Below are 144179 nucleotides of genomic sequence, written 5' to 3'. Positions count from 1 at the left end.
GTGTACTTCCGTTTTCACTCGTTATCGCGCAATTATTATATTAATAGCGTGTATTTTTTTTTTTTTTTTTTTTTGATAATAGTACTAGTACACCTCTATATAGTAATATTATTATTACCGTGGTTTCCTCGGACGGTCGCATCTTTCTTCGCGTAACACTGAACAACACGAACATCAGCTGTCCGCACAGCGCCTCTTGTCTCTTGGCCCCGAAGTGGAAGCACGACTTAAGATTATGACGTTTCCCACACACACACACATAATATCACTGCCCTAAAGCTTATCGCGTCAATCCGTGCATATGACTTTAGTACTTAATTACTTAGATACTTTAACTAGGCGGAGTCTTCTCGTCATCTTCGCCTTACACACTCCCAACTACATACGGGGCGGGCCACCCTAGTCCTACGCCTCCACAAAGCTCTCCATAACAACTCTCGCTGTCTCTGCCACATCTCTCTTTTGGCATTCTCGCCTCTGCATGCCCAATAACTTAACTTAACAGATCAACGCACATACAAACGGTCAATGCCAAGTAGAAGCCTAATTAGACATCATATGGTGTACAAGTGGATTAATACGAAACATGTTCCATTGTTGGTATTTCTCTTTAATTGGGTTTCTCCCCCCCCCCCCCGCCGCCGAATTGGAGGACTTTGTGCAAAAGTAAGCCAAGTCCATTCGTTTCACACGGTGAGCCCAAACGTGCGTAAAAGTACTATATGTTGTAGTGCCGCAGTAAACCGAGACCTCGGTACATCTCAACGCACAGAGTAGAGTAGATGATGAGAAAAACAACAATTTATGAGCCAATTAGCAGCTGGAAATCAGCCGTGATGGACTTTTGGTACACTTTTGCTCTGGTCCCGCCAATTGTTAAAAAGCAAAACAGTGTAAGCCGTGCAAGTGAACCAAACCAAACCCAACCTATCCTACAACGCAAACCCCGGAGTCCCTAACCAGCTATCCCAGAGGAGTAGTTGATGAGTAAATCAATAGCCGTTGTCGAACTTTGGGTGTGTCTAGTTGTATTTTTTTTTTTTTTTTTGGAGGTTTTCGGTATTAGACACACAGCTGTTACGCAGGTATTACACGTTATTATAATCTGTATTGTCTGTGTATAGGGAAACGGACGCGGTTTGAACAAAAAAATATACTGTTAGGATTATTGCGGCCGCTCCTCGACGACGGTAATGACGTACCATCGTTACGGTTGTGATTACCGAAGGCGGCCGCGGATCTGGTTTCCGCGTTCCAAATAAAGCCCACGCGCGTAGGTACAAGTGTCCAAAATTTAAAACAATATATATATATATATATATATATATACAGGGTGATCCGACTAACACTCGTTTTCTCTGACAATGTGAACACTCAGAGAATTAAACTTTTAGGTACATGTTTGACAAAATTTTTCAATATTTTGAACGTTTTTTACATCACCAATCCTCATCCGCCAAAAAAGGGAGATTTTCGGTAAGCATTGTGTCCAATTATTGGGGATTGAACATGCTAACAACACACACGGTTCTCGTCTACAGATATCACTATTAGATTACAGGTTATTTATGATACGGAGTTGCCAACCGGATTGTTGAAAAATCAACGAAAAAAATCCATTATATTAAAAATGAAACACCGAAAAAAGCCGACCGATCCGCTCGATTCGCACACAAACGGTCGGAGATAGTTTTTTCCTTGTTCTTCTTGTTCTTCTTCTTGCGCCGGAGAAAGCGGCTCGCTCTAAGGTCAATAACACACGGGCGGAGGCGGTGTGCAATTATCTTGAGCACGAACCGCGGTTAAGAAAAAGCAAAATAAAAAACGCGCAATCACAATAATATACTACTAGGTATAATACCACTGCACAGGTGTACCAGCTATTACTATTATTATAACAGCGGCGTTACACTTCACTATCGTCCTATATACCTACCCGTGTTACAAACTATACAGGTAACATTATTTTTTTTTTTTTTTTTTTACAATGATTTTCGCTTCTCGTAGTAGACTTTTCACACACACACACACACACACCGGAGACGTTCCAAAAATATACATCATTACCTATAACGCGATGATGTCATCCCGACACGAATTTTCCGACCGATTGCCCGCCGTCGGTTTTCTTATTGTCGTTGTACCTAACTCTCAGTAGGGGGTCACATAAACTAGTTCCAGCCAAGTCGAATCGACCGAACAGCAAATACAGGAGCAGCAGCAGGTCGTGGATCTACGCAGGAATAATATTTTTACCGAAAGTCAACACAATGAAACTATCTTACAGATGGTACATGTTGATTCACACTCTCGTGGCGACCTAGAAATTTACTAACTGTAATTGGTCTCGAATTTTATTTGGGGGGGGGGGGGTTTCCAAGTTCCACTAAATACACTTGGATGTTCCTACACTCGGAGGCCTCTTGCCACTCTGTCAATTTGCCGATTGTAAATATTGCATCTACTATTATGCTGGTTGTTCTACATTGTAACAGATTGCATGAACGAAAAAATTGAATGAACCTAAGAAAAACACATTTTTCAGAAACCTGTTAACGTTATAGCCCAATTCTAGAATCAACGAGCGAAATAAAGAAAAACTTTCCACCCCTTTTAGGGGTAAAGATTTCTGATATTTGTTTTTGGTTTGTCAACGTCAATCGGCGAGTACTATGTCTAAAAAAAAAATCCATACAAATTTGCAACTAATTGGACTACTTTAAAAAAAGTTACAGAACACTGTCATTTTATGTTTAAAAATATATTACAAATGATTTGGGTGTTTTTCCAGATTTTAAACGGTTTGATTGCTTCGATAAAATAAGTAGAAGTGCTTAAGCACTGGAAATACAAAACAAAAATCCCCTCTACTACTTGTGGTATAAATTACATGCTGCCAAGCTCCACCCGAATTGCGCCCAGGGCCAGGATCCTAATATTTTAGCATTAAAACCGAGGGGTCTCATAAAAATATTATACACTTTTCATTGACTACGAGACTCTATTATTTAAATTTGTTTGTAAAAAAAAAAACCAGTGGTATTGCTACCAAACTCACACGTGGCATAGAGTAATTAAGATCTACTCGCTTGTTAACTGTCAAATTTGGACCTACAAACGAGTACTGGCTTGAAATAATTAAAAACTAGGAATCGACAATTTAGCAGCGAATTACACAGAAATAAAAGAGACGATGAAAACTAATCGGATGAGTTAATAAATTAGACATAATGTTTCGTCCGTTTGCTTGTGTATGATTTTTTTATGCTTTTCAATATCAGTGTCTCGTGTGTGTCTCTTGTGTTAATTGTCGGCGAAAATAATACATCTTGGCCAAAGTCAGTAGACAAAACAAAAAAAAACATAATTGTGTGTGTGTGTGTGAACGACTCGACTGTAATAATTATTATTGTATTTATGTTGTTTTAATTGATGTGGAAATCACGGGGCCAAGACGAGAGCCGAAAGCGGCAAACGTTTTTAAGTATTTTTCGACGGTAACGATGCGATTTTCTGTAAAAATTACAATAATTAACTATGCTAAATATTATATTATATTATCATCGAAATAAACCGGATATATTAAAAGCATATCCGCACGGCCGTCCGAGTTATGTAATGTGTAGTCTGAATAATTCTTGGCCCGGTTACTATACGGACACACACAGGAAAAAAAATATATATTTATGTACAAAACACGGGTTTCGTTTTAACATACTTGCGTAATGCGCCATGCTAATATACACAAGACACATGCACAAACACCATACTATTATTATACACACACATATATATATATATATATATGTGTGTATAGTAATAGTAATAAAATACAACACACACACACACACACGTACAATGTAAATAAACGGCACACACGGTTATAATATCCGGTCGCCGGCGGTCGTGATCTTGAACCTGGGGCATCGTGTGTGTGTGTCACCTGTTTCCTCCCAGTGTAGTTGACAATTATTATTGTTAACATCTCTATGTAAATAATTACATTCTGCACTGCTATGAAATAAAATAATATTATGTCCTCGTCGCCGAGACGGTTTACTCCTCTCCGAGGCGAGGCCCGTCTCCAAAAGGAGAGCAATAAAAAAAAAAAAAAAGATGCGGCACGTCCTAATCCGGTAAAAAATATTTAAAAAATTGAATTAAAAAACTCGGTAACCCTTTGTGCCGCCTCGCAAGGGGGTGGGGGGGCGCCTATTTTCCGTTAAAGCAACGATAGCTGTTCTAATCTAGCGACTTGGTTCTCCAAATCATATTGGGTTTATCGATGGCCACAGTTCAATAGTCAGAACCTAACTATTACGAAATATTAGCCCCCTTAAAACTAACACCAGTTAACCTAACCTTAGTCTGACCAAAATCCAACATAGTATTACCTAACCCTAACCTAACCTAACCAAATCCAAATCAAACCTAACCTATCGTAAAACTAACATTGTTGAACCTAACCATAACTGTCTAATTAAAATCTAACCTAACCTTTGCTCTGCCTACATGTGCATCCAGAGATAACCGGGTGGTTGGGGGGGGGGGACGAACCCAGAGGGACATTTCTTATCACCGGTATCTAACCTAACCTAATTCAAATTTAATTTAAAAAAAACCTCCTCTAAATCTAACCTAACCTAACCTTTTTTAAATCTAACCTGACAAGATAGTTGATATGCATGTGCTTGAAGCTGCAATTATGAATGTAATTGGATTCTAGCTGTTGGGTAGGTATGCTCTCTTTATTTTATAAGCAAAGAAATTAAAAATAGACAGTTTCGTCAGTAATTAAAAAATACAAATTTGTTCTATTCCTGTGATTATACATTGTGAGACTACATCGTAGTGGATAATTATTAGCATTCACTATAATCCTAGATCCGCGCCTGGTCAGTCTGGGCAGTCGTCGATTTAAAAATGATTAACTCACAAAGGTCGTCCAGTAAAGGTAATTATGTAGTACAAATAAAAATTAATTATCTTTGTGACACCTTTTCACCTTCACAGTTGAAAAAAAAAACTGTCATTAATTACGTCATCTTTTAATTTTAACTGTTTTACTTGAGTACTATTGTTTATAGTAGCATGTCTAACCGGTTGACCGAAGCGGTAACACGTGTGCTTTTTGACCGACTGAACCGATTGGTAAAGCTAAAATTCAAATTTCAAAGCGTTCTAGTTGGGAATTTTTCTAAAGCCTGGAAATATCAGCACTTTCCTCGACTGATCAAATGCCGTACGTCTTGTGGTGTTATTATATGTACACCGAACTAGGACTGCGGGCCGCGAATTACCGACAGTTTTTTTTTTTTAAAACCTCTCCGGCCGTAACGGTTACGACTGGAAGTTAAGTAGGTAACCGACAATGTTGTTAATCATAATAATAATCGTTATTATTGCTATTTGCTGATACAACCGCGAAAAACGGCACCGTAACCAGAAGAACAGCAATGGTAATGACGTTATTTTGCCCGTCCGGACAAATCTGTGTCAAGTACTATGCACCGCGGTGACGTCGGCGTTAACGTCGGCCGCCGGTTTTTCTAGTCGTAAAAATAGATTAATTATTACAATATTAAAACCATTATTATCGTTATTTATTATTGCCACGATTGCACTCAAGAGTACACCCAGGCGTAGTACAATAATCGTATCTCGGTGCCGGAGACATGCGATCAATACACGCAGCATCAACACATGTCGTTAAAACCGTTTTATTGTCGTGGACCAAGTGTTATTATTGGGTATTGCTTAAGTCATTTATAACTCAAGTCTTAATCCGTCCAATGCGGATGAGGAGACCTCTGCTGAACTCCAGGCTAGATCTCTTAACGATACGACGTAGCGGAGGTCTCAATTGAGGCGTCTGCTAAAATCAATACTATTCTATTGTCACACCGACTCATCCTGTACAAAACCCTGGAAGGTACCTGGAAACGTGTGATAACCGCTTCTTATTCAAAACTTAACTCAAGCTCCAAGCACAGCTGTTATCATCAGTTGCTAACGTCTTAGCAACCCACCCAAACACACAAAAATGGTGCCCAGACATAAAACAGATTAATTCATTACATACTAATTGAATCATGTTGTTTCTATTGTGAGATCTCTCTATCATGTCACTCACTATTAATTTACTTAGTGTACATTTTTTTTTATGGGTTGTAAAAAAGTACAAATAAAGCCATTATTATTCAAAAAAAAAAAAGAGATGAGATTATAATTCGGCATATATGAAGGAGGAATGTGTTTTTATGATATACAACTTTGAAGCTTTGTAGGCCTTTTAATTATACCAGATAATGTTCTGAAACTCTTCATTGCACTTCTACATGCCAAGATGATTCAATAAGACCTTAAAAACCAAATCCGTTCATCGGTTTCAAAGATCTACGTGTCTAAAGACAAATTTAGCTAAAGTAGAAAAATATTTTTAATTGTAAAAACATAAATAATTTGTTTTAAATTCATATTTTGTATTTTCACGACAAGCTACTTCTAATGAACGCTTAGAATCAACTGTCTATCTCTTATAGCTCAAGTGAAATTGTAAAATTTAGCCATGATAAGATGTACCTAAGAACACAGACTTTTTTAACAAATTCCAATCATTAGAGCCTTGAAATCCACTCATGTTAAAGCTAAGACAAATACCTTCTAACTATTAGTGTGTTGCGTTTTCTGTTTTGTTTCCAATTCAAAACGAGCTCTTAAATTAATCAAAATCACATTTTCTTTAAAGTAAAAGTAACTTAGTCCATGTTCTCGTTCCAGGCTTGAAGGATTGAGCTAATTCCTCGTGGGGAACAAAATTTGTTCTTAGATTTTTTCTTTCAGTATAAATAAACAATTTTTTTTGTTTAAATAATCATATTTTAGAATTGTACTTTTTTTTTTTTATTATTAAAAAATTTAACAATAACACTAGTGCCGGGTCGAAGATGTAGCGTTATTACTGTCTAGTGTAAATGACGTTATAAATTACTAATTAGGATGAATAATATTTCTTAACACAAGTTTCATGTTACCTACTAGTTTCTTGGTAGGTATAATTAAAATATACGGTTTACGCCGTAAATTAATGCAAAGTTAGGCGTACAGCATATTTCTTAGTTAAACTAACAAGTTTCGGCGTAGTAAATGTAGGTACCTTATAAGTTTGATTCAGACATATGTGAGATATTATTTATTTTTTTTTTGAAACAACAATCGACTTTAATAATTCCAAAAACCACGTCTGAAAATAAATCAGCTTACATTCCATCCGAGGGGTAAGGGCTGTCGTTAATTATTCAGTTATTTAACTCTTCTTCACAGCCAGAACGCAATCAGAGCGTTTGTGTTTCATCGAGAAAACTTGACCGAAATAGAAAGGGTTGACTGCAACAACCGGAAGTGTCTATTTTTAGAAAACACGTTTTTTTCGTGGAAACAATTTTAATTGTCTACAGTTTGCCCCTCCAGATATTTTCCTACTGCATTATTTGTAAATAAAGTAGAATTTCTGCAATTTCGGGATATATCATATTATGCCTATTTTTATAATTCAAAAAATAATATTAATACATATAAAAACACTTGTGTTCGGTATTGATCCATTTTAGTTGCAAAAAAAAAAATAATAATAATAATAATTTGTACACTAAAATAGCTAAACAACTAAAATGTACAACACAAGTGCACATGCAAATACTTGCATTAAACAATCTGAACGAGCCTCGCCTATTCTTATCTGCTCGGTACTTAATGATTTATTATACATATGTATGTAAATATATATATATATATATATATAAATTTAAGATCGTCAAGTGTGTGACGACAAATAACAAAACGGTTATAATCGACAATTATTATTATATAATAGAATTGTCTATTTTAGGCCAGCTAAATGTTTGATTCCTGTGCGGCCCTTTTCAATTATTTCAAAAAACCAAAAAAAAAAAAAATAATCATTTGCAGTACCTAGTTATATATGGCATTGTAGTTGTAAGACAAATGACAATGCCGTCAGTCGGTCACACTATAATCGGTTTTTCAAAAATAACAACCAAATTAATGTGCAACCAAAAAACATCCTGTCCGGACAAAATACATTTCAAGTACAATTTTTTCATTTTTTTTTGACTGACTACAAGTTCAACGACATATTATTATTATAGTTGTCTTTGTGAACGGTTTTTTTTTTTTTTTTTTTTGAGATTTTTCTCTCTATTATGCCCGTCGCTTTGAAACGACGACGACGATGGTTATATTATTACATTTGATGATGTGCATTCAATACATTATAATCGAATTGGGAATCAGCGAGCACCGATATAAACCAAAAAAAAAAAAAAATAACGTTAACCTAACCTATTGCTGTTCGAAGTGCACCTAACCCCGTGCAAGACGGTGCATGAGAAGAAGACTACAGCAGCTGCCGTACAACAACAAAAGACAAACACCTAAGGCACAGACGACGGTGGAAAACAATTTTTTTTTCTCAAATAATTTTCAGTCATTCTCGAGTGGGGTCCCGTTTAGGCGTTTTGCATATTATTGTGTATACATTGCATGTACCGACGACGTCGCGACGAGATTCCAATCGAATGGGCGTGCAGTAGTGTTATAAATGCAATATAAATACAAGTAATATCGCATTATAATACATTGTGCGTGACGCACTTGAAAAAAAAAATTTAAATAAAATAGAACGCAATAACCCATCTACCGTTTACCCATCTATACATGTATAAAACCGTCGGGTACATAATGATAAAAATAATTGTAAAAAAAAATTTGAATTTTTTTTTTTTTGTTTCTACAAGTACTCGCAAAAACCGTGGGCGTACCCGCGCGTGCACTTGTGTTATTTTTAACCAAAAAAAAAAAAAAAAAAACAACTACTCACTTACAGCACAGTCTATTCTTTTTGGGTCGAGAGAGTACAATTGTTTTTTCCCCTAAACATTCCAATGCATGTTATATGTACAAGCGGGAGAGAGCAAAGTCACTAAACTGACTATAGTTGTTATTATTACTTTCTTGGGGGCAAACGCCAAGTTTTGGAATTCATCGAAAAAAAAGTTCCAAGTAAAATGTTTACAACAAGCGAAAATAATGTTTTCAAAGTCGAACAACATCACCAAACACTATGTGGTATACCTAATATAATATTATTCCAACGGAATTTCAGAGAGGTAACTTTTCACTGAATATTTATGTTGTTCGACGGTTTTGGACTTTATGATTGCTTAAGTAGGGCTGTGAGGTCTGTAGAAGTTGTTGGCTAAACAATAAATATTATATTACATAACGTGGAATGTCTCTGAGAAAATATATTATGGGAAAACGAATCCGAGGCGTTGTCTAATAATAAACAAAAAAAATCGACAATGACCTTGCAGAAAAAAGTGCCTTCGTTTAAAAATCAAATTTTTAAATACTCAAATTACCATATTGTTGGTTGTTTATGAAAATTTCAAATGCAAATTTAATCGTTGAAATTTCATAAACCTAAAAATTTGACAATGTCTAAAGACGTTTGCTTCCTTTTTGGCAAGCTCTGTATAATACATTGTATTGCAGGTTTTGTCGACCAAAAAAAAATGGTATACCGACTGATCCGTTTAACATTTTTCTTTATGAAAAAAATTAAATTTTTTCGACTGTACAATATTTTTAATTTACCAAATATTTCCCTGTTTTTTTTTTGAGGGGGGGGGGGGTTATATATCCCAGAGCTCTATCGACTTTTGAAACTAACTTATATATTATATTTTAATTTAAAACAAATAAACTTATTAGAGCTTACAAATTAGGTGGAGTGCAATATTGAGTAATGCGAGCAGATGAACATAATTAATAAACTGCAAAATATATTTGTTCAAAACCGATAAACGTCCAACAAATAGCTTATTATTTATCTATTTTGTCAGAGAGCAAATCAACAATTTTTTTTTTTGGTGAGAGACAATTTTACAATCCAAAACTGTGGAAATCAAAGTCGACGTTATTTCTAAAACTGGATAAGTGTGTGAATAAATACATGAGCAATTTTGTGGTCATCTTAATTTCATCGATTATTGCCATATGAAGGAATTTTATGGTAAGATTTATCAAATTTCGTTGCTCTCGAGTACCTAATAAATTGTTTTAGCTGTTTTTTTCGAGAAAAAAAAAATTACTGTTTCTTGAAATTTCAAAAGCCCCGTGTAGGCTAGTTTAACTATAAATTTTGAATATCGTTATTATTATTATTATTATCGTCATCCGTTAAGCCTTTGCGGCACACGTGCATATTGTAATAACGTCAAAAATTATTATTAACACCACCGGGGCGCGCGTTTTACATTGTGCAATATTAAAACAATAATGTGTGAGTACAATAATATATAATAATCATAATAAGTAATAACATATGGGCGCATCGCATCGAGTCTTAAGAGACTATAATATTACAACGATAAATTGCCAAGCTCCGAAGAAACTGTCTGACGTCATAGCCAGCACACACACACACACACACACGGTTTAGGTTATATTCTGTACAACCTTTACACTCTTTGAGCGGTTCAGTAAAAAAACACACAATATACAGTATTATTAAAAAAAAAAAAAAAAAAGAGAAATACACACCATAGACACGTTAATATTACCTATAATCACAGTCTTCTCAACAACATAATATAATGTTATAATATTGTTATTAGCCGTTACTACCGCACACAGAATAGACTAAATTCAAACATTCTGTGTTACTCTCATATACTTCTACAATATAGTATCCAGGGTGATCATTTTATTACTCAATATCGCATAGGATTTAATAAGAACATTTTTTTCCCCTTTTGATATTGTTTCTGTACAATGTGATCTCAAGAAATCCTGCCCTAAAATTGAAAATTCAGTAACATGTATGTAGACCAGTAAACATGTTCAGCAAGTTATTCTGAATATTTAAAAAGTCAATGAAACCTATGCGGTGCCATTCAAGTTTCAAAAGTTATTATAAAAAATAGTTAGTTTTGGACGTGGAACATAAAATTTGTAAAAAAGGTTATGAAAAAAAATGCAATAATTATAAATTAAACCCAATGATATGTTGAGTGGTTCACGATAAAATGATCACCTTGTACCATTGTGGTTACTATAAATTAGGTAGGACTAGCACTGATAAGATATTATAATATATATTTTTATAAAATGACATCACCGTTTGGGAAAGGAGTTGTCACAATGTTATTGGGTACTTATACACCATAATGATGGTACACTACTACATTATTAACACAAATTATAAACAACCGGGTCGTCCTCCGGCGGCAACAGTTAATATTATACAACAGCAAAAAAAAAAAAAAATTGTAAATACACACTTGGAAAGGTTAATGTGTCGTGTACCCCTGTGGGTAGCAAACATTTTACATAAATATATATTGTACATATTTAAAAGAAAAACTAGACGACTTTGCATGCAGAAGCAAACGGTGGACGATTGAAAAATATTATAATAATGATAATCTCGATCATTTAATAAAGATTACCGCGGGTTCGAATCGGTATTGGATTTTTTTTTTTCCTAACCGTTTGACGTCACTAGTATCAAACCATTAATTAGTAACGACCGTTTGGACGAGGTTAGACTATAGAAATCACACGCCAACAACAACAATAATAATATAATATATAATCTATGACCTGGTCGACGGCAGAGCAAAGCTGAGTAAAGTTAATTATTATTATTTAAAACTAGTCCGGTTAAAAATTACAAAAGAAAAAAAATATAATAAAGACTTGGGATTCTAAAAACCTCGAAACACACAAATTTTTTTGAAAAGGGCTAATTTGAAGTTTTTAGTATCCCAAGCCAAGCCTCTCCCATCCTGATCTTCAATTATTTATGACATTTGGAAAATTGGTCATTGCCAAGTCTACGATTAAAGTGTAACTCTTTTTATAGTGTAAATTTACCGAAAATAGTAACTTGTCAACGCCAATGTTTGTCGGGAAAAATGATTGATTTACAAAGAAAGTAACAGCTGCGGAGCCTTTTCGAGCCGTTCCGAGGGTAAATAAATAAAAACGTGTGTGGGGCTCAGCAGTGGCGTCAGAAAAAGTAATCCACCGAGAGTAAATATTGAATGTTGATCTCAAGATGGCTTTTTAAATTATTCTCATAAGGAAACGTCATAAAAAAATGTACAGCCGAGCAGCACTTCCGTTGCTTCCGTTCACTCTCGATCTAGTTTATTGCTCTGGATATTCCGAACCCGTCTCGTACCTTGTCTTGGCAGCAATTTATCTTCACCGTCACAACCGAAAGAAAAACTGCATATCAAAGTACCTCTGTCGCGACCATGACGACCACAATCGTGTGTTTCATGCGCGACAAGCAAATTCCAAGCATATCCCTTATGCTATTGGCGTTAGTTAATCAGAGCCCGGTTGCCTGGCCCGGGTTTGGGGCCGGGTCGATAGGTCGGAATCGGTTGTTTTCGGTGGAATTTCACTGGAACACACTCGACGTAGACCGGAATTCCGATTGTAGTGCAGACAATGAGCACGTTTAGGCATACAGGAAATAATATAGTGAAATACTCACCGTGAAATGCCGGACGTTCTTGCCGAGGTGTGTCTTGTTGGAGGCCGACGAAAACGGCGGAATGAGTGTGGAAATTAAGACAGAGCACATGCATCCACGTTCAGCCGTGAAATCCAATTAAGTATTAATAAACTTAGGGTACGGAGTGGAGGGGAGGGGAACAGGCGAAGGAAGATCAACCCCCTTAGCGATTCGGCACGAGCCTTTTGAAAATTGAAATCCATTACCTTTCCATCGGTAAATAATTCTCAATTCCAACGTTGGAAACATCACTTAGAAAAAATGCAGTATTCGTTTGCTAGAAAATGTCATCAAATAATCAAATTAGTTTTGTTCTACAAACGAGCCGAGTCAGTGCTATAGGTTAGGTTTCGTGCACAATGTATGTGAGGCAAGTCAAATTTCAAGTTAACACTTACTGTTTTCGGTAAACTATTCATTTGGAGAGTTTATTCAAATAATAAGTACCTAAAATGTCAGATCCTCAGCTCAACGGTTTGCATTTAACTAACGTGGAAGAATGTTTTCATATTTTTCATATTTTTTTATTTCAATTTGAAAAATGTTACTTACAGCTAGCGATACGACACTCGGAAATCCTTCTTTTACTATTTTTAATTTGTTTAATCAATTCAATCGTTTTTATTAGTATTGTTATGATCAGTGTCAATGTGAAAACGGTTGTACAGATAAATATGTTTTTTTTAAACACAGTCTAGTACATAACCTTACCTATCTAATCCAGTTCTAACCTGTGTCCAAACTAAATGAACCTAAAACGAGCTTAACGCTAACCTAGCTTTTTAAATAACTCCTGACAAAAACTGACAAGTTAAGAATAATTGAGACGCTTATTAGAACAACGGGCCAATTTCAAATATGTTTGTTTTAGTTTGGCTACACAATAAAACGAGTAAATATCCCGGGAGGGGGCGATCGCTTCCCTGCCCCCTTTTGTTTAGGACCCTGGTTTTGGGCTCTCGATCACCAAAGTAAATGGTCCCGGGGGTTTAATCGAATGCAATTATTGTTTGCCCGGCACACGAGGCAGCGGAGAACAGCAGCAAACGATCCGCTTTGGAATCGGTCAAAGTCAAACTCGAATTACACCGTTGTAATTGTACTTGGGATTTTGGATGTGTGTGTGTGTGTGTGTGTGTGTGACAACGACCAGAACCAGAACGGTCTTATCCAAACTCCGACCGACCCCGGACTACGGTCATAATTGTATTATAACGTGCACAATCGTTAAGTCGCCAAAATCATCATCAAAAAAGGGGAGGAAGCCCGGCCGCAATCTGCGGTGAAATGAATGATGTAATCTATCCGAGTCGTTGCCGTTATCTGAAACCGCGTTTCATACTTAACCACCACAATATATACCGTGTGTACGATAATAAAACGATTATAAGCGTGTAATAACGCACGCATTAGCGTGGTTCGATATCGATTTCAGCCGTGTAATAGTTTACTATGTAAATAACACAACGCCATACCGCGTATAATATGTAGTAACGTACATTACATTTATTATTGTAATATGTAGTAACGCGCTGTTCACAAGCCCAATGGGTAACACCAATGCGAACACTATGCCAATCTGCGAATCTGAAGCAAAGTCAAGTTGAATTTCCTCCCCCCCCCCCAAAAAAAAAAACCCCCCAACCGAATTCTTTTCCCACAAAAAATGCAGTCGAGCACCTCGGCCTCAACCTGAATGTAACTTCATCAAACTGTTAGTTATTTTTTATAGACAACACAATTAACATTTGTTCAAACAAGATTTTTCCTTATGAAGCTCTACCCGATGAGTATATCGTTTTGTATGATTTAACACTTTGATGGAAACAATATCTTCCAACTACATGGAGTTGGCCACCCTAGTCCCACACCTCTACAGAGCTCGATCAAGAAACAACTACACTTATGTAACTTATGTTACAGCTACATCTCGCTACTGAAATTGTCATTCTACTGGTCTGAGTTCTCGTTCTAACCATCTAATAATGCAACTATCCTGGGCCTCACTTTCTGATAACGCAGCTGACAAATGAAAATAAACAACTATTAATTTTACCTACAAATACGTCATAAAGTATAATTATAGCTTTATTATCGAGGTAGATAATAGTATTTTATCTCAAGCAACAATATGGATGAGCATTTTTTTTTTTTGTTCTCAAGGGCAGAATTTTAGGAAGCTCTTGACTTGACATTTATCTTTTTAACTCTGTAAAGCCCAGCTTTGGGGCAATGGTGGAGGGGGGTTTGCACCACATGCATTGTACACGAAGAAGGTTACCTCGGCGAGATCTGGTTAGGTTTTATTGTTTATTATTCGAACGAAACCGAAATAGAATCATGGGTTTTTTTTTACGTCGCAATTTGTTTCTGTTTTTTTTTTTTTTGTATATGATAATATCATTATACACCTCTGCGGTTTTTTTATTTCAAAACGGACTACCGTGAGGAAATAATATCGTAAGCTTAAGCCGCTCTATTCGTGCCTACGCCAGGGGCCAGGGAAAACATAAACCAATGCGTCACGCTCCGGCATAATGTACAATAGTGTAATGGTTAAACGATAATTTTATCATATTATACATTATACAGTCATCAATACCTATTTAGTTCCCGAGGCGTCCACGGTCAGGGACGACAAACGGTGTAATTAAATCCGTTCGTATTAGGTATCTTCTTAAATTGTAACCACGTTTTCAACACTATTAGGTTATGTCGATTGCCCGCGCAAATCGACTCAAACAGTGTGACCAACTTGTTGATTTGGCTAGAAAAAAACAGATAAAAATTGCCCATAATATTGTCTTAAACGGTAAGAAATTATACTTAAAGAGTGGTGAAGGGACTGATCGGTTGACTGTACACTTTCCCCGTCTAAACTTTTAAACTCTTCTAAACAACTCAAAGTGTATTTATAGGATAGGTTAACCTTACAATGGCAGCAACTGTTGTCAAAGTACATTGCAGCTCCACGTGTGACGGTGTTAGTTGTGGGTAAACCTATTTTTTTTTTGGGGGGATTTTTTTCTAAAATCGCCTGCATGAACACTGTTAGTCGCCGGGCACATGATAATAATATTGTCGACCTGCCATATAGGACCTACCGACGACCAAACGACATTGCTTCTGGCCGAGGCCGACACCCTACAAAGCAGCACACGCAGCTGTTATGTAATGCCACAATCACATACTTAAACATCATTGACATTGACCACAGCTCGGCCTCGGTGATCGGTCACGGTAGTATTTTTAACAACGCGGGGTCAAGTAATTCACGTGTGTTACCGTTGTAGATGATGGTGTATTAGTATTATAATAATTAGCATTTTCGTCCATTGCACCTGGATCGCATCCCGGTTAGCCAGTGCACTAACTTATTGCTTCCAATCTAAGTCTAAGGTCAGTCGAGAACGGCTCGATAACGCCAGAAGTCACCGCAACACCGACTGACCTAACCCAACCCGTCCGTAGAGGGGTTAAGTTATTTTTCCAACTCCACCACAGAAGCAATATATGTGTGGCTAACGTTTAAAAATAACAATAATAATATGTTTAAATGGTCTCTTTTTTTTTTTCCGAAGTCAATCTTAGCATTTGTGATTTTCGCTTAAAAAACACCTGTTACTTAGTCAGGTTGAGTTTAATCTATATCCTCTAAAATGTTTAAAAGACAAACAAATAAATTCACATCACATGGCAGCATTAATTTTAACCTTTCTCGAGGACTTCTAGAATTGATACGTTAAGTGTGTTGATAATTTATTTTCAAACAAAAAAGTACACTAGCACAAGGCTGGACACAAAAGAATTATTTAAGTAGATTACAAGTTAAAGTTTAATTAAATTTTCAATGTAACAAATTCGGTTGAAAGTCAATAATAAAAGTTATGGTTATTAACTAATAAGTCAATTGAAAACAAGTAGTTCTAAATTAGTTTCAATGGGTTGTTTGCATTAAAAACAGTAAAATACTTATACATTTTCGAATAAAGTTGTTATAACTAATATATTATTCATCAAAAATGGATTATGATTAAGTTAACCATATCAAAAAAATTAAAAAATTAAACTAATAACAAACAACCAGGCTTTGAGTTGTAAAAAAACTTTGACTAAATATTTAAATAGTCTTTTTGAGGTACCTATTCCATATTTTTACTTTTTATACTTACACTAAGTTAGGTCCAGAAAAAATTGGAAAATTAATTTACAGTTGTTTTCTGTTAACAAAAATATTGTTATTAAAATGTTAACAACCTTATAATTATATGTGAACATTTTGTTCAAATACAGACTTTTAATTTTGCGTTAATATGCAAATAATGATTTTTGCATAGCTGCATGTATTGTAAGTTTTATTTTTTTATGATTTCTATTTTATTCTGTTAATTATTTGTATTTATTATTATTATTTTTTTGTAAAGTTTAAACGAAATAGCAAAAAAAATCAACACCAGTTTTAAGTCGAGCCGGTTGTATTATTTTTTTTATCTTTTGTTTATTGAAATACGATAACTCGACAATAATAATTATTACTAATTTTTTTTTCTCCTCGAATTCCCAATCATAATACTATATCGGTTAACACACAATATTCAAACGATATTAAGGTCGGGTAGTTTAAATTGCAAAATTGTCTTATTAACATGTTTATCCGATAGACATTTTTTTTTTTTAATGCCGAGCAATTACAATTTACTAGGACAATAATAAAAAAAAAGTGCAATTCTATTATAGTCTCTGGCGCATAATAATAATTATTGTAGCTTTAAAGTCAAAACGGAACGAATGGGTTATATTATACATATATATATATATATATTTTTTTTTTTCATTAGGAAGACCGTTTAGGCGCCGCCGACCGTTTCATAATCGCTATGTTGCGCCCGTTCTATTATTGTGTTTGACTAATTGCCAAGTTTCAATAATTATAATATTATTATTGTTGTTATGTGTGCAGAGTGTGCACTACATTCCAATTGGACGGCGGTGTCTGTCGTTGTTATTACTATTATATTTTAATATTTTTTTATCGCAGCAATCGCATGTTTTAAATGGATTTCGCGCACAGCGTTATCAATGGAATTCTGAGGCGAAATAATTGTCTTATTTACAAAACCGAGGACCGCCTCCGCGACGGCTTTATCAGACCACGTTTGTGTGCACAACAATAATATAATAATAGTATATATGTATTTTTACTGTCGCACATACCGCAGTATCGATACAAAAACGTTTGTAGGGATTAGAAAAAGTAACAGCTATATAGTCCTTGTCGAGAATTCCACAGCGAATCGGTAGGGGAAATTCAACGAGGAAAATAAAACTCTCAAGAGCCTCGTGACACCTCCTTTTGATATCATCTTCGCACTTGTAAAACACAGAAAACGCTCTTTGCTTACATCACCCAACTAATGCGAATCTAACATAACCTAACCTAACCTATCCTGAAACTAACCTAACCTAACCTAAAACTAACCTAACCTAACCTAACCTAAAACTAAGCTAACCTAACCCATCCTAAAACTAACCTAACCTAACCTAACCTAAAACTAACCTAACCTAACCCATCCTAAAACTAACCTAACCTAACCTATCCTAAAACTAACCTAACCTAACCTAAATCTAACATAACTTAACCTATCCCTGACCTAACCTCACATAACTAAACCAAATCTCACCTAACCTATCCTAAAACTAACATAATCCAAACCTAACCTAATCTAAAGGCTAAATCTAACATAATCTTCCCTAACCCAAGCCTTTGTCCTTCTCTTGTACCTAATTGGGTCCTTCCTTTAAATTTCTTTGCATTCCACGGTATTCCAAATCTTGATCATTATAACGTCCTTAATTCCTGTTCAGTTCCTATCATTACTGCAACTGTGTCTTTCCTCCTGAGCGCTGGCTGCACTATTTAAATCTCTAATTTGTATTTTCTCTATTCTCTTTGTTTTGTACATAATAACACTATTAATTATATAAATATTTATGTTTGTATTAATCCTCACTGATTTGTAGATTTTGTCATATTTCTTAATTGTTGAGCCATCATATTTTTTAATAAAGGCTAATAAAAAATAAAACAAAATTCCTAACCTTACCTTACAATATGTCTAATCCAAGCCTGACCTAAGACTATCCTAAATCTAACATAATCTTACCTAACCCTTACCTAACCAATCCAAATCTAATCTAAAACAAACCTAATTTTTGAATTTCGTGGCGCTTTTTGGAAAATTGATCATGACAAAAGCATATAGATAAGGCTAATCAAATTCGGGTGGCCAATTTCATTTATTTTTTTTTTTTACTCTTACGGCTGGGGATCTGAGGTTGACAAGAAAGGGAAAAATAAGAGACGACATAGGGCTGAGTGTAAATGAGATGGGAATGACTGATCAAGACGATCGAAAAGAGAAACAGAAAATAAGACTTTATCGTGGTCCGATGTATTTCGTTCGAGGGAAAGATTGTTGCTTTTTTGTTATGCAAACGAGGCAATTTCTTTCATCTCGATTACGATTCACTGTGTAAGAAAGACACCTGAAACTTGTTAATAACGCCTTTGTTGACAATAACAAATATATCTTACTCCGAATGGTATTTTTTGGAGCCTCCTCTCAATTCCCATAATAAGTTTTCCATTTGCAAACCACGAGTGCCTCGTTGAAAGGAATTCGAGTCTCTTTTGTACATTGCAATTATTGTCGACGTTGTAATTAAGCTGCTACTCGAAATAAAATATTTTCGAGCTGGCTGTAAAACTTTGATATATATTTTTAGTCTCGAATAAGGAGACCGTAGTACAAAAAAGTTGTCCCGTTGGATCAGTTAATTTTAACATAACAGGGTTTTAATTAATTTATCTTTGAAATCCAATTACTTTGCCCGACGTTAACGTCAAAAGATACTAGATATTGTACTTCTTCAAACTTTATCCGGTTGAGTAATTAAGTAATTTTTAATGTGTGTGGCCAGCAAATTGGGTTAAGAAATTCATTAAAAAGTACAAACGAACGGAAAATGTTATAAATAAAAACAATGTTTTAAATATATGAATATAAATACATATTTCGCTTAACCTAACTGCAATTTTATTGTTTATTTTTAAGTTTTAAGTTTTTTTTTTTTAAATCCCAAGCCCAATATACCAGCGATATTGTTATTATAATAGAAGATGAGGTGAAAAATTGACCGAGAACGTGAAGCCTGGTGAAAGGCGACCAAAAATAGAATACCTACTGATAATGGACGTGTAATACCTACATATTATCATTTGTTATTATCATTATCATTATTATTATTATTATTATTATTGTAAAAACTGCTAACCGTGACATTAGCGAGTGGCCGTGTGGCTGCGGTTACCTACATATATAATATTATTATTATTGTTGTTGTTGTTGTTACCAGGGCATAGGTATAAGAAGTTATTGTAAGACGTTATCGAGGCTGATGCGGACCGAGTGAAATCTTTTCAGAAGAAGAGGAAGAAAAGACAGGAAAAAAGAAAAAGGAAACGCCATTACGGCAACGCTAAAACGTGAATATCCAATCGATTGCAGCTTAATAAAAAAAAAATAAACTAAACTAGGTGTATATAATATGCACGTTGTAGATCTAAGCCAGTTGTTATGTGTGTCAAGCTGGTAAAAAAAAAAAAAGAACTGTGGCAGAAGCAGAACTATTACGGCGACTAGACGTTTCTAGGTCGTGTAACACATCTTCTTCTCTTCGGACGTTACGCCATATTAATATTATCATCACTATCTAGGTATAGTGTAATAGTATATCGTTTTACTATTATTATTACTATCATTGTTACTGATTTAGACTGTATGTACACGGCCGACCCGGTTTCGACACTAGTCGGTGTCGGGGTGACACGTTCAAAAAAAATTCCACATCTCTCCAACAAAAAGGACACAAACACATTACACATTAATCTGAATCTTGTCACATGAAAATATGTTGATAACAATGTTTAATTAAGTCAAGTTGACAACGCAGAATCAGAGATATATGTATAATATTGAGCTCACACAGCGAATTGAACCGTCTGGTTTTGTATCTGGTCTGTCGTTTGACTTTATCACCACCTCGTCCAAACTCATCGCAATCCTGCCATAAGAAAAATTTAAATAAAAAACCCCCCCCCCCATGGAAATCCAAGTACTTAACAGTGGAGTGACCACCCCAAATCGTCGAGGTCGAGAAAATGCCTGTCAAACCGGTCGTTTGTAATACTTTACCCATATATATTGATGGCGACAACGGTAAAACGTTTTAATGATTATATTTTATACATTATATTATCATTATATCTATTATAAATTCGATGTGTAGTATATGTAATAACTGGCGATTGGCCCACATTTGCAATCCGAAAGTAATATAATATGATAAACGGCCGGCTGCTAATTGCAGAACACCGAACTCGCTAGTTTATTTTAATTGATTTATAACACTCTTTTTTTTTGTAAAATTATCATTATTAAATCAGTTTCAGAGACGATCTCGTCTCTGCCGAACACAAGATTGGATTCTTGGAGAGTCAAAGGAAGAGCAAAAAAAAAACATAATTTCTTGTCTGTACAGTGTACTTCATACTTTAGAGTTGGGTTTCTTTTATCTAGAGATCATTGGAATCAGTCAAGTATCCAAAATGGTAAATATTTAAAGTAATTGCCTCCATGAGTTCCCCAAGTTGTCGATGTTACTTATTTTTGACAACTTTGTTAACGCTACAAGGTAAACACAAATACATAACATTTTATTAACCGTTTGTTTAAAATATGTCTTGCACTTGCTACATCCGTGCAAATTTTTCGGGTCACCGAGTTTGCCAACCTTATTATATTATAGTGGTCCTAAAAATAGCTAAAACTCAGCCAATCAAAGGACAGAGAGACAATAATTGCGCCCAAAACGCCACAAACAATTCAACGGTACCGATAAGTACTTGTCTTTTAGTTTTAGGATTTTTTTTTTTTTTTTTTTGCAAGTCATTGCCAATTTTAATCACTTACTGCATGCAGCTGTACTAGGTTGAATATATTACAACCTGTATACAATAATATTTAATACAAAAATAATAGTTTAGTTTATAATATATTTCCATAATAGTGTTTATAATATGTGCTTGAATATAATATATTTATATACGGTCTAATGGGAAATGTTATAGGTACAATATATTGTTTTTTTTTTTTTGTCTTTTTAAAACTATACACACTCAATTATTACACATGTTGGTAATATTCAAAAATACCAAAAACATTTGTTGTAAAATGACTATATTATGTGGTTTTTTCAAGGGTTTTACACAAACCGTTATTTTTCTCTTACATAATCATGGTGTTAGCATTTTCCAAATTAGCAGACTGTGTGTCAGACTGTTGCAGCTCTAACCGACACTTAATGTTCGTAGAATAATAATTATTAGACTGGCCCCGAAGTCTGCTGTTACGGTTAAGTCGTGAAATCTATAAATTAAACGTTTTCCTAACCCATTTTGGTACTTAAATGTTAAACGACTGGCTTAACACACACACAGTGGAGAACGGCAGCAGCTATGTATTGTATTATGGTGTAAGTGTAAAAACGTACAAATAAAACCGTCGTTGATTATAATTATTTTAAATCTAGTAATAACCATATTATTATTTTATAGCGTAGTGTTTTTTAATTAAATTCTTTTTTTTTACAAGTCCGTGCCGATTACATAAATTATTATCCGCAGACAACCGGTATCGAGTGCTCATTTTTTTTTTTTTTTTTTGCTTAATACATTTTTTAAAAAATATAATAGGTGGACATGAATATACATATATATAAATTCACATTTTTTTTTTTTTGCTGCGATACTTATACCTATACCTACCGCGACCGATTAGGAATTTTCCATTGCAACCGGTCCGAAAAAATAGTATAATAATATCATAATGTAATAATAATTAACAGAACATATTATTAAACGTGTTAAACGGTTTTTTTTTTTTGGGAATTTTTTTTTCTTCATCTATTTCAGCCGCGTGTACCTATAAATATTATCATATATTATATCGGCTAATATAAGCACAACAGCTGGATTCCATGACCCCGAATCGCGGATTATTATTATTATTGTTTGTATTTTGTTTTCTTTTCGGATAATATTACCTGTTCTTTTCGGGTCGCCTTTTGTTTGTACAAATGTGTGCATTTCAGGCGAAGGCGGGGTTCACACGAGCCGACCGTGTCAACCGCATGGCCCAAAAGGCTCTGGTATGATTTCTGTTTAAAAGCTATCGTGGGGCCAGACACAGCAAAGTAAAATAAAATACACATCATTGTAAAATAACACTTTCTCAGCTACTCATGGAAGCTAAAAAAAAGTAATCTAGTGAAAAATAATTGTACTCAAATTTACAGTTAAATATGTATTCCAAAATAATATCTTATGGATAAGAACAATAACTTGGAGTGATTATCATTTTGACTTTTGTCACAAATTATTATAAACAATAAGCAATTTCCCCCAATTATTTTCTCGTTGGTCACACTGGCTCGAGATTATTTTAAAGTTTGTCAGGATTTTTCCATCTTTTAGAGTGCACCACACTTGTATGATAATATTATTAGGCGACTTGTGCGTCTCGGATATATCTGTTGATCGGACTCGACCGTAAAAACCGGTTTTCGGTCATTATCATAACAATGTTATTATCATGATGATAATCATATATTATAATATAATTTTATTTATTTTATTTACATGGTCCAGAGCGGCTATTGACCTTCGCCACGGGGGCGCAGTGTGTAGATTCGAGGAGAATCCCACAGGCATATTAATAATACATTGGTACATAAATCCGACCTGCGCTATCGCAACGACGTTGTCCGAAATAAAAGTCAAACGATATTAGTTTATTTAACTTTGTTGCGGAGCTGAGAAGGTATTAAATCTACAATGACGAGTGTGTGTGTTTTCTGTGTATGTAAATATGATAATGTCTTACTCGAGTGGCATCTCTATAGTTGTGAAATGTGAAAAAGTCAATTCCAAACTTGAGATCTTAGCCAAATGCTTAAAGAGCTAAAAATTCGGCTGAAGATAGGTCTAATGTAATTTATCTATAACATGTACAACAAAAAAAAATCTGCCAACTCAAAAACTCTAAACATTTGTATTTTAAAAGCTATTTTGAGTTTATTAATTTGAAATTTAGAGTACAGTCGAACGCAAAAGTATTTAGAGGTAGTAGGTAATAAGCACAAAGTACAATAAGTATAAAAAAGTATAACGAGTACATTTAAGAAAACGCTTCTGAGATTCTATGCATACCGAAATATCCGCCTTAGTAATTTCTTACTGTGCTGGTTTTTTAAATTTTTTTTATATTAACATGGAAAATACAACGTAGTGCATTATCACGTGACCAAAGAGATATAGCCGTGAACCGCACTTTCAGCGTTTTACAATTATTCTACAATAAAATAATCGGGTATTAAATATAACCGTTTGGTCACTTTGGGTGATTTATCAAATTCTTGGAGATCTTCGCGTACTTATTAAAATATAATGCATGCTCGGAGAGAAAGAGAAAGAAGTTATTTGGTTGTTGTCTTAAAGAATTTAATTTTATAGCGTTTAACGGATCAAAGGTCGAACGGGGCAAGTTACGGAGGGTGACTTTTGTTTTTTAAATGTATATAATTATCGTTTACGGATATTGTGTAATTTTTGTAAAAACATATAAATCGAATTCCTTGTAGAAAAAAAAAAAACCCGGCAACCGTTAAATAATAATATTATAATATAGGTATCTCGTAACACACTTAATGTGTGTTATAAAAAAAATTACCCAAAATATGTCGCGTTACGTTTGTTTGTTCAGTTCGAAAAGCTATTATTTATTTTGAACTCAGCCGAAATATTTTAAAGTGTATAAACGGGGTTTTATTTTTTATTTTTAATAAGTGCTCTGTGCTCGGTTTGGTTTTTTTTTTTAATATAATTTATCTAAACGCACACGCCGCGCCAATATCGCCTATTTTGGTTGGTTTTTTTTTTTTTTTTTTTACAAGAAAAGCAAACAAAACGCGCACACGCACACCCAAGTTCGTACACTTGACAGTAAGTCACAAGGTTTCTTCTTCTTGGTTTATTTTTTCCTTACTATATCGGAGAATAGCGCAGAGAGATTGTTCGCCGCCAAACGGTGTACTGTTTTTGGGCCAGACGCAAAGGTAATTTTCCGACATTAAACGCCAATCAGACTTTACCTACCCGCACAGTGTGTAGGCAGTTGCATTGTTTTTGGGTCAAGTCCGGCCAAAAGTCGGTAATGAGGTTTAATTAAAATTGTTGTTTTCGGCTTGCAGACAAACATATCCAATCGGCATAAACCACAACACCCACGACCACAATCGAAAAGCTCAACTCCGGTGAGTACCGTTTACTGTTGTAGTACTTAGCAGTAGTAGTAGCTATCCGTGCCTTAATATATTATGTCACTTGCATTAAGACAAACAATCCGCCCCCGTGTGTCGTCAAATCGATAATTGTCGTACAGACTTTCAAAGGCCATCTAAGCAAACAATAATGCTATCTATACGACCAAAGTGATTGGTATCAGCCGACGGCTCTCGGGGAGTGGGAGGGGGTGGGAACGATCGTTTACCCAAGGGTCTCCCGAGGCTTTGTACTTAAGTAAATGTGTGCGCATAGCGCCCCAGAGTCTCAGTCCAAAGGCGTCGCAAAGGTGTTGACAAATAAATACCTGTTTAATATTCGAGATTTGATTTTTAACCGTCTTTGGAAAATAAATAATTATATATCGAAAAATCCCCCCCCCTCCCTCCCGCCCACTGTTCTGTAGATCACGGCCGGCTAAGTCGTATTTTGTAAATTTACTCGACACAAATAATAATTATTAATATATCAATACACGCAACGCATAGAGCACAAGTGGCACAGAACCAGATTTGTGTAGAGTATAATTTTTTTTTTCTTTTTTTTTTCTATTACGACATAATATGTTCTCGAATACTTGTACAAATAAAATGTCAAAAAGTTGTTCGGATTAGATGTTATAATATTCGATCGTATAAATTACATAAATATTACAAAAATAAATAAGAATAAGAAGTATAATTTTCCAACGTTTTAATGCAAAAATACACATAGGCATTGGGCGGACTAAATCCGAACAGCTGTTTTTAAACGACCGACGTTTTTTTATTGGAAAATTCTTGTAAACGTTCCCCGTTTGTTCTGCCCAAAATTACATTAGCCGAATAAATTTATTCAGTTTTCGGACTTGGATTCGGCTTTTTTAATTTTATTGAAACATCAGCTTAAAACTATTTGTTTCTACACAATTACCAGCAGCTTAAAATAATTAACTTGTCCAAAACTTATAGCTATTATATTACACACAAAAGACGATAAAAGTACATAAGATTAAAATATATTTTTACAATACTAATTTTTGTAGTTTTTAACCGCGACCATATTTTTAAAATAGCAACCTTTGTACCTACACTTGATTTGCCTATCTATCGAGAGCAGCGTGGTGTAATGAAACCATGATAACATGTATGTATTATTTCTAGAGTTATTAGCATTCGTAGGACGAGGGGTAGGTAAACTCTAATGTATTTATACCCTTGTACACCCTTTCTCCGCCACTTCCTCGCTCTACTCTAAACTTTAAACGCAAATAAAACGAAAAAAGGATTTATTCAAAACTGGCTGACGTCTGATTGTGTCATTTTACATCTGCTTTAAATTAGTTAATCTTGGTATGGATATGGATATTTTTTTTTTACTTTAAACGAGTACCTACCCACCCTGCGAGAGGTCGGATTATTCTTATACCGAACAAAGATCCAAACAATTTGGACGCCACAAAAAAGTTTGGTTAAAAAACAACAATACCAATACGGAGAAAAAGACTTTTGAGAAATTCTGTCCGTCTTTTCTTTTTTTTCCCCCTTCAGATTACAATCATAATATTATTTTTAAATGCGAAAAACCCGTCGACGTTAAAATGTTCAACGTTTTGTTAAAAACTTAAAACGTGGGATTTGTTTTCACAATATGATAATACTAAAAAATTTAGGTGTAATAAAAAATTGATTTATTTATTTTTTTTAAAGTCTCATAGCCCGCGCGCGGCCCGGTTGTGTGTAAAGCTCGCAGTCTAATAATAATATATTATTATTGTTATTGTTGTGTACTATATTATTACTATTGCTATTACTATTTGAACGTTTTACACATTATAGAAAAACGAAAACCAAATCTAATCGACCGTTAACGATAACGCTTTTTTATGGCTCGTGCGTGCATTCCACCTGAACCTGCGCCACGCAATAAATGCAACAACGTCGACGGTTATTACTATTATTATTATTATTATTATTACTATTGTATAACACAGCGCTACTGTTACAACATAAAGTATAATAATATTAGATATTTATACGTGTGTGTGTGTGTGTGTGTATGTTATCAGCTTAAAACGATAAAGCTGTCGTAACACCGGGGGAAAAAAAAAGTAGGTAAAAGAACCTAAACGATTGAGTAACGACCGATGAAGATAGGCATTCGAATTCTCTATAATAATATAGCTAATAGTAATAATATGAAAGAAAAAAAATTCGATTAAAAAAAAAATATATATAGATGTTTCTGAATACTTTTAAGCTAAATAATAATAAAAAAGCCGTCACTTTAATCGCCATTTTGCCTTGACCGAACACTGAAAATGAGAATTTGTTTGTTTTTAAAAAATGATTTCCCCGAACCATTAAGAATATTGTGGTTACTCTATTTTATTACTATTATTGTATTTTTTTTTTTAAATTTAAATTTTGAATCCTTAACGAATGCGTTTCGATAAGTTTTCAGCGAAAATAACGGATTTTTCTAGTTTTTATTTTTTTGAGTAATGTCCAATTCCATTGCAGAGTACATTCCGTGTGAAATGAACTGTGCCGACGCTTGTTGAGAAAAAATTTTGCAATATAGAAAATGTTGTAATTAAATTAAAATATAACATTAAGAAGAAATCGGATAAAACCGTGTTGAATAGGCAAAATTGACGAGTAATCGCCAAAAAAGAAAAAGACATGCAAAATTGAATGAAATTTGTTTTAAATTGTTAACAGTTGTGTTGCAAGTATATTGTAACTTAATTAAACTGTGCATTTACTTAACGCTTACCTTTGCCTAACGAAATATGTTCTCGAAACATTTGTGTTTTTCGTGCAAAAATTAACGTTAATTTTTGAAAATGTTCAAGTGGCCAAACGGCACCGTAATGGATGTTGTTGGCTTCTTGCTGACGCTGTCGTTTGTTTCGTTTCCAAGTGCAAACGTCGCGTTTTCAAAACAGAGAAAACAAAATGCTCGGTGGGCCGGAAAGTCAAAAGTAATAAAATTACCAACCTGGCAGAGATTTGGCAAACGAAGGTGTGGAAAAGTCATTCCGTTCCGTCGGGTAGAAAAATAATTAAAAAAATAATATGTTTGTCGCGCGACGGCCAAAACTCATAAGAAAGAAAAGGGGAGGTGGTATTTTTCGAATCTACAAAGTACTCTTTGAGTAAACAAACAAACAAAAATGTCATAAAATATAAGACGTGCTGAGGCGCCAACAGTCACAAGTGTATTATGTACCCAGTTTGTTTGGTTCCCAAAGAATAGGGTTTTTTTTTTATTTTTAAACCTCATACTACTATATTTTATATTTGAAACTGATGTTGGACAACTGACATCTGGTCTGACCAAGCTTATGAACGAACAATGTATAGTACGTTTAGACCGCCTCACAAAAATATCCTAATAACAAACTGAGGACTTGTCCTGAAATTTTGCTACCTGTTGAGTATAGGCAAAAATGATGAATTTTTGAACTAATATTATTTATCTATATGCTTTTAAGCTAAACCGACTGCAATCGCCTTAATAAAATTAAAAAAAAAACCATCCTATTGTGCATCTAACTTATAATATTCTATGCATTCTATTTTTATTGTATAGTACATATATCTCTATTCGTGTCACGATTGCTGTTGTTACAACGTTTTTTTTTTTTATCGTTTTACTCGACCCATATTATAATACATTATATTGAAAACTATAAAAACCCGTTCTTAAAAAATAAGTGTATACATGTATTATAATATATTAATATCGTAAACCCCAATAATATTATGATGTCTTAATAAGTCGTTTCTTTTTTCTTTTTTTTTCTTCAACGACGACACGAAAAATAAAACCAGCTTAATTAAAAAATATTTCGTGCCTACGTGTGACGCCCGACCGGTCCAATTGATAATGACCAACAATATATTATATTATAATGTGCATGTTATTACACGGTATATGCCTACATAATAATAACAATAATAATAATGATAATATGGTATTTACACGTTTTTTAATAGGTATAGATGTATACATAAATACAAAATTGCAGTATTATTGTTATTATCAACGACGGTATGTACAAGACAATGATTTCACAAGGCGCACACGTCCGCAGTTTGTCAGGAATTCCTTGTCCGTTTGGCGTAGTGATAATATATAGTGCTCTCCTCAATAGTGCTCCTTAAATTCTACATTGTAAAATTGTTCGATAACTATTATCTAGTCTTTAGAGGTTTCTAAAAATAACAATAATAATTAACAATAATCGTAGCCGTGTTGGTTTGAATAATAAAATAACGAAACCGGTTGTCGCAACGTTAAAACTTAACATATATTGTAATAATAATAATTATAGAAGGTCCCGTTGGAAATAAAACAACAATAATTATGATACAACGCCTATTAATATTATTATCATTATTGTTACAACAAAGTGCATGTGCGGTAATAGTTTTAATGAGTGCACACGGTGCAACTTAAGGCAATGACGTTTGTGTTGGGCAACCGTCGTGATGAGCTGTTGTTGCAGTTTCGGTTGTAAAATTGTAATAATTTTTTTACTATAAAAAAAGAACGTATTATTATTGTCTGTACAATTTGCACTATACAAGCACTCGACGAGCAGCTAATTTTTCTTATAACAACAACAGTGAAATGTACACCAGGAGGGAGGCGGGTCGTCCAACCCGAACAATATTGTTAAATAAATATATATATATATATATATATATCTCCAATCTTTCCCCTCGAAACAAAGACATTGAATGTCACACGGACTTGTCTTGCGTGCAGTTGATTCACTTATACAATCCATACCGTCGGTTATCCCGGAATTGTCGATTTGCCCTTATCACCACCCCATCCCCTACCCTGCCCACCGTCTAATCTTTCCACCTTCCCACCCCGAAACCATACGCCATATTCCTGTCAAAAGATGTCCAAAACAATTTCATTAGGTCCCAGATGCTTTTGCGACTATTACTTTTTTGACATATTTTCACCATCGACAACATTTAGAAGAGCACACTGAGCACACAAGGGAATTTATATTTCAAACACATTTCGATGGAGTGTTATTGGAAGAACTGCTATTGCTACGTCCTAAGTGATTTATGACAGAACGCTATTCACTTGGAGAATATTATATTTTTGATTTCAATAAGCGAAAAATGCTTTTGCGGACATTCGGTAGGTATCTATTTCTGTTAATTGTTTAAAAAAAAAAAAAAAGATAGACAGTTTGTTAAGAACAATTTCTTTAACATGTATAGGTAACTCAATGTTGTTTCAATTAAAATAACGTTGAATATAAATCTTAAAAATAACTTTTTACAAACTTTAACTATTGTTGGGGTCTTTTTTTACCTTGGATTACTTTTTTTGTAAATGTATAAAAATGTCATAGATAGTTCAACGCTACGGCTTACAATTTCTAAGCCCAGAAAGTGTATCTGAGTATTTTGTAAATTATTTAATGAAGTCCAAGTCCGACGACGAAAGAGTGACACGGTTTGCGGATTGTTTAGTAGATGTATATAGGTGAAGAAGCTCAGTATCCACCTAAAATATGGGCTCAAGCATCAGCAGCGCCAACTTTAACCACTAATGCATGCGAGTCATTCCATTCTCATTTGAATTCCACCTTTATACAACTCATCCGAAAATTTTTATTTTTATAGAAAAGCTAAAAGAAATTCAAATAGAAAAATACATTAAATTAAACAGTATAAATGAACCTATTAAGTATAAAAATTCTAAAACAAAACAAAAATGTGAAAAATCACAAAGTTTAATTAATAATATATTAGCGGTGAAACACCAATAATTGATATCAATATCTTATTATTTGACCTAATTTTATTATTTCTTCTAATTTTTTTTTCTTCGTATAATATTATATGGCTGTAGCGAACTAAGTTGTTTTCATGCAGTTTAAATGTCAACTTTTTCCACTTGATAAGAACTCGGGCGCAGTTTACATGTCACCTTTTTCCACTTGATAAGAACCAGGGCGCAGTTTACAATCGCCGAGATGTTTGGTTCGCTAGGAGCTTATAATATATCATTGACAGTTTGTTGCTTGGACATTTCCGCGCAGAGTCTGATTAGTGTAGGTTAAAGATACAAAATACATACTTTGATTAATAAAAAAAAAAAAACGTTGCTGGTAATATTTTCCACGACCGCTGTGTACGAAACCGCTTAATTAAAAAATTCTTAAAAAAAAAAAAAACAACAACTATGCCCCCCGATCTTGGTGTTTGGGTTGTCTCACATCGCACTTAAGTATGCGAGTAAATTAGGTATTTTATATTAAGTAGCTCCGTTATGATATTATATTGATATTCGAGCGGTTTTTTTTTTTTTTTTGGTGTTTGTGTGTGTGTTTTTTAAACGGTTGCTATTGACTATATATTCGGATACAAGAGTTGACCGTACCACGTGAGTTAATTGGACAGTAAATATATAATGAATTCATATTGCTTTGAGATAGGGACGGCCTTGATTAGAATCTTGACCCTACGTCCGCGGTCGGTGTTAGTGACCTTACACAGAATCGAAAACGGTTATTTTTTTGTTTTAACATTGTGCGCCAATTATTGTTGAACATAATATAATATGCATTGCGTTGGCACCGCGGGTCATCGCAGTAATTACCGCGAAATTTTAATCGACATTTAAACAGCGGTAAATAATTACAATATTGTCGATAATAATATTCAACTGTTTCGGGCGAATTAAATAAAACAAATTAAATGAAACCAAACAATCGAACCGAAATGATATGTAAAGCGCATTTTCGACGATGTGCGAATGCATGTACACACGGTTTCTTTTTCTTACTGCACTTAATATATATATATATAATAATGAAAGCGCGCTTTCGCCGGCAGTGGCTCGCGCAAAAGGTAACGGCGGCGGCCCGGCTGACAATCCGGTAAAAAATAAATAAAATGTCGCCGTTTTTTTATCTACAAATTGTGTTATAAAACAGCAGACCGGTCTCATTAATTTCGGTCAAAGTCTTACGTCCAATAAGAAACACTAAAAAATTGCAGATATTTTAAAATGAAACGAGTGTCTTATTCGTTAATCATATCAACCACCATGTACTTGCCGAGTACTTTTCAATTCCAAACGGTAATGTTAAAAAAAAAAAAAAAATGAATTATAAACTAAATGCCTGTCTCCCGAAAAGAAAGACTAAAAAATCATAATTCTGTGGCGTTCGGGTAAAGGTCAAAGGGGATAACTGCATTGGCGCAACTAGAGGGGGTGCTGAGCAAGGTCAAATCCTTCTTGACTCGTTTAGGCTCTGAAATAATGTCAGCAACCAAACAAACACATCCCCCGAGTAAGGTTTTTTAATTTTTTACTGAAATTCTGAGGGAGCTTTTAGAGTTTTAAAATGGTCTGAACTTCCTCGGCACCTCCTCTAGTTGCGCCAAAGGGGGCGACAAGTAGAACGAAACGGTAAATTCGAGGTTGTTATGTTCATACGAGTGAAAAATATGATCAACCCGGAGTTTGGACAACTCACTTATCCCTTGTTGTATTAGTCTGTGCAAAAAACGGCATATTTTATTGTCCTTTGATATAGTTAAACTATAAGTACACGGGGACGCAATTTTCGATCGTTTGACCATTTACACCCCCCCCCCCAAAACATCAGTGAATTATTTCGACCGTCTTGTGTGTGCACCTACATAATACACAATACATTTTATAATATATATATATATATATATATATTTATTATTACTATTGTGTATTATCGTTACGAGCGCGCGCCCGACGTTTGTTTTTTTAAAGCATTAAACGTCAGGCGTCGGCGTGGGGTATTTGCCGCGGTCGAGACCGCGTACAAATACTTTTATCGAAACTAATGTCGTACACGCCGTTGTTACTACTTTTTACTATAATGCCACTTATATATATATATATATAAATTATTTTTTTACAATACTATTTTCGCGCCCTACTATCGGCGCGGTCTTGCGGCCTATGCGCGTGGTAAGACGTCGTTGTCGGTCGTGTCTCGTTCGCGACATAATAACGTTATAATATTATTATTATTATTATTTTTTTTTCTTTCCCCCGAAGGAGAGGGGGGTCCGACGAAAGGGCACCGGGAAGACTAACGGGAGGGGGGGGGGGCCACTGCGATGGACGCATAGAAGCCCCACTATCCGGCGAGAGCAGTGTAGTTATGTGTGTCGTTGTTACCATAATAATAACTAACCGCACCGGACGGGCCACGCCGTGTACGCGCAACAGCTGCTGCTGCTGCAACAGTCGACGGTCGTATACACGTCAAGCGAGTACGCGTAACCCGTGCGCAACACACACATCAGTCGCGTCCCGACAGTCGTTGCCGGCAATAACTATAGTAAAAAACAATAATATAATAGAATTTGTCCCGTGTGTTTCGCGAGAATTCGACGGGAAAAATTCGCTTTTTAAAAGTTTTTAAAACAAAAAAAAAATACATACCAAAAATTGTTCGACATTTGTGCGCTACCGCGGCGTGTGGACACGAAAACCGCGTCTCTCGATAATATTATATTTGGTTTTTTTTTTTTTTTTTTTTGAAAAAATATTACCGACGAAAAAAAACGGCACCGTTATTGTAATTTTTATTTTTTTTTTTCAAATTTTGTGTGCAAATGATCGGCGGATACGTTCGTTGAAAAAGGAAATTGTCTACTCTGAAAACACGAAAAAAGTGAGTACTGTGTTAATGTTTAAAAATTTGATAAAAAAAAAAAAAAAAAAAAAGAAAACATTTTCCACCCGGCCGAAACGGCGACGCGCATTGAAATCTCCGTTTGGGGAAAACCAGACACGGGCGTCAGTATGTATACTCGAACAAAGTCGACGGTCCACATTTTGGTATTGACGCCCGTTGTGTTTTTTCGCCCTTTCACAACACCCTCACGTACATTTTTAAAAATATATTGTTAATAATTTATTTTTCCATTATGGCTATAAACACAATTTTGACACATTTTTTTTGAAGAAAAAAAATGGTTTTTTTTTTTTTTTTAATTCTTGGGCATAATTTTATCTTAAAAATTGCAAATTACTATCAAACGACTGAAAACCGTCGGTCGGTAGATCGTTCTCACCGGTTTGTAAAAATAAGTTTTTTCTTTTTTACGCTCAATCTGTACTTATAGGGAAACCGTCTTCAAAATTGCTAAGTATTATTACCTACTATCGTTTTAAAATCATTCTCACCAGAACACCAAAGCGTAGCGTTTCTGCTTCAATCTGCTGCGTGTCTCTGCGAGTCCGGGAATGTCTGGAATTTCATCTGAAACGGGACAATCCGAAAATAATATGCAATTGAAATTTCTTAATTTTGGGGTTGAGTAATACCAGCACAACAGCACAACCGTGGCTGGGAGACGTTGCGAAATTCCCTGTTTCGGTAACGCCGGGCCGGTTCATCGGCCTCAAACGCAACGCGCTGTAATAAATTACAATAAATCTTTTAAGGTTCAAGGTTGCACTATTGTGACGTTTGTTATGTTTTTCGCAACGTTCGTTCCGACGACCACCGGTGGTTTGGGTGTGGACCCTTCGGAACCGTAGACCACAATATGTTGTACATAAGTAGATTACCGTAGTAATAATTTGCAAAAACCTAGTGAGAACGGTACGCCGCCAGGGGATATCGTTATATTTATTTTCGCGATGAACTAAAAAAAAAAAAAAAACCTATTATTACAATAATACTATAATGGTACTATTAATAATTGTTTTTTTTTTGTAACGATGGTAATGACATAATAATTATTACATATTAACGCTAAAACGTTTTCGACGCTGCTGGCGAGATAACGCGACAACCGCCGACGCTTTTTGACGCGTCTTCGCCGATGGTGGTTTTTTTTCCTTTAAAATGTTGTCGGTTCTATTCTATTATTATTATTATTATTATTATTATAATAATAATCTCGATAGCAATAACACCGTTTGCATATCATTTGTGAATTGCGTTGGATAATTTGGTCGCGTGGCGATGATCCGCCCACTTGTTGCACGGACGGTGACCGCTCGAAGATGTTTTTCTTACAATATTATTGTTTCAATTTCGCCGAAAAAAATACATTATATTATATTATATTAACAGGTACAATTATTATTAATCACTCGGCGTTTGCCGGGTACAACGCCCCCGTCGGCGATGGGTTAGGTCGTAGCCAGTCGAGGCTGAGACAACCGGTCGCCGTGTCGAGAACCGTCGAGAACCGTCGACTCGAACAAACGCGTGGGGGGCTCGATTTGGGCGGTAAAATTATATCATATCGTTAGGTTGTACAGCCTGTGTATCTTGGCAACAAACGATCGACCACGTTTGCAACAAACGCGAACAACGATATACCGATAACAGAATAATTTCTTATAATTATAATAATAATAATAATAATAATAGACACGATTAGGTATAGTAGTACCCTGTCGATGACAAACGCGAAAATTCTTGGAAACACTACAGGGACACGACCTGTGGCCGGGCAACGTTATAATACCGATAACAAAACAATAAATAATAATAATATATATATATACATGATTATCCTGTTAAAAACAAACGCGAAAATTCGTAGAATCTACGGGGGTTTCCCGCAATTTTTAACAATAATAATAACAACAATACTAATAGGTGTATATTATTCATTCATTCATTCACTAAAAAAAGTCACATACACACACACACACACACACAAACGGCAATAACGGTTGGCTCATAGCCGTGTTAATGAATCACAGTGGCGGCAAACCTACAGGACTCCATGAGAATATTCGACCAGAAACATAAAAAAAAAAACACCTTCTCGGTTTAGAAAAAAAAAAAAGATAAAAAATAAAAAAACTATTCAGTAAAAAAAAAATGTAGGTAATATTATCTTAAAACTCAAACGCGTTTGTTTGGTTTTTGCATGTCCAATGTGATGTAATACAAATAACGCATTTGATTAACATCATGTTAACTGAACACTAATTCGATTAAATCATTTCCGTCTCCGGGTTAGACCGGTACGGTGATTACTAATATGGAAAAAATTCCAAAAATAAACAAAAATCGCCACGACCGGGAGAGGTCAAAATCGTTGTAAACAAGACCGGTTGCGCAAGCCGTCCGTTAATGTTGACCTTAAATTTGTTTTTAAATATACATAGAAATGTTATTATTATTATTTTTTTTTTTTTGCCACCGTCAAATCGTCCGTACAATGTGTTCGATCGTTTCGATAATTGATACGCGCCAACGATCTGACTCCAATATTTTATCCTCCGTTCTCGGTAGAAACAATAGGTAGATACTTATTTCGTTTTGTGAAAACGAAGCAACAGCAGCAAAACGTTATTGGACGGCCGCCTCGAGGGCAGCGCCAAAAAACAACGGTTGCCAAAGGCTATGGTAATAGAAAATAAACACGAGCATCGTTTAAAAAAAATTACACACAGTACCTACTGCACCGCCGACCGTCGTCGGCGCTGTTGTGTTATATAACCACAATGACGACGGTTATTACACGAGTGTTATGCAAAAAAAAAAAATAAAAAAAAATAATAATAATAAAAAACAACGAGGAAAAAAAACCACTTTGTGTAAACTTCACCTTGAGGGTGAAGGCCAACGCCAGGCTACACAACTCATACATAAGATCCCACATACACACACACACACACACAACCATAATAGTATTAAGCAAATTATCTTGGCAAAAACATATACACACCAGCCCAACTCACACCACGATTATCTCATACCGCGTTTATTATTATTAAACGTATGTACATTGTATTATTCCAAACCTAGTCGTAACACGTCCCAAGGCCGTTTGCTTTTTTTACGTCTCGTTTAATATACATTACATTACATTATACCGATATTAGGTATTATATTGTAGTAATAATGTTACCCGCCAGTGTTATTGTACTATTTATTATACCATATAACCGCAGAGGAGACGCAGCGACGTCACCAGGAATACCGGTTAAAAAATAAAAACAAACCACCCTCTTCCCGGCTGACAACAGCCTCCTTTGACTTAGAGCCTTTCAATTAGTACAATGTGCCGTGTACCGTTGCTCATCCCGAACCTAACCCAACGATCCAGACCCAAAATCTGGACGTACAGGAGTAGCGTGAGACAGGAGCTGTTGGCGTCTTGAACCACAACTATGCACACAAACCGTCGGAGAATGAAGAAACACGTTTTGTTTGCTTAAAAATAGATAGCGATAAAAATAGACGTTTTCTATAACAATAAACAGGTTAATATAAAATATCAATTGGTACAGTCTGTGTCGCTTGGCGGCCGTCAATGGAATCTTTGACAATGTCTCGCAGAACTGGTGGCATTTTTTTGAAAGTATTTTACAAAAATAACTTGTAAATAAACGATTAAATAAAACGTTATTGTTATTGGACGCATCGTTATTGGGTCGACACGTGAACGCGATCACGTTTTCCTAGGTCGATTACAAAACGGTAATAACTATTATTCGTGTATTAGACCAAAAAAGCAATATCGATATAACTATTATAAAAATACACCTTCTTATCGGGTCGGGTTACGTGCGTAAGTGTGTTTATTAACAATCAATACACACCAGATAGACTGTTGGCCAGATAAACCGGCCAAGTGTTACGTAAATTAGGCTGATGAATTTAATGAACGAGATAACGACGGCGGGCAGAGTGAATCCGATAGCGGCCAGATAAGGAGAAACCGTCAAACCGCATTACCGTAACAGTTGTTGCTGTAACGCGCGATCCGTTTGGTAGTGTTTAGAATAATATGCAATACAATTCCACCGACTGGCTTTGTAAAGGCCCGGTTAAGTGCTGTATGTAGGAAGAGCAATTTCCTAATCTGTGTGCAGCAGTAAGGTCGAATTAATGATGGGAACCTAGTTGGTCGGACAATAGCCCAATCGACCGGGCAGGTTAGGTCATTCATTCGACCTCGGCCCGGTAGATTTTTTTCTAAGCCGTCTGATAGTCTTATTATTGTCACCATTGGTCCGTCCTTGAAGGCGTTTTGCCGGCTAATCTACGATACACCGATGATTCTGGTCGTCCTATAATAATTTAATTGTCACAACAGCTATAACTTGGGCAAAACGTCCACACACTTGTGCATTGTCTCGGGCAATTTGGATTCATCTTATTTTTGTTAACGGTGCGCTTTGAATTTTTTTTTGCAGACTGTGAAATGGTAGCCGACACGAGCAGTTATCATCACCAAAAGCAACAGCAACACCAGCAACAACAGCAGCAGCATCAGCAGCAGCAACAGCAGCATCAGCAGCAGCAGCAGCAGCAGCAAAGTCCGGACTCCACCATCAGCTGAGCCATCATCAGCAACAGCAGCAAAACAGCATGCAATACTGCAGCGACATGGAACAGTCCGGCGGACCGGGAAGCGTGCGGTACGACTCGGTGTCACCCGGGCCAGAGTCCCCGGGAGGCGAACCCTATCCTCCGGGATACGACCTGGCGTCGCACTTGCAGCGCAAAGAGTTCTTTGCACAGCGCAAACAGCGCGAGTTCATTCCGGACAACAAGAAGGACGAGAGCTACTGGGACAGGAGACGGCGGAACAACGAGGCTGCCAAGAGGTCCCGGGAAAAGAGACGGTTCAACGACATGATCCTGGAGCAGAGAGTGGTAGAGCTGAGCAAAGAGAATCACGTGCTCAAGGCGCAGCTGACGGCTATCAAAGACAAGTTCGGCATCAGCGGCGAGGCAGTGGTCAGCGTAGAACAGGTAAACACCAACACACAATTAGCTGTTATCGATACCTAAGCAGTAAGACAGCACGAATTGATAGGTCACTTGGTTTTCGTACGGTCGTGTTGACGTGACGTATTGAGTCTAGTACCGAATTCACTGGCGATTGAGCCTTATCTATCAGCTGTGGAATAGCAAATCGATAGCCTTTAGTACAGCTAAAAGTTCTTTATTTTACTGATAAATAAACGACTGGGCATATAAAAACAACAAACAGCCGAACTAACATTGAAGCTACTAAATAGGTCATTTTTTTTATGAACCAAATAAATTGTTTATCTTATACAAGCAATTCACTCTCGATGAGATTCTCGCAAACATTGTGAACCGACCACCTAGTTTATTATTAATATCCTATTGCATCTTCCGCTCTTCTCTATTTTATGCCAGAGTCTTCAAATCTGATTACTCGTCGTATCCAGCCATTTCAATTATCTCTCCTATGAATGTCTTCCTCTTCCTTTGCGTTCATTGATTCTTCCTACTATTATGTTGGTTATGTCTTATTAAGTGTCCCATAAGTTTTCTGCTTGTTGATCTAATAATGGACAGCAATACTCTCTTCTCCTCTACTATTTGGAGAATTACTGCATTGCTCTTCCTTTTAGTCCAACTAATACGAAGTAATCTTCTCCAAGTCCACTTTTCTATCGCTACTGTTTTTTTTTATCTTGTACTGTTAAGGTCTAGGTTTCACAACCATACACCAAAATACTCCATACGTAGCTTTTAGCAAAGTTTTTTCTGATCTTAATACTATGATTTTTGTTCGCGAGTAGTTGTCTTTTTTTGTTTGAAAGCTCTTTTTGTCATGGCTATTCGGTGTCTTATTTTCTACCAAACATCCTATTGCATATAATCCAAAAAGTGACACATCAGTTTGTGACTTCTTACTTGCAGACTTGGTCCTTCTTAGGGGCCACCGTCTTCTGGAAATTCTACTTAAATTATCATCATTATTGTTGTATTAACTTTTGTGTTTTTTTCTTTGCAGGTAATGGCTTCGTTGCCGACCAATGAACAGGTGTTGAGCATCACTAAACGACCCAAGTTGTCATCATCGTACCCACAAAACCCGATTCCCACTTCGGTGATCCACCGACCGGTACAGTCGACCACACCGAAGATGAACGGCAACGGCTATTACGGACAGTCCGACTGCGCAATGGACCAACAGGACCGTTCCAACGGTAGCAGCAATGGTAGTCTCAACGGTGGCATCGTTCCGGCGGTCACATCGGCCGCGGCCGTGGCCGCCGCCGCAGCCGCCGGTTACGCGCCGTACTCGTTCACGCCCGTCTTGCCGCCGCTACAGCCGCCGTCGTTCGAAGCGGCCGCCAACAGCGTGTTGAACCTCAGCCGGCGGCCGCCGTCGCCGTACGAGTTGAGCAGTGGCAGCGGCGACGACACGTCGTCGTGCGTGCCCATATCGCTGGCGTTCGTGGCCGCGGCCGCCGCCGCCGTCGGTTCCGGCCATCACATCAACAACAACAACAACAATTGTCTGCCGCACAAGCTGCGGCACAAGTCGCACCTCGGCGACAAGGACGTGGCGGCCACGGCCCTGCTGTCTTTACAGGCCATCAAACAGGAGCCGGGCAGCAGCCGGGCGAGTCCGCCGTGGGACGCGGAGGGCAGCAGCGACGAACGCGACTCCGGCATCAGCCTGGGCGCCGAATGGGGCGTCAGGCCGGCCGCCGGTTGCCCGACGTCCGCCGCACCCAGGGCGGTGGCCATGCAGTCGCCGCCGACGTCCGCGGCCACCGCAGCCGCCGGTGCAGTAGTGGCTGGCGAACCCGCCGACGGCGTGGCCGCAGCCGCCGCCGCCGGAGCCGACGACACCAGACTCAAGTCCGAAGTGGCCCGTCTGGCGTCCGAAGTGGCCAACCTCAAGAACATCCTGTCCCGGAAGGCCACCAACGGCACGACCGCCCAACAACAACAACAACAGTCCACCGTCGCGGTCAACTGAAACAACAGTCGGCAGGCGACCGTTGCTGTCGTTGAGTGTAAATCTGATGCAAACAAAATGTACATATATATATTTATTTATATATATATTATGTATTTATAAATAATATATATTTATATGTATTATGTATTCATAAATAATATATATATATATATTATATTTATTATTCATTATTAATATTATTATCATTACTAATATTAACCCCGTCGGTTTAGGACGGCGCCAATTTATATTATTATTACATAATAGTGTTTATTAATGTTAAGAGTTTTTAAAAAAAAAAAAAAATTTTTATTGTATTGTTTTTTTTCAAAATATTTTTTTTAACGCGCATGGCAAAAAAACAAAACAAAACAATCATCGCTATTGTTTCGCCCACCGAGAGTTATAAATATTTTATTTTCTTTACAAAATATAATATAATAATAACAAATATTTAATGTGTACCTATTGCAAGTCGCATATCGCCACTTTTAACCGTAGGACGGACACGATTGTCCGCCGGTGTTTTTCGCCTTGAAACATAAGAAAGAAAAAAAAACACACATACACGCACATCGAAACGGACAGGATAATAGACGTTACTTGTAAGATAGAAAAAATTGTAAAAAAAAAATAGTAAATATATTACAAAAAAACTGTCTTGTGATGTAAATAATTTTAATACGGACGTTTCGAACAAAATGTAAAAGAATTTATAAATAAATATGTATTTATATATTTATAAAAAAAAACGAATAGTACGAGTGCGTATATATATATTATAAAAGACCGAATAATAAATGTATTTTTATATTTATTTTGCGCGTACTTAGCAATACTGTTGTAACGTTCGTTTTGTTTTGTTTGTTTTTTTTTCTAATTTATCGTTAGTACAATATTATTATGATCTAACAAAACAAAAAAAAAACCAACAAAAAACGGCTGTAGTTAAAAAAAAATTAAAGTAATAATAGTCTGTGATAAACGTTCTTATTGCCCTTGTTCTGTTTGTGTTTTTTTTTGTTATTTGAAACATGATATTATATTTTATCATAATTATTAATATGTTGTTGTTTAAAATCAATTAAAAAAAAAAATCAATTAAAATTTAAGTAAAATGTGAAAACAAAATATATATATATATAATTATTATATTATTATCGTGAAAAGTATATAATATATACACAGTGTACATAATTTATATTATGATTATTATTTTTCTATTTATATAAATAGAATATAGATATTTATTTAATTTATTATTATTTATATATATATATTTTGTAATAATGTTAACGTGTAATAGTAATTTTATTATTATTATTAATATTCTTATCGTGAAGTCTTATTCTAAATTATTATTGTACTGTAGAGTGTTTATGTTTTTTTTTTAATTTAAAAAACACATAGATTGTTATTGTTTTCTACTATATATATATTATATATATATTTATTTATATATTATATAATAAAAATATATTATATATACTATAACGATGTCGTTTTATTGAATTTATTATTAAACAAACAAAATGTGAGTACTCTCTTCAACAGAAATGGCGATTAAGCTACAAGAAAAAAATATAATACTTAAAAAGTAATTATTTTTAAAGCAAAAAAAAACTATTTTTCCACTTTTGTCTTCGTGCAACAACCAAACTTGTCCAATTAGGATTTTTTTTTTGTAAATGTAATTATCTTTTTTAAATTGATTTATTATTATTATTATTATTTTTTTTTTTTTGAGACTCGTTTAAATGTTGTTTTTATCTCGAGGAGACTTGATTCAAGAACGAGCGCTTTGAATTGGGAAGGAAAGTCAACATCTCGAGTAGCCAAGTAGGATTTTACTTCTTAGGTATACTCGTTTATTTTGAAAATTAAAGGCATAATATTATAAGTGTATCTTTTTCTGTCCGAAATCGATCAACAATTATTTATCTGAGAATTTAATATATTTTGTAATATATATATATATATATATTTTTAATATGGACCAATTTATCAACAAGAAAACTTGTTCTTATTTGATGTGTTTTTTCTTGTCGCTTATTTACTGTCAAAAACCCAATTAGGTGACTTTGAAGAAACCTGACCGGATCTAAGTTGAAGTGATCCACAAAATTAAGAACTGTAAGTACTGGAAAACGGATGATTACGAACAGTGTAGATTATATTATTGTACAGTTAAACGAGTACCTATTGTAATTTAGGATATTTTAGTTAAAGTTTAGAGCCAAAAGTATTAAGTGCATTTCGAAAACGCTTTGATACTTCACATGGGCACGGGTGGGGGGGGGGAGACTTCCTAAGCCCTGGGTTGAAAAAGTAGCTCCAGAAGCGGCTGCTGGTAAAAAAAAAAAAAACGTGTGTGCCTATAATAATGATATGAGATTGTAACATTAAGTGTGTAAGACACTGTGCGGCGGCACTGACCTCGGCGGCTGCGACGGTCCGGTCGGTTTGACCCACTTCCGGCCAACACGTTAACGGGTATCCGATAATGTAAACGTCTTACATATTATACACGAGGTATGTTGTCTCTCTGTCGGTTTGCCGTTACTACGGTGTTTCCGTGTGTCCGGGGACCGACCGTTTGTCTCTGTCCATATTGGCTAGGTACAACGCCAGTGCCGGCCATAAAGGTATTGTGTTTTGCGTGACGGTTTTTTTTTTGAAACGTTTGACATGTTTTTGGTTTTCTTGCCTCCTGACCAAGCTCGAACGACTAAAAAAAAAAAGGTCATTTAAAAAACTGCCGTTTAAGTTTCAAAAGTTGATAAATATCGCGCTGAAAAATAACAGGTTAACGTCAATACTCGGTAACTTAACAATGACTTGTACTATAACAAATGAGTGTCGTTGATGGTTCATGCTGAACAGACACGGTAGATAAAAATAATATAATTGGATCCCTCTCGTTTTCCTTGAAAATAATATTAAAATTTTTTTTATTTTGTTAGCATGTTTCTACTTTGGCAATATTCCGGTTAAGCCTAATTTCGGAACAATAAAAAATATAAAACTCACTTAACTTGTCCAGAAAAAAACAATTACATAATAATCATATTGTATTCACAACCTAATTGAACATTGACTGGTAATTAAAATATAATTAAAAAAATGACTCTACCAATGAATACTAGATTCGCAATTATTAATAACAAAATAAATTCCATAATAATTGTCCGTATTATGATATTTTATAGTTGCCAATTATTCCAAAAAAAAACCAATAGAATACATTTGGATTTGGGGGCGCTTTTCAAAAATGACAGCTGTTAGTACGCCTGTTGTTGCTCGTCACCAAAATAACAATGATTATCAACATGTCTTTGGTATTATTTCCTTGTTTTTTCTTCGATAAAAATTGTATAAATCATTCCTCTATTGAGAAATCCCCTCGAGTCTGAATCTTTGTCAACAGTGCTTCTATGACCCCTGCGGGGAGACATCACAAAGTTTTTTTTTTTTTTTAATGAAAGCACAAAAGGCAAAGACGGTATTTGGATTTGGCTGTCACGCCAGAGCACCTGTATACGACACACAGCCGGATCTAAACGTTGCTATTTTGTGACGGTATCTGGCATTGTCTTAATGGACGCTATTCAGGCCGAACAGGAACCCAACTCGACACGCTGACAATGGTAATTATATCAACAAGTAACAACCATGGCAGCAGCAGCAGAAATAATATGTAACAATAACGCGTTAGCTTGTGATTCAAACGCCCAAAGCAGAGACAATTATTATTATTATTATAATATTGCAAACCAGAGCAATGTCTACACAATACACACACATTAGACACGAGGCTGGGCCGGTTAATGCGGTTCACGTTGAGCCGGGTCATTTGAAATATCCGTATAAATTACCGTTTAGCTGAATGCATTAATAATAATACATGGACGGAGAGGTCACATAAGTCTTTCTTGGTGTACAAAGTGATAATACTTATCAATATCTTATTACCGCTCGGATGCGAATCTATATGGACGGTAAAAGTCAATTTGGCATAAACAATAAAAAAGTGTCAATTTAGATTTTTGAATTATTAAGGAAAATTCATATTGTATTCTATTCAAACACATTAAGTATAGAAAATCGATTAATCGACATTTTGACAGATCCAATTAAAAAATTCATTCATTAGTTCATCAAAAAACTAAAAGAAATATTTACAAAACATTGTTTTTTTTATAAAACAACTAGTATTTTTGTGACCGTGGAAACATTTTTTAAAAAATCATTGTTAAGGGAATTGCATGTGGTCTGTTTTTAAGGAGTTTTGTATAGGCAATATTTAAGACAAAAGAGGTTTTGATCAATTTCGACCGTGTCAATTAAGTAACCGGTTAATTTGTATAAGCTTTGAAGTATTATTTTTAAATTAAATTATTTTTTTATGAGGAATAGCAATTTTGGTTTATTTTAGACAAAAAAACCAGACAAATCCGGTCAACTACTTAAAGATGGTCCAATTTAGTTCTGTTAAGAGATTCGAGTTCTTTGGCTGCTCAACTATGTTATAAGAAAATCGGATTTTCATATAAAAATGTCAGTTTCTTGTAATAGAATAAATTTAATTTGCAATTCATTCAATATTAAAACCCAATTTTTTTACACAAAAATAGCCAACAATCAACGTATAAAATCCCCTTAAGTTTAGAAAATCTATTAATTGACATCTTGACAGATTCAATTGGCCATTAGAAAGATAATTTTCTAAAAGAGTTAAAAAAACTAAAAAAAATATTATCTAAACATTATTTTTTTTTATAAAATACCTAGAATTTTTTTGACCAAATAAAAACAACAAAAAAATCTACCTTTAATTTGGTTTTCAGACCTCAAATCATTAAAACTACACTAAAAAACAAAATAAAGAAACATTTTCCAACCGTTCTTGAGAAAAAGGTTTAGGATAAATATTCTCAAATAATTTCCATCTGTTTCAACTTGTTTGTAAATATTTACATCGTGCTGAAATTTTAAGACAAAAAGTTTGTACAATTTTTGGGGTGTTTTCCTCGATTTTGAAAAGGAAGGGGTGAAGTTTCTGAACGGATAGTCCAATTAGATACTTTTCAAGTATGATTTTTTATCTATCCACTGTTTAAATGAAGAAATAAGTGACTTAGGAGATATCTTGGGTTAAGACGCGAAAATTAAAGTTAAAAAAAATATATACAAATTAAAGCACAACGTTGTTGTAAATACAAAACCTTTTCAGATCCGCACCGAAGTCAAAAACAGGGAAATATAATTTTTTATATAGTACAACCGTGTAGGAGATAATAGAGTATTAGGTACAAAAAAAAAAAGGTTCTCAAGTCAACTCAAAAGAGGGAAAAAAGTAATTCGACTAAAAAGGGCTTGGACGTTATTAATGGAAGCTGGGTAATTTGTGGAGTGAGCTAAGACGACCGAGATCACTTTGTACTTTACTACAAAAATACAAGGAAGATAGTGGATCATTTTATTTTTTTGTAAAAACAGCTAGTACGGACAGGCGAACTTTTGTAAAACTAGAAAAAACCATTTTTCACTTGAAAATAAACGTTACACTGGTTGCAGTTTATCACAGTGTGTGTGTTTCATAAGAAAATGTCACAAAAAAAAAAAAAAAAGAAGAGGTAAATCCTAATAGAAAAACTTATTAATTTCGAGAATTGTTGTCAAATGTTTATTATCAGCTTTAGATTTCTAAAGTAATATATTATAATAATTGTATTATTGAACAATTTGTTGTATTTATTCGTAAACTACAAATATTTGGTTTAATTGTTTACCATTTATAACCGATTAGTGTTATCATAAAATTAATTTGATTAAGTGAAGCGTTACTCAACAGTTGTTACTTCACACGACCAACGCAGTAATATTTTATTTGCTGTTTTAAAAATAAATAATAATAATAATAATGACTAATATTATATATAATAGTAGCTGTTATGTAGTTGTATAAACCGTCAAATCCACGTGTTATTAATAATCGATTTCCTATCAATAAGTTATGTAAAAGTTTATTGACGGTATTTTCAAACCATACCAAACTATGTCTATTTAATTTTGTTGTCAGAACCAAATAATAACATCACCAATCAGTGTATAAACAACGTTTAGATAATGTAAAGTATAATATAACAAACAAAAAATACATATTACATAAAACAAAAAAAAAAAATGTTGAAATTAAACGCAAAGATCACGCTTATATAATTCAACACAAACAAAATAGTTGAGGATTTTTTCTAATTGAAAAAAAAAATATTGACTTAGATTATGCGTGAAGTGTAAAGTTAATTAATAGAGTTTAAAAAAAAACATCATTAATTGTTTTGTCTTAGGATCAGGAAATGAATGATGTTTTTTTGTCATTAAAAAGTTCTTAATTACCTGTTAATAATCTTTGTTACTTGATTTGGTGAAAATTGCATCTTGTTTGATTTTTAGTTAAGACTTAAATACATTTTACAATGTGCATCAGTCGATTGAGACACGTGCCAAAGTTAAGGAGTAAAATATAGGCAATTTTTTTTCTGGCATGTATTTAATTCATAACACAAAATTTAATTGATAGTTTTTCTAATTGTTTATTCCCCTCAAAAGTTTTTCGAAATATTTTTCATAGGCTTTTTCTGTTAACCAAGACATTTTCAACCTGACTTCACTCTTTGTAATTTTCTTTTACAATTTAAGTTTGTTTGTCCTCAATTGTTTCTTCACGGCGCAAAATATGTGTTTCGGTGTGATTCTAATAATTAAAATAATCAAATTGAAATCATTCTAAACTAGGAACGTTTTATCTAAACAGAATTTTTTAGGGCAATACAATTTTTGGAAATGTTATCGAATCATGAAAAAGAAACGGAAAATGTTTGGGAATACAATAAATTGTTATTGTTTCAAACAAAATCATTTCCATTGTGATGTAGTGGACACTTTTCAATTCATTCTCTTCCTGTACAACACTTGTGTTATGTAAACGATAAGTACCTGCTATGGTTAGTATGTTTTGTCGAACATAGACAAACGTTGTTGAATCTAATTGTTCTGCAGTAAGTTTATTTTCGAATGCTTTGCGTTGGGTTCAATACAGTTATTATCAAATTTTTAGTGGACAAAAAGTCAGTTTAGATGGAAAAGACAAAAACAACAATATTAGCTGTCTTTTGTGTGGTAACGTAGTACCTATTTAACATTCAAAATTATTAAACGGTAAATAATAAATACAAACAATAGTTGTCACCATATCAATTGTATATTGTAATTTAGCGGGAAATCAAATAATATATTACAAAATGCAGTAAATTTTTCAATAATATTTCCTAAGTAGTCGAATCGATTCAACAAAAATACCAGAGAAATATTTCCAAAGACCCCAAACAAATAATAATGTACTCATTTTATTTAATCAAAGCATTCAAGTAGTATTTTTATTTCAAATAAACAACTTAGGTATTCGAATTCGCATTTAGAATAATTAAATTAAATATATTTATGTACTATTTATAATTTAATATCGAGTACTTTTGCGAATGCTTAGAATTTTTTTCAAACAAATATATATCAACATACTAATAGTATAAATAGAATTTGTATAAACACATTTCTTAACTACATTGCAGTTTTTGAAAATTAGTGTAAATTTTTGGAACTTTTGGGATGAAATCTACTAAACAATGTTTGCACAAATAACGATAGCAATTATTTTAAATAATATCTCATAATTCTTGTATTGTAAATATTTAATATTACATGGATTTTATATTTTATTTACTTTTATATAGTGTTGCTATTTTTCCCTTTTTAAACGCTCCATAAACGTGTTCAATGACTATAATCTTTTTATTATTTAGGAAATTATTTAAAATGTGTATCTATAATACTTTTACAACACTGTACAATTTCTACCAAACGTCAACAAGACATTTAAAAGGTATGTATATACATCTAAATAGGCGTGTGGGTCACAATAGCAATATTATAATTGTTGTTATTACATCATCATACAACTGTGGATGTAATGATATAACAATGTTATGCAACTAATGAACGTTGTTTTATGATTGATAAACATTTGTATTAAATGATTTAAAGCGCAAAAACAACATAATTCGGTCTGTCTAATTTTATATGGCTGCATTATTATTATTAAAAAAAAACTGTCTGCGTATGCTTTAGAAATAATAACGCTAATTATTAGTATTATTATTTATTAATATTACTATATTTATACTATTTATTTTTTAATTGACCATCTAATCTAGTATTCACGTGAGGCATTGCCATTGATAACGTCTTTAGTCGATTGCATTTAATGCATTTTGCATAATACAACATAATAACGAACGAAAATTGTATAATTTTGCAAATACAGATATTTTTATTATTACTATTTCCAACATTTTAATCTTATAACAATAAATAAAACAATATATGGGACTTGCACAACACTACAACAGGAATTAGAACTTTAGGCGTAAAGGGATTACAGGTTACCGCACTGGTTAAATCATGGTTAGTGGTTATGGTTATGATCGCTTATCACGGGTGCCGGGAGTGCGATCAAAAGATACCAATTAACGATGGATAATCTATGGTAACCGTACACGACCGATGTTACCACACTGGTAACCAATACCATTAGATTTAATAAAATAATTGAAATATTTTCTAAATGGTGTCAAAGATATTTTCAATGCGTTCTGATATAATTATGTACGTTACAAAGATGTTTTTAGAGGGAAATTTAAAATAATGTTATTTACAAATCGCTAAAGATAAGTTTTGATAATATTTCCAATACTTTGTAAAGCATGTTTTCAGTACATTACATTTGGTTTGGAAGGTATTTAAAACAATTTTTCTATGCTCTCTTTAATCGCACGTTAATACACAGTAGTATTTTTTTTATTATCTCCAATTTACAACTCGAAATAACATCCGTATGGGAATACAATAAATAGTTAAATTCTTTTCCATAAACCTACAAGTTGAGTTAAGTCTTGAGCTGCGGGTATTAACAGCTTACATGAGTGTGTTTTCTCAAAGCTAAGCAATGCTTTCCAGAAATTTGATATTTGTATCAACAACAAAACAAATATTAACAATGGTTTCCATTAAAAAGGATAGAATAGGCCGTTGCTTTTGATATCTTGTTACTAAAATACAATATTATATTATAATGCATAGAGAGGGAAAAATACGTATAAGACTATCTATTTATGCTTTCGGGTGTTCTCAAGTGTGATCTCGAGTGGGTCTATCAGTTTCAGACTATTTATTTTTGATTTGTCTATTTGAAATTACATAACTGCCGTCGTTACTTGCTTAAATTATCGAATAAAGAAAAATGTGATTTTATAAATCTCTATGCCGTCTTAGCAGAGGAAAAAATTGTAAACACACTTCGGCAGAATGACTTTTTTTTTTGTTTTATTACTAGCACGACCCAGATAGCATTTGTAATATGTTTTTTTTACACCTTCGATTGGTTATGTAATAGATTAAATAAAAAAAAAAACATAGATTACTAGTGTTATCTTTTTACAATATGTACTAGACATATATTATTATGTTGTAACAACTGACGAGCGATAACAACTTATAAAAAAGTGAAAATGATTTTATTTAATAATAACAAAATACTTGTATTTTGATGATAAAATACCGATGCAAATTAATTGTATAAAAGCAGATTTGGGCTTTAAATTTGTTTATTTAATATAATAAATAACACTAGTGGTAAAAATTAAAAGCGTAACCAACTAAAAACACAAGTAATTCACTACGGGCAAGATTGATGTAGTGAGTTGTGTTAAATAAGTTATGATAAATGTTTGTGTATCAATTTATCTTTGAATACCTACAGACTTGAGTAATTTTTCATTAACCTGAAAATTTGAACACAAAATTAAACTGAAAAAAAAAACATGATTTACATCCTCATGGAAACCCCAATGAATAGGTTAGGTTTAGCAATAAAAAAAAGAATGTTATTATGTTTAGCAAGTCAAACGAACGAGTCAAATAGTTTTTTTCGGTGGATTTTCAATTATCAAAAGAGCATAGTCGTTTTAAAAAACCCGTTTGGAGAAATCTCAGGAACATTCTGCCAAGTCAGAGATCTGCTGACTTGCATACTTTGAGTGTATTATATTAACATGTTAAGTATGCTGCAAAACTAACGGGTTTTTTTTTTTTTTTTTCTTGTATTTCTCAACAATATTAATAACAACAGCGTGTTCGACAACGGTCAGGTAATTAGTTTTCCACGTGGGTACAATTATCATCATTATGATTGTTAATCACTCTTTATCACTCGAACAACTGAACATTTTCAACTAATGGCTTTCCGTTTGCGTCATACGCCGTATAGTTAATCATCGAACCGGTTTCGATGGAACACCACAATCGGACTTAAGTATTTGCCATTAATTATTGTTGTTTAGCTTTCCTACTACCAAGCGTTATCGCTAAACAAACTTCACAAAATATACTGTTGTTTCCCATCACAGAAACGCCGTTGATTTCGACTAGTATACCTCCACACGTGCACGGCTACGTGCCCTTCGTCTACAAGGCGCACACACTATGATAATATAAGTAGTTTTTATATTTCACAAGGAATAACATTACTGTTCAACTTACTATACACTAAGTTTGCACCGCTCGTATGGTACGTACTATGCACTGTGCATAAAACTAACGGTAAGAGCAATAAACAGAATACACCCATCACAGACTATATTTATTATTGACCAAGTGAAGGCTTGCGTCGGAAAAACTCGGTTGTATTCGAATATTTCTTTTGATTTTCTCAAAGGCGTATCGTGTAAGTATAGTAATTGAAACGGGCAAAAAAAAAATAAATAGAATTAACCGTACTACTAGGGCAAATTTCATAGAACAACAAAATTTAATGTTATCAAAAATAGTTGCAAGAAACTTGCTTTCAATATTTTTTTATATTTTTTACAATGACTTTTTGGTGGGAAATTAGTTGTACAAACTTTAATTTTTTAACCATAGAAATATAATATATTTGAAGCTTTGAATGTCACGTGGAAACAGTATCATAATATTCAATACTTATATTTTAAGTGGATTGCACGCGGTCAGTTTTTAAGGAGTTTTGCTTAGGCAATATTTTAGATAAAAGAGAATTTAAGATGTTTCCACCTTGCCAATTAATTTACCGGTTAATTTTTATAAGCTTCAGGGCATTATTTATAATTAAAATTTTTTTTTTCTATTTGCAGACATTTTGTCTGGCTTTTTGGTAAAACATTGACAAAAAGGTTGAACTAATTTAAAAAAAAATTGTTGCCTTTGAAAAGAAATGAGTGAATATGTGAATCTAGTGAATATAGTATTTTTCTAATCTGTCAAACTTGGATTAAAAATGTGTTTAAACGCAAGAAACACATCTTTGAATTAATTAGAATATAATATCTTCTTTTCTTTTTTTATCTAAGTGATAATAATAAATAAAAAATAATATACTTACCGTACAGAGCTTCTTAAAAAAGCTTGTTTGAACAAATGTTAATAAATTGTGTTGTCTATAATTTAAAAAATTAACTTTTTATATTTTAATAACTCTTTTGTCCTGGACAAATTTACAATTATCGTTAGATCCAAACATACTTGCCATTTAAGAGGGGTTTAAAAATGTTGGATAAAGTAGATATTATTAAGAAGCATTTTTTGGTTATATTATCAACCGAACCTGTTAACAATTGTTTGTGTTTTTTTAGAGAGGACTTTTTTTTAAAGGGTCTCTCATAAAACTAAAAGCAGAATGTTCATTTTTTTTTAACGTTAAACATTTTTATTTTAAACAAGTTTGAACTATGATTAGACATTAAATAACAAAACTTGACTTATTCCACAAGTCCAACGCCGAATGACAATAATTTTTGTTTGGAAAATGTTACAAATAATCATCAATAGGTTTTGGGACTTTGAAAGTAATGTTACCTAGTGTTTACATATTATATTACATGTCAATGTGATTAAAAAAACACAAAAATACCTGTTTAGTCCATTATGAAATTATCTTAAGAGGTTTAGACAATTATTGTTTTACAACGGCAAAACAAACATAAAACAAGGCATGTAATTTAATCTGATACACATGCGGTTGAACTACATTGAACAAACATGGACTGCTTGGACATTAAACATACCGTTGATAATTTTTGTAGGCAGATAAAATGAGAGTCCCAGTCGATATTGTTTTAACGTCCACACTCATGAATTATTTTGTAAAAAGATAAATTTCTAAAATTATCTATTGACCATTTATCGTTGGACGTTGAATTGAAAAACGCGTTTTGTAGATAATAAACACTAAACCAGTAATTGTAAAAAGATTGCAAAAAGGCTAAAAAGAACAGATTTTTTATTTTTTGCTTTTTTTTGAAACAAGAAAGTGAAATGTTTAAAAAAAAAATTGGCTTCCTACATAGCCAAAGAACTTGAATCTCTTTACAGAACTGAAATTTGAGCATACTATTTTTCTTAAATATTGCCTATACAAAACTCCTTAAAAAACAGACTACATGCAATACTTATAAAAATTGTAGTTTTTTCTTTTTCTTTTTTTTTTAAACTAAGTTTCATTTGAACTATGCGATTTAATTAATTTGTCGAAATTCAACTTGTAAACGGAAAATGTCATTTTACACATTATTACAGTATACCTATTGTTTGTTCTCTCTTTGTCCTTGTCACGCTATGCATCACACGTGTGCTCTAGAGTTTACCCTTCAGTGTAATTTATATTTGTCTGTGTTTTTTTTTTTCGTTGTCCTAAGGGTTGTTCACGTGCGTTTCGGGAAGCCTTCAAAGAGAGATATTCTTCACTCTGGCCTTAATTACCTGCTCTGTGCAACAATAATAATAAAAATAATTAACCGTCGCAAATTTTTTACCTCGAAAACGAAACAAGTAGGTTAATTTGTTTTCGCCGTACCACAGTAATCATATTTCCCAGAACAACCGGCGTAACGCAATACTATTATCTAGGTCGATAGCCACCCTCTTCCTACCCCCCAGTGTACTGGCAATATTGTTTTACAACGACTTTACCTGTCAATCAATCATTCCTTTTCGCCGTCAGGTAAGCGCAAACAAGCAGAAGCCAGCAGTAGTCGTCAACACCAGCTGCTGTCGCTAGAGCTCTTGTAGAAATTACCAACCCTCTACCCCCCCCCCCCGCCAAACTTTTCTATAATATGTGTGTGTGTACTACTGTGTTCGAAATGCTACCCGGTATGTAATTATGATCATTAATTAATTGCCATTTATACCTTATTGACAGTGTTAACCGAGCCAGGGTAGTTGACGACACAAAACATACACGACTCGAAAAATTAACTCGTCTAGCACTAATTCGACCAACAATATTCCTTGTAGAGTTCCTTTTTGGGTAGGTACACACACCTTTATACTAGTGATGGGAAATATTCGAATATTTGAATATTCGAATATTCGAATAGTTTGGATTCGAATATTCGGGATTCGAATCTCAATAAGGATTCGAATCCTTCGAATAGTATTCGAATCCTTCGAATATTCAAATAGTAATAATAATTAATTTACAAATAGTTTTTTTCCTAATAAATTTGTTTTATTGATGCCTATGTATTTAAATATTATAATTTTATGATGATGTTTTTTGTTTTTCTGTTCAATAAACACAATAAATATGAATTGATTTGTTCGATGACCATCTCTATTGATCCAAAATCATATTTAATTCGTTCTCAGTATTGAGTAAAAAGTTCATATTATGTATAATAAACTTCTTTCCTGTCAAAACTGGAAAAACCCATAAACAAATACGCTAATTTTCCCTCTTTAAAATTCGACACGCATTACCTTCGTATAATACGAGTTATTTTTATGGACCATTTATTAGGCATTTCCTTATTCAAAAATATCCTTAAACGTATCTCCTTACCCACCAGGTTAAAAAAAAAATTGTATGTATAATACTTTTGCAGTACCCTCGCCAATTTACTTAAGTCGCATATAAATTGAATGAAATTTAAAAACGCGATCAGATTGTATTGGATAGTTTATAAATTGTAATTCAAAATCCATCAAATACATACATATATTATATTTAATTTATTTAATATTCGATACAAAGTTCTCTAATTTTGTTTAATTTAGAACAACAGTAATAATAATATGTTTAATTTAACATACATAATATAATTCATATCCTATAATGTATAGTAAATACAATTAGTGTAACGTTTGTGACAAACCTAGATATCAATCTAAAAAAAATAATACAAATAATTATGTGTACTTGTACTTTGTCCGAAAAATATACCTGTACCTAAGCCAACACAAATTGAACTTAATGATTGTATGCTTAACTAAATATTAATATTAATAACCGTTAAATAATATATAATAATAATAATATACAAGTCAATAACAATAAATCAATTCTGGAGTAAAATTTTTTTTTTAAATTTCTATTTTGGTATAAAAACACTAAAGCCGAAACATTAGCCGGGTATTATAGACCGGACTTCATTTTTAATTATATTTCGTATAGAAACGCTTTCGAAGTTTAAATTTTTATAACGGGGATCTAATACACAAGCAATATACGTTATTTTTTATCATAATGTGTACAACGGGAATAAAGATAATAACTCGTAGAGTTTGGGTGTTAATTCAAATGTATACAATTTTTTAACGAGGAAGACTTTGTTAAAAGTGTATTTACCTAAAATCTTCAAGCAATAAATGTGTAGATTCTTTAATACAAACATTATTTTCACCCGGTCATATCCAGATGGTTAAAAAAAGTAAAAACTGACGACTCAAGATAGCTTAACGAAAAATAAAATATTAGTTAATACCTAACTTGATTTAATGTTTCAAAAATAGTTTTAACTCAGCTCTACTGAATCCAAGTCAATCCAGTCAGTTACATTTATTTTAATGGAATATATCGGTCCAGGCTGAGTAGAATTGGACTGATAACATTTTGAAGTGCTACCTTAACACTCTTCTACATCGATCAAAGTAGGAGTTATACTCTAAATAGAAATGTATACAATTTTCAACTATTTGAATCCTTCGAATATTCGAATCTATATTACAACACTACTTTATACGCATTTATATATTCTTGTAACTTATATACTTGAAATACTATTATATTAGCTATTTAAGTTAATTTTTAATAACTCTATTTCACGTGCTACTCGTAGTTTATGCAATGAATTAAATATTGCCTAAATTACGCTGTTGGATGATAAGTGATGTTTGTAGATTCTACAAGGAGAAACCTTACAACCGTTGGACATGTTTTTACCGTTGGTTTGTTATTAGCAAATTATCACACAAAACTCTTGCCAAAAACAAAAGCTGTTTGCTGAACAACGATTCAAGAGAAATAACGAGAGACAACAACCTCATTTTGTATTGGATTTACCACACGGTGTGCGACGTCGCCGTTTTATTTCAAATGGAAAAATAATACAATTATTCGAGTCCAAAGCTCCCCGAGGACCGCCTGACAAGGCACACGATGATTGTTGATCAATTTGCAACGACGGATAGGTAGGTCTCGATCGAATCTGGTTCAAAAATGATTTTCCGAGACGCAATTTCGGCACCGGCCCAATTTTTATTGGCTTTTCGTTTATTGCCAATCGCCTTTGTCGGAAACCGTTATTGGATTTACTCGTACTCATCGCGTCAGAGGCCAGAGAGAAAAACACCCCAAAGATGATGAAAAACATAGTGTCCGTCCGCCAACGTGTCGTTATTAGAACGTGGAAAATACACACTTGTACAAACAATGACTTCGGGCAACGTCTACTCGCCATGTGCGTTAAAAAAAAAAAAAAAAAAATCCAACACACTGTCTTTATTAGCCAGTATAGTTAGGAAAAGATGACTAAACGACCATCTAGATAAAAATAATGATGACAAAAATAGTAATTAAATACAAAATAGATAAGTAACATACATTTTTTTACCTACATAAAATATAATTTTAAAAAAATATACTTTTTTTTATACATACAAATTGAAAAAAATACCCCAATTAAAAATATTACGCTCTGTAAACAAATTAATCATAAAAACAAATTTAGAACATATTTTAAGTCATCATTATCAGCTTATAAAGACCAAGCCTTGTCGTTGTAGCCATTTGTAGCAAAACTCGTTTACTTGTGGGGTCTGTTCATTGTTGAGCGTTATGTTTGCATTTTGCTAATAACCATTATTTTTTTTTTTTTTTTTTGGAGTTGATTTTTAGCTTGAACTTGCCTGGAGACGAGTCAACGATATTATGTACCATCGAATTTTATTTTTCCTCGCTTTCCACTAGAAGAGCTATGTAAGTACATTTAAGTATCTAAATGTTAAATAAACCAAGATGTTGTTGTTATCACTTATAACAACCCTTACGTTAAACAACATTTTTGGCTTTTGTACAACCGACAGACAATCGGTCGTGAAATAAAATAAAGTACATTTCAAAATACAAAAAAAAATAAAAATAAAAATGCTCATACAAAATAATATTGAAAACCGGCAAATTGACAATCGTCTAAGCTGGAGATACCGTTTTTTTAGCTGTGTCGAACACAAATATTAATTACTGTTGATTTATTTGGTGTAAAAAAAATAAACATAGTAAATATATATGAAAATATATACACATTTAAAAAATACAATACCCAACCCGTTTAGTATTTTTAGCTTCGACGCGATATTGCTTTTTTTATGATGATAGTGTTGTACAGAAGTCAATAACTTACATTTTACAATGATTCATTTTTTTTTGGTGGGGGGGGGGGGGTTACTTGAAATAATGTAAAACACACACGGAATTAGAGTTTATCGACCTAACGGAATCGAGGGGGAAAAAATAAGGTTTTGAATTTATTATCAAGCCGTCGTTATGTTATTATTATTTTTAATTTTTCCACGCGCTCTTCAAGTTTATGGTCTGGAAAATAAAGTGCGGTTAAACGACAAGTCAAAAAACACATGTACCAATAAACAATCGTTATCGGGTCGACCACCACTACCACTCTCTCTCTTCCAATATATGGTCTCGGTTACTTAAAACAGACTTATATTTTCGTTCGGGAAAACTGCACTTAAGCCCCCCGTTCGATGTAAGTCTTAGATAACGCACATAAATAAGCTCACCGGTAAAAATCCCCAAGAATGTCGAAGCACTAAATAACGTTAATTTCTATTTTGGTTTTTACACTAAAAAATCAGTAGAATAATATGTAAATATTATAATAATAAATCTATAAATCCTTCGGTCGAGTACCTCCAGACCGGTATCGGATGAGCTTTGTCAAGTGTTTTGTTAAGATTTTGATTTCTTTTCGACCGTCTTGGAACGTTCGAATAGTGCTGGCGTTGCACACGTGTATTATATTTTTTAGGCACGATCGTTTTTCCCAAAAGCGATAAATCATATTATATGAACACTCATAAAAAAAAAAAAAAAACTTCGAGTATTTTTACATTTCACACGTCTTGACTTACTACCAAATCTCGACAATGTCATGGCGTTACAAATAATAAAAAAACAATAATTATAAATGTTAAAAAAAAAAAACTATAATTTTTGTTTTTTCCGTCCAAACGAGAGATGTCTGTGAAAATTTTGAAAAGGTCTCTTTTTCTTATAATCCTAAGATTAGATAACTAAGCGAATAAAATTTGTTTATAATATTGTTTTGAGTGACTATTTCCATACTTTTAGTTTACAAATTGTGTTTATATTTCGAATGTTTTAAATTGTTTTCTGTTAATTTTTCCTGTTTGGAATTAAAAATTATGTTGAATAGTTTTTTTTTTTTTTAAACTTTAAATTAGACATTTTTAAGAAAATATCGGAGGGAAAAAAATGTTACTGGTATAACATGTTTTCAATAATAATTCATCAAAATAGGTTATTTACTCATATTAAATTATTTCAATTTTATACAAAAACAAAACACACTGTCCGCGTTAAATACTTTATTTATACGGGGTCGGTATAGGCAATTTCAAAACATACCAGAATTTACTAAAGTATCTTATTTTTTTTTTTTTTTAAGTTTTTCAAAGTATATAAAATAAATGAATCCCCTAAACAGAAATGTCGCACACTCAAACACAATTCAATGCTGTGAAATAATTAATAGTTGTTAAATTAAAAATAAATAAAATATAAAACCAAATTCAACATTTCAAGACTGTTACAACGGTTGTAAATTAGACTTTTAATTAAAATCATTGTGATAAAAAACCGTTTGCTATTCTTATCTTGTTTTAGCAGTTTCTAAGCAGTTTTAGGGGTGGGGGGTGAAGAAGGGGGGGAACTGTATTTTAACTAAAGTAACTAACTTCATTAAATTATTAATTAACCATTACTAAGTGTATTCTGTGTATTGCGCTTGAACAATCTGAACTTTTTACACAAAAAAGCGTGCATTCTTAGTATTTTAAGAATTTTTCAACAAAATATATGTATCGACCAGCAAGAAGTAATCCAGTGGAGTTTAATAGTTGTCACCGTCTCAAATACCTTGTGATATCGATGTAATAACTTTAAGCGTTTCATTACTCATTGGAAATTTGGCGACCAAGGTACACCTGACGGTTAGGTTGGGTTAGGCAAAAATAACCAAAGGCAACTGAATTGGGGGGGGGGGGGTTAATTTGATTTTTAGGAGTAAATTTTCCACCCCGGCATAACCGGAGGAACGGCCTGACGTTAAACGTAGGTACAAATAAATATGCTTTCAAGTTGAAAAAAGGAAAACCTTTGTCGAACCCCCTCCCCCTCCTTTTGGGTTAAGACGTTAATGGCTTGCCGTAAGTCGTCGGTAACATTATTATTTTTTTTACAAAATCCGCAGGCAGCTACAGAACGAAGAGCTATAAAAACGTACATGTACAATAATACTAATAGTATGTAAAACGCAACACACTCTGGAGAGTCTGATAGATTATGATAATATTTCTTGTGGGACACAATAAACTAGACGGTTTAATCGAACCCGGCCCGGCAGACCGGTTTTTTTTATTTTTTTGTATTTTTCCAGACGTACGTTACGGTTGCATTAATTTGCATGCTATGATTTACGGCCACGATAATAAATATTGTAATTTTTTTTTCCTATTCATATAATGCCCCATCATCTCGGACCTCGAAAATAGGCAGAGCAGCGCCTAAACGCCGTGTCTCTAAAATTATCCGCCGGCAATGTGTTTAGGCGAACCAACGTGTGTTTTCAATCAATTCTCTTAAAAAAAAAAAAAAAAAAAAAATGTCTCGGCCAGTAATATTGGCAACAATAATAACAATAATAATATACTCGGCCAGACGATAAACAGCCGGTCGCCAGTTACAGCAGATTGATCCAAAAAAAAAAAAAAATGTCTAGAAAAATAATCGCCGCTATTCTTATTAGGCTATTTCGCCAATTATAAGCTGTTAGAACGTTAATGCGCGCGCTCCGCCGCCGACGTGTTATTGTTATCGCCATTAAAACGTCGTTATAGCATCTATTAATAGACCGTGGAAATAACATTGCAACCCTGGGACCAGCTTGCCGTAAAAAACGTGGAAAATTTCAATCGCGAAGAAAAGAGGAGTTGGAAAAAAAAAAAATATTCAAAGAAATCTTAGCTCGCCAAGTCGGTGTCGGCGTATTTCAGACATAAAGTTCTGGAACTCTTCACTTCACTTCTACACGATGTCGAGGTGATCGTATAGTAAGACTCTGAAATAATAATTGATCATCAGTCCGTACATGGGTTGCAGAGATCTGCGTGGTGCTAAATGAAAAATGTTGGCCAAAATCCACAATTTTTTTAACTGTAAAAAACTTAAATTAATTAAATTTAGATCTTAGCTTCGATGCGTGGCTGATGTGATTTGATTTTTTTTTTTTTTTTGTGTCCGTTGCCAGGAAAACTTCTAAGCCGTTGATTTCATCATGTGGCAACACTGTAGGTTAGCATTTGGTACTTTATTAGACCAAAAAACGACAAAATTAGTTGAAAAACACCAAAGAAACGTTAACATTTTTAACTTAAAATTACAGTTCTCCATAACTTTTTTAAAAATAGTCCAGTTAGTTCCAAATTTGTGTGCAGAGTATTTTTAAGACACAGTACTACCGATAAACGTTGAAAACCCAAAATCATAAACCCTTTCCTCTAGAGGGGTGGGAAATTATTTCTATTTATATCGCTTTTTTAAGTAAAGTTTTAGAATTTTAGGTTTTAAAATTAGAATCCACAATAGGGCCTTAATATATATGGTTTCATCAAAAATATGTAGTCAACATTTTTTTTACTTTGATAAAATCCAAACTGTTACACTTTGACCGTATTCACTATGTCTAGGTTGGATTGAATCAAATGTAAACTGGTATCTTAATTAAAACATTGTCATTATACTGTTAATGACCATAATATGGGGTAACTATGGCAATACGTTTTATAGACAAACGATCAACCCTAATTGTATCCACCCTAATATTAAAAAATTAATATTTAAGCACACTATTGTCATTAGAGGTAAAACGCTTTTAGTGTGCAGCGTTATGATTTTTTTTCTATTCTCAACAAGCTCTTTAAGTTATGAACGTGCCACTTTTTTCCATGTCAATAACCGTACTTGCTTTATTTTTTCAAAACCAAAAAAGAAAAAAACGCTATGTATCTTCACAGTGTTATATTATTATTTGTACTGTTGTTATATCTCTGCTAACAGCTGTGGGTAAGCGCAAGAATGAAATAGAAACAACTTGATCAAATAATAATATACCTATACACTGTCTTCTAGTAAAACTAATATTATAAAATATGTTTTATCCGGAAAATAATATACTGCTATACTAGTAGAACGGTTTGAGTAAAAAAAAAGTACTGAGTTAAATCGTTCAGAAAAATGCTTGACAATTTTGGAATCGTTCATAGCACAAGCGACAGAGAGGTATTTTGGGGTAGAGATAGACCGGATAACAAATGGGTTGGAAAAAATAAAAAGGAGATATGCAAAGTGAATAAAGAAATGATGACGGATAAAGAGATTTGGTGCAAAGGGAGAGGAACAAGATTTGGTCGGCCTAACCCACTTGTAAAAATGGTCACACCAGTCTTGATTGATAACAACGATAACGGTTCATCTTAATACATTCTCAAGATGAAATGTGTGTTTCGACACAAAATGTACAGTAAAAAATATTATATATTTCTTACTCAAATTTATTTGAATTTAGCGTTAAAAAATATATAATATATTACTTTACTTTTGTTAATACTTCTGTGTACAATTTTTGGCCATTTTCAACCGTTTTTCAGAGAGATAGTTTCTAGATGACTCTGTTAAATATGTTTATTTCGCTTGATAAAAAAAACAGGTCTCACACCTTGAAGTCATTTTACTGATACTAAGTTTTGATGTAACTATGATCAGCCTGAAAGTACACAATTTGAACCAAAATTTGTATATTAAAAAAGAAACACATATAGTTTCAGGAGTCGATACAAGTTCAAAACAAGATAGGCTGTGATGACATTCCGTTTGGTGGTATACTACTTGTATTAATCAATTTTTAATAAGCAGTAAATTAAAAAAAGGTTGGCAAACGAGAACAAATTAAAATACATTATTATTCTCTCTCTCGTTATTTTAATATGTTACTTAACGTCGCTCGCGTCACAAAAAATTAATTTTACTGTTACCAGAACGGTCAGAATATAAAAAAAAAAAAATATCTAAAAATAAAGCATGTTTATTAAACCGTTTAAAAGGACTTTCATATATATATATATATATTTTAATAGATCGTCTGTCCGGCGGGCGATGATGTTGTTAGAATACAATATAGTTGAGAAAACCATAAAAACAAAGAATTTGTATACTGAAATTGTAGTCAGTTAAACTTGAGTATTTTGTTAATAACGTTTTTGAGTAACTACTACTAAAATATATTATGTTATTTCAAGCCTTTACATCTTCACAGCAGACTAAACACAGTCTGTGTAGCTTTTGCAATATATTATATACAATTTATGTTTGCTCAAAATTGTGTAATTATTTAAATTTATTTTCGATTACGTTTTAATTAAAAGTTCCTTTTCATAGAATTGAAAGCAATTTTAGAAGGAAATCGTCAAGCCGTTAATGCTTTATAAGGATTGTTTTTTTAATGCGCATAAATTTCATTCACAATAATATAATAATAAAATGTGGTTTTTTTCGGTTATCACGACGTTATTGGATAACCGAAGTAACCGTCAAGACCATAAACAGCATATTTTAATTAATATTTTTCTGGGAACCGTAGTTTTAAAAAATAATTATTCACTGTTGACGAAGAAAGAATAATAATTGTAGTATTATTTATAAATTATACATTACCAAGTAATGCCGACCGTGTCACCCTCTCTCTTTTTTTTAAATCATTAAAAAAACAAATTAATATATATATAAATACTGTTAGGTTGGTATGGGATAGAAGTAGATCATTGTAGTTTTAAAGTTACTCGAAAAACAGAAAAAACACAGCTAGTTTTTGATGATTGGAACAAAAATACTCATTATAATAGTGAATGTTTATTGCTGATTGTAAACACTGGTTTTTTAATTTGTATTTCTATATAATTAGGTTATACTATTTTTAGTTAATGTTAATAGTTACTCACGTCAATATACGGTTTTTACTTTATAACGAAATTCAAATGACTTTAAGCAATTCATACATCAGTATTTGACCACACGTTTAATTTTATAATTTTCATTTACTTGTAATGTAAAATACCTTGTAAAAATGTACAGAACAAAACGTTTTTCGTTAATAAACATAGGATTTTACACGGAAAAAATGTGGTTGTTGACTGTTTTATCGGTTGTAAATTTGTTTTTAAACGCAATTGCAGCCAAGAATTTTTATAATTATCGGCTATCACCGATTGAGTCACTCGGAAGGAATTGAAACTGAAAAAGAAAAACAAGTTTACATACAATTTAATCGCATCTAATTGTAAGACGTTATTATACGGCGGACGGAATTAATAGCGAACAATAAAATATCGTTACAACAGTAATTATAGACTAGAGTTGTGTATTGGCGTAATTGGAAAATCAAACCAACTATTTCAGTTCGAAACGCGAAAAATTGGCAGCGAAAAACATAAATTGAAACCGATTAAAAAGTCAATAAGAGGTAAAAAGCGGTTTCAGATTGCAAAAAAAATTGCGTTTATTATAAGTTGCGATTGTTTAAACATTTTTTTTAAAAAATATTTTTTGGGTTTTTCCGAATACATCCAATATTGTGTTGGACGGTAGCGCGACCGTTACGGCTTGACGGCCGCGTCGGCGGCGGCCGATCTGGCGCAATATGCGAACAAGGCGAACGCTCGTAGACGAATGCCGGCGGTCCGCCGGCGGCCGTTTTCGAATTTCGGGGTGTGTCACATCGTTCGGTGCGCGCCCCCAAAAGTCCGCCCCCGACCCACCGCCGCCGCCGCTCGAACGTGCGGTACACCCGCAGCCCGTGGCCGCCACCGCCGCCGTCACCCGACGCGGTCAGTCCACGCGCGGACGGGCGGTGGCGGTGGCGGCGGCGGTGGCGTCCGCGGCAGACGGCGCGCGCTAGACGTTACACCGCGACGCACACTGGGTTGGTCGTGGGATGCGCAATGCTTCTGCCGCCCGTCTCGGGCACACGGATAAAAGGCCGTTGCACACATGGCCCGTCGTTTAGATTCGCTTTCCTTGGCCATCGTTGCAGTCGCCGCGAGCTTCGTTTACTACACCTGCCAACACGGAAGTCACGATTGAGTCCAACGACAACGACACCGCGCCAGCCACGCCGAACTCACCGACTCAAAGTCGACTAGTCCGGCTGGTGCGCCCGCTCCGTTACATTTACGCGTTACTGGTGAGCATATTCCGTTACTATTATTGTTTTATTAAATTTTTGCATGACTTTAAAAAAAAAAAAAAAACGTTTAATTTTTTTTTAATCGCAAATTTTTTATTACTTCATAAATTCCAAATTTTTAAGGAACGTTTTTTTTTTTCAATTTTATCAATAAAACACTATAACGACTTGTTAATTTTTTTAATATCGTTAACGTTAAAAAAAAAATTAACCCTTCGAGAAAACATTCCGAAAATCAACCCTTCGATGCCCGATTTCGCCCTTAGAATTTTTTATGAACGAATTTTTTATTATAAATAATTATAAAGTCGAGAATTCGGGAAAAACAAGTAGAAATACATTCAAAAAACAAATTTTTGTTATTATATCTGATGGACAACAATTTATAGGGCGCCACCAAGTTAAAAAAATATTTATTCTAATTTTTTTACAATATAAAATTATGTAATAAACATGTTGTATCACGACCGGCACCGCAGGGTTGATTTCGAAATAGCTTTTTTACCGCCTAAGTATAAGAAAAATGTGTATAATTTGTAACATTATTTAGAGGACGCCACACGACCGTCGTTTAGAGATGCTCACAACTAATAATAGCTATTAATTAGGTCGTTCCAATTTTTGAAATTTCGAAAACGCATCGAAAAACAATACTGTTTAACCGGGTTGGTTCAAAAAAATATAGCTAGTTTTACAAATATCTAAAAAATTACTATCCAACGCTCAAAGTTATAAAATTAAATTCGAGTGATAAATTTCAAAAATTTAAAATTCATCAAGTGTGGCTTTTTCTTAATACGTTGCCACTCGAAAATTTACATTGTTTGTCATTAGTACAACTGAATACGTTGCTTGAAATAACATTGATAACACTGAATTCCAATAGGTTAGCCGAGTTCGAAGTTGTAAAAAATAAATTAACACATTTAAACGTTTCGTTGTGGCGTCGGTTAATTTTGAAATAGTTTTTATTGACTAATTTAAAAAAAAAATGTCCATACTATATTCAGCATTTATTACAATATGTAAATTGTTTTAATTTAACGAAATTCTGGTTTGGTAACGTTGTCGTTCGCTGTTGCTGCCATATTATAACATTTGGTTTGATAATTAAGTATTTGTGGTGTTTTGGTAAAAAAAAACAGAAATGTTTTAACCGATAGAACATTATATGCAACTGAAAAATATCGACAAATATATTTTTCACTTATATTAGTATCTAGGCGAACCGTTTGTCGTTTTGTAACGTAGATTATAAAAAACAATAATAACATAATGGTGTTAGGAGGTTTGGGTGGTTTAATCCGAATTCACCAGAGATAAAATGTTGACAATATAGGTCATGATCGACGACAATCTATAATATAAAAATATGTATATAATATATATAAAGATAATGAACAACTCGACAAACGTGGAATATCACTGACGGCGGAGACACCTCGCTCGTTCGGGTAAGGCATACAACAGAAGAAGAGCGGTTAAACGTTTGTGTTATTTTTTTTTAAATTATTTTATTTTAAAGCAAACCTGCCTACTGTTTCAACAAAATGAAATATACACAGTTGATGTACACCGCGTGGGCATACATGAGTTATTATCATTGTAATAATTGTTGAATTGTCGAATGCGCGCATATTTTTTTAAAAATATTTTGTTACCTTATTGTTGCGGTTAACCTGTTGGTTTCAAGGTAAAAAAAAAAAAAAAAATTAGAATTCAAATTGGTTTTTATTATTATTATTTTTTTTTTACCCGAGTTTCATTATTTTTTATAATATTATATATTATAATATATTCAATAATAGTATTACCGAGTACAGAAAATATAAAATCTAGAACAATATAGCGCAAACTGTAAACACCGTCGGAGAGACGCTAATATGAACGTAATCATTATTTTTTTTTCACCAAAAAATATTGTTTTAATTAATTTTATACAACGCGCAACAACACAAATGCATTGCAATCCTCCGGTATGGAAATAATAGAAAAAAAAAAAATGTAATTATCCTTCAGTTAGTCGAAACACATATATTAATATAACATTAGTTATCCGGCTGGCTAACAAATGGCGAGTTCGAGTAGTGTAGTAATGCGAGGCTTAAAATATAATATATATACATATAAAACCGCATATTATTATTATTATTTATTACCGACAAAGGTGTTTGATGTAACGCTTTGGACGCGCTAGAATGTTTGTCTAGTGTACAATATTATAATGTTATTATTATATAGCACCACTACCTACCACTGCACTGATAATACTAAAAAAAAAATAAAATAATAATAAAGTTACGAGTTTTGTGATGTAATAAAAAACGCGATTCGACGCTTTTTGTCTGTTTAATTACGCATTAATAACGTTTATACGAAAATAAGAAAACAAAAAGGTTTTATTAAGCAATAAATTAAACTTCAAACGCGAAAAAAAAAAAACCATCAGTAATAAACGTACATATTATATACTAATATAAACCTAAATATCATTAACGAACGTTTTAATTGTGCAAAACAAAAAATAATGCATAATAATAAAATTAAATCTATTAAACTCGCCGCCCTCGTTTGAACCCAACGCCGCCGCCAGTTTTAATTTTTTATTATTTTTTTACCGCGCAATTATTATTGTTACCCGTACCTAGTGCGACTCTGTTATTCTATAATTTTTTTTTTGCCGCTATTATTTCTCGATTATTTTTACCGGTGCTTTAAGTCTACGCCGTACTAACACATTTTTAATTAACCGTCAATTTTCCAACCGTACCGGTTTCGTTTGTCCGACAATTTGTTTAATAAGTTATCACGTGTCATAATATTATTATTATTATCATGTGTATTTCCATTTCTCGCATGTCCTATTGGCGTTACCAAGTGCCGGTGTAATTTGTTTCAGACCACTGCGGTGAGGCAAGTTGTGTATTACACATATATACAAAAAAGGACCGTCCGAATGAAATATATACGCGTGTGTGTGTGTGTAAAATAATGACCTTCCGCAACAGCTTAACTGTAATTCCGGCAGGTCCCCCAGCAGAGTCGTTTTTGATTTATTGTGATATTATATTATGCTAAACCCAGCCGGATTGCGTTTTCTCCGTCGTGTCGATACCGTGCAGGATATTCGTACCGTATAGCATTATATAAACTTTAATATGTTATGAAATAATAATGGTAATGATAATAACAACGCGCGGCAGCCGCATATGAAGTCCATGAGTATAATGCACGTGTACAGGGTGTTCCAGTAGAATTCACTGGAATATATATATATATATATATATATGTCTCGAGGCAATCGATATTTAATGTATATTGCTTGGAACGTCTTGTGGGATGTTTGGCTGAAGGAAAAAAAAAAAATTAAATAATAATAAACCTCTTCGGTTACCCTATGATTAGAGTCGTCGAGCCATCATTATATCCAAAACCGGAACATATTCGTTGCTCTACGGCATTTGCGTTGCTTAAGTGAAAAACCGAATGCATCATTTACCGTTCACGACGTTCCTCCAAGATGAACAATTTAATATTATGCATTCTTACGCGAATTCCGACGTCTCATTACCGTTTGCACGTTCTCGTTAATTCCAAAATCAATTGTACGTGTGCATTTTTTCATCTATATTTTGATGGTTGCGAACAACCTCGATCAATCAGAGAGTCCTCGCGTCCTTGTGGTTTAAACGAACGGCTTCGCAGATGCTTTCGATTAGGATGTGAACTGCAACTGATCGATCGCCCATTCGCGTCAACGTCTCGTGTTCAATCAGCTTGTCCGCCTTTAGACACCTTAGATACTCTTATCATTTTTATACGGCTCATTTCCCCTAACGCCCTCCCCGCGTTTACCCCATTACGGTGCCGGTGTCGATTGTGGTGGATAAAAACATATTGTTCTCTGTCGAAAACCCATAATAATTGTAAAATCAATACCATCCCGTCTTTGCACCGAAGCTGTGAACATATTATGCGTTAGAGTACCACAATAAGGAGCAAACAATTTGTGACTAGATTTCCAGTTTGAATTCCTATAAGCCGGACGCACTCTGTGATTGTTGTCAGCTGAAAATGTGTTTTTTTTTCTTCAATTTAACGATCTCGGTTAAACTCCCCTTAACGCAATCGACTGTTAACTTATCTAAATCAAAAGACAATTGTATACAACAATTGTTGAATTAATTAGTTGGTTTTTTTTTTTAATTAGATTTTCTCAGAAGACATTCGTATAGTACAAGCAAATCATCGTGAGACATCAGTATATTATACTGGTTTTGTCGGTCGCTACCATATTCGATGGTTTGTGAAAGATAGAAAACATTTTTATGTGTTTTTTTTCCCATTGATTTTTTTTTTTTTTATTACATTACCCGACTCGTAATGAGAAAATAGACGTATTCGGCATTTTTATTATTATTTTTTTTTTTTTTTGTTATGCACTTGGATAATATTTCAGTGACACGATATTATGTGACCTACGGTCTGGCAATAAACTTATATGTTATATAATATTATTATCTCCAGAGCGTATCTGTTCGGGGTTTTTTTTTTGTACAGCGTGAATTAATTAACGAACGCAAAAATATGCATAACTAATAATTAAAATACACTATCACTCGTCTAAAAACGTCATCCTTTGACATTTATAAAAAAAAAAAAAAATTACTTTTATTCACCCCAAACGATGAGTTCGATTATTTATTTATATATTTTTTAATCTCGTTTTAATCTCTTTACTTGTTTCCTGCGATCAACGAGCGCCAAATTTTAATTATTAACATTTTAAAAAAAGCAATTAAAAAAATTAATTGATATTCACGATGGAAATATAATATTATTATTAATACATTACAGTACAAAGCGAATTGGTCGGTACAAATCAACGTTTTCCATTTACAATAATTATTTAGTTTGCACGAATCGATTGCTGAACATAATCGTTTTACACTCGACTTATGAGTTTTACTTTAACGATTACTTTGTCAAACAATAAAGCGTTGACAACAATTTAGTGTACCACCATAGTCTCGGTGGGATTCGTTTCCTTTTAGAAAATATAAATAAACTGTATAAAAGCAAAGTTAGGGAACTTAATAAACGACTAATTCACTGTTCCATTGAATTGCTGACATTTTATTACAACAACAACTACTAATTGTTGCTTGTAATAAGATAACTATATTTCTTATGACTAATAATTATTAAAATGATAGTGTTCAGCCTTATAAAAACTTAAACCCTTTGTATATATATTATATTTTTAAATTCAATGAAAACACATTACGAAGCTTGTTGATTTGTTTTTTGTTAAAATATAAAATACTAATAACGCAAAGATTTTAATGGATTTTTTTTAACACCTCTTAAAAAAAAAATAACAATAATATCAATATATTGTTTTTTTTTGTAAAGAGGTTAATGAATAGTTTTCACATTTATACAATATCTGTAAACATTATGAATAAAACATCTGTTAACTATCTGACTCATCCACATTGAAAATATATAAATCTATCTGTATCAGAGTGATAAACTTGTTACTAACTATTAGAACTAGAAATAATTGTAATTGTAAATAGAATAATGATGTTTTTTTCTTTTATGAAATTCAATCAGTTTACGAGCGTTAACTCGTTAGTTAGTTCGCGTTGATTTAAAAAACTGTTTAATAACGTCGTTTTATCTGTTTCCACATAACCTTATTCTCGAGTAACGTTGGCAAACATAGATTTGCTTTTAAATTAATAACGTTAAGTGAAAAAAAAAAAAAAAAAAAAACGTCAACTGTAAACTCATTTCACACATTTCTATTAAAGTCTCTATCAGTGCTGGTAGAAGTCAAAGTCGAGTTTCTTTTTAACCCTCCCGGCTCTTCGAATGCGTTTTCTCGAAATTAGATGGCAATCTGAATCCATTGCTATTATACTTAGGCGTATGTGGTTTTTTTTTTTTCGTTTATGGTCTTTTCGCGCGGTTTACATTTCACAGAGACTTAAAGTTATGAGCGAAGATTGTATTTCTTTCCCCTCGGGGCGTGTGTGTGTGTGTGTGTGTGTAGGTTTTCAGACATATTATTGTAATGGCAATAACGTTGAAATGCTCGCCAACAAATTTTGATTCGACCGCGTCTGGCCTTTTGGCAAACACACAGCCCATCCGAGTTACACTGTCACGCAGACTTGTCGAAAATCATTTTTTTTTTTGTAATTTTTTTTTTTTTTTTACCGCGCCAAAGGCTTGCTGCTTGTGTGAACACTCATTCGTCGCTGGCAGTCGGTTAATATGTGTTTTCTCATTTCCCTTTTGGGACATTGTCGGTCGCACACCGCTTATTTACTATATAGCTGCTCGCCGGAAAACCCATTACGAAGACACGGCTCTTTTGTCCGCAGTGTTATATACATCATGATGTATGTACCACATAGGGAACAGGGGAAAAGTGTCAAAATATACAGTGTCGTAAAATTCGTTTGGACGTAGTCAATTTTCAAGTACCTAGTATATATTCTCGGACATTTTTGCTTGGACTCACCCTTCGCGTGTTATCGTGGCATTCTATGGTCGGGACGTTTGCGCAATACACACAAAATTAAAAAGGTCTACTTGATTTTTCTATCCGTTTTTTTTTTTTTTTTTTTTTACGATCACACTAAGTGGTCGGGCCACTTTCTTTTTAATAAAACAGCTTTATTTAGATTACACGGGGGACGCCCTAATGGCAGCCCTTCTCCCTTTGCCGTTTATAAGGAGCGGCACGATTATCGAGGCCGGGCACGTCTGTGGACCTTTTTAACAAACCTGCCGGATCCGGCAGGCAATAAAACCGTATTCTATATGTATATATATGTACAGAAGTATATTTTATGTTTATCGCCGGCACATCAAAGCGGAGCTATTGTATAAAGGATTATAATAAGATAGGTTTATCCAGAGGAGATTTCCGCGACTAATCACATTACGGCGACGGACGACGCACTTGATAAATCCTCGAGGAAGGTTAGGTTTACCCGGAATTGGGCTTTAACACGAAATCGCTTCGCGGGCTGAATTCTGGAAAATCTAAAAAAAAAAAACAGGGAGGCTAACATTGTACGGCCGCCTTTGGGGCAACATCGTTAATTCTTTTGGTGTTACACACCCGTGCACTGTGTGTTGACCGACCGCGCTTGAAGGGGAGAAAAAACGCCTTAATTACATTCGTCACCCTTAACGCGGCGGGGAAAACTTTTTTTCGAAACAAAATGTATAAAACATTATACTTGATAAACTTTCGGCGAGCACACCCTTCGCCGGTCTAGCAGATGACTAAATATAACACCATTGTCTTCGGAGTACCCTGCAAATTATTTTAATGCTGAGTTGTTGACAAAAAAAAAAAAAAAAAAAACTCCCATAAATATTGTTAATTTCTAGAAAATGTTTTCCCCTGTTAGACATAAACATTAATTATCGTTCAAAGATCTCGGTCGCATTGTGTGAGCGGACGACCTTGAGCGCGTTTCTTTTGGATCGTAAAAAAAAAAATAAATAAAACAGCTTAGGGTTTTTGTATTAAATAGATAACGTTTATCATCTTGAAATATTCCCCATGGGAATTCGCTGACAAAAAAATACAACGCAAAACCTTTATGGTTTCCATTCCACGTCCCGCGGTGACATCTAGATAGACCGCGATAGTCGTACACACTGCAACCATTAAAAATAATCGTTTGCATCTGACTACTTTTTTTTCATTGCTACCGACTTTTACTGTGGGATCTATTTTTCCGTACCGAGTTTAAGGGTTGTAATTATTAACGATTTGAATTGACATTGTGACTGTCCAATGTCCCTATTAGTTGGCAGGGACGGGGGCTAGGTACAAAATTTTAATCAAAAAATCTTTTTCAATTAAACACATCAAGTACGTTCAATGTCACCCTGAGTGAAGGCACACCATTTACTTTTATGATTTATAAAAAAAAAATAAAAATACCAATCTGTGCGTTTGTCTTGAATATTTTAGCCTCGGTGCGAAGCTGAGACGGAATTGTTTCTACACAGACGATCAACCCCAATCGTATGCACCCTACTAAAAATATATTTTTAAGCTTATTTTAATGGTCATAAGCTGTTATAAATGCATTTAATGATATTTGCATTTCTACCAATACAGGTTGGAATCAAAGCGTTTATTTGATTATAACACTTTCAGTTGTAATAATTAATTTAGACCTGTCACCTGCTCTACCCAACTATGCTGTACTTACTTTATTTATGTTAAAATTGTTTTTTTTTTTGTATTACAGGTTTCTTGCTATAATTTTGTCTTGAAAATTTGGCGAAGAATTAGCATGAAACTTCTTATTATCTTGGGATTGGTCATAATAACTCCGGCGCTCCTGTACTTTTTGTGTATTGGTAAGTCTAAATAACAGTTTATATATTTCACTAAAAAGTTTTAGGCGCAGGCTGCTTTTTATTTTTCATAATGTTAACCACACAATTCGTTCATGTATCGCCGTCGACCGAGGTCACGTTAGTTGTAAAAAACGGTAGTTGCATTTTTGTGAGCGTCCATTTTTTTCCCAAAACCCTAATATACCACATCGGTCGGCTAACTGTTCCCACAGCGTAATTCGATACTTAAAAATATGCACTTGAAACTACCACGGATTAGGTTTCGGCTTTTATATAGATTTTCTAGTCGAATAGCTTGCACTCGTAACTTAGAACCTAGTCTCTTCTTTCTTATTTTGACCCAGTTTGTTTTTCAGTATGTAGTAAATCGTTGCGGTGCAGTAGCCTATAGCGTTGGGTCCATTTAAAAACCAATCTAGCTATTCGGTTCACTACAGATTGTATCGTTTTAACGGAACTGTTCTGGAATAATAAAAGTCTACGTACACATTTTATAGCCTCTGATAATATTTTGCGTGTCGAGGTTATTTTTAAACGTATCATAGTCATATTCTGCAGGCAGTACCTCTGGGATTTAATCCGGCACCGTATATCATATGAAAATATTGTTAGCCTGGCGGCGACGAGCATTTTCGCCGAAAGGCTTGAACAATACCGCTCTCGGAAACTCCCCTGATTCGCTATACATTGTCTATAAGAAGTTTATTGTACGTCCCTTAGTAAGCATTCCCTTAGGGGAACATGTGTTCGCCTTAGACAAAATAATGAGTACAGCTGAAAGCCGCGCACCAGACCGAGGAGCGTTTCGGTAGTCGACCTTTAAAGTTTTGCTCTTGCTGTCTTGTTCGTGATAGAATCGGTTGGATATGCATTATATTTTGGAGCTCTAGGGCTCGCGTGATTTAATTCTCATCACAACGTCGAGTGAGTATTTGCCGGCGGCAAGATGGTGTTTTCCCAATTCGGTTCAGCGATTTCGGGTATTAGGATCTACTAAAAAACTAGAAGCGTACAACAACGGCTGTCGCTGTAAGTCTCTGTAATCTCTCCTCGGCAAATCCTACGGATTAAATTCGGTAAACGTCATAAGGAATACTATCGCGAGTCGTTATCCTCGACTAATGCCTATAGTGCTGTGCAACGGTCGTAATCAGAGAGCCGTCCGTTTGCAAATCCCTTTGGAGTCTACTTGCGTACGCGTCTCGCCAGTCATCACAGTTAAAGCTCTTGTATTCTATGTACCGCGGGAGACGCTCTGAATGAATTCCTAATCGAAGCTCTAGCAAATCCAGAATGCCTGTCTAATTCGGATTCGAGAGGGAATCAACTGACATTACACAATGGACCTAAATTTACAGCCCTCGCGGATGTGTCTCGGTCGGATTGCAAACGCGAAATCTTCGATCCGCTAACTAATACCGCTTCTGAATAGTATTAATATTGGGCTATTGACGAGAGACCTTCCTGGCAAGCCGACGACGACACGACGGCAATACCAAGTTGAAAATAAATTCACTCTGTACACTTCAAATATCCGTTCGGTCGAGGATCGAGAGCTGTTTGGCTTCGATGCGACACCTGAGAAGTTTTTGTTTTTAATTTGCTTTGGAGAAAACTTTATTCACAGACTTCCGATGGCGTTCTAGTCCGAGTACGGCTGTATTTGTTATGAATTTCCACGTGCGAGACCCGACTGTTCGGTGGTTTCGTTTGTAACCATTGTTCGACGGCGAAGGTAGTACAATATATTTTAACGATCCTAAGCACCTGCTGTTGTCATGTCGGCAGTTTAGCGCGTTAACACTAATCCGCTGAGTGATCGGTTTGGAACCGTACCGTTATCATTGGCGACTCTGTAGAATTAGGGCTTCGTGTGTGTGATTTAAAAATGTGTATATATAAATATATACAAGTGGCATGTATACTGTGTGTGTGTGTGTATGTGATAGTGATATATTATTTTATTTTATTCGTTTTCGCGGGTGTCGTCGACGATAAGGGCACAGCCGAGCAATGAAATAACGTCAGCAGTTGCCACTCGGTGAAGTATGTGGTCTAGTGCAACGTCATAAATAACCGCCTAAATTCGCTTTTAAACCCGTACGATAACGTGCGTGGTCTGTGCTATTTTACTGTTTTGAAATATATTCATCCAACGGGGAAACACACGAAAACGTCCCGTCTTCATAACACTGAAATGTTTTTTTTTTAGTAGTTCATGGTCGGCTGTTATTTTTCATCTTCTTGCCCTTTTATTATTTTCTATGACGTGACAACCGCCTTGTTCGCCTTTCAGCTCCATAGATAACTGCTTGATCTACTACATCTCATGCGTTTGGCCTTTTTCCTCGGCCGGCTCTACTACTTGGTCTTGGGACGGTAAACAGTATAACAGCTATCGACGTTATGCGATCATTGTGGATTTTCTGAAAATCGATTTACGACGGCAATTAGGCGCGACCGTGAAGTCAAACTATGGAAGACGGCCAAATGGTAATTTAATATTTAGTCGAACACTCAATTGGCGTGTTGGCCAACTACGGACGTTGTAAAGGAAACCTGTATAACGCGGTCCATACACTTGTCGTGTATGTTGTCAGCAGATCAAATGATTTGCTCTGTGACGGACAGCAATCATTTTCCCGGCTAGGATGGTTATCAAAATGACTAATCTATGTCTATATTGTTTTAATTTACATTCGGAATTCGAAGACATACGGGACAATATTATAATTTCAAAAAGGTTAAGCCCCATATTGTGTATAATTCTTTACAGCAGAGTTACACGAGTGACTCAGACTATGAATTTTAACACAAAGAAGGTCGTCTGCTCGTCTTATCGATATCTTTGTCCGCATTATGGACGAGACAGAATAATATTATGACCGACCCTATGGGTTGAAAAATATTTTCCCAACGCTGAATTCCACGCCCAGATGACATTCCCTAAACTTTTTATTAAAAACGCACTTAAATTTACAAATCGTTTTCAATATTCAATTCGAAGCAAATTGTAGAAATCAAGCAAAAATTCATTATTATTTTACTCGACCAAAATCAATGGCGTATTAGTTATAAATAAGTTTTTATGGAAACTTTTAGCGTGACTCGTCAAAACAAAATATTTAATCAAATTCGTTACCAACCAACCGTATGGTGTGTGCCGCCAGTTGTTACATTTCGAATCAATATGGCCAAAGTAAGTTTTAGCAGCTAAAAATCCAGGTGCCCGCGTTTAATTTAAAAAAACATAAGAAAAAGTTATTTTGTAACTTACGAAAAATGTAAATCGCGTTTTTTTTTAATATAAATTAAAATCCTAATAAATTATGGCCAAAGACAATATAAACATTGTAGCGAATATTTATATTCATCTAATATGATAAAAAATTTTGCATCGTCATTTTTTTACAACGGTGTATACACTAAAATATTTTTTATGAAAACGAATTCGGAATTAAATAATAACCTTTTTTTATCTTTTGAATTCATCGAAACTTTCATAAGGACAGTGGCCGCGCATTCGGTTTGAATTGAATTATTCATTAATTTTTTAATATTTTTAGCTAAAAGTTGTGCAAGTGTTGTTGTGCTTTTGAGTTGAGGACTTTAGTTTTTACAGTAAAAACAAAACTGTATATTTAACAAATTCGAATAACTTTATTGGTCTAATCTTATGCGAAAACATGTTGGCGACTGCATTTCTTCTACGTTGTTAATTTACCAGTACGTTTAAAATTTTTAACACTCAAAAACGGTTTAGGTCGTCTGTCATTTTGGGCATTAAGCATTTTCCGTGGTATCCTTTTGGATTGGCCTTTGCATAAGGTTTGGTGCTACCTTATATATTTTTATTTTCTGTGCACGTGTGCGCTCGGCGAAGCGTTCCCGATTAATTATTCAAATTGCTTTTTGTAATTTCGAGCATGACAAAACGTTTAAAGGGACTCCCCCCCTCAAAAAAAAAAACATTAAAAAAAAGGTGATCACCTAAACAAACGTTTATCAATCAATATCGGTAAGCAAACAACGATTTCGGTTCGTATGGGCATTGGCGGTTTCCTTGAAATATTCTTTTATGTTTCGTTACCCAAATATTACCTTTATATTTCCCTCCGAGGGTCGTGTGTGCGCCCTTGTTGGCTGGCTAGGTATAGCGAATCAATAAAATATTTACATTATTATTATCATTATCACAATAGTGATGGGCCTGCCAAAAAAAAAAAATACTACAAGAGAGTGTTGTCGAGAACTGCTGCCCGACGGTCTCATTACCGTTTTGGGTTCTTCGGTGGTGGTTTTTTATTTTGGTATTTTTCGAGTGGTAGTCCACAAGTGTTGTGTAAGAGAGCCGACCGAACAGTAGCGTTGACGGTGATTGCCATTTAGACATTTTCTAAAAAAAAACCCTGCTCGAAAAACGCTGAATAAAAATAAACAATTATTTTTTACACGTTTAACGCGGCCAAAACTATTGTTCTTACAATAGATTTTTTATGTTTTTTTGGTTACTATTTTTTTTTACTAATAACGCTTCGAACGCCCCCCCGCAGGTTATGGGATGTGTGTCAGATCGTATTTTCACTCTTTGGTAAACATTTTCTTTTGGAACGGCCAATCCAAACCCAATAAACACGCTGCCCGGCATCCGGCTAGCCTTCATAAACCAACCCAAAAACGTCAACAACACTGATCGTTTCCCGACAGTCTTCGACCCGTTCACGTTTGATCGTCTGTTTGCTGCTCGTTTCGACCCCACGACCATAATAACTTTTACAAAAATATCTTCACATCTCTGCACTACAAGACACCTCGACACATCCTGTTGATTCATATATCCAACTACTAACAATGTGGACCGCTGCCGATGTTTGTTTGATGCTTAGATTCTATGCATTGATACCGCTGAACCCACGTCGGTCCATGTTCCATTTTATGCTCGATATCTTCTTTTTGTCCTCCTTGGGTTCCGCTATAATAGAATACACTGAGTTTGCACCGTCTCCCCTGGGAGCCGCGCTAAAAATGCATTTCCGGCATCACGTGTTGTTCGTAAAAGGCAACCTAACCACCGAGTTCGGGAGTAGCGACCCCGGCGCCGGGAATGATTGGAATAAGTTCCAGCAATTTCTGTAAAACGCTCCCTAAAAACGATGTAACAATGTAAATAAAATCGTTTTGCGATGATCGTTTCACGTTTAACGTCTGTATTACCCTAATAAAAAAAAAAAAAAAAACTAGGGCTCGGTTTGGGTTTTTGATTTTTGTAGTTTTAGATTATTAACGATTAACAATAGGTTAGTGAGCGATAGGTGTTAAGCTATAAGTATAGTTATAATAAGACTAGGAACGTTTTAAGGTTACAGATTCTAAATTAGGTTAAGACGGGATGGGCTTGACCGAATGGGGAACAACTCAGTTATTCCACTTTCGGTCACCGGAAGTTTCTTTATCTTTTGCTACGGAAAGAAATTGCCACCTCCCCGGGTCCCAAATTTTCATTTGGTCAGTGCAAGAAACGGCAATCTCGACTGTAATCCCAAGTTGCCAGATCAATAACCTTACCTATACAGACGTTAAACGTGAAACATATAAAATAAAATTAATTAGGTTACAATTTACGAGAGTAATAATTTTTAGAAATAAATATATATATATTTTTATTTCCCTTTTCACTTCCCGTTTATTAAAATTAGTTCAGATTAAATAGTATTTAATATTCTAAAAATGTAAATCAGAGTGTAGAATGCTTAATATATTATATTATATTACCCAACTCGTTTAAACTGTAATAATAAATTAACTATGTAAAAAAAAAAAAAAAATGCCCATTTAACGTTCAAGGCACACCGTCCAGTCGCATGTCTGAACCATTATGCCTGTATCCTAGTATTTTAATTTTATAGATAATGTGCTTAGATTAATAATCTTTATAACTTAAATATCAAAAAATGTAAATATATATTTTTTTTTGTTGAAAATAGTCGCTATAATTTTACTTTAACTTAGGTTAATCAATCCATTAACAATCGTTATTTAAACTTAAATATTTAATAATGTAAATAATGTTATAATATTGAAAATCTTTACTATAATTTTAAGCGCGCTTTTCGATTGAGATAAATCGTTTTTAAAAAAAACATTTAAAACAATCCAAAAAAATCTCATCGTAGCAAACATTTCGATCAAACGGACCGATCCGTGTTTCCCCAAACGTATCCATTTCTTATCCCTATGAGGTCACTCTCTTCGTCGTTCCACTGCACAACTGTGGCACAAAATACAACTTGACCGACCATCGGTGCATCTTGAGCGGTGGCGCAGACCTCGTATAGTAAGTAAGTTTGGATATTTTGGTCTGAAGATCGTTTTTTATTTAGTGATCACAACCGTGGTCGTTCGAATGGTATTTTGGTTTTTGTTAATATAATAATTGTTTATTTTTTAAAGCGTCAAACCGGCTAAATGGCGTCGGACGATAAACATAATTATTTTTTTACATTTTTTTTTTTTTTTTGTTGCCAATCTTGGGTAGTGATAAATAATAATTGCACGTTATCTAAAAAATTAGCGGAATGACAGCAAACGTGTGTAGATAATACACACAAGTTCATCGGTATCTTTGTCCCGGTTTGCCAAATCGCCTACTTAGGGTTTGGCAATGACCCATATCAACTATATAATTACAAACGATTAGTGTTCTGTTGAAAAATTAAAAATTCCCGATAATATTAATCGTCTCTCCTTTATCAAACGATTTGCTTGTAGTTGTTTTACTTTGGTCGGCTTCGTTTTGGACTCTCTGCCGTGTCGCATCTTGCAATTTTTTTTTTTTTTTTGTTAAATTTTAAGACATTTATTGATCAAAATTACGGCCTTTACAAGTATATATAGAATAATTTTTTAGTTTTTTATATTTTGTCAGCATTAATAAGACATTTTGGCTTGGACAGACGGTTATTTACACGGTCACACTTGACAAACGTAGCGTTTGCAAAATCCGTTACATAATGCTTTAGTTTTTCCGTAGATTTTTAACGCCTGTAAACAAATTGTTTTTACCCTTTTAACGTGGCATTGTAATTTTTATGGCTCTTATCAAACGTTTGCACCGAAATTTCCGTATAGACCTATGCGGGGCGACGGTGATTCTCTCGACAATGGCCTACAATATCCGAAAACGGTTATGGCGATAATTCGCCTCCATAACAATGCAATCCAACGGTCCAAGGACTTAGGGCTCAGGGCTCAGGGTGCAATTGTGTTTAATTTGATCTTCTGGCGGATAAGACGCGTCCTTGTCAGTAATAGTATATTGTACCTATGGGCTATGGTGGAGATGGAAAAACTGTGGGGAACGATAACACGATGACTGGATAATAGCGAAACGGTTAGATCCACAACACCCACGAGGGTGGTTTCCGACCATTGAGCACTTACTACTCGAGAAGCTTCTTTTTTTATTTGTCAATTTCCATACGATGCGCGTTTTATAGCGCATATAAAACCGGTGTCTCTAGCATCTGGATATCATAATATATTTTTTTCGCCAACCGGACGTCGAGTAGGTAACAACCGTCGCGGGTAACGTGCATAAATCTGATTCGACGATAAGAGACCACCACCTTACACGTTCATCTCTGGTTCCCATTTCTATCTTTGTCCTGACCAAAATATTCTAAACCCAATCTTATGTATTTACATCTCCAAAGCCGGGTTCTTTTCCCCTCCGTTACTTGAGTACTTGAGTACTTTAAGTACTCAGTCGTCGTTGCACCGTGGTAATGCGATAACGGTGGAGTTACACTGGTCACAGTAGTACACCGGGCTATTATCGTCCCATCCTTATTGCACTTTAATAAGACTTAGAGCATGCCAAGCATGGTATACGGTACGCATGCGACAGTGGAGTGTCCATCTATGGACATTATGTGTTGATATTTTTTGCAATTTACAGTTGTTCTCATAAAGCAATGCTTAATAGGTCTATGCGACGACATGGGCTGCTGGGATGATGAAGACAACTACGAATCTACTCACAGAGAACCAAGGTAAATTTAATTTTTCCTGTATTTTATACTTAGCTGTTTAAGATTAGCTGTCCAATACTATAATTTTTAAGTTTTAATAATTGAATTGATTATCTATGGTTATTATTCCCTGACTATGTATTAATCCAGATTCTTATAAAAATTGTACGGGAGACTTCAGATAGGACATTTTCAAATCACATATTGACAATAATAGCGCATTAAATATTCGTTAAAGTCCCGAAATATGTAAAAAAAAAAAATTCAATGTTGTTCTAAAGTATACGAATCTTGGAGACCGGCCAATCCATTCAACACGCGGTCGTTATGCCAAAAACAAATAACTGAAAATCTGGGTGGTACGGTATTAACCTACTACAATCTTTCACGACGTTGTGCACAACACAGTTGTAAGCGAACTGTGTCATCTGTCACTGAATGAGATTATTGAAAACTTAAAAACTCACACAAAAATACTATTAATATTTTACACGCCGTTTAAAAAATCCTGTATTCTTGGCTGGCCTTCAAGAAAGTAGTCCTAAAGTTATTTTAATTAATTAAGGCCCGACTTACTGACCGTCAGCCTATTGAAATTCAACAATTTTTTAATGTAATACCTCTTATTTAAGCTGGAAAAAAATGTATTACCGCAACTTCTTTAGTTCAATTTTAAATTGCCTTTTATTTTTTAATTGAAAATGTTATTTTTTTTACACAAAACAATTACACATAAAAGGTGTATTTTATTTGGAACATATTCATGTTGGTTAGAAAAAACGGTTTCAAGTCCACTAAGTTCAATTAACACTATGATTAGTAGCTGTTAGTCGTTCTATTTGAATAAACTGTACGCTATCATCAACAACTATAGGTTATGATTATCTTTATACACTTTCAATATTAGCATTATGAATTGAATTGCCTGTAAACAAACCCGTATCAGTAGCATAGTTAGCGATAGTGGCAATGATGAAATTAAATAATAATCATACTATTACTGTTGACTGTTTATTTTGTAATAAAAGTAAATGCAGCAGAACCAACGCCCTCCGAGCACCGTGTACAGTTATATGAATATTTAAATTATAGATTGTTAAAAGAAAATTAATCATCTAAAGAAAATTCACCATTTTGTTCCTTGTACTCCAATAAAATATTATTATAGCGAATTAATGTTTAATGGTATTTTTATTAAATAAATGACCCCGAAGAGGAATATTTAAGTCTGTAATTCAAATACACGATGGAATGAAAATTGGTCGTTTTAATCTGCAAAACAGGACCACTTGTAATCCCCTCGGAGTATAATCAAACCCATACTTATTGCGCGGATTAAAACATAATTAAATACTTAAACGCGCGTATGGAGAAAAAAAACCACTCCGTTACGAGAATTATTATTTAATAATCGGTCGGTCAGAATTTGGCTTTTAACTCGAATGAAACATGTAGAACTAAAAAAAAAAAAAAAAAATAACTACTTTAATCACGGGCTATTATAATCGTGTTTTAATTATAATGGTACCAAGTTCCAAGTACACATTTCGACGACGGACCACTGGTGCAGTGAACGACTAGTGGATTATTTTTTTTTTTTTCATTTTATTTATTCTTTATTATAAGAGAAAAAATCAAAAAAATCCAACCCTCGTTGTCGACGTGATCCGCGTTCGGGTCCGACAGTGACGATTATAATAATTATTATCGTATCTACTACGTCGTCTATTTGATTCGACAACGACCACCAGACCGGTGCTGGACACTGTAATAACAATTATTCAATCACACGGCCGTTGGGCAGAACCGCCGTGTGCACAACGGCTCTAGACTCGAACGGTTACACCGGAAACGATAATAAACGTTAAATGGAACGCAAATGTGCACACACGAGTTCACGGTGCGTGTTAAACTCGGTTTAATTATCGCCTAAACGAATAATAAAATACAATTATATGTAAATTCGGTTTTGTCGAAACGCTTTTGTCGCACGAACATTGTGCTGACTTTTGTTTCCCCGTGTAAAGTTTTTCGTAACCGCCGTTCAAAGTCCTTCAACGGTCTACCGGATGTATAGTGCACCTCTTTTCCAGCCCTCCATCAACACCGCAGACTACATTAATTCATAAACATCCTTTTATGCTACGTTTCATTAATTGTAATTTTATAGATTTTAAAATAATCCATTTGCTCGCAAAACTTTACACTGTTGTTTCATCATACACAGCTGGTCCGTCACTAGCCCTGGAATCTTTACAAGTCAATTTTTAAAAATGATTCCAACAAGATGTAATGTTCCACGTCCGCCTGGTTCGCCGCACTAACCTTTATTAGACTACCTAAAACTAGAACCTTTGAAAAAAAACTGATTTAAATGTTGATTTGTTCTATCATGTTTCATTTAATGGCTGCTTAAATAATTTAGTTAAGGAAATTTAAACTCTTGTTATTATAAACCTTTTATTTCATTATCCATCAACTTGTTTGGCGGCTGTAAATATATTTGTATTGGGCACTTGCCCGTTCCAATTAAAATAAATATAATATGTTCATTGCCAATGTCGACCCTTTCTTTAAATAACTTCTAATTTACACTTAGTTAGTTGCACTGAGTGTATGTAATTTGTGTGTACAGCTAACCGACCCTAAAACAATATTTTTTTTTCGTTTACCCGAAAAATCTTTAATTTTGGGTAAAAAAAATAGAAAACGACAACACGGGAAGTGACTCAGAGCTATTTTGTCTTATCCATTCGATCAACACGTGTGAAGCTTATATCTTTTTTTATTTTTTACTAGATCTTTTACGGGTTGGAAGCTACAATATTCTCAACGAGGCTTCAATATATACTTTTTTATGATTTTTTTTGACATCTTTCCAACGAGCATAATTCGAATATTGCAGTACAGTATAAAATATTATATAGTAAAAATGAAAAAAAAAAAAGATACCATCTTCACGTGTCTTATTAATTTACAACTCAACATTTCTTCTTTGGGTAAACAAAAATATAATTAACATTGTTTTGGGTCGGTCTAGCGTGCACTCGTGTTATTTCCCAAACGCTTAGCCCGTATATTCTTAACAAATAAGTAAAGGTGTAGGATATTTTTGTTATTCGTTTTACCGACATACTAATGTCATTTTTGTATTTCAGCGAGTACACCGATCTACTGGTGTACGAGTGTGGCGATGGGAAAACACTTGAACTAGAGCACGTGTGCAACAATATAACGGACTGCAAAGACGGTTCTGACGAAATGGATTGCAAGGGTTAGTACAACATACAAACAACAGTAATTATTAACGTTAAACTTGTATACTACAACGGATGATGTAGTTGTAGTAGATCGGCGACCTAAAACGTCGGAAACAAAAATCGAACCGGTTCGACGGCTTTGGAAAAAGTACATATAATAAGAGTTAACATTAAGAACACTTGGAATAAAATGTCGGTTATGAGGAGCACAGTGGCGAAATTTTGTTAGATTTTTGTTGTTGTTGTTGTTGCGAAAGACGTATCCACCTTAACTTTTTTTATATTCGTGTCACTTGGGTCGTGAAAAAATAAAAGAGATGTGTAAAACGTCGTAGGTCTGTGTGAGGATTTAGAAAGCGAGGCGATCCAGGAGTGACCCGGGGGTCAATGGAAGTATACAGGACTTGACCAAAACGTAGAGAGGAGTAATGTACAATTTTGACACGGTGAGAGGTTTTTAGAATCAAACGGAACTGAAGGGAGAGCGACTCGCGGGTAATTAAAATAAAATACTATAAAAAACTAGAAATATAAATGTTTATATTTTTAACGACCCGCGGGTCACCACGGTGCGGTGGTATAACACGTGGAACCCAATACTCTGTAGGACACAATCGGTTGCACGCCGAAGCCAATCGTTTTAATTATTTTTTTATTTAAATTTATTACCGATTTCGTTATACAGGACACAAAATACAGATACGAGTCGATGTCATTATAAAGTATATGTATATATATATATATATATATATTTTACAACGACAACGTGTATCTGTTGACTATTTGAAAATTTTTAATAACTCTGTTCTCGTTTCTGGCTGATTTATGTACGTTTTACGGTAACATCATTAGTGTTATTTAATTTTTTTTGTAAGACCTCATTAACATTTCATATGTTTGCCAACGTCGACATTGTTGTTCGACATAGGTATTCACCGGGCAGACTCGAAACGAATATATACTATATTTTATTATATTATCTGTTTTGTGTTTGCGACGGATTGAATTATTATTGTTTATCAGTTTTATTGTTCCAAAACGACACGATATTAATTTTCGAGGAGCACTTAATTGCGAGCACTTAACGACGTTCGGATAATAATAATAATAATAATATTATATCCCCGTGACAGTTTAGAGGTCGTAATTATATTACACAACACACCGTCTTTTCGAGTATTTTTTTTTATTTTTTATATTTATTAACGTTTGTAAAATATTACTATTTGGAAAAACATTAAAAAAAAAAAAACCGTACCTACATATTTTGTAGCAATCTTACCGAAAATCTTACCTACCGGTTCCAGACGACGACATGTGTGTGCACACGGTGCGCTGCTAAGGTGCTGTTTACTCGTAGCCCCACGGCGTTGTATATATTATATATGTATATATATATATATTATATTATTATATTTACCTGTCTGTACAGGCAACTGTCTGAACCGGCACACGTTAAACACAATATTTTCCGGGCAAGCGGGATAATGAAATTTCCGTGCGGCAATAAAAACGCACTTTTTACGACTTCTGGCGGCGCTGTCGGGCCCGAGCCGTATTTGCTTTCAGGGAAAAAAATATGAATAAATAAATAAATATAAAATACCGAACATTAGGCACAGTCGTTCGGCGATTACCATCTGCGGGAATTCGTTACATCCCTTCCTCGTGGGCCGTTTGTTTTTTAGTCACACCAGTGGGTCGCTGGTGGTCGTTGGTGTGGAATACAAAGCAACGACGACACAATCGTTTTGAATAGATCGGCTTGTCATTTACCGGTCGGTCCCGTTTTGGACCTGTCGACGACCTGTTGCACCGGTCTGAAAAACGCCCGTTATCCTGTTTCTTAACTAAAGGTTTTTTTTTCTTCTTATTTTAGGGATGATGTACATGACTTACGGACGGAAAAATCCCAATTCCAAATTGCTAAAGCCGCCGCCGATTCGCAGGGAAAAGAAGAAGACCGCCGCCGCCGCCGCCACCAGGTAATTGGATCTAATAATAAATAGGATAAAAAAAAAAACGCTTCTAGTAGCGCACCAAGGGTTCGTGATTTTTCGCCAATGCGAATAGAAGGAAAAAAACAAATTGCTCAAAACAACTATATTCCTAGACAATTGTGGTTTACCACCTACAAGTGTCCGGTCGTTATTTGAATTCCCGAGATTTGAAATTCATATTATGCACTCGTGTAATTGTTGTTTGTACTTTGAATTACAGCAAATTCCGTCACTTGTCCTTGGTCTCGTGTGACCCTAAATGCAAATGCAAACCAAGGCTACCCTCTAAAAGGTTTTCAAACTTAGCCCTACCTGATTACGAATAGGCACTATGTCATAGTTTTAAAAATTTCAGCGGACTCATTAAAAAAAAAAAACAAAAATTATAAATATAATTCTTTAAATTGGCTCATAAACAACAGACGTTCTTTTAACATAATATATAATTATTATAAGCTAATAACACTTATAAGAAGTCAATTTTGGAGAACCTCTTCCAAATGTAAACGCTTTTAATTAATATTAATAATTTTTTTTTAAAGAACACATTTCCAGATAAAACACATTCAGGTATTGACAATAACCGCTTTATAGTACATTAGTTAAGCGCCTGCGGAAATAAACCAATTAATAAATTGGTTGTCAAAAAGTTTGTAAAAATATTTCAAAAATTATGTTTTGACAGGTGATTAACTGTTTCAAAATTATCCAGCGAAATGTTCTTACTGAAGTATTGTGAAAACACCTTCAACGTTTTACTTGTATTTTAATTAATACTATGATGATATTTTCTATATTTTAATAATACCTGTACAATACTATGCTTGAACAATTGTTTTATATTTAATTTCATATCTTCCCAAAATTTGCATTTTTTTAATATAAACTTTTTGACGACTTTTTGAAAATATCAGTAGTTTTTATTTAGAATGCTTAACGTTAGAAGGACATTTTAGCTTTATAATTAAATCGTATGACCATACACATTTTTATTGTACAAACTAAACACACCATTTAAATAGACAATTTTTTTCGCCACAATAATTTATTAACTTCAAGAGAAATTTTGGAAATACCTTTAAAGTGTCTTTTTTTTTTACATCATAGAACCGTTTCATTTTTGGAAAGTTGGGGTTTTAGATGCCTCGGAAGACATTCAATTTTGGGCCGAAAAACGATTATAAAATATTTTCATAATAACTACGATTAATTTTTAAATATATCATACTTGGGCACTACTTTTGATTGTTTTTTCTGCATATTTATTATAAACGTAATAATCTATCTTTGGATTTACTCAAAATGTACAGAAGAAGGTCCTCTGCAGTTCGGTTTGTTTTCAACCGCTTACCTTGAGTCAGACAGATCGAGAGTCGGACACATTTGAGAACGTTTAAAGGTAGACCAAACGGGTATTTGGCCGAGCCGCGGCCATGCATAATGTTCTCTTATCTTACATATGTAATCGCATAATAATATATCATTATTATTATTGCTTACAGTAGACACGTCTCGAGGCGTTTGAAATTTTTGCATAGAACACAATCGATACGGAATATTATTATCATATTATTATTCCTACAACACCGGAACGTTTGACAATAATTATTGCAACAGGTCTAACCCCAACGTAGTAGCCTGTCCAAAACCGTCGGACGTGTAACACTTATTTATATATATATATATATATATATATTTATATATATTTTTTTTTAACGATAAATTACAATAAAGTTACACCGCAGGATAATAAGCGTAAGTGCGTTATTTATGCGAATAGACGATTAAAGAAGGCCCGCCTAGCGCGTTCATCGTTATGTAGGTATTTAATTTTTATGTACGCGTATTATATTATATTTATGTATATTATTATTTTCTCGGATATATTAGAATAAGGCGATTCCGTAAAAAAAAATTTAAAAAAACGACACATTATAACATTTTTTTATTATTATCTCGGTATCGTGTATTTTATATTTATTATTATTATTACACTACGCGGCGGCATTAATCCTCGTCGGTTGATAGCTCAATAAGAGACCGTACATTTATCATATTTATTTATTTTTTTTTTTAAACACTCCAACGTGTACTCGAGATGTTACATACAGAAGTTCGGATAATTATTTTTTTTCAAACGTCATATTGTGTACACGGCAAAACAGTATGGTATATCGTGTGACTCGACGTATGGCATGAACATATTTTTAATCATTTTTTTATTTTTTTTGTATTTCGCTAGCCTTCAGTTAGCCCGGCCAGACATGTCTGTCAGACTGTGTGTGTATAATATATTTTAGTTTTTATCAACTCGACTAATCAATCAGTGTTCGTCGCGTCTGACCCGGTAAAATATATTCCGACGAAAATTGAATTTCAAATTAAACACATCCGTATATTTATATTATATTTAAAAAAAATAATACAAGCGTGGGATTTCAACCGTACGGGTATTTTTTTTATTTATTTATTTTTTTTACATAAATCATACTTATGCGGTTTACCGACGATAGCGAAAACGACACGAGGAAAAAGTCGAATAATTGATTAGATTTGTATAAGCTCAACAGAGGTCAACGTTCACATTATTCATAATGGGCAAAAAAATAAAAATAAAAATTATAATATACCACCAAGGAACGAGTTGTTGACGTTTCAACCGTTTCATTTCATTTAACAATACTCTCCCGTATAGATAATAGTATATTTTATAATGCGTCGCCCCTTTGGACGGGCGCGAAGGATTCAATCTCTTCGGGTATAGTGATATATTATTATAATTTTTTTGGCCTTCTCCAAATCCTGAGTTACGGCGTTTTCGACTTAAGAGAAATGAATTATTATTGTTGTATTTGATAAAACGTCGGAATCGCAAACGTTTTCTAACGATAAAAAATTAATTACTTTGACCCGACAACACCAGATACTCGCTACACGCCACGTGTCAAACGAGCAGATATTTTTGTTTCTCAAATTAAGTCTAATAGCGAGTAAAAATAAGTTAATAAGACATGTCACAAAATAATCAACAAGCGACGTTCAATTATTTTTTTTTTTTTTCACAACGACTTTGTACAGTGACAGTCTTTTTTTTAGAACAAGAGTGATTTAATTTTGGAGAACCTACTTAATTATTCGATTTAGAGTTTGAGCATTTTCGAAGCCAACAAAAATATGTTTTAATTAAAGTCAATTTCAGTCCTGTGGTCTTATATTGTAAGATTACAAAAACATTTTTCTGGTTTGTCGGCCTATTTGCTGTGTTTTTTTGGAATATTTTTTTTTGCTTGTTTGAAATTTTTAAAAAAAAATGTGTTTTAACGTTGTAAAATTTCCACACAATATGTTTTGATTTTATTCCAAAAAAATCCAACAAACTTAAAAAAATCAAATCGGACCCTTTCAAGTGGTAGCCAATACGTTGTCGAGCCTTTTGTCGGAAATTCCATAAAGCCACCACACCCTTTCCGTCGTCAATCATCTTGGTAAAACAAACTATTTATTATAAGTGGTTTGAATTTCATTTCTTTTTTTCTTTAATTTTTTTTTTTTGGCATAATATCGTAGACCGGGGCCCTCTATTGTCTCTCCCTCCAAGGTCGGGTTAAGTTAATTTTTTTTTATCGACGTCTTTGTACAAATTGTCCACCCACTCTCTTTTTCCGCTGTACCCGTTGAAACGTCCATTTTTCTTAATTCTCTCACTCGATTAATACTATTTTGTTTTTCTCTCTACGTTCGACACGTCCATACCGTCTGAACAATAACAATATGTCTCCTCTCATTTTTCTTGCTAATTGGCACAGCGCCAAAACTGCCTCTTAAACACTAATTATTTATAATTCCATCGAACCTCCCAATCAGTATAGTCCCTTCGTAGGTGCATATACCACGTTCATTTCAAGTTCTTACTCCGAACCCTGTGTGTTGGTCGCATATAATAGAATAATAATTGTTGACTTGCATAATCGCCAAACATAACACCTGTTACCTATTGTTATCGCCTGTTTTTTTTTTTTTAATTTACACGTTTATTATGATTTTTTTTTTCAAGTGCTTCAAACGACAAGTATAATAACAACCAGCCGGCCCGGCAAAACCCGAAAGAGGACCCAAAGGTCGACGAAAAAGTGACAAAACGGACGGCTCAGAAGGTAAGAAAAATCCACTAAATATAGATAACTCTATACACTATTGTCGTAGTCGATTAGAGCGGTTGTCGTTCCACACAATTATTATTATTGTGTGTGATTAGATACCTACAACGATTTTCATGTCACTTGATTTATGTAGGTACTATAAAATAGGATGCACAATGCGCCGATTTGGAACACTACACACACCACACACGGGTCCTTTGGTTTGTTAGGTTTACCAAACTAGTCAATTGGTTTTGATGACACAATATAGGTATATATTTTGGGTACACCTACATTGTGATGCACACCCACCGGCCGTTGTGTGGTTTATGTATAATATTATTGTATTTTAACCGTTTCCCATTCGGCGTTGGCCATCAGATTAAATAAATAGAACGCGTCGCCGATACACACACAATGGGAATATATTATTTTCGTATTTTAGAAAGCGGTTAACACCGAAAAATTGTGTTTGTGTGTATAACTTGTATCGAATTCCCGGATGGTTTTTATTATTTTAATAACGCCAAATCAAACGGAACGCTATTTTTATGTTAAATCGGTACTTAAGTTACGGGTAACGGTCTGTGCTCATCCGGATTCCGCCACATCGGTACTACGGTCACTCTTGGGTCGTTCCCTCTTATATTAATAATATACTCTATTATATATTGTGCGGTATACAATATTAATATAACGTCATATATATATATATATTGGCACACGGTCTGGACGTGTTTCACTCACTCACAGGATTATTCGGTGCGGCACAATCTATCATCGGGCCGACTCTCGTCCGTGTGCGTGGGCGCAGCAAAAAGGGGGAAAAAAATATTAAAAATATATTCTAGCCGGTCTCAACACGGTCGAGGTTAACCACCGCCGGCCTATTGGATCCCAAAAAAAACACTTAGTTCGGATATTACTTCGCTATTGAACGTACCTACCGACAGACCGCCGTCCATCACTGTGTATATCCTAACCGATCCCGGATTTTCAACACCGACCGGAGTAGAGGGCGACCTGAGGGTAAGACAGGACAGTGTGTCCGCAGTGTTGAAAATGTCCCAAATGGGCGGTGAAGGGGATTTGATAGTGGGGATGAGATATTTCCTCGACAACTGATGCGAGGTTACTGATACGAAATGATCTTTGGAACGCAAAACCCGTCTTGGATGATGCAAGCTTGAGGAACCCCAATTGTTTTTCACACGCAAAGGTATCCAATAAGAAGAATTGTTGCAAAGGTTAGAAGCCGTCAATCTACATAATGTATTATTTAAAAAGGCGATTTTCGATTTCTATCTGGTAGGACTTGGAATTTTGCATATTTTAAACGCTTATTAGAAATTCGGAAAATCGCCTTTGTAAATATATGCAAATAAGGTGTCCGCTATTAATTTCGTTCTTTGGCCTGTGTATAAGCTAAATCCGGTCACAGTCGTCTACCGAGACATCAGTGTATTTTGGTACGAAAATAGAGCCGGACCGCGTTATAAAAGACAAAGACCCACGTTGTTTCACACTGGCTGTGTTCACATAATACTAGTATAATCTGCAACAATTTCCTACACTTTCCCTTTTATTAAGTACCTGGTAAGTACGGAGACGTGTAAAATTATAATAGCTTTTTTTTCTCTCGATCACTTTGTTTTACCTACACAACCGATTGGCAACTTTAATCTTGAAAATTAAATGAAATAATAGAATTTTAAATATATTAAGCCCTCTTTTTCGAGAGCCCTCGTCTTTCAGTAACAAAACGAAAATATTCATACTATCCAAACAATCTTCTTTAACTCGTCTTCGATTCGGTCATACTTTTCACTCTTATGAATTATTTTTTCAACGGTTCACACGACGTACTCATTACCAAAATCTATTGTTCACACAAGTCATTCATAAGACAGCATTAATTAATGAAATTTAAATATAAAATTAAATGACCATACAAGGAAATTGAGTTCCTCGAATCACACCCCAGCGTTTTTAATTTAAATAATGCATAATGGAAACGACGAGTTATTAATATGGATATTTTTTTTTAATTAATTCCATGTGATAATTTTTCAATTAACACTTTTTATTTATTCTTTCAAATAATACGTTACAAAAATTATTTTCATAATTAGTCGAAACAAATACAGGTTTTCGTTTAATTACCTTTTTTTTTTTTTTGATAATTTAAAATTCGAACGGTTCCAATCATTTGTTAGGTGTTTAAAATTTGTTTACGAGCGCAGTGGTGCGTCTCCAGTGGCCAGCAATTCTAAAATTGTAACAGAATATGGGTCGGGGAAGATTTTAAATCTCAAGGGGGTTCTAAAATTACAGTAGTTACTATACTTATCGTGGAACTGATATTGCCAATACACCGACTGCGGACGACGCCTTTGCGTCAAACGCCTACGCGGAAACGCCTTTTTTCCTGATTGCAGAGACTTAAGGTTTTGTCCCTACGATCTCGGACAACGCCGTCCGGGGCAAGGCGGTGCCGGTTCGAGGAACAATTATTATTATTACCAGTAGCAGTTAAATAACAATATTAATAATAGTAGTAGCGTAATGGCGCGTAGGACGTCCGTCTCGTGGCGGCGATACCGCGTGTGTCGGGGCGTTGTAAAAGTGTAACGCCGCGCGTAATGGCGGTGGCAAAGAAAGGAAGAAAAAATAAAAATACAAGAAAGAAAGAAATTTCGCCTTGGGCCGCGCGTCTCGGTGAAAGCATTGCACACGATACTATTATCGTTACCAGTAGTGAGTAAGTAATAGTTTGTACAGGTGAACTCGACCGCCGTTAAGGTCGTTGACCGTCTTACATTTTTTTTTTTTTTGAAAAATGTTTTACAGAATTTATTCCTCTCCGCCGCCGCCGCCCCTTTTGACCTCATTGTTTCGGGCGATACCGACCATTTCGACTTTTTCGGCCATACAATATTGTAATAACGTTATCGGATCGCGGTCGATGTTTGATAATACAATTATTATTATAATATCCAGACGGGTGAAAAAAAATTAATAATAACCTAGTAGCAGTATCGACAGCAGCGGCTGCTACTATCTCCTCTCGAATTAAAATAATAATAATGCTAATAATAACAGAGCTATTATACAATGCCGGCGGCCGCGCCTTTTATCGTTATTAATCATTCCCGTGACGACCAATCGACGCGACGGGAGCATTCCGAATTCCAATGTGGTTTTCACGCGGTTACCGGTTGTTACCAGTGTACTAACACGCGGTTATTATTGTAACTATACCCATATCATTATTATGACGTAACGGCGATTCGATGAAAACCCTCATTTTCCCGTCTAGACGCCACAGTCTATGTTATTATTTATTATAAATACAAATCAATCGGCTATTTTTGGCACCAGCTAATCTAGTTGAAAAATCGGTAGCGACCGGGCTGGGTCACGGGTCTGTGGAAATTGTTCTGAAAGTCAATAAAATCGTGTCGAACACCTGTCCGCAATGCAAATTTGTAGATGATGAAAAAAAAAAATGTAAAACCAAAATACCTTTCAAGTCAACGAGGTCCTTGTTTTGGGGATTTTCATGAATTTGTCTGATCAGACCTACGAGACTCTAATTAACTTTTAAACATTTTCCATTTTTATCATAGTGCCAAACCCAATCTAATTGATTAGTATTAAATATTTCTATGGATGGTTTTAATGAATCCGATTCCGCCAGTGTCGACTACTGGTAGTATGCTGCCTAATCTTCTTGATTGGTTTTAGTATTAATTTGCTTTTTGCGTGAAAATAGTCCGTTCGGGTTGAGCGAAAGTCGGCCTGGCAACTAATAAAATATTGTGTTGGCATTTTCAAAATAACCTCGTGGTCGTCAGACCCTTTTCGTTTCACTCTGCTGGACCCTTCTGGTCGTATTTTATCCTATTCCGTAGCAGCAGGTAAACTTGCCCTAGACCTTGAGCCGAGAAAAATCGATACAAAACTCGGCGACGCACACAAAACAACCCCTGGTAATATTTTTCCCGTTGAATAGGCTTTTACTGTGCAGGCCTTTTTTGTCCATTGAGAGACTCTCGTGATTTCCTTTTTTAATTTTATGGAGTTACCCTAATCTAGAGTGAAGTATTCCATTAGACAGCAATCGGAAACAATGAGAACTCCTCTGAAGATACAAGGGCTGGTGCTATTTGGTAGGATTAGGTTAGATTAGGTTTAGTATAGAAATTTACATTTGCTAGTGATTTCAACTATTGTGCAAGACAGTTGTTATACCACTTGTTCGGTAAACGATTTTCGTATGCAATGTCTCTGAATTGAAATCAGAATATTTTCTTACTTTTTTTCTTACGTTCATCGTTGAAGAACATTATTTCCAACGAATTTCACCGAATTTCAAGCGCAGAAAACTCATTTGGTAAGACTTGACTCGTTTGAGGTGGATCCGATTTTCGTAAAATCCCGTCCAACGTTGGGAATTCCTACAAAAGACATGACATCCAGAAAGATGGAAAATTTTCGTCGAATTTACAGTTCACATATGGCCACAGTTTAAATGCAATTAAAGATATGTAGCCAAATTTTAATAACCTCAGGTCAGCGTGACCAAAAGACGAATGAATCGTTGATCTTTCACAGATAAACCGGCAGTTATCATTGACGCGACTGCAAATAACAAGGATAATCAGTGAAAGGTGACGAGTTTCACGATTTATTCACAAGGGGCGCTACCAGTCATTGATTTTTTCACTGTTTTAGATAAGAATGTGCACCAATTATGTGTACCAATTTCGTAGAAAGTAAAAACGCTACGTTGCTTTTCCACGATACATAGTCTGTGATAACACGATGATAACTCCATTATATATAAAAACAATAGCCGTTCGCAAAATGGCGACCTACTATAGGCAATACTCGTTGCTTATATGCATTGAGTTCAGCTGTTGAACTAATCGTTATTCGAATCGGTATTGTTTTACCACGGAGCGAGTGCACTATCTGGGTTTGTGCAATCTGTGAGACAGCTCTGTTTAGGTCGGGGAGTAAAAATTAAAATAAGCAACCGATCGTGACTGTGACGGCGATAAAATAGCGCCTCCTCCACGACACACTATAGCCGTGGCTTATGAGTCCAAGACCGGTCACGATAAAAACATTGACAACGACCGAATTATATTCATTTTTTTTTTTTTTTTTATCGAGCCGTCTCGAGTTAATAAAGGTTGTTAAACGTTTCCAGTGCTGTGCACGTGTGTGTGTATGTCTTATAATCGGAGGTCTCGATTAAACGGGTCCGTTGACCCGTCGGCAGAGTACCATATACTAACAGTATTAATAATATATTGTACAATAATATAATGTGCCAGTCAATATTAGCCGACGTTATCTTCTGTCAACAGCCAACGTCGACGACTACTGCGAGGCCGAGCAAGTAGAATGCGGTACGGTTGTTATTTTTTTAAATATTATAACATTTAAATGCGTACATCGCAATAACGTGCCGGAAACGGTTCGTCGGATGTCGGCAAATTGAATAAAATATGTCGCGCACCGTACACAACCGAAATAACAATCATACCAGGCCATTACAAGGCTGACCGAGATGATGATATTGAGCAATCATAATAATTACTAACAATTGTAGGTATTGTTGTTATTGCGCGCGTCTTATTTCCCCCATCCGGTCCTTTGGCCTTGGGGTTGCCGTCTTTTGTCGGTCTTAAGTGCCTCTAACCCACCGACACCGACACGAGGATTAAGAGAAATAAAATACAACGAAAATTCAACGTTTTACCGTCGCCACCGCCAATCGACTTACTGTCATCTCAATTTATATTATAGCCGCTGACGTCGCACAATAGAAGGAATACCGTCGAGAACGAGGGACCTAACCAAACCTGATGAATGTTTAAATAATTTCAGTTTGAATACAACTTGTAAAAATGTCAAACGATAATTATTACAATTTTATTCTAATTTTAATAAAGGCTCAAAATAAATGTAAAAAACTATTTTTATTTGTCCGAATTTAATTAATAGCCATTTCAATAACTACTAACCGAAATAACTTGTACACGCATCCATGATTATTATTATATAAATAAAACAAGCAATTTTTCAAAATTGTCTGGTATTTTTGTAATAGTAGTCCCTTGAGGTTTTACAATTTTGGAAATATATCAAAAACAATATCACTCATCATATGCCATCGGCTATTGTTGATGTCTCGGCCGTTAGTTTAATGTTTATTAATAGTTAAAAGAATTTCCTGTTAAAAAAAACCTGTTTGAAAACAAAAACCTATTATGTAGGTATGTCTTATAGTTTGGTTTTTTTTTCATTGTATTCAAAATTGTTTAATTCTGCAGCCATTACAAAACAAACAGGCTGGTTTATATTTCAAGCAAAATATTGGACACCGTTTTATTTGTACGCCACGATAGCCTAATAAAATAATTAATTATCCGCAAAGAACCTTCATTAACGTACCGATAAGATAAGTATTAAACTGAGGATTTGAACAATATCGATTTCCTAGTCGAGTTGTATAAACTGCCGAGTGTCTTTCCATATCCTCTCTGCCGTGTTACCTATTATCTGTATCCTCTCATTCACTTAACGTACAATCTGTATAGATTGTAAATACATTTTTGTTGCTACAAAAAAATAAAAAATTGAGAGTTATACAACAATTGCTTATACGGAACTTCTTAAATCACAAGTTCTAATTTAATATATATTGTATGTACAGTACTACTTTATTATCTTCTTCGTGCACGTTTTCCCGGACCAACTGATAAACATCACTCTTGTGGGGGGGGGGGGGGGGTGAGGGGGGAGTACATAATATTATAATGTTTTCGTGTTAGACATGTAAAATATGTGATAAAATCTGGTTTTCGGATAAAAATCCGACGGAACCCCCCCCCTGTTGGCCGTCGAGCACCTAAGAAAGACTATTACATATGGATATATTTTTATTAGGGGGTTGGCCACGCGTGCAATGCTAATAGCGTTCCACGTGAAAAAGAATAAATTACACTATCGTGCACCGTCGGGTTCGACTTATTTTCGAGGTGACTCGACAAACCGCTCTTTTAGCTGAATAATAACGATAATAATAAAAAGACAAAATTTATAGTATACAAATGTGTGTGTGTGTGTGTAAACGCGGCCGGTCCGGACGGATTCGGGTCATTGGCTCTCGGTGCAGTGTGTCTGGTTTGTTATGGATTTTTTATTATAATCAACGTTATTAAAAAAAAAAAAAATCACCGCCGAATCGGCACAACAGGACGATAAAAAATCATTAAGAAGACCGGGGGGACAAGATGTGAAAAATTGTTTATGTGAATCGGTTAATTTGGACGTCTTCTAAGCTCGTAAAAAAAAAAAAAAAAAAATTTAATCATGTAATAATACCTCTTTAAAAATCGACCTCGACCGCGCGCGGTCCTTAACGTTTCTCCGGTTTATTGCTTTTCTAAATATTACTATCATCTCGTACCGGACCCGACCGGGATTTAAAATAATATAAATTATACATATTGTGTGTACTTAAAAAAAAAAAAAAAAATTATACTGTAACACCGGTTTACATAGGTCTTGGGAGTTTATAAAGTATTTTTTCTTTCTACGGTGGCTTCTGTGCATTGTATACCGGCGTTTAATGTGCGCCCATAAGAATATTATCATCCCTACATAATACGGTTTTTTTTTTCTGAAATAGTATTATAATAATTTATGCTAATAACTAAAGGTACTGTATAATAATATTATGGACAGACGAGTACTTCTCGCTTAGATAACGTTTCTGTGTGTGTCGCTGTGTGACCCCGGTTAGGTCTCTGTACAGACAGTCATCAATCTTTATCGCATCGATTTTATGGCGGTGACAGCTGCTGATAATACACATCTCTGATCAGTTTATACGAGCCAGCACACACATAATATTTCATTTGGGTTCGTTCCGGCCACGGCGACAGTCCGTTTGCGCTGTACGTTCTGCCAACATGGTGATGAGTTTGCGCTTGTCTTGATTGCGATTTGAGCCAATTTCTGTACTTGTTTCAGGATTCGGGGTCCGCTGACCCGAGCCGCGCCGAAGGGGAGGAGAAGGCGACCGCTGCCGTTAGCAGCCCTTCCGAAGACCTTGCCGGCAGCCTTGACAACGTCTGCCCCATCGAGAAACAGCCAGCACCGGTCGCAGACTACGCTGCGTAAGTATACACACAGCAGTTGATATTATTATTTTCTCAAATAGCAATAAAAAAACCCCAAACGGTTTGGCACGTGAGAAGCCTTTGGCCATGTCAAAACTACCGTGCTAAGTCACCGAGAGGCATCTACTATTTGCTTCTGACCGCAGACAATTTTTTTGTACTCGCCTTGTTTTTTTTTATATTTTAAAAATAATTTTAACCGGCTAAAATTATTGGAATTAGCGGTATTTTTTTCGAGAAAATTAAATTAAAAATCAAATTATCTTTCTACGCACACCGAAAAGTTAAGTTTGACCAAAGTAAAGTCGCTTAGTGGCTTAGCACGGCAGAAAATATCTTAGATCATCCACGGTAGTAAATGAGAATAAGAATTTTATTTTAATCGTTCTTTGAGTGATTTTAAAAAGTGCACTTGTCTGGTTGTTTGCTCCAAGCTCTTCAATTGTGTAAGCTCGGCGAATAACTATACACTGTAAAGGTACAACGAAATCGCCATTTTTTTATGAACAAAATATACAAGTTTTGTAGGTATTTTTTTAAAAAACCTTAAAAAAATTAGTCTCGCAAGAAAGCTTTAATTATTTATGAAATTCTAAACGGGTTAGGTCCCAATTACATAATTTAAACAAGACAATGTAGTATGACAATTGAAAAAAAAAGTACACATACTTAATTAATTAATTTTAACTCATTGTTCTAACTTTTAAATAACTATAATTAACGTGAGAAAAAAATTAAAATCTAGGTTAAATTACCGAATTCTTCTAAGTTTGCTAAGTGGAATAGTTTAATATCAACAACACATTAATAGGTTGTAAAATTATTATATCTTATCTAAGTGTATGGTAACATACATTATGGTAATTCATTAATTAGCAATACCGGTTCAATTAAAAATTCGATTTTTGTGTCTATTTCGACGAGTAGAAAATGAAGGGAAAAAAAACCTGGCCAAGTAAGTCGGGCAATAAAATATGTAACCACTATAACCAAACCCAACGATTATGTTGCCGAATTTGGATTAAACGAAAAATATAGCCTATACATTCGTTCTAGTTCCAAAATCAAGTTGCATAATATTATTCGCCTGATTTACATTTAATTTAATTTGAAATCAAAATGGTGCTCTCCGCTTTGTTCGCGGGCTCGTTTTGGCTAAAAGCAAGGCTTTAAAAAGTCAATTACAATGTTTACAACGAATATTTCTGCCAAAAAGCAATTAAAATGTAATTACAACAATCTAAACTTATCAGCAAACACAATATTATGCATACCAATAACGAATCGACGAAGACCAAACAAAATAATTTTTTTAACGATAAAAAAATTGAATGGTTTTTATCGCTTTTTACTCGATGGCAATTTTTTTTCAATTATGTGTTATAACAAAAAACTTTCGAACATTCAAACAAAGAACGTTTGGAAATGTTAACGAACTACAATCAGAAACACAAGAATGTAAAATAATAGTAAATATGTGTAATCTTTTAAACTAACTATGTAGATATAATGTATTTTACAAAATTTACACAAATTGTATTATTTCAATGTTAACTGAATCATTGGCAGTAGAATCGCCTCACACCACATAATCAGTTCTTCTAGACTGATATTTGGACGCTTTGGACGTTGCTAATGAATGTGTATAATTAAGGGTTTATCTTTTTTTAGTTATCAAGCACGATGTGTTCATCGTTCAGGTTCGGATATTGATTTAAATCGTTATAATAATATCATAAAAGTAGGCCATAACGTTTCATATTCGCCGGCAAAGGTCAAATCATGCACTTCACTCGCCGATTAACCGATATAGGCGTGCTGGAAATAATATGTTGGTTACCTACAATAGATAATAGTTTTTTTCATCTTCTGATTTCGTTCCGTTATTATCATATTTTACAAACATTCAATTTTACCTAATCGTTCGAAGCAACATTGTATAGCTGTTATTTACTTTAATGTAGTCAATATTATAAGCGATTAGTTATGTAAACCGTGTGTGAGTGTGCGTGTGTTTTTCCATACACTTACTTTGTTCTTATTACTATCGTGTAATTTTTATTTATAATAGTTGTTATTTTCTCATGACTTTTTTTTTTTTAGTAATTGTTAATATTTAGAAAATATAACATTGCGGCCATCGCGATGCAATAAGTAATTTTAAAATTCCATTTTCTGAGTCTAATTCCATTAACACGGAAATAATAATTGACAACGTGTAAACTCAACTGTTGTAGTCATTATCGACCAATTGTTAAGGTCATTAATCCGAAATATCACTGAAGTGCAAAAAACATTTTCAAACGCTGTTTCCACAACCAATAAATGGGAAAAAAAAACAATCAGTTTCGTATCCGGCCAAATAGATGTAATCATTTTGTGTTGGATGAACTTAATATGGTCCAATAAAATAAACAAAAATATTCATAATACATTTCTGTAAAGATGAGCATCTTATAAAATCACAAGCAAACATTATTCCGAGTCTCTTGAACGTTCTGGATTCAATACATTTACACCATGTTACACCGATTGTCTATTGTCCCCCCCCCCCCCGAAAATGTCTATTTCGGTTGTCTATATCTATTAGTAGAACAGTGCAAACGACTCGAGTCGTGGACACCATTCCACTGAGAGCCCCTGATGATGTTGTCAGTACAATGATAATAATATTATAATCTTTTTTCATTTCGGTCGTCCTTAAAGGACTTATAACGCACAATGAGAGCGTTTTGTGCTTTGAACGTTTTTGACGGCCGTTCAAATCCTCTTTTAAATCCATCCGAGAAAGATTATGTGAGGATAAGAGGGGGGGGGGATAGGGTTTGTGTGTGACAGCGTTTATCTTCGTTAGTTTATTCTGTCAAAACTGCTTATAATAATAATAATTCGGTCTTTGATATTATGCTGTATTTGCTCTGCAAAGCGCCAGGGTTATCTGTCATTTGATTGCTGCTGCTGCTGTCAGGATTTGACGTTGTATTTTTTTTCTTTCCTAAATATTCCCGTCGGTCCAACATAAGTGTGTAGTCTGACATTATTAATTTCGATACCGACCGATGGTAATAATTTGGCACTTAAATCATGTTAATGGGCAGGCGGCGGCGGCGGCGGCGGCTCTGCGCTGAACACCATAACGCAATAATAATTTCTAATCTCGATTCGTCTGGGTGGGAAATTTTTGTGTTTGTATATGGATTTTTTTCTTCTTCTTCTTCTAATGTATTTGTGTGGAGACGGAACACAGTGTTGAACGAAACCTGCGGGCCTCATGCCGTCGGATGGGTCTATCAGTCGACGACGAGCGCTCTCCGCTTTCGGTTCAGTTTCGAAGTTAGAAAAAACAAACAAAAATTCATAAATATAATTATTTTAAAACAAAATATACATAATTTTTTTATCGAAATTCATCACTCCACAAACGACGGATCATCGACGGCTTAGAACCAACCTAAACCCTGTGTATGTATAAAATATAATATAATATTATTCAATTTGATGTCGCTTTTGCTAAGGAATCAGTTTTGAAAAAAATTTTATTTTTTTATTTCACAAACAACCTACTCAAAGCTAGTGTATTTTACCGGTTTGATATTTTCTATCCGAACATAAAAAAAATAATATGAATAAAAATACCTTATCATTTTTTTTTTTTTTTTGAAAAACTACTTAACCGAAATTTGAAACTCGACTTACTTATTCTTAGTTCAAACTGAAATAACCGGCTTATATTGTATTGAATGTTTTTTAATATTTTTTCAGTCGAGAATAAAATAACCGAACAAGTTTAGCAACGATATTTTTTTTTTTTATAGTTATTTTGTAATATTTAAAAATAGCACATTTCTTTAACAAAATATTGTTATTGTTTTCTACCTACGCTAAAGAAATAATATTAAAAAGTACTTGTGCTTGTGTCAACTCCAGCGTAGTCATCGATTATTTTTTAACATTTCTAGTGATAATTTATTTATTACGATATGCTTGAGAATGTATTTTTATACAGACCCAAAGTTTCTACAGACTACAAACCGACCGCGTACAATAAATTACAATACTTAACGAGTATTGGGCGCATTGTATAGGCTACACAACAGACACAGTCGTTTTGAGTGAATTAATGTTGTATTCGGCTTAAACGTCGGAAAAGTTTTTGCGAATAATTAAAATGAGTAATACAAACGGGAAAAGAAGCGACGGCGGACGATAAAAGCATAATATGCCGTTTTATTATTATATTTTACTGGTTAAAAAGCAAGGCAAAGTGTCTTTTTGTTTTTCCAATTATTATCAACGCAAAACAGTCTTTCTATTGTTTAATATTGTTATTAACGTCGCGGAATATGTTTAAAACGACCGAAAACGGGTTGTTAATTAAGTTTTCATAATTCAGATAAGAGTTCTGGCCTAAAATAAGGCTATTGTCCGCAGCTTTTCTTTTCTCGTCGGCCGGTGTATTCTTCACAGTTGTTCGTTTTGCATATTTCGCCGACCGAACCGCGTTTTGACCAGTTGGGAAAACCCGTAATTTAAACAAAACACTATTTAAAGGCTGGGGAATGGCATTCCGTACCGACCGACACTGCGTCGGCTGTTGTCGACGCCACAACAGATAACGGTTAAATTTTTTAACGTTGCATTGAAACAACACAAATTAATGGACATATTATTATAAAGCCTTGCCCGCCGTATGTATACGACGGACACTCCTTTACACACGACTACAATAAGTTATAACAGTAATTTGAGCGGTACGAAGAGTAGAGACCTTGCCCGGTAATTACACATCCGCGGCACTATATTATGTTATTATTATCATTTACCGCCGAGAGACCAATCTAATTATTGTTATTTTTTTAACTAATAGTCGTGTAGATTATTGTGTTTGCTTTGTCCGACCGCTGCTACAACGTACTGTGGAATTTTTCGAAAAAATAGGTACATTATAATTTCTCCGCCAAACGTTTTTTGCCTACGGTACAAACTGCGAAAATATATGATTGCTCGCCCACAAGCATGGTCGGGTCGGTCGAAACGTCAATTTGTCATTATCATAATTAGACGAGCGATATTCGTTGCACGACATGGTAATAAGAAAATATACCTTTTGCCGGGCAACGACGTTCGTGCGCCGCCACCATTACACACACACACACTGTATTATACCTACACTTGCGGCGAAGACGTTCCGACTGGAAAATAAATTACAATGTCGATTTTTAATAATTTTCGTTTTGTCTTTGCAAAAAAAAAAAAAAATTACAATCACGTCACGTCGGCGACCGCACGTTTAACCTAAAATATAAATGCGTTAGTTTTAAAAAAAAAAAAAAAATATCCTAGAGAATATAATATCCAGTACAAAGTACAAAGTTGTGACGTTTCGAAACTTCTCTGACCTTTGTAATCGATCGCGGTTTAATGGCGGGCACACACGGTTCCGCCTTGTCGGTGACAAGTAGTGATTGATTATTTCTCGATTTGTGATGCAAAAAATGGCGTCGATTCAAAAATCGCATAATTATTATAATCGTTTTGAGAGAACAATAACCTAACTACTACTACTACTATGGTCTTGTTTTGTTCTACAGATTGGCCCAATGCCCGGCTAAGGTTTGGCCGTGGTCTTTCGATCAACTGGTCCAAGACGGACAATTGTTGAGTTTATATGATTCGAACGGAACCGGATCTTCAGACAGCGGCACTTCCGTTGAATGGACCCGACCCGAGTCCACAGCCTTGATCACCACCGTCCAAGCCGCCGAACAAGTAAGTGACCATTTAAGTCTGTTTGAAAATGCCGTTACGACGATCCAACGATTTTACAAATTAATCAATACTATTGTTGTTAGTGCGTTTGAGGTATAACAAAAAAAAACCGATGTCAAGCGAATAATAGACGAGGCGCAAACTGACAATCGTTTATTATTTTTTTTTTACAATCATTTTTTTCAAACACTCGTGTTAGCCATTTCGTTTGAACCGAGATAGGTGTACAAATTACATTTCTCAATCATTTTAATACATCCGGACTTTGCATCTCAGTCGACCTTAGCACCCGCGCCGGTCTGTCCATTCGAATAACCTAAACTAACCTTTTTTTATCGTTGTGTACACAAGACCGACACGAAGAAAACATATTTTATTGTTTCCCAAAAAAATCTGTAGCCGAAGGTTAAAGAAAGAAAAACGTCAAAAGTTGAACTTTATCAGGTAATATTTTGAGGTGGCTCAAAGCTATTTTTTGTCTTAATCATTTGATTGACACGTGTAAAGCTTATAGCTTCTTTGACATGGATATGTTTTATGGCTGGGGATCATTCTGAAAATTTGTCCGTCATGTTTTGCGTCACAGTCAAAGGAGGTGAATTAATAGAGATAGTGGATTAGAGATAATAGATTAGAGATACTAGATTGCAGGACATATCCATGTATTATTGTATGTGCACGAAGTGTGAGATACTCTAAACTTTCTTTATTTTTCACTACATCTTTAATTTGTTTTAAGTTTTGAAACTACAATATTCGGAGTAAGATCATTGAAAAGATGATTAAAAAAACTGCAAAAAAGTATATGAGAAAAATATATAATATCGCTACTTAAGTTCATTAAAAAAATTGTTGTTTTAAGGTAGTAAACAATTTAGTCAATTATTATCAAATAACAAATAAAATATTTTTCTCATATACTTCACTGAATTATTTTTCTCATAATTCCAACGAGCATAATCCGAATATTATAAGCTTAATATTGAAAATTGAAAAAAATACAGTCAACAGAAAAAAATCATATGTTCACACGTTTTAATCAAATGGACAAAATAGCTTCGAATAACCTCTAAAGAGTTCAAATTTTGTCTTTTTCTTTTTTTTTATCCTAAATTAAAGATTTTGGGGTAAACAAAAACTTACATTTTTTTTTGGCTCAGTCTAGTTTGTATACAATGTTTTGAATAGGCGCTAAACGTGGTTTAAAATCCGAATTAACCAATACTAACCCACTTAATAGCGGCTATAATATTAACGACATGTAGGTATTTAACTAATGTATATTTTTTTGCGGCCTTTAAGCGATCGTAGAATCCCATTGCCACTTACCCAAAACCCGTAACCCGAAAAAATAACCAGACACTAACTCTAACATATTAATGTGACCGGATGCAAAGCCATGGGAAAAAGATAAACTTAAAAGTAATTTTAAAAATAAATTTTTTTTTTTTTGTCACAAAGAAATTACATTGTCTTCTAGTCGCAAACCAAATATTAAACAATCTTCGTCGGAACATAACAAAATATATTATTATTCGCGCAAATGTCCCAGAGCTATATTATGGCCAGTTGTAATGGCAACGAGACAAGTAGTAGTTGCAGCCAAGTTATGGCTCATTCCAAAAAAAAAAAAAGAAATCAAAATGCATGACTACACCATTAGAAACGAATGAATGAGTTCTAACGAAGCGAAAAAACGATTTAACGATTAACTTAACCGTTTTCATGCCAAATTATAGTTATTTATTTAACATTTTTTTTTTAAATTTTTCTATTATTTGATTTCTTATTTTAATTTTACAATTTTTAATTTTTTTATTATTTGATTTTTATATATCTATTTATTTATTATTTAATTTTTTTTATTATTTGGTTTTTGATTTAAATTTTTTTTATTATTTGATTTTTGATTTAATTTTTTTAATTATTTGATTTTTGATTTTAATTTTTTTATTATTTGATTTTTATACATTATTTTTTTTTATTTCTTTTTTTTTTATTAAATTTAATTAATATTGTCAACAAAGCTCAGAAGTCAAGTAAAATTCTATTGCGTATACCGAATGCATTATTTGGAGGAATTTAAGTGTCCGAACCGTTCAAACCAATACAAAAAAAAGCAAATTCGTGTGGGTAGTCGTTATTGGCTATCGCATCTACATAGGGGATGAAACTTAGAAATACTCGTTTTTTCGCAACAAAAAATTGTATATCTAAGATTTATTCATTTTTAAAATCGAGATTTTTTAAGTCCAGACCCTTAGTTGATGCGCTGGCCCTGTTACCACTTTTAAGTTTTACTGTGTACTTATAGATACCACTTATTTATTATTTTTCCGAATTCTTTTTTATGCAAATTAAATTAACTTGGCAACGACGAATTAACATTTTATTTCTTTGCATTGAATTTAACTAAAACCTTTTAACGAATGATCGTCGTTGAAACTCGACCTTTAACTGTTTTTGAACTTAACGTCGTTCGCCACTTGTCTTATGCGGTCTTTAATGTTGAACTTAAACCGGACTTAAGTGAAAGATATCTTGAAACCACACAACATTGCATCGATCACATCAAACCGGACACGAGACTGTTATGCATCTAATCGTATAGTACAGTAATGTTGCCCTAAAAGTAAGTAAATAATTGTTTTCAGTAATAACTTGTGATGAATAAGACCTTATAAACAATATAACTCTTTAAAAACAAATTACATTTTAACCTAAAAAGACTGGTGTCCTTTTGAAACTCGAATGAAATAATAATGTTCGATAATAGATAAAGAACAAATACATCTTGGACCAAGACTAACAAGTCCTTTGTTTGACATGTAAGCTTTGTCTTTCTTATCAGCTTAACTGTCCATTATTACGGTTCGTTTCCTCATCAATTTCAAGAGGGACTTTTGCCTTTTCAGATAAACCTTACTTAACTTGTCCAAATCTATCTCTACTAGACGAAATATTGGATAGTGAATGTCTACAGAACAGAGAGAGACCTATTTTAGAGAAGACAATATCTTATTTTTTAAGTAACACGGTCCAAGTCTGGCTTTTTACTGGTTTTTTTTTTCAACGCTTCGACAGTATTTGAAATAATTACTTTACTTTTAGCCGGGCCAGCAAATCCATATAAGTGGTCAAACTAGTTTAACACATAAATATAGGTATTTAAATATAATTTAATAAACAAAGTTTGCGAGATAAGAGTACGGCTTAGACAGTTTAATTATTGGTTTTCGGAAAGTATTATATTCATTTTATATGCGAAGAAATATCTTTCTTGTCGATCTAACAACTCTTAAAGTACCTACCAAAAACGCCCAACGTAAATACAAAACTTATTTGTGAAATAATAATAAAAAATATCATTTGAAAAAAGCTAATAAAATAAATTAGCAGGCAAAGTCCACAGTTTTTTTCAGAAGTTCCATCCCTAAACTTTTGTCTAATTTTCATAACATAAATTTAAATTTGCTTATAAAAAAAAACACTCCTTTCTTTAATTCTTCAGGGAAATAAGAGTTCATTTGCACTTAATTTGTAACCATTATTTAATGACGTTTTACTTAACTCACAGCCCCGAACATTTAAATTATTTTCGGGCTGGAAGTTTATTTAAAAACATAGTCGAGGCCTAAGTACAATGTTAATGTGCTTACGGCACCGCATCGATTGTGTTCCACCAGACGTTTATTATGATTGATTTAAGTTGAAAAAAGTACTTAGTGTACTTACTTTAGTGTACCTACCATTCGAGTTTCAAAAAAAAAAAAACACCACAATTCCACCAACTGACAAAAATTATCGTATTCTGATTGAACAACACTGTTGTGCTGAAATATTTTGAGTCACAAGTTTTTACAAAAATAATTTATCAATAGGAAATACTGTACATTGAGATGTTTCGTCATCAAGAAAATCACAGAACTAATCTGAAAAAAAAAAATATTTATATATATGTATATAAATGGCAATATTGTAATAAATTATTTTAATTAAGTGCATTCGTTAAATTTTCTATGTGTCGCAGATTTATGTTATATGTAATTGTATTTTTACTGAATAAAATTATTCTCGTTGTGTTGTTTGTGGTTATTTAATCGGTGGCTTGGTGAAAAACTATAAATATTGGTAATATATTACCACTCCGGTACTGTTCACTTTAATAATATCCACGCCAGAGACTATGATATATGGCCATAGGCTGCGACAGTCTCCCTAGCAAAGAATTTATCACCATGCCACTGTTTATGTGGACATGTGCATTAGTATGCGTCCCACAAAACATGTACTACTTATTTATACAAATAAGCAGTAAAAAACTGCTTTTGTTGTAGGTCTCGCATAATTGGAAATGATAATGTTGTTTTGGAAGGTGTACAATGATTTAAAAAACAAAAAAAAGTTAATATATATTTTATTAAACGACAAAGAGACAATTAATTTTTTTAAATAACCTTTACCTTAAAAAAGTGTAATGTGAAGCCTACAGAGGTGCACAATGCAAAGAAACAATTGTTGATTATCTGTTTAAAATATACCGTTTAAATGTATCAACCACCTAATTAATTTTAATTCGGACTTTGGTTGTGGGTGGAAATGTGTAGGCGACTACTTCCGACAAGATCATGGACTGACGACATTGTTTATGGCTAATTTTATACTTTGAAAAACAAACCAATAAAAACGTTCACAATGTTCATTAGATTTTTTTTTTTTCAATTTTTTAACAGAGTGAATTAATGATTATTATTATGTGATGAAATCATTGTAAAAAAATTAAAACCTTGATAAGAATATAAATTATTATGTAAATATAAAAATATAGATTATTATATAAATATAATAAAAATAACAATCAATGAAAATACCCGATCCAAAAATAAAATACAACTTTTTTTTTCTCACTGTTGAACGTGTTACCGAGTTTTTTATAGAAAACATACTAACTATAAAAGTTTTCAAAAGTTAGGAAAAAAAGTAAATGTTGTGAACTTCCTCCTAATAGAGTTAATGGGAATTTTTATTTATTTCAATTAGGTCTTAAAAATTAGGACTTGGGGTATGAAAATAAATCTAGTGTTTAAATTATTTCAACCTCATTAGACCCAACAAATTTAGCAACGCCAATTAAGAAAACAAATTAATGTAATATTTAAGTATTTTCAACTAGAATGCTTTAATAATTATTAGTAATTTCATAACTTCAATCTTTTGTTTATCTTAACGTTTATCTTAACGGATTACATAAACAAACAAACCAATTAAGTAATAATTTCTTTATTCAATACATAAATTGAAATTAAGAAGTAAAAAAAAAACAATTGTTTACCAATTAATATCCGATTTTAAAAATGTATTTCCTATAACAATTCAAGCTGCGATTAATTTAAATGCAATTCATCCAAACTAGAAAAGTAACCGAACATCTTTTGTGCATAGCAAGCCAAAATCGTTTGTTCTCTTGTTTGTTCGCACTTGACTCTCCAAAAAATCATGGGAAGCCTTAAACATAACCTGAATGTGTTACAAGTTGTTACAAAAAAACATGGTAATTGGTGAAATGGCACTACGTTAATTTCAAACAATTTTATGGCTAAAAGTACCCAATAAAAACACTTCACAACTTAGTGTTGAATGATAATAACTTCTTTTTCAACCAAAAAAAACACCAAACGATGAAATTGAAGTATACATTTTGGTTTTAACAATTAATTTTTAAAATGGTACTAAAAAAAACGATAACAGTCCGCTTAAGCAAAATCGTAATGTATCAATTTAAATTAATTTTTTTTTAATAGGAATGCTTTAAAAACCACGTTATTCTTTTAAAATCTCAATTTTTTCGATAGATAGATTATACAAAAAAAAAAAAAATTTTGATAGTACTCAATGTTGTTTACTTTTTTTTCATGACTTAGATAAAATAGATGAATAATGATTTTGTTTACATTATTTTAGTCTATTTTTATAGGCCACGAGTTCGAATAGTGTGAAATAACTTAATTAAATAAATCTTACAACTACATGTAAATCAGTAGACGTTTTTGAGATGGCTGGACGAGGGCTTGTTGACAGCTAAACTTACTCGGCAAGTACATGGTTGTTGCATAGCGCGGTCCCAATTTGTTGCGTTTGGTAATATTTAAGAGTAGGTAATAATCCATTTCAAAGGACATAGTATTATAATGATAATCAAGCACAACTATTAAGGTGCTAATTTCAAAGCCCTGATAAGTAGCCAAAACTGAACACACGTTTTCAAACAAAACCGAGTTCTTGAATTTTTCTGCGCCTCTTAATTTGAGCCCCATTTTGACTTGACTACAAAACCGTGTTAGGAAACACACCAGCATGTATTTTGTAGTAATCGAAATGAATTATGCAAGAAAACCTAAGTGTTGTGTTAGGTGTATGGCGTAGGACAAAGTGAGCAAGTGTACGCATGCAAGTAAAGTCGATGTCGCAGATGTGTTGTGTGACTAAAAGGCTGCCACTTAGTATGAAGAATAATAATAAAATTTTGTGAAACGGTAGAAAGTCACCCGACTAAGTATGTGCGAAATTAAACTTCGGACGTTGAGTAAGTGAACTAAGTACAGAACGGAAATGAGAATGTTTTTGTACATGTAAATGGATGGAATGGCTTAAACGCGTTCGCGTGGAAACTAACAAATAATGTATGTACCAGAATATTATATGATTAATAAAAGGAAACTCTCAAAACGGAGTACAGTAAAACGTCTTATTTCAATTTTTCAATGTAAAACAAAAAAGAATAATAATAATAATTTGGCAACGACGTCATTTTTTTTTCATAAAAAAAATGGTAGGAAATGTATTCTCAAAAATTAAACGAGTTTTAAAAGTCATTTTTTATTTTTTTTAATACTATAAAGTACTATTTTCGAGTTATGAAGCTAGAACACATAATAATGAGAGAGCTTTATTACAAAAACAAAAAAAAAAGAGTTCACTTTAACAGTTAGAAATGTTTAAAAAGTTCGCACTTGGGATCAAATGTCTTTTGAGTTCACATAGAGTTATTAAATTTATGAAAGGAAATACAATTGCTTTCTATTGAATAAAATATTTAAAGTAAAAATATATTATACAGCGTAAAAAAAGTAACTGTGCACATACAACAGTAAAAATTACATTGATAAAGTAATTTATCGAATTTATGTAACTATGATTAGTATTTTTATAAGTGAACAATTTTTGTAAAGTAGTTAAACACACATTTATATCAAGTCTGAATATTTTTCCGGTAGCTAGAATGGGAATTTGAGCAATTCAGATTCTTCCAAACTCAACTGAGGTTCTCAGCAAATATCAGCAACCAAACCGACAATACACGCACATTCTGGTATTCTGTGGAAACTTGAATGATAGCCTACAGTTCCCCTTTACCTCCACCTGTGTGCCTATCACCTAGATGTCTATCGAGTGAAAAAATTTTCAATTATAAACAGGACAATTCGATAAACAGCTAAACGGTAAACATCGTCTATTTAAAACGACGTATGCCCACATAAAAAAGACTGTGGCTTTATGTAGAGTATGTAGGAAAAAGAAAATCCTGCCTCTTGCCGGAAATACTTTATCTATATAATAAAGGTACGATTCAAATGAACGTTTTTAAAGAGCTTCTTATTAAACTACGTGGCTCCGTTTTGGGAAGGTGTCTACATACCAGAGAAGGTATTTCCGAGCGGCTCGTTTGTGCCAAAATGATATTTTCACATAAATTCCTAACCTGTTTGAGCGCGCACGATAGTGTTCATTGTGTGAAATTTGATTCAAGTTAATTTATTATATTCCATTCGTACCACCCATGGTTGCGCTAAGACTTGACGTTGCAAAATTATAAAAGCATTTCAATCGATCACGCGCTCCGTCTTAAGACTTTTGCCAGCATGTGGTACGCCGTCGCGTCTTACAGTTATTGATGGGACAAGTGTAATTTTTTTTTTTTTTTTTTACGTTTCGGCTTTAATGTAATTGAAACTAGTTTTTCTAGTATTATCCTAGCAACGAGAAAAAAATTCCTTGCTAACCTACTTGATCAGCATAACCTGATAAAAACTGTTATTGGATTCAATTGATTGCCACTAAACTTTTGTACTGAGTAAACAAGTGCTGATCAAGTCTGATCACATTTGTGGCATAAAGATAGACTTAAAATGGTAGTTATACTATTTTTGTACCACCAGATATTTTTGGTCTTATGAATTAACAGTGTGGAAAAACAGCTGAAAATTAATCATAAAATGTCTATTCAGCCGTCTATAAATTAATTAAAACATTCCCAAACTTTTTGACTTCTTTAAACCAGTTTCTTAGTTTACTGTAATTGAGCAGTTTTTTTTACGGATAATTAAAACAAAGAAAACTACAAATTATTTTAATTTATCGTTGTTTTTAAAAAATCACCATCTTAGTCACCTAGTATGATTGATTGACTGTTCTAATATAGTTTGAAAAATGTAATTTAACTTCAAGTACAAAAGGCAAACTTGTTTCTATTCAAAATTGAATTGAAACCAACACAAATAGTTTGTTTTCTTTTGCTCTCCATCCAAATGGCCGCTCTCAAGCCCAATTATTATAAAGTGAAAATGCTAACATTTAAAAGTCAGTTAGGTACTAAAGAACCGAAAGGAGGCTAAGAAGTTTAGCAGTGTTTAACCAAAACCAAATATGTAAAATTCGATAATTAGTCACACTCAATTTACATAATTCAGTTGTAGTACATTGGTGTCCATATTTTCTCAAACGAAAAGAAACAACAATGTACAAAAAAAAAAAAAAAGTGTGGACACCGTTGCATAGTATTGTCATTACTAATTACTTTTAAGGCTCATAGCGATGAAGATTCGGAAAATAGATAACAAATGACAAAGTAATACTATAAAAGAATAAAATTCTTAAATAAAGTTGTTCGCTATTTAAATGTGTTTGGCTACTCAACTAATGCATTCATTAATTGTCAGTTTATTGAAATGCAGCTTGTGTATTTGTCAAACCAAACCATTTAGACTCTTAAAACACTAAATTCAACACAAAAACACCTATACTTGTCTTGGAAATAAAAAGTTCCGTTTTTTGTTTTTTTTTAAATTTTTATTATATAAAATAAATTATTCTATCCGTCCCTGTGTGATACCATTGTAGGCACACGGACATGTTATTATAATTCAAAACGTTGAAAACTGTCGAGCTGCATGTCGAGGCGGAGTCACGTCACTCGTGACGGAATACTTAAGTCAAGTCACGGAATAACGATATTTGCATTATTTCTGGTACTCGCTGCGGTGTCTTCTAGTATTTGTGTAAAAGACCTGTCGTTCAAGTTATTAAAAATCGATAGTCGGTTTACACATATACCAGCAGTGCCAGTGTAACTGTAGACAAATGAAAACGGTCGGCCAAAGCCTTTGAATATTTCCATTCTCAATTAATAAGATCAGTGTGTACACTTTGATCACATCAATGATAGTACTCGTATTATTATTATTATTTAGGCGTTTATTTTATTTTCAATTTTGCCATACATTTTTTTTTTTGCTATTTACAATTTGTTTTTTTTTTTTATTTTTACTTACTTATTTTATTGAGTTTTTATTCTAGTGTTAGTATTATCTATACATATAGTATTTTTACTTTTCACTCATTATTCTATTATTCATTATTGTTAATTTCAAACAACAGTGTTTTAATCCGTCGCACAGTGGTCTATAATAATAATTTAAAACATCAAATAAACAAGTCAATTTCGGCTATGTTTTTTTTGTATAAAAATCAATTTGTAATGAAACTTTCAATAATTCATGTAACCAGCTACCTATAAGACATTTTTCGAAAACCCGTAAAATAAACGTCAAGCGTCAAAAAAAAAAAAACAAATTAAAATCATATTTTTAAAACACAGAAGTACCGAACGTTCAATTAAAAATGGAACGAATGGTTATTATTTTGTTTCGTTTCAGTTCATTGAGATTTAATTGATAATTAAGACTAAAAAAAAGAGGGTCCATTAGGGTTTAAAAAAACAAAGAGAAATATTGTTTGAAAAAAAAAAGTATAAAATAAGTGAATTGAATAATAAAATAATTCTAATAACGTTTTTGTCAGCTAAACCATAAACAAATAGCTGCTAATAAAGTGTTGGTTTTGTTTTAGAAAGAGATATTAAATTTAAATTTATTGTATATATGAACGTACACAATTATTGAATTACAAGTCTTTCAAGCTAAAACTCAGGAGATATATTTTTTTTTAAATTCTGGACAACTGTGCATTGGTAAAACAATAAATTATAGATTTTTAAAAAACTAATTATTTTTTGTAAAAATGAAACAATATCATTTATTTTACCGAACTTGTAATAATATTATACAAAAAATAAATATATATATTTTTAATTATTTTTATTTATTACCTAGCTTCGGCATCTTAAACAAGTTTTATTACTTCGAGTTTTATGGGACGGTCTGGGCACAATATTAAATAGTTTATTTACAATCGATACCGCGGTTATATGGCCTAAGGTTACTATCTGTTACCACAAAAAAAATGTGCTAATATTGAACGGGTGGAAAAAAATGATGTCTTAAAACCTTTATGAAGTTTTGTTGGAAGACACTTTGAAAATTATTATTTCAATGTTTCCCATTAGTGATGATATTCTTTAGTTTTACCAGGACACCGATAACAATTAACACTGATTAGGTACTTATTACACATAAACGCGGCGGCCATCTTCTATCACTTGTTGTGCATAACAAAATGGCCGTCACTGTTATGTTTGTATACACTGAAAGTGGATCTTCTGCTTTCGTCTTATCTTTGGTTCCACTTGTTATATCTCTTACGGGAATCGATTAGAACGCCTTAGTAAAATAAATAGAAAAACGGCGTCAGTGGCTTTACCACGTAGTGTTTTTTCGTCGTTTAGTATTGTAATTATAATTCAGTAAACGTATCGTCGAACGGTAATGTAAGTGATTAGTATTTTACATGTGATTGTTCTATTGCAGTCCGACCAAGAACCGTCGCTATTGTTGACTGTTGACGGACATTCAAGTGTAATGGAATACTACATTACCGGCCCCCGGATCATGAGAGTCAAGATATCTGGGCTTAAAGATTCATTGTCCAACGACCGAGACAGTCAAAATTTACCAAATCGCGGTATGTATGCATTGTATTGATTAGAACGCTTTATAACCGTAGATTGTAGACATACACATCACCAGTAGAAGCTATAATATCCATATAATAGTCTCTTATCAACCACGAGAACGTAACAGCACGTTGGAAAGGCTTTGAAACAGTTTTCTTTTTATTTAAGCCTCCTGGAGTGGCAAAAACGAAATATCTAAAGAGGTCACATTTTTTACCTATTATAAATTATTTCTTAAAGTACACAATAACTTAGTTCAAATCAAGGAGAACGTTTCCATTAGGATTTTATAATGTAATCTAGATTCTATCGCATCTACTTTAGATGCTAATGATTTACAAAATAAAAAATACATTCGGTCAGCAGTAATAAAAAGTAATTTATGAATAACCTTTTTTGAGTTTTACTGTTGAAATGTTAATTCGGTTTTGAGTAATTGGGCACGTTCTCACGCTATTTAAAAAAAAAAAAAAAAAGTTTTTTTTTCACCGGAACACTCGACCAAGGACGATTGTTAATTACAAAATATATATAAAGCGATCGACGACAGTGTGATTTGTAGCAATCCCATACAAGTCCCTTATGTGGTTAGATAATTTGAATAAGCGGCTAGTTGGTGTTGATTAAATCAATCTGTGGAGAGATCGACAGATGGGAGAAGTCTCGTTTTCCCACAGTACAATGACCGAAATGAGTTGTGCATGGAAATTAATTACAATTGAATAACCCAACGTGTGAGACCTGCATGTGTATTGTCTATTGTAATTAGCACTAATGTATATTTTACTCGTTAATTAAGTCGAATGTAAATTTCGTTTGTAGACGCGTTTTGAAAAATTAATAATGCAAATAAGGATAAACCTAAAGTCGTTTGTTTAAGTAGGCAAATTTTATAATCAACAAAAAAATATATTTCCAACAATACCGTTTTAATGTACCAAAGTTTGGCTGTTACTTTTGTCTTTCTAGTTTTAATTAACACAACAGTCTATCGTTCTTGTGTTGTTGTTAAACGTTAATAATTATTAAATGTCCATTTTTTTTTTTATTGTTGATGTTTAATTTTGTGCTTGTTTGCATGGTTTCTCTGTTAGCACTAGTTACCACCACTAATTTAATTAGCACCAATTGTAAAATAGTATTGTATGTGTAATATTGTATTGTTAAGTACTTGAGCGTTTATTAAAGACCTTGGATGATAATTATTATAAGAGTTACGGACGACCAGCTGTTATGGTGTGTTAAAATTTAAAGATATTATTTTTTTTTTGTTTTTTCAAATAAATTCAAAGGAGAGCTTTTACAAAATATGTACTCCACAATATTGAAAAAATTTCAATAATAATATTTAATCGAAAAGCACCTCTCAAGTTAATATCCGTCTAAAATAAAATATAAAATGCTCAGCTAGTATTCCAATGTAAACCGCTTGCAATTATTTACAGCGTCGGTTGAATGGGTTATCTTAAAAGAGATAATATACTCCCCGGTAGGAGGAGTATATTATCACAAAAGTATATTCTTCACAAAAGGAGCAAACGGTCGCCGAGCCCTGTTGATCGGCACAGGAAATAGACTTCCATCGCTGAACGTCATTTCCGCAGACACTTCCGGTAATACACCAAGTTGGACCCGAGTTTGTCTTGGCCCGTTTGATTGTTGGCAAAAACAACAGCCATCAGAGAAAGGTTGTTAAATTATTATTGTTTTTATTCGTCATTAGGTATAACAACTTCATAATATTTTTTTTTTAATTGTATGCCCTTTTTTACTGATATTACCTGATGTTCCGGGTTACGTAATAGACTACTTAATCATCATTATTTTTTTTTCGGTGTTGTAATTTCAGTCTTTCAGCAATTTTGAATAACTACAATGACTTATCTACCTGAACAATTCGGTTTTTTAGTCTAGTCCTAGTTGTATCATGTGTCTAGTAAAGACAGACAAGTTATATAGCTATACTCAAGTCGCGCCATTGTCCAAAATATCCATTACAATTTATAAAAAAAAATATATATATATATATATAATCAGTATACAACATATTATGTAGAAAATAATGTTTACTCAGTTAGAGTGGAATATTAATACAAATATAATATAACATACTGAACTGGCGCTGATACCGACTTATTGTCAACTCGAAAGTCCATTAACAGTCAAATTAGTGGTAGTGTTAGCTTAGAGTGTTGGCATTAGAATTTGCATGTTTGCATGGGACTTTGGGACACGCTGAATACGCTTGAAGACCACCCAGAAGAGATTGAATTTGACATCCTAAAGCCGGCAATTTTTTTAGGATAATTTTTTTGTGCTTCCTGATTGTGTCGCGTTGTTTTTCGAAAGACACAATGGGACACAGAAAGCAATGTGAAGCACTTAAAATTATTCTAAGTAAGCGCCCGCTAAACCGTAGACACAAACGGACGGATGGATGTTGCTCAATCATAATCTCTTTAGCCCAAAAACGTAGTCTCATTACTGAAAATCGATCAATGGAAAAAATAAAACATATTTTCGAATTTGGTCACTTTTTAATCGAGCTATTTAAATGTTTGTTTTAGATGAAGTGCCCGCCAACTTGAAAATGCCTGGAAACGTTGGCCAACGGATCAGGTAAAACAAAATTATAATATGCAGCAATATTATTTGTGTCACATATAACTTTCATTTTTGCTATTAACTTATTATTTTTCATTTTTTTTGATTTAATCAAAGGATAATTATTTTTTATTTCTCTTATCATTCATATCCTCACAGCAGAGCCAGTACATACAGTCAGGTAGAAAACGAACCGGTAGCGACTAACGGCGCCAACCCGTTATCGGGATTTCACACGGCGCTATTGAAGTACGGGCTGTGGACCGCGGGAGCGTGTTTGATTTTGGGTGTGCTGTGGGCGTGAGTATGATGTTCTTATTTATTCACTAACAACAATCAATATTAAAGCCACTAACGACCACGACAATAGCAATATTACATGGGAATGCGCTAGCTGATAATACAGGGTGTATCAAAAAGAATGGGGGTGGGGTTTCAAACGGCTGTAGGTTACGTAAGTATTGGACTTACGGCGCTCTGGTAGGGCTCTTGAATGAAAGAAGGAGTTGTCAAGTTTCGAATGACTGCCACTAGACGTCTGTCGTTGGAAACTCGACAGCTCCTTCTTTAAGTTTAAGTCCTACCACAGCGCTGTAGGTCCAATACTCCACAATCTACAGCCGCTTGAAACCCCACCCCCATTATTTTTGATACACCCTGCGTTATCGTCCCAACACACACATTATTTTGGCGCATCAATTCGAAACGGGGCTTTTTTTGTATGTTATTGTTCGTAAAAAATAAAAAACAAACGGACTCCAAGTATTACATACAGGTACGTCCAATTGTATGTACATGGATGTTTTTATGTCATGTTTAACGGAATAAAAATAACGCGTACATACAGTGGAAAAACCTCAAGTACACCAAGTCTATCCCGGGTCGGTCGCTATCTGTTTGGCTATAACTTGTTCAACTTCACCATCGCAAAAACAATTATTATCGCTTCACACAAACGATGCCACCGTACGCTTATTGACGGGACTTCCGTCATACTTTGGGTACAAATTAACTTGTTTTAACGCTTTATTATGAGGCTGTAATCGGTTCTTGGTGTACTTTAATGATTTGCACCGAACAACCTCGGTCGGTATGCGAATCAATCTCCTCTTCATTTATAGTCTTTAACTAACCAAAAAAAAAAAAAAGGCATATACGATTAACGCGAATTCCAATGAAAATATATCATATTTCCTAAATAACAATTTGGTGCCATACAAATACAGACAAACTTTCGCTTGGACTGCTTGATACATATGCTTAAACCCGGATTCGTTTTGTGAAAGCCAAAACAATGTTTTATGTCTTTGACGTTTATGACCAGGATTGTCACCAATTAGTAATTTTACCACAACTACTCGTAGAAAAAGAACCGTTGTTAATAAACATTCTACTAATCCATTATGAATACTTTTTTCTGCTAGACTCTGCAAATATTATCTGGCATGCTTCCGCGCAAGATACCCTCGTGAAGTAATCGAAGTGGTGAGTATTGAATTATTTTATATTTTTAAAACGATATTGATAACATTGATCCAAAATACCAGACAAAGAGATTCGAGTTGTTTGACTTGAGTCTGTTGTAATTAAATAAATTAAATTTGCAGTTTTTGTTTCAATATTAAACCCCAAATTTATTGTTTAACATAAAAAATCAAAAACCTGTTTCCCAACCTAACCCAGTGAAGTTGCCAAAGAACTCGTTAATTGTCTTTACAAATTTGAAATCGGTCCATCCTGAGTAGTCGACATTTCGTCCAGCTTTTTGGTCTAAAACAGATTACCCTTAAACGAGTAGAATCCAACATAAAGTTATTATTTTCTGTTAATTTTTTTTCTACAGAACCAATGAAGTGGGAATTGTCGTTGATCACACGACTTGCCCTCGTCAACCATCGTTTATTTACATATATATATATATATATATAACCACCGTTTTTGTAAAATCCCCTTTACCACTGTGGGTGGAGGGTGGGGTGGAGGGTGGGGGGGGGGGCTCACGTTCGCACGTCCGATTATTGTCGTTTGAAATTTCCAAACCAACGCGTTGCTGTTCCTCCGAAGCAACGAGGATATTATCACAGTTATTATGATTTGTGGTGTGCGTTTGCAGGGCCCCGACGACACCAGCCTGGTCGAGTTCCAGAACTGTAACGCCGACTCCGACGACCCGCACGCCATGAGAACCGTCAGGGCCACCTACTCCAGAGGGCAGCTCGCCCTCAGAGTCCTACCGCAGCTGCCGCACATCGAGATGTCGGACGACGACTTTGACGACGAAGAAGTGGCCGGCTACAACACGCGGTACTATCGGGGAGGCAACCACGCGCGGAGACCGACGAGGACATGTTTTCCACCTTCGACCAGCCCAACCGCAGATTGGATTAGTGCGCAGGGTTTTGTCGAGCCTCCTGTACCGCTGCTAAAATGATGAATCGCAACTTTGGTCACGCCCTTTTCACGAGAACGTCTTCGGCGTGCGCAGTCTTTGTCCAATGGTCCGCTTCTGAAATCTGTCTTTGTGAAAAAAAAAAAAAAAAAAAAAAAATTATAATAACGATAAAAATTAAGTTAAGTCGGGTAGTTCGGTAGTAATACGGTATGCAGTAGGCCGGATTAAGTAACGTTAAGCTAAGTTAGGTTACCTAGCATAAGTACAGTCGAGTAAATCACTTGAAGCTAAGCTAGGTTACGATAGGTTAAGATATTGGTTAACATACGTTAAGATAGGTCAAGCTAGGTCGAGATAGGTCGCGATAGGTTATCTTTTTTTTTTGGATTTTGTTTTTGTTTTGTTTCAGTTGCTCTACTCGTATTATTAATGTTATTTTATTTTAGTTATTTATTAATTCTACATTATACGCTTTCGAGATACTCAGTAGGTTAGTCGACTCTGTAATATCAGTGCGATATTACAGAGTCATTAGTTTTTAGTTTAGATTTAATTCATATTTATAATGTTAATGGTAAGCTTAGATTAAGTATTTAATATTAAGTTTTTTTTTTTTTTTGTTGTTATTTATGTCTGTGATTTTGTTTCTAGTCTTATATTATATTATGTTCGTCGTTTTGTAAATTTTATTGTAATATTGTAATATTAATGGCATAATGTGATTTTGTGGCTTGTATGTTTTTAAGGATTCGAACGCTTTATAACATCTTCTATTGCAATACACGATGTAAAACATTTTTATTGTAATAGAAGTAGTTTTAGGTAGTTCGGTAGAGTTATAGTAACTTAAGTAAAATAATATAACATTAAAGTGTACTTGACGGTTTAAGTCTAGCCAGTCCGATTGCGTTCAGTAGGTTTTAAACGCTTTTGAATTGATAGAAAAAACTGTTTTCTCTGTATTAAATAGTAATAAGAAAACAGTTCGAGTAGTTTAGTAGTTGTAGAAATAGCAACACGTATAAATACGAGTGTGTAGATTTTTAATATTCTTTATAAAAATTAATAATAAATACAAAAATCAATAGGATTTTTTAGTTTGACACTTGGGTAGGCTAAGAAATTTTAATTATACTCTTTTTTTCTTCTTAGTAACTCTCTAGACGCACAAATCTAATCTAGATGCATAAGTGTCTAAGTAAGTAAATGTAAGGTTTCACAAAAGCTTTTATTGATAACGATATAACGCTCTTCTACGCATTTTAAAACTAATAATAACCGTTGTCTTAAAATGACTAACTAATGTAATGTGACTACTACCGTTTTTCCCCTGTGCCCTTGAAATGATTTTGTCTTTTGTGCAAATCATTATATTTATAGCGTGTAAGTTAAGTGCTGTTCAAAAGCTACTTATTCAAATAACGTTAGGTATTTAAGCTTTAAGCGGTGTGTTAAGATTAAGTATTCGCCAGATGTAGTTTTTTCATTATTATTATTATTACTATTATTACTATTATTACTATTATCACTATTATTACTATTATTACTATCCTGTGATCGAACACTGCTTTTAATGGCGCTGTACGGCCAAAGCTGTTTTCCACACAGCCAAGTATTATGTTTTATGCGACCTGTAACGTTTATAATACCTATTATATAATATGTATAAGCTATATTTTATTCGTGTGTTAATAATAAATTACAAAATATTATACCTATTGTCTTTTCAAAAAGCACCCGCGTTTAATTAAAATCCAATAAATCACGTTGTATTACTATTTCAATCGATACATTTATGTTGTCTGTGTGTGTTTTTTTTTCACCCCCTGTGGGGGGGGGGACACTAGAATACCCCCACGGTATCCTCATGCCTGTCGTACGAGGCGACTGAAATGAGGTTGCCTCAGGCACAGAGCCGGGTGTAAAACGGGCGAGGGGAAGGGAAGGAGAGGCAACCCTAAGGGAGGGCAGGAACACTTAAGGGCGGTTAGTGGTTTATGTCAGGAAAATTCAATGAATCATATTATTGTGGTATCACAATTATATATTTTGAAAAAAAAAACATTTTTTTTTTCATCCCCCGTGGTGTGGTGGGGGGGGGGATGGTTAAGAATAGGCGTTGATAAATATTGGACAATCGATTAAAAAACCCAGCGAGGCTTAGCGCTTCCGGGTTGACAAGTTAGGTTAAGAAGTTAGGTTAGGGTTTTTTTTAAGTGTACACAACGTGAAACGTTGTACTGTAAGCAAAAACACCAATTAACGTTAAGTCGCCGAGCGCGAGCCAGCGGGCCGTTCAGCGTTAGGTTAACATTGAAAAATTATTTTAAAAAGTTTAAATTTCACACGGGCAAAAACATACAAACTCAAGCTTATCGTACCGATCAAAGCACTGTGACGAGTTCCACCCGAATGGTTCAGCACATTTTAGCAGCGAGGTGAGATCTCGAGATGGTCTTAGCTTTTGGGTTTCATCTGCTAATTACTCTGGTGCTTGCTTTGTATCTCAATCGATTAACAATTTTCTGTGTTCACCTGCAATTAATGGACTTAACATAGACATCTCTACCTTGTGTACAACTAACCATTTATGTAAACTGTGTATACACGTTTGATTAGGACTCTATACAAACTCCTGTTTATGTCAATGTTGTACTTGAATACTTGTTGTTAATACTGCTACTAACCCATTGCCTTTTTCTGTTTTGTCTTTTGGTTATGATCTTCTTTGATTTGTTTTTATATACTTATGCAACGATAATAACACTATGCTAATGTACCTCTTGTTGTTCTGTAATGTAACAAAAGTTTATATTATTAATAAAAATTTAATGATAACTGATTTTATTTACAGAGTTTTTTTTATTGAAAATCAAGCATGGTAATATAGAAATTAACCATGTTTAAAATAGGTATTCTATTAAAAGAGTTGAGCACTATTCAATAAAATACATAATTTTCGATTCTAATAAATCAAAAACACCTAAAGTCTTATACAAATAATAATATGTATTATTTAATAGTATTTCTTTACAAATTATGTTGTTTTTAAATACAATTTAAAAATAATAATAACATTATCTTTATTCAAACGTTACTCGATTTGCTTTAGTTGTTTTTGAATTGAATTTTGTCCAGCTCTGTATAGAATACTTTACTCGTCTACTTTTTTTTGTACAGTTAAAACATCTAACAAGAGAAAGTAAATAATGGCATCGCCAAGGTACAATCCGTTTTTAAAACTGATTGAGCTTATTATGCAACTTCGGGTATTACATATAAAGATGCAGAAGAGTGCTAAAAAAAGTTGTTAAAATTGAATGTAAAAAAAAAAAAAATGTCTTACCTACTGTTACACTTGTCTACAAGTAAATGTAAATGGTGTGTATCATAATGCGAATGGACGAGCTTCAACAGTACATTGGAGAGTTGTGTAACGTACAAAAAAATGCATGGAGTATAGTAAGTAAGTTATAATGTAAGCTTCTGACTAAACACAGCTTTAACCATAATTAAAAAAATAAATAACACTTTACTGTCTACTTACAAGTTATACGATAAAATATTTGAAAATCCCTCTGAAGGTGACAGTCTTGCGGATGCTTCTCTAAACTACATATTAATCTACTCATTTCTAACAACGCCCAACCAAAGTAACTCAATCGTATTAAACTCTTAAAGTCCTCTGATTCTATTCGCCGCTCGTTTTCTAAGTAATCAAGTTCTCTCGTTATTTTAGACGACACGAAGTCATACGATCGACAAAGCTGTAAGATTAGTCACCTGTTGCAGGTGTTTTGCCAGAAGTCCATCTTCGCCAGAACCATAGTTTGAACGATACGTTAGACAATTGTAGTAAGTTGAACGGAGTGATTTTCTATTGGCTTGATATTGTGTTGTGTGTATCTAAAAAAAAAATTAACGTGCTAAACTGGTCAGCGACAGTGTGTTCCGTTATAACAAAAGGGTTTTCACACAAGTGGTCATCACACCAATAGGCAGGGCGATTTTAATACAATCTAGCGTGAAGCGTTTGATAGCCGATCAAACAGAAATAGCGCTGCGTTAGGTAGTATTAGGATAAATCTGCTAATGTGCAACGACAGAAATGGATTGACCACTTCACGAGTTTGGCTTCCATTGTTTAATTGCATTTAAAACTGGGCGTTTTGCATGTTTTTTTTTTGTTTGGAAACCTGACTTTTCAGAAAGATGTCTATCGTCGAATTGGTTTCAAAAATGTTTAGCCTAATCTTTAATATTATACTTGGACAACAGGAGCTGTTCAATTGTGCTCTCTGCTGAAAGGAGTAAAAGGTTTTTTCGTTTTTTTTTTCAAGCAGTAACACACTATAATTAGGTTATTTTTGCTTACAAGTAGCACATGGATAAAATCAGAGGTAAAAAACAGATTATTAATGGCTTTAAAATAACATCATCATACGCCAATTATTATCGCAGTTGTCAATTTTTCGAGTCTATAAAAAACAGGTTGTTACAAAATAATCATCAGACAGTTTCGATATTCATAATTCAACAGGAGTGGAAAAATCAACAAAAGATTTCTGAAATATCTGAATAGAAAAAAGTCAAAGTACTTACCTTGTCGTCTAAAAATTAGACTGAACTTAAATCTCTAAACAGGAGCTATAATAATATTATACTTGTGTATAACATTTTCTGAAATATCTGTTGTGAAACTTAATTGAGTTGTAGAAATTCTTATTCAAATAAAACAGGTTATTCGTTTGATTTTTTCACAATTTATTTGAAAAAAATAAATATGTTCATATAATATGTCTAACATAAATTCTCAGTAATAAAACGTATAGTTGGTTACATTTTTTTATAAGTATAATATTATTGTACTGTTATAGTATATTATTTCTACAAAGTGGCGTTTGAAGAAAACACATTTTCTTGAAAACCGCACTTGCAAATTATTTGAATAATTACGTGTTTCCAACGGATTCGAATAATTGACCAACTCTGGGCACAAACGGCCTAAGTCAAACAAATTAATTTTCATTTTCACATTTATCTGACTCTAAACTAATAAAAAAATTTGAGCAATTGTAGCTAACCACACGATTTTGACAAAAATTTAATTCAACTGTCAACTGACCAGGTGAACATGTCTAATTATACTTGGCAGAGTGATTTTAAATTGACTTAACCTGTTGCTTCTGATTGCTAAGCTAAGCTACTCGTTGGGTCATATTATAATCAATCGGCAAACATGTCGACGAAGTTCTTGTCAGGTCTCAAGTCAGAAGACGAGTGAACCGAATAGGAGTAGAAATTCATTACAATCAATCTCTAGACGGAGATCGGCGGCCACACCGTGCGACGGGATTCAGGTAATCTGTAGTTCGTCGCTTGATATTGTCTAAGAAAAAGCGACAATTAGGATTTACCTGGATCGTTATGCACGGCAATCGACTGGACCGGAACAGCATCGAGACTTAAACGCCATGACGTTTTTTTGGATTGATTTATTTACAGATGAAATTAGCTTAGATCAATAATAAGAACGTTTAATATATATATATATATATCATTCCTTTTTTAGTTCCATTAGATAACAATATTTTTCCTCCCTTTCATAGTTTTTTTTTTGGTTTATTATAGTATTATTAGTCTAGTTAAATCATTTATTTTTGTTGACTGTTTTATTAAACATGTATTTAATAATTTGTATTACCCTTTATTTAAAAAATGTATAAATACGATTGTTAGAAGTAGATTTTCAAATAAAGTTAACACACGTTTGATTTTAAGCTTGCCTACAAATACAATATTTATAAGTTAAGTTTAGTATGTTTTAACGACTTGTTTAATGATCAAGTTAGAACTCGAGTACCTAACCTAACCTACTACTCCAAATAGATAGTTTTTTGTAATAATAAAGACATACCTTGGGGATTCCTAAGATGTTATGTAAATAGTATGCCGAATGACTTTAATCGTTTACAGCCGATATGTGTTGACTTTGTACTTTTTATTCAAATTATCAATACACATTGCTCTGTTTAAAGAGCTCATATAATAGATAAGAATTACCTTGAATATAATTAGGAAATATGTTAAATACAACCAAAATAATTTACCATAATGTTTTTGGAAAATACATACTTTCGATGTAGTAATTATTTGCTTATGTTTTCAATTTCAATATAATAATAACATTCGGTGTTTACATATTATTATAATTAATATATATTTATCATAGTTAATAACAACAACAATTATTATGATTATTCGTTGTTTTTTAATTCACTATACCTATACTATATAATATTTATAATACAAATAATCGCTTTAATTTAATTTCATTAACAAATGAACATATTGCCAAACTGGCATATCTAATCAATGCAAAATAACGGTTAGGTTATTTTGAATTGTCAATATTTTGTCTTTTGAGTCAAATTTAATTTTATTGGTATATAATACAAAGGCAACGTCCGGACGAACACCACTACAGCACTTTGGGCAGCGGTATGTCACCGAAAATGGACGAGGTATAGTTCTTCTTGATGACCTCTTGCATTAATTGAGCGTGTTTCAAGTCTCTGGTTTCGCATACCACTTTGACCTTAATTTAAAAAAAAAATAATACATACATATACAAACTACATAAATCTTCTTATAAATACACTTATTTTTTGTTATTTTTTCTTTGACAGTTTCTTCGGCCATCAAAAATAAAAAAATGTATTAAAAGTCAGTTTCTTATTTAAAACAATCTTAGCTTTCTGAAAAAAATATTGATTTATTTTTTCGAGTACAGAAATTCATTAAAATTTAGTTTTTAATCTAAAAAGTTGCTTATTTCGTGTTGCCCAAAATTTGAGAATTTTTCAAATTTTTTTTTTCAAAAAGCTGATATAATAGTTTTACATAAAACGTGTAAATTTCAAATTGGGTTTTCCATAAAAACGCGTAGAAAAACGAAAAAAAGAGGTAAAATTTCATAGAAAAGTTGAAAAAACAAAAATATTATCTTATTTTTACACATAATTTTTTTAACTATTTTGGTTACTGCGGCCCCTTTTTTAATGTAATTTTAACTATTTTTTTTATTTTCTAAGCGTTTTAATGACTTTCTGTTAACAAAAAAATACATCAGAATTTTTTTCCGAAGGCTCAGATTATTTTACATAGGAAACTGATTTTTAATCGTTTGTTTTGACGGCAAAAATCCACGATTCCGTGTCATCAACTTAACTCATAATTATTGTTATAAACATATTTTCATGTGATAAGGTTGTGATTCAATGTCGCCCCTTGTCCCTTATCCTTCCCCGACCCTCCCATTTGTGCTACAAAAGCGTCGTGCCTTCGGTGACACTTCATATGAGTAAAAATTATTGTCCACGGTTCTGGTTTGTGTGCAGTTCTGCTCACCCTAACGCTGAAGACGTCGTCGGACAGCCATGCCCGCTCGTGTATGATGTCTTTGACGCACACCCCAATGGTTGCTAAGATTCTGCACAATTCGGCAATGCCTCCCGGCCGATCGCTGAGGGTCGCATGGAATTTCACCAACCGACCGTCGATGGCCAAACCTCTGTCTAAGCACCGGCCCAAAATGGACGTGTCAATGTTTCCGCCGCAAAGCAAAAGAACCACTCTGGAAATGTTTAAAATGTATAAGAAAATAAAAATTTGTTTTCAATCAAACAAAAACCCAGCCATTCCCATTGGGTCGTGGAATAGATTGAATCATAAATGCACCACATGCTCAGCAGATTTTCTGTCATCTCATTCTCGACTCATCCACAAACTTCCCTATCCCTCCTCCTTATTTGTTTCTCCGCCAAGCCAATTTCCCGTTAGGAGAAGACATTGGACCATGAATACACCTCATGTCTCATGCTCAGCTGATGTTCTGTCTTTTGTAAATTAACTCTAATCAGTTTCCTCTTTTTGAAATCAGTCTCCTCTTCTACACCATCGTTCAATTCCCATCTCATCCACACTTATCACTATCCTTTCCCCACGCTGTCTTCTCCTTTACTCCTCCCCTTTGATTCAAAAAAGCGTCACGCTATTGCACCACGTATCCGCCCTAGCCATAAGACTCATTCCTGTCAATAGGAAGTAGAAGAATATATAAAATGACTAAGTTAAAAAGAATAATTTCAAAAATATGTACATGTAAAAAAAAAGTCAAGTTTAAATATATGTATCATAAAATATTAAATAAATTAAAATGTATACATTATTATTAAACTATATGTTGTTATTTTTACAAGTTAATAATTTCAATTATTTATGTCACTTAATTTTGTTATTCAATTTTGATTCATAATTGAGTTTTTAATTAAATCTAATTAAAAAAACTAGTTATATAAATTTTAAAGAAATATTTAAATGATTATAGTTAATAAAATCATAATTTTTCATAGAACGTTGTCGTAGTTTGCAAACTTTTTATCGTTTTGAAATATTTCACTGAAATGTTTTGCTTAGGTAAGTACTGAATGAACTCTTTGGCAACTGAGAGTACCAAACACGTTAGACGATTTATTAGATGAACGAGACTAGTACGGGACGTTTATAGTTTAGGACTAAAGTAATTAAATAGCGTACAGAACAACCTAGCCGTATAAATAGCTAAAGCACCAAATTACTTAGTAGACAAGTGATAAATTGAGAGAAGGGGATCTAGAAGTGCTCTTAGAGTCATTCATGCAAGATAATGCAGCACTTTATGAATCAAGTGACATGTAGAATAAAGTGTGTGGTTGGATGGGATGAAAATAAGAGAGCTTTAGCGAATAAATAACTAAGTGGTAGTTCAAGAGTTACAATTAATGGTAATTTTTCAATGGCCCGTGCTTAGAGACGATGAAAATACTTTGCTCCGACTTACTTTTTACCGGCAAACTCTTCCATTTGACCGGACAATGCTGCCGCCAGACCGATAGCTCCGGCTCCTTCTACTACACATTTTTCAGACTCCACCAACCGCAGTATGGCTATGGAAATCCACTCTTCTGAGACAACGACCTGTGCAATGTCATAGTATAATAATTGTGAGTTCGTCACTCGGTTGGGAACGCATTGAAAATCATTTTTAAAAAAAACCCTTTCTACTTAGGTTCGAGTAAATTACCATTTTGTCGATTAGAGGTGCGGCTGTAGCGTAGGCGTTGTATCCGACCATGGGCACTGCCAGACCGTCGGCCAACGTGGACTTGCCTTCGATGAGTACGGGTCTTCCGTGCTCTAAGGCTTTGGAAAAACTAGGAAATCGGTCGGATTCCACTCCCTGAAACGGTATAGTGACTTTATGATTGCTATAATTGAAGTGGTGAAAACCAAAAGAATATAGCAGCAGTGAGGGTTACAACGTTTCCAACGGGGAAACAAACCCCGTCGGTGGGTGAACTACCCCTATAATTGTTTTTTTTTTAAATAGATATTGTTGCCTTGAAGTTAACCTAATGTCTTGGTGGGAACGCATTGTTACATAATATAATGTACACAGTAAATTGTAACGATATTATAAACAACTAATTTTTTTTTTTTACTCAGAAATATTATTAAATTATAGCCCAACGGTGACTAGTAAAACCGATTAATTTTCAAGTGATCGTGCCTTGAACTAAACTTTGTCAATAGTTTTAATAGTAATAGTTTTGTTAGCGGTCTAGTGTATAGTATTATTATCAATAACGTCTTCAGAGTCCAAATTACCATAGATTTTACTAATAATATTATTAACATTCAATGACGGCATGGCGATCAGAATGAATCACGTTGAAAGAGAACACGTTTTCTAATTGCCAATTTAATAGTTATTGCCTGAAATAATAACTAATAAAATATAATGGTCGCTTTGGTTTTTAAAAATTATCGTTCATTATAAAACCAATTAAGATGACTAAAACGATAGCTATAAAGTTAAAACCTTGCACAATTTCCTTAATAAATTGGCATTATCAGTATTTTTTTATTTTTAAAATAGAAACCGTTCTGTTAAAATATAATACGTTAGTAGATTATGCGGTTTGATTGATTTGGAATTTCGTTAAAATATACATACATATTTTAATTGCATAGAATTTCTGAATATGTAATGCTAAATTTGCAATCTATAAGTATTTGGCCAAACACATAATGTAAGACCGAATTGAACTTAATACTGTTTGTTGTCTACTACATTAATTGATTGTGCGTTATCCATTAACCATTAAAGTTATTAATTATTACAAAACACACTCTTCTTACGCTTATAAAATAAAATAAATAATATTAAAATGAAATGCATCGATTCCACTATTATTATCTGTTTTACGATTTACAAACGAATTTAAAACGCTACAAAAAGTATGTAGTTATTAAAAATAAATAAGTATTAAGTAATTGAGAATCAACAGAATAGTGTTTATTGAAATAATTTTAAGTGCTAATATTTTTCATGTACTAAGGTTATGTGTTTGACTTTTAATATGTAATAAATGGGAAAAAAATTGGTAAGCTATAATAAAAAAATTAACGACTTAGTGTTGGTATTCATCTTAAATCGCCAAAATTAAAAACTTAATAGTTGTGTCAAATGTTTTAGGTTATTTTTTTTTTGTATTTGGGTAATTGAAAACTAATTGCTTAATCTGATTTGTATTATGTAGTTAAGATTTAAATAATTTAAACGTTATATTTTTTTCTTATTTAAACTTATAGAGTTAATTAATTTGCTAAATGTAAAAAAAAAAGAGAAGTAAGTGTAATAAAAACATTTTTATTTTATTGGTTTTTGCTGTTGTAAAAAGAAAAAAACTTTAATAGACTGCTAGATTGTGTCTAAATCATTTTTTTTTTACTTATTTCACAATCGATAGAAGTCTATTCAAATAAGAAATGTCTACAATTTCAGAGGTTTAACTCTAAGTACGTCTATGATTTTTTTTTTATTTCCTTAAATTGGTTCATTTTACTTAAAACTTAAAATTATCAACATTTTTTATAATTAAAAAAAAGGATTCAAAGACATAAATTATGGCTCTTTAAAATCACTTTATATTTCACAATAACTTTTCTTTATCAAGATCAGCCCTTTGAAACTGATAACTTTCTAAAAAAAACAGATTTTTACCATGAAATACCACAAGAAAGACATTCAAGTGTAATATTTTAGCTTTAAGTATTTTGATTTGAATTGAAAAAATGTTGAGCACTTTTCAAACTGACGTATTTTTATTAAAAAACTAAAATTTCCACGTTAAAGGGATTGCATGCGCCCTGTTTTTAAGAAGTTTTGTGTAAGCATTATTTGAGAAAACAAGAGGTTTTTAATAAAATATTTCAACCATGTCAATTAATTTATTGGTTAATTTGTATTAGCATCAAAGTATTATTTTTTATTTACACAATGTTTTCTGTAAAAAAAAACCAGACATATCTGTCGTTATCTGTTGATTAATTTTTCAACGTTTATACTCTTTAAGCGCTAGACCGACGTCAATATGTCTTTTAGTTTTGTTTTCAAGTGTTCGATGAGTGTTTTTTTTAATAGGCCTGTGTGAATTAACGAGCGATTACATGCACGTTAATAAAACAAATCCTATTTTAATGCGGGTGACGATTAAACTAGTGCAGCTTAATTATTATTAACCGATTTAAAACGCCGCCCATATATTACGTATGCGGTTTAAGCCAATTACACTATAGTTTTATGGGGACCACTTAATGAATATTGAAAAATTGTTATGAATCTTTATCTAAAATTGAAACTCAGCAAATCTACAACATAATATGAGTGTGTGATTTTGTTCTGCTTTTGTCATTCTTAAGATATTAATCTTATCTTTAGTTACACTAAACCTCGTGTGTGTGTGTGTGTATTATAAAGGTAAAATAAAATAAATAAATTCAACTCACAATGATCTTACAATTTTTGTTCAGAGTTTTCACGGCCAACGAGACCCCGGCCAAAAGACCTCCCCCGCCCACTGGCACTACTATGGCGTCAGCGTCCGGCACGTCTTCCAGTATTTCCAAGCCAACCGTGCCCTGACCGGCCATTATGTGCGGGTGATCGTACCTAAACACATTGGCAGACGGTTAAACACCAGCTTTGTACAACAAGTTGTAATTTGTTAATTATTTAGATAAAATTTAAACACTATATTGTAAAGTAACATAAACTAAAATGTCTCCAAAAAAGAAAAGCGTTATTGTTTTAAAATCAAAATTAGTGTCATGTCGACCTGTACAGTGGAAACCGTAAATTTGATAACGAAACAATGTTGGCGACACTGCAGTATTATATTATGACGTATTTCTGGACTTTACAGCGGCAAAATTGCAAACTATTAATGAATAATTTAAATATAAAATACAAAAACGAGTTTATCAATTAACCAAGTGCACTGACCCGTTAATGTAAATGATGTTCTTTTCTTTGGAAATCCTCAACGCCTCTTGTTTGGACTCTTTCATGTTGACGCCCTGCACGATCACGTTGGCGCCAAAATTCCGGCAAGCTTCGATTTTCATGATGGGCGCCGCCGTGGGCATGACCACGGTCACTGGGATGTTCAGCCGTCTGCCGTGATAGCACAGTGCTTGCGCGTGGTTGCCCAGCGACGCCGAGATCACACCGTTTCTCTTATCTTCTTCCGACAGCATTGTCAGGGCGTAGCAAGCCCCTCGTTCTTTGAAACTAAACACAAGAAATTACCCTTTTGATGTGGATTTATTGGGCGGGATACACGAGAAATATTTAAAAATATAAAGAGATGAGATATCTAAGATATAAAATAAAACTGATAAGAGATTATAGATAAGTGATAAAATGTAACTGATTTGAGATAAGAGATAAAGATAAGAAATAAGAAATAACGGATATACGGTAGGCATAATACATTATAGTGTTAAGCATGTGCTATACAACAAAGTGCCAAACAAACATAAGGCTCTTTGTAATGTCTGAAATCGAATTTAAAATAACTTTCTGCACACAAGCTTGTATAGAAAATAGCCATTCAGTTACCTAAGACCGTCGGAACAACTTCACAAGTTCACCAAGACTTCCAACGCAATTATTACAATTTTTTTAACACAGATACCTACGTTATTGGGCTTTTATGTCGCCATTTTTCGCGGTACACTTTCACTTTCAGTTAGAGCTTAGAGATAAAAGACGAAAGATAAGAGATAGATGATAACATGTCCAAGATTCAATGTTTTTCTGTAGAGCGGAGAAAATAACTAGGTTTTTTTTTTTTAGATAATAATATAAGCTATTTACAATCCATAAGACTAAAACAATAAGCGAGTTCCATGACAATTGTATATTTCACACACACGAATGACCTGAAGAGTTCTGCCGTTCAAGGGCACCTCAAAATTAACCTTTTTTGATTAAAAATTTTCAATGTTGTAAGTATTGTGTATATATAATATATATATTTTTTTTTATACATTTTACAATATCGTCGCTGGACTGCTGCTTTTAACAGGTTTTCATATTAAGTAACATTAATCATATAATTTGCTTATTACCTATACATTTTTATGTACACAAATTGTACATAAACTGTTTTGATAATAATAAATTAAATTAGGCTCGACCTCCGTTGCACGAAAATACATAGGGACATGTATATGTTTGTAAATATACAAGTATAGGACCCTGGTACTTTTTGGTACTTTCTAATATCGAATGTTTTATCTCTAATCCATTATCTCAATTTTTTTTTTGGCATGTTTTTTGACTGTATGTAGTTGGAGTTATTTGTGGAGAGAATCATTTGAGATACACCTGAGGGCACCACTAATAGCCTGATATATTTGAACGCTTGAAGGAGGGGACTAATGTTGGAACTTGGAAGGTTCGGCCGGACCCCAAACCCCGTTGGACCATAAAGATTTAATAACAGATTTATAAATCAGAACTTAAGGGGTTAAGCCATAATTAAGATATTTTAAAGCGAGGTCTAAGCAAATGAAGAAATGAGAATCAGCTTGTTTGCGTTTTAAAAATAGCGTGGTGAGCCCAACTGAGGCGCTTGTCAAGTTGTACTCGTTGTTCAAAATATAACGTACCTGCCTGTGACTTGGACGAAGTCTTTCTTCAAGTACAGTTCCATGTTGACTAGACTGGACAAATGCGATTTCTGAAACAACAAACGAAAACGCTCAGCTAAACCATGGCTTGTTTATAGTTGGTGCAGTGGACTAGATAACTTACAGCGCACGAGGATTTGACAACTCCGTTTTTGATCTTATAAGCTGCCGAAGTTATGTCCTCGAAAGTTATTTTAACCGGATTCGACTCGAGACATGCGGGATCTTCAATGTTTTCATCACAGCATTCCTGATAAACAATTATTTTAACGAGAAAAAACTTAAGCAACACTTGTGGTTATGTATTATAAAATAGAGTAGGTAGTTAACTATTTAAATAAACCCTAATCCGCAAACATTTTTTTTTTTGTTTTGTTAAGAGTTTATTTAAATAATTAATTATTTTATAAACGATTTGAAATTTTATATTATGTAGATTATATAATTTAACTCCGCGGTCCCCGCATAAACTTAAGCGAGTATAAAATATGTAAAACAACGAAATTATACATCAAATCAATTAAAAAAATACAAAACAGTTAAAAACGGTGTTCCAAATAACCGAGAAAATATTGTTAAATAAAGTAATATAATATTTAATAATATTATTATTGTTGATATTTGAGAACAATAATGCGCACACAATTGATACTATTTAATTAACTTGCATTGCTGGCCACGTGACTACTAAATATGATTAAAAACCAAACCATAAAATCAAAAAAATCTTTATGAAATTTAAACACAATTCATAGGCCAGTATTTTTTGTAATAAATACAACGACAAATGTTTTGTTAATACTTGAAAACAAAAATAGTTTTAAAAATGCCAAAATAAGCATATTTTTAAGATGTAGTTTATAAACGCAATGAGCAATTTTTAAACTAAAAAGTAATTTATACATTTTATTTACTGAGTGATTGAACATACTAGTATAAATGTCAGAGGATAACTACTGGTCGACCGGCTGGTTGCTTAAAACATTTTATGTGAAATTATTTCTAAATTTTAAATTTCTGGTCGAGTTCAGTTTTTAGGAAATTTCCAGTCTATCTCTTCAGAAAATATCTCATAACAATTGCGAATGGCTTTTGTTTTAAAAGTTTAGTTTTGCCGGAAACTGAAAATGTCGGTCATTTTAAAGATGATATTTGCCAAAAATATTTATAAGAATAAAAAATTATAAAATTAGTTAGTTGAAACGAGGCGTTGTAAAAGGTGGTCGATAAATTTAAATAAACGTTTATTTTTTTATTGAACTTTATTCACCGCTTAAGGTGTTTGGAAATAAACGAAAAATATTAAATATGAACATCTTATGAACAAAAAAAAAACCCGAATTTTTTTTGGAGGTGTTTAATATTATGTTTATTTGTCGGTCGTACTTACTTTTTCGTTTCCGTTGATGTGATCATGTTCGGTAACCATTTTTACTGTATGTGTATGTGCTGCAAAATAAATATCATATATTCTAATCCAACATTGGCCGATGTTTAAAACGGAAAACAACAAACGCACAGCAGAAATGCCAGAGAACAAAACTAATATAATATAACAGGAAAAATAAAAATTATGATAATATTATTTTGCGGTATAGTAGCTTAGACAGAGGTCGGTTCACTGACGGATTCACGTGTTCGGCCAAGAGTCCGGGAAAGACGACCGACTTATCTGCATTTTATAGTTCATTTTATCAGTTCGGTTGGACCAATTAAAAAGCGCAAGCCGCCTAGTTAGGCACTTATGTTGTTGTTTTTTGTTTTTTCAATACAATTAGAAAACATATTACAAACTGCGAAATTCACCTGGACTAGGCCAACGGATACAGACTTTACTGTAGACTTTTTGTGACCGCGTAGACTTTAATCAAATGTATAAATATATTTTTAAAAAATTTATTTACATCATCATATAGTACTATTATCACAAGATCAAGGTCGCAGGTGCTCCGAATGAAAAAAAAATTAAACCGTTGTTTACCAAGTTAAACGCGTCATAGTAAAATATTGTACTTTGATATTTTATTCTACGAATCAGCTGTGCCTAGTCGACCTAGTCAAGTTCGGCAGAGGAAAAAATGTAATCTATATTTCATCATAGTGTTTTTACCAGCTATACATTAGGATAGCGCAGTTGATGCGAAATCCTTTTGGGTGTACTTTAGGAAAAATGTTTACAAATTGACCTGTTACAGTGCCCTGTTTAACAGGGAAATGTCCAGTTAAGAAATGTTCAAAACAATCTCTAGTTTGGGAAATTTAAAAAAACCTATCATGGAAATAATGTTCCCATACTAATAAGCCAAACTGTGTACAATAGTTGAATATTGATCATTTCGGAAACTGTGTAAGTCGTTAGGACATTTGAATTCAACAGGAACCACTTGAAACTTTAATTAAACTTATTTTTTATAAGATATAAACTTGGGTTTTTGTTCTAATCAAAGCTATGAAAATTGAAAGTTTAAATTTATTTAACAAAAAAAAAAAACACTAGTTCTGTGTATGAAATGTAACATTTGTATTCAATATCATGCACAAAATTATATATTGACACGCTTAAAACAAAATTAACAATATTAATAGTAGTTATCGCAATATTTTACTTTGTAAGACTTTTCTAATCACAGTGTTGTACTTTGGTTTATAAAATAACAAAATTATGTTTTCTTATTAATAAATGTTTAAATTCATACTTACAACAGTCCATCTTTGACCTTAATGCAATAAATCAATACGGAACAAATTGGTAACGTTGTGTACTGTTTTATACTGATAAATTACCGTACTATTTTATGTTAATTACTATGTTTCAACTAGCCTTAATCAATAATACTACTATTATGAATTGTAATTTGTACTTGAAATAGTAAACTACATAATTTCCTTTCGGACATTTCCTTAACTTGGACGCTTTTGCACAAACTTGCAGTAATAATATCAACAAAAATATAACAGGTATGCTTCAAGATCAATAACGACTTACCTCCACTAATATTGTTATAACTAAATAACCGACTAGTTAGTAATATTATTTCACCAAACTCTAATTGTTAGAATACAATAATAATAAGTTTATTGTACCACTGTACAAGAAAGAAGTATATCCAGAGATCAGTCAAAAGATGAATACTTAAGTTAATTTGAATATTTAGTAACTTGTATATTTATTTGGGATAACCAATGCAAATTTAATCAAACAAGCAACGTGTTTGGCGTTAAATAAGTTTTAATACATAACTAGTGTCTACTATATTATTTATTTACTCGTTTGTTGGAAGTTTTGACCTCTGTTTTTTTTTTATTGTATAAAATAATTCAAATGTATACATTTTAATGTTATATTGGCTGTCTATAATTTTCGAATTTTACATTCCTAATTGTGTTTATTGACCTGTTGACTCGTACACTACTGTTATCGCACGTTTAGTGTGTATTTCAAAATCAGCAACGAGCAAGTTGTTCGACTCAATAACAGCGATGGCCATAAAAACAGAATTTGTATTGTTTCTCGGTGTAAACAAACGACGTGCAAACAAAAACAATTCTTTTTGAGTATGTAAGCCGATTACGCTTTTTTAGATATAACTTTTGTTTTTTTATCGATTGCTCGCATTATCAGCGTTAAATTTTGTATGTAGGTACGTACACGAGACGACTATTACAGAACATTATTGTGCCCATTATATTTTAGAAACTATTGTTTTGCTTATATTAACTATATTTTATAATCTGTACAAAAACAAACCAAACGTAGCCTTGTTATTTCACAAAATTTACCGCAGCTCCACATGGCTACATCATTTACAGTAGGTAATTAAAATAAGATTGTAAGGCGCTGTAAACATATACATTGACTTTTCTAATCTAATATTGATACTGAAAATGTACATTAAACGTCCAGTTGTGTTGTCGATCCGACAAATGGATCAACAATATACTGAATTACCTTAAATACACTTTATCGTGCATCGCATTACACTTATTTACTATGATAAATATAATACATTTATACTGAACATACACAGGGTGATAAATTTTCGTGAACCACTCAATATCTCATAAGGTTTAGTAAGAAATATAATATTTTTTCTGATAATGTTTTTATACAATATGATCTCATTTGATTTTTGTTTTTACCACCTCCCAGGTTATTTATTTTTATTTTTTTGTTTTTGTAATTTTTGAAACACATACATTTTATTAACTATTTGAATTGAAAATAATGTACTAAACATTGTGATTACGCCCATTGATACGTACAAGTTATTAATTATTTATGAATATTGTGCTCTTTTATTGATTATAATAATTAGACGTGAACAATAGTAACCGCTAAACCTTAAATACTCTATTTTGACATATTACACACGTGTTAGCTGAAATGATTTGTTCTTAGTAAATAAAAATAGATTAAAACACATTAAATTTTCAGGAAAATTAAAAATTTATTGTAAAATTCATTATTTTTTATCTATACATAATAATATTTAGTTACCTTTAATGTATAACACATAAAAGCTAACATAAATAGTATTACAAAAGAGTTACTACTTTGCAATGTTTTGAAATTTTGACATTATTTTTGAAGTTTTCTCGTTGAACTGATGTAGATGTTTAAGACGATGTCTTGAGCTAGAAAAAGAAAAAGAAAAAAAAAGTAAGTATAATTTTAATATGGCAAATCACATTGCCTACGAGAATGACTCGACATAATCACATCAATCTAAAATTAAAACTATTTCTGTAGCATTGAAAACATAAAGTTTGGTGATTGTGTTTTAAATTATAGTATAGATAATTCAACAAAACTTGTGAATTACATCAATAATTATAACATTATATTTTATACTAAGTACACTATATATTAGTAAATTATTTACGATCATTAGTTAACTTAAACCCAATAAATTATTTCTTAGTTTCGGTCGTAATCATTAAGTTATTCCTTATTTAAACAGTTATTGAAATGATCCTGTTTACAAGTTTCAATTTTTGATAGCGCATTACGTTAACCTTTTCCTTTTATTTATAGCTGTATCCAAAAAGATACAATGCCCTTATAGTATATTTAAAAAAAATTGTAATTAATAAAAAATATGATATATTAAAACTTTTTTGTTCCAATAGGTATTTATTATTTTAATACGGTAAATAAAATATCATTTGTTTCAACTGCATTTTTAAGTTATTTTCTTTAATTAACACAAATAAGCACACTTATATACATTGTTCAAAAAATAATACCTACTCTTCGTAAACCATAAAATACTAAATTAAGTTGTGTTGTTTTATTTTCTTAATAGGTCGATGTATACTTTAAGATACAAATATAAAATGTGCTCCAAGTGGAAGTGTATCTTTAAAGATATACGCTATAATTAAACAACTTATTTAAAAAAAAAATAACGGCATAAATGATTTCCACGAGTCTTAGTAAGTAATCAAAAAAAAAAACACGGTCAGGAATTTTTTATTTTTGTCGATTTAAGGGTTAAAACTAAAATGTTGCAACACAAGCAAATCGCTTTTACCAAAACGGCTTGGGTTACAAATTCAATTTTTTTTTTTTATTAGAACACAATAAGCATATGGTTAGAGCTCGGATGTTAATGACCATATATTTAATGAAATATGCATTTTAAAATGTCAAAATATACAATTATATACTTTTATTGAAATCGGCTAAAAATTTTAACCGACTTGACACAATTTAAATAATATTTTTCATAGGATTGTTATTATTTGAAAAGGTATTTTATGTATACCTACGAATATGGTACTAAACTAGAAATAAACATTGACAAATATATATGTTCATAAGTTTCATTTTTGCAATATAAGTTTGCTGTTTTAAAATCTAGTCTTTGTAAATCGAATTTCTACCGTATTTGGATATAAATCTGATTTCACTAAAGAACTATGCAAAGTCATCAACATCCGAAGCTTACATAATATGGTAATTAAATCCAAATTAACAAAATATATATAGGATCGTAGTGCACTTTTTGGAATAAATCAATAGCGTTTTTTAATACTTACCATTTTTCAATTGATTGACATCTCGGAACCCATAGGAAAGCCAGTTGCTGGAAGCTTGGCATAAACCATAACACCGACAATAGTCATTGTTGGAAGATTCGCATACTCCTCGAGTTTTTGCGTACGCCCCACCGTACTGGCTGCGGCATAGACCCCAACAATCATCTGGGTTGCAATAAGCGTTCACGCCGTTGAAAGCGAACGCCAAAACCAAAAAACAAACCAAAACCGCGTACTTAGAATTCATGGCGACGGAACCGTGTGAGAAATGACTTTAAAATATTGATACTTGTATTTGCTTCGAATGACTTACCGGCCGTACCTACGCCTATTTATATTGTGTAAGTTTCTGCTGAGTCATGTATATATTTTAATTGACACATAGAAACAAGTAACCCCATTAGACGTGCAAACAGTCGGTTTATCTTTCTAGGAGTGCTGACAAATGCCTACGCATTTAATTAACGCTAAAGTGTACCGCTACAAAGTTCGAAAAAACAACAAGCTTTTGGTTTTGTACTTATTTGCCTCAACCGATCACGCAAATTTTCAATACATTTGAAATGGATTTTTAAATCGCAATAGATAATATGATAGATCTAATGATGATGATGAAACAAATTCTGATTTTAAAGTCCATTTGCGTAAAACGGATTTAAGAAATGATAAAAAAAAAATAATTGCCAAGAAATCAATAGCTTTGTTTAAAAAACTATTGCACGCAAATATAAAATGTATGAATTTTAAAAACAAATTGAGTTAATTCGGAATACTTCCTAGAAATTTATCTTTTCAGGTCGTGTTTAGAATTTTATGAACAGTTACCAATAGTTGACGTTTGTTATTGTACTCCTTTGCCCAAATCATTGCCTATTTTATACGTACAGTTATAACAAAAGTTTTGAAATCCCCTGAAATACTGATAAAAAATAACTAACAAACTATAAAATATTATAATATGTATTTATTGTGTGTATAAAATAATCAATCTAGTCCAATGTGGTCTAGCCTGAATTTCTGCGTGCACACGCACACACACACACACCATAACAATATTATAATAATATTAAAACTCGTTACGCCATAATTACTTTATTCGTTCCTAAACTTTTACTCAAAATACAAAATTAATATATTTTTTTTTTTAATTTAACGTCTTTAGGCACACAAACACTTGGGAGAGTAAAACATCCCTCTTTAAAATATTAATCACCTCGTACTAAAATAATGAAATTTAGAGCTTTTGACTTTTGTAATCTAATATTGACACTGAAAATGTACATTACACTTCCAGTTGTGTTGTCGATCCAACAAATGAATCAATAATACACTGAATTATCTTAAATACACTTACATCGTACATCGCTTTACGTTTATCATAAAAATTTAGAAAATAATACACAATTATTTGTCTAAATTTGTCGAGATACATGTTTAATGCCATTATCAAATCATGGTATATTTCAAAATTCGTTGGTTTGAAATTCGATTTAAAACTAACACTGAGCATATACAGGATGATCATTTTATCGTCAATCACTCAATATCTCATAGGTTTTAATAAGAAATTTTGTTTTTATACAATATGTTCTAAATTCTTCACAATTTTTTTTTGTTTTTACCTATTCCCTAAATAAATAATTATTAAACATAGTCGTGATTATCATATTTCATTTTTATGTATTCGAATATAGTGGTATTTTTTTGTTAAAGTCAAATTGAATTTAATCCATTTTGGCTAAAATGTACAGCTTTGTATATTATAAAAATCGACATAATTTGATCCTTTACCGGGTAGTCATTGCGATCTAGTGGTAATCTTTATGGCGTGATAATTTCAATCAACTGATAATCTAAGTATTTACACCTTTTCAATCCACCTTGTTAATAGAAAAATATGTGTAATACGATAAAAATATCAAGGAAATGATCAATTTTGTATTAAACCATTTATTTAGGTGGGTTAAATGACCGTCTACAAAAAACTTTAATATAAACAATAAACTCCATCATAATTTAACATTAAAAATACTGGTAGTTTTTCTTTATTGTGTGCAGCTAGGTATATTAATTAAATTTGATATTATTATATAACACATTTATATTATATTTATTTTATTATATATTATATAATATTATATTAACTTTGTTCAACACATGATACCCATTCGTCCCAATGCAAATTTAAATGTCTGTACTCATTGAAAATTTGAAGCCTGATGCACATTGTGATGTGCACAAGGTATTATGTTGTTCTCTTCGCAAAAATTGGCAATCATGCTTTTTGATCAGTAACATGATAGATGGTAAGTAATAAAACAAATTTAGTCTCTAAATTTAATTTGATATCGAAAGGGTTAAATTAATAAAATATATTTTGAATATTAGTAATCTAAAAATAGTATATTTGGGAAATTAATAAATCTTGTAAACATAAGTTAGAAATCAATAGAAAAAAATATACTAAATAAAAATAGATGTTACTCTATCGTTCAACTTTATAATGATTCTGATGTTCTTGATATAAATGACCTTTGAACATATTTTTTTCCAATTACTAAAAGTGCATATCAAACGGCTTACAACATCCAACATGAAAACAATTATGGTAGGTCTAAACAATTATTCAATTTCAATTCAATCCAGTTTAACACTCATTGTGTTCAGAAAAGTGTAAATTTTGTCGGAACTGCATTGTACAAAAAATTATAATACCAATATAAAACACCTTCAAATATTAAGCGTGAAATAATTAATTAGTTATGTACAATCTCTAGTCTTAAGGAACATTCTCCATTAAGCAAGTTTCATTTTTTATTATCACATATATATTTGTCTTTCATAATTTTAGTAAATAAGATATTAACGTTTATTTGTATTTTTGTCATAAGGCATTAGAAAATTTACACACCGTTGACTTTAGTAATTTGTCCCAAGTAAATAAAAAAAATATTAAAACAAAAAACATATGTAAGTCGCTGTTTTTTTTTATTTTAACAACATCGAACGGCTAACATATTTTTAAAATAATCGATTGACCTAATACGGAAATCACACTGGTTACAAGAAATTATCTAACTAACATATATGGTGCATAAACAGATTATACTATTTTCTAGTTGAACCATTAACGTCATTCTATTTCAGGTAATCTTATAGTCTATACCTAATATTGTGTTGTAAAAAATGTATTTATATTTATTTGCTGACAACATACGAACGTAGCCAAAACGGCCATGTTTTTTTAAGTCATTATATTTGACATTTTTCACGAAATTGATTACGCCAATTCA

General features: G+C 33.5%; 4 protein-coding genes across 5 annotated transcripts in view; 2 read left to right on the top strand and 2 right to left on the bottom strand.

The window, feature by feature from the left end:
• The first annotated feature begins 38267 nt into the window (after positions 1-38267).
• Positions 38268-40967, top strand: LOC126839483 (probable serine/threonine-protein kinase yakA). The gene is given in 3 exon segments (XM_050574802.1): positions 38268-38387; positions 38390-38829; positions 39848-40967. Coding segments are annotated over 3 exon segments (1530 nt in total). The 5' UTR covers positions 38268-38275; the 3' UTR covers positions 40826-40967.
• A 23649-nt stretch (positions 40968-64616) lies between these two features.
• On the top strand, positions 64617-120801 carry LOC126839541 (uncharacterized). The gene is made up of 13 exons (XM_050574904.1): positions 64617-64773; positions 73068-73179; positions 81137-81230; positions 84368-84483; positions 86349-86454; positions 90524-90623; positions 98661-98806; positions 104401-104578; positions 115621-115774; positions 118334-118385; positions 118533-118670; positions 119795-119855; positions 120484-120801. Exons 2-13 carry the CDS (start codon positions 73113-73115, stop codon positions 120799-120801), a joined length of 1530 nt encoding a protein of 509 aa, XP_050430861.1. The 5' UTR covers positions 64617-64773; positions 73068-73112.
• A 6233-nt stretch (positions 120802-127034) lies between these two features.
• Positions 127035-136517, bottom strand: LOC126839484 (L-threonine ammonia-lyase). Its single transcript, XM_050574803.1, has 9 exons — positions 136235-136517; positions 134969-135094; positions 134824-134894; positions 133151-133438; positions 132655-132817; positions 129887-130042; positions 129644-129780; positions 128173-128398; positions 127035-127360 (listed from the first exon to the last, which is right to left on the bottom strand). Exons 1-9 carry the CDS (start codon positions 136271-136273, stop codon positions 127244-127246), a joined length of 1323 nt encoding a protein of 440 aa, XP_050430760.1. The 5' UTR covers positions 136274-136517; the 3' UTR covers positions 127035-127243.
• Positions 136518-139272: 2755 nt separating this feature from the next.
• LOC126839489 (uncharacterized) overlaps positions 139273-144179 on the bottom strand; it is a 24502-nt gene continuing 19595 nt past the window's right edge. The window contains exons 1-2 of one of the 2 annotated variants that reach the window (XM_050574830.1): positions 140887-141179; positions 139273-139479 (exon numbers count right to left, since the gene is read on the bottom strand). In XM_050574830.1, coding sequence (XP_050430787.1) covers positions 139424-139479; positions 140887-141133 — 303 coding nt within the window. In that variant the 5' untranslated portion in view covers positions 141134-141179 and the 3' untranslated portion in view covers positions 139273-139423. Of the gene's footprint in view, positions 139480-140886; positions 141180-144179 lie in introns of those variants that run through there. The other variant, XR_007685886.1, reaches the window with a different exon arrangement.

Source organism: Adelges cooleyi, unplaced genomic scaffold (assembly GCF_023614345.1).
Source record: "Adelges cooleyi isolate 19-005CV unplaced genomic scaffold, UGA_ACOO_1.1 ACOO_flye_CR_arks_rails_tigmint_CR_PRNA_306, whole genome shotgun sequence".
NCBI classification, from domain to species: Eukaryota; Metazoa; Arthropoda; class Insecta; order Hemiptera; family Adelgidae; genus Adelges; species Adelges cooleyi.
The sequence above is the reverse complement of the archived record's forward strand: the minus strand, read 5'-3'. Positions and strand labels throughout refer to the sequence as shown.

Bases quoted from the DNA above. Each gene is read 5' to 3' on its own strand.
- LOC126839541 (XM_050574904.1), top strand. From the start codon at position 73,113: ATGAAACTTCTTATTATCTTGGGATTGGTCATAATAACTCCGGCGCTC. The intron at 73,180-81,136 runs GTAAGTCTAAAT...TGCAATTTACAG, and splicing joins CCTGTACTTTTTGTGTATTG to TTGTTCTCATAAAGCAATGC. The intron at 81,231-84,367 runs GTAAATTTAATT...TTTGTATTTCAG, and splicing joins TCTACTCACAGAGAACCAAG to CGAGTACACCGATCTACTGG.
- LOC126839484 (XM_050574803.1), bottom strand. From the start codon at position 136,273: ATGGTTACCGAACATGATCACATCAACGGAAACGAAAAA. The intron at 134,895-134,968 runs GTAAGTTATCTA...TTGTTGTTTCAG, and splicing joins TTGTCAAATCCTCGTGCGCT to AAATCGCATTTGTCCAGTCT. The intron at 132,818-133,150 runs GTCAGTGCACTT...CAATGTGTTTAG, and splicing joins AACATCATTTACATTAACGG to GTACGATCACCCGCACATAA.